This window comes from Amphiprion ocellaris, chromosome 21, assembly GCF_022539595.1.
Source record: "Amphiprion ocellaris isolate individual 3 ecotype Okinawa chromosome 21, ASM2253959v1, whole genome shotgun sequence".
Taxonomy (NCBI): domain Eukaryota; kingdom Metazoa; phylum Chordata; class Actinopteri; family Pomacentridae; genus Amphiprion; species Amphiprion ocellaris.
The window spans coordinates 7,837,049-7,980,701 of NC_072786.1; the positions used below are offsets into that span (position 1 = coordinate 7,837,049).

The 143,653-nt window shown below is 39.5% G+C and overlaps 3 protein-coding genes and 1 long non-coding RNA gene across 20 annotated transcripts; 1 reads left to right on the forward strand and 3 right to left on the reverse strand.

Annotated features, from left to right (window-relative positions):
- Window positions 1–21,406: 21,406 nt before the first annotated feature.
- Window positions 21,407–36,691, reverse strand: cntn1b (contactin 1b). The gene is made up of 24 exons (XM_023288311.3): window positions 36,534–36,691; window positions 32,108–32,211; window positions 31,975–32,010; window positions 31,760–31,886; window positions 31,477–31,658; window positions 30,408–30,503; window positions 30,025–30,237; window positions 29,840–29,939; window positions 28,793–28,977; window positions 28,552–28,676; window positions 28,332–28,449; window positions 26,916–27,066; window positions 26,578–26,705; window positions 26,040–26,212; window positions 25,789–25,912; window positions 25,525–25,692; window positions 25,175–25,324; window positions 25,013–25,083; window positions 24,680–24,932; window positions 24,444–24,565; window positions 23,014–23,203; window positions 22,804–22,925; window positions 22,555–22,711; window positions 21,407–22,471 (listed from the first exon to the last, which is right to left on the reverse strand). Exons 2-24 carry the CDS (start codon window positions 32,160–32,162, stop codon window positions 22,389–22,391), a joined length of 3,129 nt encoding a protein of 1,042 aa, XP_023144079.1. The 5' UTR covers window positions 32,163–32,211; window positions 36,534–36,691; the 3' UTR covers window positions 21,407–22,388.
- An 836-nt stretch (window positions 36,692–37,527) lies between these two features.
- Window positions 37,528–111,565, reverse strand: nrcama (neuronal cell adhesion molecule a). 16 transcript variants are annotated; one of them, XM_055006571.1, is made up of 35 exons: window positions 111,346–111,565; window positions 86,356–86,471; window positions 82,031–82,082; window positions 66,761–66,798; window positions 62,432–62,618; window positions 61,921–61,938; window positions 61,489–61,594; window positions 60,536–60,729; window positions 60,270–60,392; window positions 59,861–60,031; window positions 59,107–59,163; window positions 56,882–56,993; window positions 56,559–56,743; window positions 55,619–55,750; window positions 55,274–55,417; window positions 54,990–55,101; window positions 54,639–54,805; window positions 53,634–53,781; window positions 53,411–53,535; window positions 52,354–52,383; window positions 51,497–51,598; window positions 51,108–51,305; window positions 50,945–51,015; window positions 50,505–50,730; window positions 50,227–50,342; window positions 48,866–49,073; window positions 47,699–47,821; window positions 46,902–47,078; window positions 46,671–46,703; window positions 45,962–46,027; window positions 44,483–44,605; window positions 44,151–44,306; window positions 43,676–43,807; window positions 42,431–42,509; window positions 37,528–40,950 (listed from the first exon to the last, which is right to left on the reverse strand). In XM_055006571.1, the coding sequence occupies exons 5-35, from the start codon at window positions 62,523–62,525 to the stop codon at window positions 40,716–40,718; spliced, it is 3,963 nt and encodes a 1,320-aa protein (XP_054862546.1). In that variant the 5' UTR covers window positions 62,526–62,618; window positions 66,761–66,798; window positions 82,031–82,082; window positions 86,356–86,471; window positions 111,346–111,565; the 3' UTR covers window positions 37,528–40,715. The 16 variants fall into 16 exon arrangements, with proteins under 16 accessions (XP_054862546.1, XP_054862545.1, XP_054862544.1 ...); XM_055006570.1 differs by lacking the exon at window positions 86,356–86,471; XM_055006569.1 differs by lacking the exon at window positions 66,761–66,798.
- A 9,362-nt stretch (window positions 111,566–120,927) lies between these two features.
- pnpla8 (patatin-like phospholipase domain containing 8) lies at window positions 120,928–134,139 on the reverse strand. 2 transcript variants are annotated; one of them, XM_023288313.3, is made up of 11 exons: window positions 134,012–134,139; window positions 130,271–131,390; window positions 129,738–129,887; window positions 129,478–129,629; window positions 128,547–128,641; window positions 128,269–128,440; window positions 128,100–128,157; window positions 127,738–127,932; window positions 123,623–123,818; window positions 123,140–123,453; window positions 120,928–121,660 (listed from the first exon to the last, which is right to left on the reverse strand). In XM_023288313.3, the coding sequence occupies exons 2-10, from the start codon at window positions 131,204–131,206 to the stop codon at window positions 123,179–123,181; spliced, it is 2,229 nt and encodes a 742-aa protein (XP_023144081.2). In that variant the 5' UTR covers window positions 131,207–131,390; window positions 134,012–134,139; the 3' UTR covers window positions 120,928–121,660; window positions 123,140–123,178. The 2 variants fall into 2 exon arrangements, with proteins under 2 accessions (XP_023144081.2, XP_023144080.2); XM_023288312.2 differs by lacking the exon at window positions 120,928–121,660 and having other exon boundaries at window positions 122,135–123,453.
- LOC129347903 (uncharacterized) lies at window positions 133,705–141,735 on the forward strand. Its single transcript, XR_008600242.1, has 3 exons — window positions 133,705–135,912; window positions 136,799–136,899; window positions 138,740–141,735. It is a non-coding gene; the product is annotated as an uncharacterized LOC129347903 (long non-coding RNA).
- The last annotated feature ends 1,918 nt before the right edge of the window (window positions 141,736–143,653 follow it).

The following is a 143,653-nucleotide window of genomic DNA, read 5'->3' on the forward strand; positions in this document are numbered from 1 at the left end:
GATCATTTAGATGTTTGTTTGCAAAAGTAAGACGAGTCTTCATGTTCTTTTTTGGTCAGCAGTGGTTTTCGCCTTGGAATTCTGCCATGGATGCCATTTTTGTCCAGTCTCTTCCTTATTGTTGAGTCATGAATACTGACCTTAACTGAGGCAAGGGAGGCCTGCAGTTCTTTAGATGTTGTTCTGGGTTCCTTTGTGACATTCTGGATGAGATAGTTACATAAAAATACCTAATCTGAACTAACATGAGTATTCAACATCACTGAGTCACTAAACAAATTTTAGATAACAGGTTAGTTTTGTTTGTGACAAAAAGGTAGACAAACATCATCTAGAAAAACTCTTTGGATGCATCCAGGTTTACTCTGAAAATGAATATTGGTATAACATGTTTCTTTCTAATATTTCAGTGTCAGTCAAATAAATTCTATTTCAAATTAAGTAATTCAAATTCAGCTTTTCAATATAATCATTTAAACAGCACATTCTCTCTCTATATATATATATACACACCCATTTTTGTACATAAGATGTGTCACAGTAAAATGAATCTGAATTTTGAAATTCGAATAGGAAACTGAACTGTGTTTCACTTTTGTAATTCAAATTCAATTTTGAATGCAATTATTCTGATTGAGCATTTTAAATTCAGGTCCTAGCAGCACTCTTTTCTGCCCAGACATGGACTGTAAACCTTAAAACCTTGATTGACGTAAGGAAAAGTAAATTTTACTCTAAACAAAATGCTCTTTTTACAACTGAGCCCCAGCTACTTTTAAACAGTAACAACAAAGAATACAGAAATCTCCCAAATGAAACATCCAAAGCTGCTCCAGCTTTTGTGCTCATATGAAACCCCATAATAGGTTTTTTGGGGGGAGGGAATCATTTTCAGGGTCTTAAATCCCAACCAGCTACCATCTCCATTGCAAAAGCAATTGGTCCTGTCCATGTCCGAGTGCCAAGTATAAAATGTAGCATCTCAAAGAAACCTTGTCCAATTATCCCCTACATGGTGCCTAATATGGATTTATGTCTCTGGTCAGCAGCTTTTGTGTCCTTTCAGCGGCGTCACAGGTCATAAACTTCCAGTGTCACATGAGGTCAGACGGACACTGAAATCACCTCGAAACACACCCTGTCCACACTTTGTATCACCATCATTTATGTGCACCAGGCAAGACAAAAATTACTTGCAAATAATAGCAATAACCATCTAGAAAGAGAATTTTTTGGGGGAGTGTGGAGGGGGTGGTGTTCTATGTAACTTAATTAATTGAATAAATAATTGGAAGACTGTATAAGAAAAACCTCTGACAGCCATTATTGAAAACTCTTCAAACTGTGAAAGAAAGTCATAATTACAAAATGCATAAATCAGCTTCAAAGGCTGCATAGCAGGGAATGAGAAATGAGATATTGAATCCTCAGCCGGTATAAAACAGAAGAACGTAACAAATGTATTATTTAACGTGTTTTTCTGCTTCACTTTATAAGATTTAATATTTTTCACTTTTCAACTCAGAGCACCCATTTATTCTGCTAATTGGCCAAATAAAAGCCATAGAAGGGGTTTTAAGTGGCAACATAAATTCCAGTTACTGATTCCAATTATCTGAAATTGGATTCACCTCTATCTCACAAACCATGATAAAAGAAAACAACACGTGCACAGTGCGCGCACGCTGTACATGCAGAGAAACACCACAGGGAGGAGATAACCTTAAGAATTAAATTGATTATTACAAAAATTGAATTATACAAATCAACTTGTATGCAATTATGATGTTCTTACATCAGTTAAAGAGCACAGTTGGATTCAAAGAGTCGGGCACATTTTTCATTCACTGTCTGCGGAGAAAGCAGCTACAAATACCACTGCACAGTACTTCATTTGTAAATGTGTGACCAAAATAGTTCAATATGTTGAGAGCTACACTTTTTATGTTCTTGTAAAGAACAATAAGGTTGATACATGTCCGAGCTAATAAAGAAGTTCAATTATTAGTTCTCAAAGGCCTAACAGTGGCAGCTTGGAACGGACTGGAACCGTTAGCTTGGCTTAGCTTAGCATAGCATGTCATGGAAATTTGCTGTATCATCAAACTTCACTGGGCCATTATCAGATTTAATATTTTACACAATACGGAGAAAAACAGGAATGAACTTTCACTGGTTAGTATTCATAGATGTAAATGTAACTCTCTTATTAGTTTATTATACAAGAACCAGGGTCCTTCTTCCCAAAACTTTTTTCGGAGTGTAAAAATATCTTGAATTCTTTGCCTCAGACCTTTTGACCCATAGCACTCCTTCAACACCTGAGCTACCAGAAGATTATTCTACTAACAAAAACAAACTCCTCAGTAAGGACACATGCATGTAAAATGGACACAGACAATAAATGATAACCTAAGAGATCATGATTTATTTGACTTTCACAAGCAAAAAGCAGGGAAACCCAGATTTACTCCACCGAGAAACGCAGCAGAGTTATGTGACGATCGGTGTGCGTTTGTCGGTCCGTCTGTCTGTGCACAACATTACTCAAAAATGGACGGATTTGGATGAAATTTTCAGGGAAGGTCTGAAATGACACAAAGACCAAGTGATTAGATTGTGGTAGTGATACAGCTTATAGTCTGGATTTGTTAAATATTTCCATATCACTGCTAGATAGTGGCACGGCGTCACTGCAACTATGACAACAAGCGAACGCTACATCAGCTGCCTGCTGATTGCGATCCTACTACAAATCGACGGGTGGGGACTTATCAGGACTTTTCATACAACGACTGAGCAGGGTTGGTGGAGTGCTGCACCCTCTGAGTGCTTTTCTTGTTGATCAAATGTTCCTTTTAACAGCAGTTTTTTGAGCTAATAGTATCACACATGATCATCCATTAGAAAGCTCATTCAGAAGAGCAACAGACCTGATTGAGAGACACAAGTTGATTCTATTTGCTATACATCCCCTCTGTATAATGACCCACAATTTAAATTATGTAGCCAAGTAAAGTGCACACACATACTTCAGAAGGTACCAAAATGAATAATGAACTGTGATTTTTAATAACAGGTTTCACTAATGCATTCTGTTGAACAATTTTCAGTGTTTTTTTTTATTTTTTCTCTCAGGTTAATCTTTAAAAGCCAGGCTTTTTGCACTAAAATGCAGAAAATTTAGTGCATTTATTAAACTGCTAATTATATGAAAGTGCATTACATATTTTAACAGCACTTCGAATATTCATTCTTCTCCCAGCTGCATAATAGATGTTATTCTTGCACTGAAAAGTATGAGAGCGAACACTTACTGATGCATATTCAAACCAATGCATGCTTTAAATACAGTAAATAGAAAATGTGCAGCATTACAAGCAACAACAACACACACACACACACACACACACACTGATCAATACCACAGCTGTGTTGCAGGTCTGCAGGTCTGAAGGTAACCTTGTTTGAGGATTCAGCTAAGAAGCTACAGATGCTGATAGAGATTTGTGTTTTTGTTTCGCTCCATCCTTGTAGAGGGGACCTGTTGACCCCTCTGCTCAGCTGCTGATTATCTTTTCACTGGCAGAGAAAAATATGTTTCTCATTACAAGCATTGGAGATTGATTGCGGTCTTCTTGCTTCAGCGCAGTGTGTCTGATTGGCCTGTGGTGGAGATAATTGCAAGTCTTGTTGTCTGAGGAACTGGTTCTCGTACGCAGCCTTTTTTTTTTTTTCTCCTCGACTGGCTGCCCACATTGGAGTGCCGTGTTTTCATCAGTCTCAGGGTCTTCAGGTCGTAGTTTTATTCTTCACTACACATGCCAATGTGCTCCTCAGAACAATACTTTGTGTTTAGTCGAAGTAGTTGTTTCAGATATTATTCATGATGGAATTAAAGGTTAGACTGTGCTGCTCGAAGAAAGGTTTTGATCAGAGCACTTTTCTGCGACTAAAACTACATTCTGAAGCTTCCTGACATTTTACTTTTTTCATCCAGATGCTGCTTCTAATTAAGAACTGTTTCGAAAAGCTCCAGACGCTCCACAACAGCTTTGTACCTCTCAGCTTATGTGCCATGTCAGATTTTCAGTGACAAGTTCTGCAACACAGATTGTTCCATTAAATAAGAACAAACATCTCCGACGTGTGTGTGATAGTGTGTTGAGCAAGAGTCCGCGAAGCGAGTCGGATTGTGTTTGCAAAGCTAAAATGTGGCGACAAACAAAATTTTCTGTGTATTTTAACCTGTTTTTACTTTTCAGATTTATCGACAAAGGATGAACTAACAGCAGCTCGTCTCTCCAACCTCTTTCTCCTGCTAATAACCATAATTACTCATCATTGTTAGCTGCACCTCAGACTCGGCTGTGATTGGGGTCATTCGGGAGGTTAAAGGTCACCAAATAATCTTCACGCTTCGCAGGTATTTCTGCATTGTTTTCACACTACAAGGGTATCTTTAAAGTCAAGGAGGAACCGTGACTGCAGCATGTTTTATAATACTTCAGTGGAGATTAGAAATGATTAGAAACATGTGATTGCATGAGTACATACATACATACATCTGTCAAAAGCTTTCTCCCATTCACTTCAATGCATTTTTTTAAAAAAGAACACAAATGGGTGGAATTAATTGCAAGTGCACAGCGATATTACACTTTGTTTGGATGAATGAAAATATTTTACAGAAAGGTTACTCCAACTTAAATCATTGGGGGAATTCTGCTGGGACATCTCAGATTTTTTTTAAATGCTGTCTATGATACATTTTTTAAGTTATATTTTGAGAACCATTTGGAAACTCCAGATATCTGTTCTACTTACTTGGGTTTTTGTGGTACAATTTCTGCTCAATTGATTATGAAAATTAAAATTCTTAATTTTTGTGGTCAAATATTTTATATTTGAAGTATTCTGGTTAAAAAGTATCAGTTATTTTATTAATGTGTGCTCAATGCTTAGACTTTTCTTGACAGAATTTCTTTTTTTCCTTTATTCAACTCACCCATGATCAGTGATTATTTGATCTACTTGTCCAATATTGCAGATTCAGAATTAATCGCATAAAAAGAAATAACTGAAGAAATTTCAGATGTTTATCTTTAATAGTTCCTGAGATATTCTCATTCAAACATGGCATCCAATTTCAATTTTTGCAAAACATACTAAAAGTGGTTCAATGGGCAATTAATAAAATAATCTCAGAAAATATTTGATACAGTAGATCAACCCAAATTTTACAAATATCTTTCTAATCATATTTAATGCTCAAAAAATTAACAAAATATCAGAAATAGTGCAGAGAATGTTCTAAAAATGTCATGATTTGAGATAGAATGACCCATAAGGACCACCTAACAGCTACTGTACAGAAGCTAATGTGACGCTAGCTGTAAAACCTAATGGGGATCCAAATCAAGAATAAAGATGATTTTAAAAAATGAATCATTACAATACATTCGATCCAATTTCATACGATGCACAACTTATGCCCTGCAAAATCAATGTTCATTCCATAGCAAACAGATGGCCACAATATCTAATGTAGAGTGACTGCTAAACTTGGTGTTCTTTGGATTTCGGTAATTCTTGAAGAGTTGTTTGCATTAAGAGTACAGTAATGTATCACTGCCTGACCTTATTACCCAGAAGCCCCTGCCCTCTGACCTTTGACCTCATCCTGACGTTCCCGCACACACTGAGGTCACAATCTCCGCTCACATGTCACTACTCCAACCTTTGCACAGGATGAAGGCCATGTGCTGGTTGCAGCAGGCTGACAAGCCCAACTTGTTAACCTTTGCTTGTACATCTTGTCATGTTGTGTCTTGTTATTATTGCAACCGATTGAGAGTTTTCTTTTTTTTTTCACCCTCTCTGACTGTGTCTACTTTCTTTGTCACTGAGTGGACTCACAGTGTGATGCTCGACTGCTGACCCGAGGACTGTCCTTCTGTACACTTTACGAAATGTGAAAAATGAGTTTAGAAATCACATCGGTGTGAAATCGATGTGAGGCCTTACAGAGCAAGGGGTTAATGGTTTGTTGAGAAAGGGGATTGTACATTTCTGCTTTTTAGGATTTACTTTGTTCGTGTTGGACAGCTTGTAGTAGAGAATGACAGGAAGGGTGAGACGGGAAGATGCCGTCATGTGAACTCAATCATGGAAACTGAAGTTTGAAGCAAAACAAACAGTGTGAGATGATCCATGAATGGCCTGGAGTATCTGAAGATATTGATTCTAAAGAGAGAGACATTTGCCAGTGTTCTCTTTACAACAAATAGCACAAAATCAAGAGATCTCAGTGTTGTTTGACTAAATAAGGGGCCAATTACAAAGTGTATTTTATAATTTAGAGCTTGACAACTCAAACCCTCCAACTTAAAATATCTCGACTTCTTTTGGATGGATTGCAAAGAAATATTGTGTGTATTCATGGTCCCCAGAGGATAATAATGCAAGCAAAACATGAACATGCTGGACATATCTGCTATCAAGGTGACTGTTAGCATGTTAGCATGTCAACATGGCATTTTATCCCCATTCTGACATCATCAAAGCATAGTTGTTAAGTAAATGTTTTTGGAAGCTTGTGTTTTTCCAGACGACTCACATATGTTTTTATGACGACTAAAATTCATCACATGGATGTACAATCTTTGACATTCTGACCCAGTCGCCCACCTAAAAAAACTTCAGAAAGCCTCCATCTTTCTCCAACAGAAGCAGGAACTTTTGCCAGCATGTTGTCCATTCAACATCTGTGATGATTCATGCAGCTATCCATCATTTGCTGGAAGATGTCAGGGCAGGCGGCAGATAAGCACATTTATTCCGCACTTTACCAAATGCTTCCATTTTAGTCTTTTTCTTCTCATCATATTTCTTGTTCATGAAGATTAACCTTTGTAATGTTAATGATAATAATGATAATACACTGTATTCATAGAGCATTTTCAAAAACGAGTTAATACAATCAAATAGTTGAGGCCAATACAATTAAATCAAATTAGCTTACAAAGAAGACACTTTACTATCAGCTATCTTTTAACTTGTGTAGGTCTGTTTCCATACTTGTATTTAGAGAAACATATGTTTTGATATGATGCATTTTTTCTTTGTTCTGTGTTTGGACTGTTAGATGTATAAAAAGACTTAGACTGTATACATTCTGTACATATCATGGCTACAGCAATGAGGTAACTCCCTGTTTCCTTATCTCTAGCTAAATATGTATTTATAGTTAGTTGCCTTAGGGGGGAGACTATAGTCTAGTTTTCTATTGTCATTAAAAGAATTGTTCTTCATATGTTGTCTTATTGTTTCTGTACTGCCATTAGGATATTAATTTTGCATTTCACTTATCGCACTACATGAGCATGTGACAAATAAAAACTTTTGAAAACCAGTGGATTGTTCCCTCTGGATTGAGGGTGAGTTGCTTCCCAAACAAACGGGTTAAGTACCTCAGGATCTTGTTTACGAGTGACAGGAAAACGAGTGTCAGATGGACAGACGGACTGGTGCAGCATCAGCAGTAATGTGGGCGTTGCACCAGACCATAGTGGTGAAAAGGGAACTGAACCAGAAGGCAAAGTTCCTCGATTCACCAGCCAGTCTATGTTCCAACCCTCCCATATGGTCATGAGCTCTGGGTAGTGACGGAAAGAATGGGATCATTGGTACAGGTGGCCAAATTAAGTTTCCTCTGCAGGGTGGCTGGATTTAAAATCGAGACACAACGTGAAGAGCTCAGACATTCGGAGCGTGTAGAGTCACTCCAACTTTGCGGTGAAAGGAGCCAGCTGATGTGGTTTAGGCATCAGATTAAATTGTATCCTGAGTGACTTCCTTTGAAGGTTTTCTTGGCATGTATGGGTATGAGGAGGCCCCAGGGTAGACCCAGAACTCAATGGAGGGATTACATATCTCATCTGGCATTGGATCACCTCAGGATCCAAGCTGAATTGGAAAGTTTTGGAAGTGAGCTGTTAGCTTGCTGCCACTGCAACCTGACTACATAAGAGGAACAAAACAAATGGATGGATGCAGTGAGTCAAATAAAATGGACATTACTGGATAGATTCTGCCTTCAGCATATTTAATACTGCCCATGTTCTTATTTGTTTTTTTCTTACATTTTCACAAAAGTCATTTTATTTCCTTCACCACCAAGGACTTCCTTTTGATATAACTCCCCAGAACTGTATTTTTCCACTATTCTGAACACATAACTGGCTCTACACTTTAAAGCAAGCCTTTATACCTGTCCTATTTAACTCTTGTTAGTTTGGAATGGCATTTAATACTGCAGACCTTCTATATGAATGCTAAAACAGAGTCCTAGTGGGTAGGGAGTGGTGTAGGGGGTGGGTTTGAACTGAGCCTATCATTTATTATTTATTATAGCATAACTGTAGACTTTCAGTCTTGTCCCTATGTGCATGGGGAAAATAATGCAAAATAACAACGTGCCCTTGTGAAGCGTCCTTGAGTAAGACATTAAATCCCCTAAATTGCTCACATACTTCCTCTGCCTGGATCAGAGTGACAGATAAATTCTAGATCTGAAAAGGAAAGAATCCCCGCTGTTTGACAACTTTGAGCTTCACACAATCTTTTATCCAAACAGAACAATCCAACAGTAGAACTGTGCATCGCTACCCAAAGAAAAGGCTTATATGGGTTTATTCCTTCAAACACATGATATTAGCAGCTAATCTATTCTCACAGAGGAGCTCTGGTGACATCAGCAGGGAGAGAGCTTATGGACTCAGCTAATTTGTGTAATGTTCGGGAACAATGGGAAGAGGGTCTGCACTGTGTCATCCGTCAATGACTAATGCAAGGCTGCTGAGGCACTTCTACTGGGAATTGACAGGACATGGCACCTATTGTTTGGGAGGTGTTCTTTAATATGTACCGGTGATGTCATTCTGGGTGCACATATGTCAAACCAATCAAATGGTTTCACTCCTGCATCATTTTTCACCATCCTCCATTATAATGATGGAATGCCAGCAAAGCAGTGGCTCCAACTGGGATCTTGGGGAAACCATAACATTTGCAGTAGATATGATGACGCAATCATTTCAGATTAAAGTCAGTTTAAAATTTATAGCTGTAACCAATCAATTTTAGATGAGCAGGTGGTGAAATTACTGCCTGCAAGAGGTTTCTTGTAGTGATATATCCACAGAATCATCACCCTAGTTTGCAGTTCCCTGACCTCTATCAAGCATTTTAGCCTCTTTTAGCTCATTGTTGCGGTTTTTCTGTCTAGATTTGGACCTGGAATTGTCATCAATTTAATTGCACAATGTCACAAGACTAAAAAAAATACTTAAACAGATTCTGACCTTAAAAGTGGTTGTCACATCACTTTGCATGTACGCCGAATGTTTCTTTTAATGCATAAAGGAAAATATTGTTTTATATAGAAATGTCTCAGTTGAACCACCCAAATGTGATGACAAAAAGTAGCATTTGTGAGACATTGCAGATTCCCCTGCTGGGTTTCTCTCAGTAGGTCTTCACATACATATCTTTTTTCATCAGCTTTAGCTTGTGCAGTCTGTCCTTCACAATGACAATCATGAACAGAAAACAGATGTTTCTCCAACCGTTTTGCGGGGGTGTCATTAAATAAATGACATTATTACATGACAGGAGCATGCTCATGTTGAGTAAAACTCCTCATGTGGAGAGAAGCATAGGAACTCAACAAAAAGCAACGCAAACATCTGCTATGTTGTTCATTTTGGCACTCAGCTGTGGCTCACTGTACGTCCCTTGAGGTTTAACAACTGACAGATGGCAGCAGAAGAAAATCAGCCTATGTTTATGTGTCCATTTATGCACCTGTCTGTATATGTGCGTGCACATTTCTCTGCATATGTGCAAAGGCATTTATGTACTTTCATGTTTTACATTTGGGTGTGCATCTGACAAGTGATTCCCTGTGACACTGAAATGCCTCCTCTTTGATATGGACCTGATTCTCTCCAGGTGTCGCATCAGAGTTAAAATACCAACTGCAGGAGTGCAGTCGGAGCTGAGGTTTGGAGATAAACGCTACTGAACCGGGGAGGAAAGCAGATGTTGTGTTGGTGATTACAAACATTATCACGGATTATGAAGCTGTGAACATTTTGAAATAAAAGCTACTTTGTGTGTGTGGAGAAAAAACCCCGAGTGAAGCAACATGCAGGCCAGACAGATCCTTTAGATGAACGTCTGGGGTTGAACTCTAAATTGCACCAGCATCCTCTAAATTTGCACATAATCCCTTTTTGCTTTTCAGGAATAAAACAAACGCAGGTTAAAATATTTCACCAGGGGGGAAAGGACATTAAAAAAACTGCAAAGTTTCTCTTTCAGCAGCAACCTAGAGCAATAGCCGGGCCATTAGCATTTTTCACTAACTTTGCATAATTTAATGCCTCTCTTGCTTTGAGCGAGGACTGGTCATTAAAAATGCATCTGTCTCAATTAAAGCAATAACACATTAAGTCATTCCCGCACAAGGCACTTTCACCTTTTTGTATTTGTTTGTATTTGTGAGGATAACTACTGAAAAACATGCTCCTCTCTTGGAGGTTGTTGAGCACGTAGCTTCATTCAGGTGATGTGTTTGTTACGTGTGATCATGTTGCAGTGTGAACCAGGGTAACGTACAGAGGCACTTTGCTGATTGTAGATGTCAACGTTCAATTCACTAGTCACAGGAAATACTACACAGTCTGTGAAAACAGTTGCATAATTTATTAGAAAGACACATGTAGCTGTGCTCAGTGTTTAAAAGGCTTAAATCTGAATGTTGTTCAGGTTGAGTGTTGTTTTTTGGTGTGAAAGGAAGAAAATCTCTCCAAACAAAGGCATTCTTTATATTAAAACATCTTTATTATGTTGACTTGTCCTTGTTTGACTATTAAAAAGATGCAGACACCTAGCAGTTTATGTCTTCTTCAGGGTATAGTGCAAATGAGCTGAGGAAGGTAAGTCTTTGTATACAAAGTCTGCAGTCTGACCAACCACCAAAAGACTTCCACTGGTTCGACAATCAAGTCAAGTGATTCTGCATGTGAAAAGACATCTCAAACACGTATGATCCACTTAAAAAATACACCTGCTACAAAAAAAGATGAAATGAAAAATTCAACGTAGCCCGAAGTCACAAACACACAGAATATCAAAGCTCATTAGAGAACAGTGCACTGATTTAACACTGGTTTTTACATATATTAATTTAAAAAGTCATACAGCTCTCTCAAAAAGGTCTCAAATCTATTGCCTTCCTAAGACTTGGGTATTCTGCAGCTTTCAATTTCCAAAATCTAAAATGTCTCTCATTGAAGTAGTAGTAGTAGTAACTTCAATCTGTCACCCACATCCTTAGATCGTTTTTAATAATCTGACTGCTCTGAACATTTGAGCATGTGTGTATTATGTCTTCTATTGTCAGATATAAGAAACTTCCTACCAATATATCTCAGCCTCGGATGCGAGACCACATGTTGCAGCTGGAATTTCTCTCCTTCAATTTTGCCGCTTTTGTGGGTGGAAATGGTGTCTGTTGGTTGATTGTTTTCCCTTTTCGTCCAAACTACACATCCAGGGTGCCAGGCTGATTAATCCATTGGATTTCCATGATCTCTTCACTTTTCATTTGCCGTTTTGTCAACAAATATTCAATGTATTGTCATTAATATTAATTCAAATAATTTAGTGCAAACATTTGTGTTTGTCCAGTAGTTTGATTTATGTAGAAATACTTTCAAAGCTGCTTACATTCTTATCAGTTTTAGGTTGCTTGCCAGTATAGCCCAGATGCGTCCTCTAATTAAGAGCTTTTTCCAAAACCTCCAGACACTCACTACAGCAGCTTTGTACCTGTCAGCGGCCAAATGTGATTAATGGATAAGAAAAGATTGTGGTTTTGGTTAAATGAAACTGAACTGTGGTGCTTTCCTCACTCTCAAGCGAGCGCTGCGATTGCCTTTTGGAGGAAAATATGCTGTCAGTGAATGTATTATATATTTGCCTTTTACAGTTAACAATGTCACATTAATTGGCCTCAGCTGGAGATGAGTGTTGTGTTTAGTGACAATTAGTAAATGTTAGCACTCCAACAGGCCAAACTACAATAGTGGACATGGTAAACCCCCTAAGAATCAACACATTTATGTTGATGCTCCTTTCATTCTTCCATCATCTTTCTTCTGCTTACCAGGGGTCATGTTGAGGTAGCAACAGGCTAATCAGGCCACTCCAGATATCCTTCTCTTCCGCAAAGTTTTCCACCTCCTCCTGAGGGATCCCAAGGTGTTGCCCAGGAGATATGTAATCCCTTCAGCAAGTTCTGGATCTCCTCCCAGTAGGGTATGCCCGAAAAATCTCCAAAGGAAGTCATTTAATCCTCTCATCAGATGCCTGAATCACCTCAGCTAGCTTCTTAAAGCACAAAGGGGCAGTGACATGACTCCAAGCTTCCTGTGGATGTTCGATTTCCTCACCCTATCTCTAATGCTGGGCCCAGCCACCCTACAGAGGAAGCTGATTTTGGTCTCTTGTATCTGCAGTCTCATTCTTTGGTCTCTACTCAGAGCTCCTGACCATAGCCAGGGGTTGAAACATAGATCATAAGCTTTGCCTTCGTGCTTTCTGCAGTTTATTGCCAGCAGTGCGGCTGCCATCTGTCCATCTCACACTCCATTTAGCCATTCCCTGTGCCCAAGACTTTAAGATGCTCAAACTCCTTTCCTTAGGGCAGCAACTCACCCCCAACCCAGAGGAAACAATCCCCTGGTTTCCAACAGAGAACCATGGCATCAGACTTGGAGGTGCTGACTCGCATCTCAGCTGCTTTAATCTCGGCTGCAAACTACGTGTTAAGGTCACAATCTGAGGAAACCATCAGAACCGTATCATCTTCAAAAAAGCAGAGATGCAACTTTGAGGATCCCAAACTGGACACCCTTCTCACCGTGGCTGCTGATGTTAGCATTTAGAGTCACACCTCCAAAAGATGGACGACTCACAAGAAACAAATATTTTTTTTATGTCTGAAGACCAGCAGGCAGGCTAAGAGCTCTCTGAGGTGCTGCTATGTCTTCTTTTCCCTTAGGAAATACTGAAAGCAAATTTAACTTAAACACATATTGAAATTTTGAAATAAATGAAACAACTATCCACTTATTTATCTGTCACAGGCATCTCTGCCGTGCCCATATGCTTCACAGTGCACTTATCTGCCCAAGCAGGACATTACAACTGTTTGCTATCAGTGTCACCTACTCAGATAAAGACGGGGAACCATTGTTAAGCCTCACAATGTGGCATATTTGTTGCTTGTTTGGCCCACACAGGGAAGTCATCATTTATAAGGACTGACATATTTATTGTTGTGTTGTTTTTTCTGTGGAGATAAAATTTTATGGCTGACAGAGGATAATGCTTGTTGCTAAGATGGACAAGCTCTGCTGTGTACAAGTGCAAGAAGACACAGTCTTTCACTTACTTAACAAAGCAATACCACTAATGAGCTCGTCTAAGAGGCTGAACCTGAGCCTGTTTGTGCCCATAACACCTAACGTAATCTGCTGGCCCTCCTGATACTAGTCTGACATGATGTGAGAGTCTGTGTGTGAAAAGGTTTTTCTTCTGGCTTGCTGTCAGGGGGGGGAAAAAGGAAAAATCCCCAAAAGAGCTGCCTTTAAAACAGATGCACAAACAAAATCGGCAGACTGAGAAAAACACCACAGCGGTCCCATCTTGCTGTGCATCTGTTCCCACTTCAGATTCAGATGAAGACGATGTTTTAGGCTTTTGAAGTTGACATTCTCATCGTGGCTCCCAAACTGACTGCTTTCGGCATAACAAGGAGGGTTTGAACAGGATATTTTTGGTGGTTGTACCGACTTAGAACTGCTTCTAAACTTTAACTTGATTTCTACTTCTACGTCATCTTCTCCCTTTTGGAGAAATTACCGGCTGAAGACGCAGCGTGTGATGAATCCTGCCATTATTTTGAGAGTGTGAAGAGGGATGGAGACGATCGTTTTGCCTTGTGGGGACAGACTGACGCCACATCATTTTTGCAGAGTCTTTCAAAGCCTGTCTCTCTTCCCCCTCTCTCCCCCTCCATTTCCACTTTCTGTCTTCGTTTTTTTCTTCCTGCCAGCTTGTTTCCTGCCACTCTCTGCTTCCATCTCTCCAGCTTTTCCTTCCTGACGGTGCAGGTATCACATTCCTCTTATCAACCTGACATCCATCCTTCACTCCATGGCCTCCTGTGTGACAGCTGAGAGCGCACCACACTAATGGCTGAAGCCCTGCTTTCCTATCCACAGCAGAAACAACGGCAGCAGTAAGCAGATATGCATCAGTCTGTGCAGAAACACATTATCTGATTCATTTATTATTCAGGTTTCAATTCATATTAATCCTAATGTACAAATCTAAGTATTACTAAACCCAAAAAGGTCACTAATTGTAGGTTAATTATTTATGTATTTTAGTGTGGTAACATCCAGACTTTTGCTCATTAACAGTGAATACAAAGTACAGCTGAGCTAAAAGTATTCAGGCATTAATAAGTGAATCACCAAAATCATTAGGATCCACAATCTGGCAGCCCTTGTATAAAATATTCTGCCAATCCGCCAAAGTGCTGTTGAGATTTTTTCACTAGACAGGTAAAGATTTTGTCCTATTCGAAGAGCTAGGCAATAACTTAGGATCTTCAAATTATTAGGATCCATCTTCTGACAACTATGACTTCTATACACAAATTTCATGGCAATCCATTCTGCAGTTTCTAAGACATATTACAACAAAACAAAAAGGTCAACTCCACGGTGACAGTATAACTTAACAAATCAGCAAAGTCATCATCTCGTGGCCATTATGACTCCCTACTCTATGGGTTGTCTGATGGTAATCAAGAAGATTGTTAACCGATATATGCTGATATACACTGCAGTTGAAATGAAAATCTTGTAGTAAAAATTTAGTAGAAGACAAAATTTGTTAAAGTTTCTTCAATATATGTCTAGCATTTCTTGAATTAAAAGAAAACTCTTGATTTGATATCATGAAATTGCATATAAATAGCATGTCACTTATTACAATTCACAGGTGCACTTTTTCAACTTTGTAAGGCATTTAAATAATACAAGAGGTCATTACTATTACGGTAAGGGGCAGGGAAGGGAGGATCTCTCATCCCAACTTCATGGCATGTTAAAAACACATTTAGTGATACCAGGCTCCTTGGTGTGCAACCAATCAAATAGTGGTTCAGACCAGAGATTGGTGATAAAGAGATAGCCACATCAAAGCAAAAGTAGCGCTGTTATGGTCCAGCTTGTTTGAGGAAATGGAATTAACATAAAAACAAACAGATGGCTGGGGTTGTACCCAAATTGAAAGCATATTTATTAATAATAGGTTCTTGAGATAACAACATAAATCAACACAGGTAATGCAAAGCAAAGAATGGAGGGAAAGACATTGAATATGTACCAAAGTAGGACTTCTGACTAGAAGTTGTAAGCGCACTTGCCTGATCTGTATTACAACAGCAATCCTTAAAATAAAAATCCTTTGTTCTTTTACCTTCACTCACTAACCCCACCCTTAAACCTGGCATCAACATATGACTTCTAATTGTGCTCAACAAAATGCACCAAACCCCTTAACGTGGCCCAGTCTCCAGTGATGACAAACAATACACAGATTTGCTATGAATAAAGTTCCAAAATCACAAAGAAAGAGACACAGTGGTGTGCTGCTTTCACCAGGTTACAGCTGCCCTGAGTGACAGTTCTCCTGACTTTTCAGCAGGTGCTATACTGGCCAGCCTAGATTGATTTCAGGAGTGTAGGTCCAATCAGAGAGGGGAAGAGGCAGGACAGAGGGGGAGCAGGTAAAGTGAAAGGCTGGGAGGAGTCCGAGTGCCGGCACTAATCTGTTCCAGAAGCTTCCACATTTTGAATTTACTTACTAAAAAAGGACAAGGTTGATTGTGTATAAAAAAGGAGTGCAGAACTGCAACAAGTGCATTTTTAAAATCTATTTCTTTTGTTGCATATTGCATAAAAATAGATAAATAACACAGCTGGCAATGGAAAAAATGCTTAATTTCACATCTAATAATCATCAAGGTTGATCCAAAGTCTGCACTTGTTTTAATGGTGTCTTCACCAAAGTGTTAAACCAACTGATTCACATTGTAATTTGCTACTATGCCCTAAATAACATGGAAAAAAAGAAATGAGAATGTCCTCATTACTATAGAGAAGACAGTTTTCAGTTTTATTCCACTGCCCTTGTTTATGTTGTACTTCAGTGAAGTATTGGATCAAGATCTTGGAGCAAATTGAACCCAACAGCTCAACACACCCTTGTCCTTTCTGTTTAAAAGTGCTGCTACAGATGTCAGACAATGACGCTCTGAACGGGATGTTTTGTGCGGACTGCCCATTTCCCCAATTTCAGCAATCACGCTGAATGAACATCCCCTAAACAAAAGCTGAAAAGGTATATACAATGCGAAAGGTTCCTGGCTCTGTGGATGTACTGCTGCTAATCTTTAATTGGACTCAAAGAGGATTGGAAACAGTTTTTTCCTGGCATCAGCATCAGCAAGCATCAGGTCTGCCAGCACAAGACAGACACGAAGAGAGAGAGGGAGGATTTGGTGTTTCTGCCAAAGCCGACCAGGGGGTCCTGGTGCAGAGTGGAGCGCAAATCTGGCAGGAAACTGATGAGCTCCACAAAACCAAGTCACACAATAGGACGACCTGCATGTAGCTATTTCAGAATTTAGACAACAGTGTTGGGTAAAGGTATCTTGGGAATATTTTCACAATAGAGTTCCCCAATTTAGTCAGTGGAGAAGAAAAGCATCTTTTGTGAGAGTGTGTAACGAACAGAAAGCAATCAAGTCTCCTTCAATGCCACACAATACGGCTAAAATTGTTCCCTTCAGCCTCAAGGTGCACATTCTTTTTGTTCACTAATAGTGAGAGAGTACCTACATCAACCATCAATCTGACAAAGCACCACCACCGGAAAGAGGAATATGTGGAGGAGGTATTCTTCACAGGGTAAACAGGGTCATAAACTACCCATAGAAGAGGCAATTACTTCCTGACCTGACAACACGACCCATTTCAGCCAATCAAACAGCAGGAGGAGCCAGCAGCCATGGTCTTATAGGCTGCTAAGCAGGTTAGCTGTGCTGCTAACACAGGCCGCTGTGCAGCAGCAAATTGGTCTGGGAGATTTAGTGTGGCTCTTCCTGAACCCCAAGAGCCATCTGATGTCGCTCAGCAGGATCCTCGCTCTGCGGGGCCAGCAGCAGCGGCTCCTAGTCTGGGCTAACTAGCTAGCCAGCCAGGGGGCCGTGCCAAATGCATGTGATTTATGGGCCAATACGAAGGCTAATGCAGACTGCTTTGCATATGTCCTGGTTTGGCTCCTGCTTGGCTATACACACTTTTCTTTGAGCTACTCCATACCTTTGATGCAAACAGCAGCCCTGTGTGCTGCAGAGCTGCAGCTAAATTATATAAAATGTGCTCTCCCTTTACATTTATAGTTGGCTGTTGTGGAAAAATGCCATCTCTGGTATATGGAGAAGGATGGGAATAACTCAGAGACGGGAAATGGGGCTAAAAGGGTTGAGAGGATTTTATAAGAATGCGATGAGTGCATGTGAGAGGCAGGAAATCACACAAGCTGAACCTGCTTAAAGCACTGAGGGCTCCGGCTCTATTACTGAATCTATTCATGTGCCTCCACCATCACAGGTTCAACCTGACAGCAAGAGAGCTTCTTCTGATCAAATGGAAAGCAGCAAAGGGAATATCTAATATGTAAATAATCAGCCTCATTCCAGAGCATCATGGGAATTTATTTACTGTAGCTGACATCTAGGATTAGTTTACTGGTGTCTGTCAGGAGGAGAGAGAATTTATTCAGCAAGAACAAAAACCAAAAATGTCAGTTTGTTTGCAGGAACCTGTGGACACACTTGGGTAGTGTCATACTGTATACACAGCGAGAGTATAAGGAAATAATGCAAGGTAGGTGGCATGTTGGATACAGTGTTAAAAATAGATAGATTGAAAATACAACCATATATTTATAGTGGTGAAGGAAGGGATTTGTTGCTATGTACAAAAACACTATCATCAACATGACGGATATAAGAAGTAGAAGTACTTTACCACATTCAGAATGTACACTAAACAAAAATATAAATGTAGCATGCACATGATCTCTTCTGACTTAAAGAGAAAGTTACAAATCTACTGACTGCTATAATCCTTAGGAAGAGTTAAATTTAGACATTTGTGCACAAAAATGTTCAACTGGTGACAAATTTTCATTCACTGACTTAATCCACACTTTAGTCAGGTGTGGCTTTAAAGGACAAAAATCAGCAATTGTAACCAGTATAGACACTCATTGCACCAGTGACTATTACACACCACCTCAAAATGTAGCTTTGATCTACTACATGATGCCACAGATGACAAGAGAAAGACGGGAACGGCACGATAGATTCTGGTGTGTCAATCAGGGTCGTAGTCAGACACTTAAATGTCCACAACTCCACCATTTGTTGTCTAAGATATTGTTTCAGACAGATACGACAGTGTCTAACAACATGATCCGATCCCCCCAAAAAAGTCTACCAACTTCACTGAGTCCGTCTGGAAAAGTGAGGCAACATTCAACAAGCAGGTTCAACAATCTCATTAACTCTATTAGTCACAGATGTGCGACTCGTTACTGACCAGTGATTCCTGGTTTGTGACTCCACTCTCCATTATCACTTCTAATGCACATTTCTAGTGCATATTTGGTTGTTTCATGACCTTCATTTTGTTGTAGAGATAACATGTCGTTGCAAAAAGCACCTTATTCCCCTACGTTGTAATGAGTGGCTAGAACTGAATAAAATATTACATGCTGCATTTATGTCTTTCTTTCATCAGTGATTTATAATTACTGACAAATTAAGCAGAATTTCACTGTTGTAGCTCATCAAAGTGGATCTTAACTGTTTTATCCATGTTGAACAGTTTAATCTAAAAAACCCATCAACTTTCATCAATTCTACTCTGAAAAATCTGTTATCTGTAAAGTAACAAAAGAAAAAGACCAATATTTCCTCTGAAAGTGGTGTGAATGAAAATAGTCAGGTTAAGAACTCAGACATCAAAACTGTACATAGCACCTGAGTAAATGTATATATCATTCAATTCCTTTACATTGCTGCTTGTGACTGATTAATTTCTCGTTCCCTTTCGAGCTTTCTTGATACATATTCCATAAAAACTCAGAATTGTAAGATGTCATCTGCTGCTCCAGTGGTGTGCTATTAACCCTCGTATGAGTAATCCTAAGTGCTTCAGGAGACCACTTAGGATTAAAATGACCTCGATCATGAGTAACAGTCATTAAATCCGACGTGTAGATGAATTCCCTGAAAAGGCCATAATATTTATGTCAACAATAACACAATGATGACTTCATTTGAACTGCACCTTTTAAAAATAGTGACAAAACTCCGAAACAGACAAATAATTGAATAAATCCCACACATGCCACATAGACAAGATAGAAAGTTTACAACAGAAACCGTCAGATAAGAAAAAATCATGTGATAAAAGTGAGTTTTAATAGATTTAAAAGACGACAGTGAGCTTGCCTGCATGTTAACATCACAGCCAGAGCTGCAGTTTAGTTTGCATCTGCATCCTTCATCAGGTGAGTTGACCACATCACCTTTCTTATTTACAGTAATGATCCAGGGGATTGTGGCGCTTCCTGCACATATATTAGCACAATATGAGAGAGACCTATCAAGCAAAACCAAACAAATCCCCACAGTGATGAAGGAACATTAGCAGCATTTCATCTCTTGCATGCACTCAGTCATATTCTACTGACTCTAAGTGCAGAAATTCAGTCAGATTTCACAGAATCCTACTGACAGACAACAGAAATCACATCAGAATGTGTGTTTCATGTCAAATAAATGTTTCTGTTCATTGCCCAGAGCAGAGCCACATAGAGCATGTTAATAAAAGCAGAAGGATCCTTGTATCACAACAACAGGCTTTTCAATATCCTTCTCTGGAGGAAGACTCGCTCTCCTGCCATGGGAGACTCACCTTTGTGCTTCTGCTGTGATTGTTTGTAAATGACGGCAGCATTGATTTCAGCCTCACATGGGATTTTCTGCATCTGTGTAATTTGTTTGAAGGGAAGGAGGTAAAATGGGAGAAAAACTGGTAATGGAGGTGGAAACAGGAGAGATAAAAGCCGCCCACACAGAGACGACTGTACTGTATACAGACAGGCCTACTTTAAAGGATGCGTAAAAGCATGGAGATATACAAACAAGCCTCATTTTTCTCTGTAACAGCATCAGAGGATGTTGTGGAAATGCTCTTTACTGTGGGTTTAGGATGAGAAAAGCAATACTACAGTAGCTGGTGGGACAAAAACCCCTGATGGTACATGTGAATGATATGATGCGACGCTGAATAAGTGCCACGAAAGATCATTAAAGAATGAGAAAATGTATTTTTGATGAGCGACTTTCTGGTATAGATAAACCGAGTATGCAAATAGGTTAAAAACAAGATCATGATAATGAGGTTGGAGTGATGGAAATGCTGGTTAAAGGTGTATGGATGTACTGCCATCTGTTGACTGAAATCACACATCACATTGCAGCTTTCTGAGAGCTCACACGACACAAGAAGTTGTGATCGTTGAAATATCACAAAAATGGAAAATATAACCTCACATTCATTGTTTAGCAAATTTTACATTGAAATCTAGGAGTCAACAGCAATGCTTGGGCAAAACTGTTGGTAACGATGCATTTAAAACATTTTTTTCCTCCAAAATGTGTAATTATTAATGTTAAGCTTAAACAATGGTGCTCTATTTGTGCATTGACTCTTGTCTATATATTGTACATTTTGTTACTGTTTGCTGTATATTCTATATTTTGCTATTTCTTTAACGTGGGCCACATAGTTAAACATTGTCATATATTAGAATGCATTGCACTGGATTTAACTACAAAAAACTCATTTTCAGTCAGATTGTATTCTTTACACTTAAAACAGTCTGATCTTTGTTATTTTACAATTCACTGTACATATTGTGTGAAAAAAACTGGATTCTTCAAAGCACCATAATTGGGAATTGATGAATTCTAAATCAAAAATAGTGTAACTGTAATGATTTGTACAAACTGTAAATATTTTTCTGATGTCAGAGATGGGCTTGAACATTATATTTTTCCAGTCAAGAAATTATTAACATGAAATTAACAAGGCATTAAAGAATTTCATAAAAACATGGCTTTCTGTTGTTGTATTTAGTTTAATGGTGTTGCAGCCTGACATAAAGGAAAGTAGCATACAGATACATGTGATATACAGTAGTTTCTGTCCAACCCAGACCTCACAGTTCATTCAAATGTAACCCTTGACAGTCAAAAATCATCATTGGTCTCCAGGGAAAATAGCAAAGTGACATTACTTGCCTTTTTGAGCATATTTTTAATATTCTGTATTATGATGCAAGTGTAAAATATTCAAAATTAACAGCACCCTTGAATAAATATGAACCAAATACATTTTGTGAGAAGTAAAATAACCTTTTATAACAGTACAACTAGTGGCCCAATGATTGCAGAATAACCTTATTTAAATAAATAAAAAATGGCAGAGATTTTGCCATTATATCTTCATAAAACACATTTGCTTGTTCCAAACAAAATACATTGCTTATTATAGTCTTTACATACTATTCATTGGTTCGACCATCTGAGAGCGACAGCTAGTGTTTGCTACAAATAACACTTTAAAAAAGATGCAAATAAAAGGTGGAAGTAGTACAGGGCATATTGCATTGCAGTGACAGAACTGTTTGACAAACACAACTTAAAAAAGACTCCTACGTGTATTTACTTCCATCTGAACAGTGCGTGGAAAGAACTAAGTGCAGTATTATCATCCAACAATCATCATCTGTCTTCATGTATTTTGGGCTAAGTTGAATAAAACATCTGAATTCATCACAGATGTTTTGGATCTACTCAAATATGATATTACCGCATGTATCCTTGCTGTTCTTCTAATGCAGTAAGTGATATATAAAAAGTTTCCACTGCGTATTTGAGAATCAACAACTTCCAGTGTGATGTTACATCGGAATAAATGAGATGCATGATGTAGGATCTTAACCAGTGACTATCAGTGCAAAGACTGTTTGATGACTGGATCTGCTATTAAGTCCACGTATTTGCCTCCCAGAGTCTATTATATACACTTGTGGCAGAATTAAATCTCCAATCCCATAATGCACAGCGCTAGCAGCACCAATGACACGAGGCTTAAAGTGGGTGTGATCATCGATGCTTTACCTGAAGGGGAAAAAAACCAACATGAGTAAAGTGGATATAAAGGAGAAAATCTTAAATTAATCGATAATTTGCTTCAGCCTCACCCTGAATCCTGATCTTCCTGACTGGACCATCTCCTCCTTCATAACGGCCGCGAACCATCAGCTCATAATCTCCAACCTGAGGCATTGGGAAGTCCATGAAGTGCCAACCGGTGATGTAGACCTTCCCATAGATGTAGCCCGTCTTTCTGAACATGACCTAGGAGACAAAAACCATGGATTATTTTCAATATTCCTCTTGATTAACCCTTGAAATTTGTTCGATTCTAGCTTTACAAAGCTTGCATGTACCTTGTAGTACAGGGGGAATGAAATATTGCCAAAGATGTCGTACGAGATGTGATCCCACCACACATACAACCACTTTCCCGTCCAGCTGATGTAGCGCCACATCCTGGGAGGATCTGGTGGTGCTGTAAAGAAATCACTGAATCAGCCCATATGTTAATTTGCATAATTTTACTCATTGTGCTAGCATCAAATTGTGATTGTCTGTCTTACGTGGCCTCTTTGTGAACATCTCACAGTGTTCACCCGGAGGTCCAAGGCCTGCTCCATTGAAGGCACGGACCTCGATGAGGTAGTGTGAGTCTGGCAGCATGTTCTCCAGCCGGGTCTGGTTGACCGCGGCTGGAACGAAGATACGATTGGCTCCCGGCTCTGGATCATCATACTTTCTCCAGTATTTGACCTGGAAAGCAAGAAACAATGAAATGTCATCATCATTAGAGAAAGAGGTGAAGTCCAAAATATTTTTTTCTTTACACTGAAAGCTAACTTACACTGAGTTTAAGGTAGACATATGATGATGTGGTAGAAGGAATCACAGCAATGTTTGACTCATCAGTGCCCATTCTGCTACTGTCTTGTTGATGTAGCACTCTCTACTGGCACAGGTACTGCAGTCACAGTTTAGCTGCCTAGCATTGTTAAATTCGGTCTTGTGTCCGATGCTGGGAAGCATTTCTAGCCAAGTAACTGTATTTGTACTGTAATATTACGTATTTTGCTCCTTTTTAAAACTCTTGTAGGCTTTTGCACAGATTGTAGATTATAAACTGTGTCATATCTCCCATTATCTTGTAATGTTGACACATCTTTCAGTGGTAATACTTTTATTACTTGCACATCAGATATAGCCCAGCTAATTTGACGGACAGTCTACATGTGCCTTAAGTCGAATCATTGTATCTCGGCTTTATCTAAATTTGTAGACTCAAAAAATCTTTGTCTAGCACAGTTTTAATAGTTTCACATTTGTTTTTATTACAGGATGTCAAAGGCCAGTTGCTGCCATTAGCTTCTTTTTGAGGTGTCTTCCTGCATATTAGATGCACAGTAAAAGCTTGGATGCTAAGGATCACTATCTTGTTGAAAAGTCCACTTCTGGTTCCAGGCACTTTTCTGTAGTTTGAGTAGCCATGAGAGTATGGTACCAGTCCTGAATGCACAAATGTCTATCCTGATTGAACAAATCTATGTGTAACAGTATATGCTTATGCTTAAATCTACAGTAGGCAGAAATCTGTGAAAAAAATCTTTTTTTGACTGTTTTCCAATTTTCAATTCAAATGTGCAACAATAATCTACCTTAGTACACCACAGTGTCCTAGTCTTGCTGCTGACTTTATTGCTCTTTCCACTATCTCACCTAATCTGGGTGAAAAGACTTGTGATTGACAAAAGCCTCCTGTTCTGGACAAGATTGTCTAAAGCCTAAAACTGAGTCAAAAGGACGTGCTGAAGTCTAAGTTCTTCTCAGACTACTAGAATTACCAGACGCTAAAATGTTATTGCAGATTTTTTGCCGCCAAATGACACCAAAAAGATATCTACCCCAGCTTTAAACCTACAGAAAAGATAATGTTTATATAGCATGTGTTGGGTTTTTCGAGTACAACATGCCAGTTGTTGTGTTGGTGGTTTTGTACCTGGTATCCTTCAATGTACTGCTGCAGGCCTGTTCCAGTGTCGACCACCGGCAGCCACCACACCAGAGCTTCGGTGGAGGAAACCGGCCGAGCATAGACGTCTGTCGGAGATTCTGTCGGTACTGAAGAAGACATTAAAGAAAGACGAAAAAAATTACTCGAGTGGAGCTACCCAAGACAGGGACGCCAATAAGGTTGAAAGTAACTAAAGTCGAAAAGTTTTATCAAATCCTCACCATCTCGTGGGTAGTAGATGACCTTGGTGTAGCTGTAGGGTCCGTCTCCTTTCAAATTAAAAGACTTGATCTTCACCTGAAACTCTCGCACCTGGAAGTCCTCGTCAGTGGGAATGAAGTACGAGTCTCTGTGGACGTATCGTCTCGTCTCAGGGTCTGAGATGGTTTCGTACCACCAGTCGTAGGCGTCATGGGGCTTGAATGCCACGATGTAGCCAAACTTCTTGCCATAGAAATACCATGGCTGTACAGGCTGAGCAAGCAGAAAGAGATTCATGTAGACTGTGAAATAAATGGAACTTGGGAATGAGAAATTGAAATAAGGAAACATACTGTCCATGTGATGACGATCTCGCCATTTCTGCCTCCATAACCTGCCACATCAGTGGGAGAAACCACTGGAGCTAAAGGACGCAAAACAGTTTACCATTAGTTCTTTTAATAACATCTACTATATGACACAGTGACAAGTATTAATCTATTCCGTGTTCTTACCAGCATCCCAGGTTTTAATCTTGAGGGAAGGGATACTGGCCTCTCCAGAGCCATACTCATTGGTAGCAATGATCCTGAACTGATATTCCATCCAGGGGTATAGATCCGTGACTTCTGCCCGCTCCATAGTGCCATCAAGGAAGGTTGGAGCTGAAGGACACAAAAGGGCAACCGAGTTAAATCTTGCCAAAAATCGGAGTACAACTGATGATGACGCAAAGTTATTCAGAGCTCCCAAGGAAAATAAAAATTCAAAGAGATCACAAAACATGCTCTTTCTTCTTTCACAGAGTTGCTCTAGTTTATCTGCAGAGCGAGGTGGCCCCCCGGTGGCAGCGAGTAGGACTCACAAGTGCTGGCGTTTCTCCAGTCATCTTCATACAGGGCCCAGTAGTGCCTGGTCTGAATGGTGTAGTATAGAATGGGGCTGTTATGCTCTGATCCTTTAGACCACAGCAGCTTCACCCATGTGTCGCCAATCTCCTCTATCCGGATCACACCGGGAGGTCCTGGAACACCTGGAGGTTGAGTAGAGAGGTGTTATCAATCAAATTACAGTGGAAAAGGAAACTTGACATTTGTCGCTATCTCAGGTGAAGAATGCTGGGACTGACCTACGACTTTGAGGTCAGCGTAGGCGGTGTCGTTGTCCACCACGGTCTGAGCCGTGCAGGTGTAGCGACCTTCGTGCCATATCTGGGCGTTCTTTATTCTCAAGTCACCAGTGCCGTCTTCATTCTAAGCAAAAGGAATAAAAAAAACGTCAAATCACTGAGAATATGTAGTAATTAAAGGTTCTTCATTAGGTGACAAATTTCAAGTCTGCAGTCTTGAGTGAGCCTCTTCCATGGCATCGGCTACCCACCATAACACGCTCGTAGTGTTGCCACTCCATATCAAAGTCAATGACTCTGAAGTCTATCGCCCAGATGAATGTGATGTCCAGCATGGGGTCAAATGAAGCAGCACACCTCAAAATGGCCTCTTCACCAACCTGAACCTCAGTGTCTTCAGGTGCAACTGTGAGGCTGGTGGCCTCTAGGTGAGAAGGAAATCACTAAGTCAAAATCATTACACAAGTGCAAGATCTTGTCACTGTTGCAGTGTCAGACACAAGAAGTATGATGATATTGACAATGTGTAAAATTCATCTTTAAATTTCCTTGTTTATTGTGTTTAGTCATTTTTGGCAAATTATTACCCTCAAAATATGATTGTATTATGGTGGAGAGAAAGTCATTGTTCCCATGTTGGAATCTCTACTACCATTGGATGATTTTATGACTTTATGTTGTTTAATTAACTTACATCAGTTTCAATTAGAAAATATCACAGTTAAGGTCAATACCGGTATATGTGACACTCATTTAGATTCGTGCACACATGCATGCACACAAACTGACCTGTGATGGTGAGATAACCAGAGCTGTTGGCTTTTCCTCTGTCATTCTCCGCAAAGCAATTGTAAAAGCCTTCATCATTTTTGGTGGCATTGAGAATCTCCAGGCTCCCATCGAACATGATGGAAATGCTAAAAATGAACATAATTAAATAAGTTAGCTGCTGGACATGAGGAGGCATACTGAAGGCTTTCCAGAGCTGAACTGATTTAAAAAAATACACTGTGCTTGTGTGTGTTAAACTTTTATTGTAAATAAGGCAAAATTAAGGTGATGAGGGTAAATACAGGGGTAAAACGGGTCATTTGTTGTTGCTTCATGATTAAATGAATTGCGCTGACCGTGAATTGTTAAAGAGGAGCTCTTTGCCCTTCGTCCAGGTGAATCGAGGTCTCGGAGCCGCTCTGGGTTTACATTCAATGACCACACGTCCGTCTTTAGCTCCCAGGAGCTGCTTCTTCACAGGGTTAAACTCGAATGTTGGAGCACAGGCTGCAGAGCAGATTTAAATATAATTATGTGTTTGAGAACCGTTGTACAATACAATGCAGCAGTAAGGATCCTTTAGAGCAGGGACGTGCAGAGGGGGGGGATGGAGGGTGCTGGAGCACCTGCCCCTTGATGCCCAAAGTGCCCTTTTGTCAAAGTTGTTTTTTTTATTATTTTTAGTGTGTGAAATCTATGTGGTCCAAAATAATAAATGAAATAATAATAATTCAGATGTACCCTTGGTTGGTCACATGATCCACGTAGATGTCCCTCACTGCCCTGAGGTGCCCAGACGTGCCCTATAGCTAAGCGCTAGCGCTGCTACACACCTCAGTTATAGCCGCTAGTTAACCACACACAGCGTGCTGAGAGCAAAAAGCATGCCAGGGTTCTTTTCATTTCTATGTTTCTTTTGTCATGGGAAAAGTGCATCAGAGAGATGTATCATTTTACTTTCAAGTGAGTTGCAGTGTTTTTCCTATGTTTCTAGAGCCAGTGAGGCATAGGTTATTTATTTCATGAAAACTATGCAATGTACATGCATATTCACATAATTTTGGACTATTACAGTATAAATACAACAACATTTATTAACAGCACTATGAATAATTAAGGAAAGATTATGAATCAGACACAAACACCCCTCCTCTATTCTTTTTCTCCCATTATTAATGTTCCCCTTTCAGTTCATACAATATGAATACATGTCTGTTAATAAACACAGGATGAAACATTTCATGAGGGAGTCCTGTTCGTGTCAAAACAATTGGTTGTGTTTGGTTTTACTTGAGGTTAGAAAACAAAAATAAAGCTGTGAAATCAAAACAAAGAGGTCACAATTGTTCCATTTGTGTTCCAAATTCATTCAAACTTAAAAGCAAGGACTCCAGGAAGAGTAGCCACAGTTAAACGGTCCAGTGTCTAACGGTGATCTAAATTCAACTTCATACATTATCTTCCTCTGTCCTAAATGAATGCACAGCTTGAATTAAGGCTTTGTGGATTTAGGCTGTTCCTCCTCACCAACCCCCTCAACAGAAGCTGTTCAATGAACCCCATCAGGTCAAACATAGGCTGTCCTCTAACCAAGATATGCTACAATTCAACCAGTTATACTGTAAAATATGTTTCTGTATGTTGTTTCAAATTCGTGCTCCATGTGCCCCCTTTTAACTTTGAGCCCCCGCCCCTCCAAAGGTCTCTGCACGGCCCTGCTTCAGAGCCTAATTGTGCCATCTATGGGAGTACAGTTTTCTGAGGAGGCTCACCGATGACTCGCAGCTCAGCGTTGGCGTATTTTATGCCCCAGTAGTTCTCAGCGACACATTGGTACATCCCCGAGTCGTCAAAAGTGAGACTGGAAAACTTCAGCTCACCTTTTCCATACTGGAAAACAACACAAATGTGCACTTGAATATAATTTCAATGAAGATCTACACACAAAACTAAACTATAACTTCAACGGTTGGAAAGTTAGGTGTTCTTTACCATGTATCCGTCTTTGTACCAGCGGATGAAAGGAAAAGGTTTCCCCGATGCCACACAGCGCATGGTGTGCTCTGAGCCAATGTCGATCTGAGTGTTGTTGATGGTTTCTGCCCACTCCGGAGCAGCTGAAAGCACAAAAATCATTACTTGATATTACTATATAAAATGCAGATATACAAGTGTTTGTGTTTTTGCAGGGTAGACTCCATAATGTAATTTGCACACCATTAGCTTCACTTACACTCCACATAGAGCCAGGCCTTATGCCAGTCCTTTCCTTTAGTGTTGATGGCTTCACACTCATATCCTCCCACATCTTCATACTGAATGTTGTACAGATGCAGAACAGCTCCAGATTCACTGATTTCGTGATTTGCAGGGAGGTCTGTGGCATCCACCTTCCTCCAAACAATATGAGGGATGGGACTGAGGAGACACGAAGGTAGTTTGTTGTCAGGATAAACTTGCAAATGCACACATCAGATGACATGCTTGAACTCAACTCCAAAGAAAACTTTTTTAAAAAAAAAAATCATTCATTCAACAAAACTATCAATAAGTGTTATTTTTCTTGGCAGTTGTGTCCCCACCTAGTGGTTTTGCACCATTGTTCACCCTTTTCCTGCTGAATTCCTTCACTTGCAAGATATTTTGAGAGTTTTCTTGCATGTACGGTCCTGTTCTAAATGTAATTCACATTTTTGGACCACTCCATAACCATTCCATTCCATTTCTTCTTTTTGAGACACTCCTTCTGTATTCGGGATCATTATCTAGCTGAAAAATGTATTTCTGGTTTAACTTTTGGACAGATAGTGTCACATCTTCACAGTACTCTCTGATATACTGCAGACATCCATGTTAAATCAATGACTGCAAGCTGCCCTTCCCTGAGGCAGAAAAGCAACCCCATAACCATAGCATTTCCACCACCATGCCTCACAGATGGTATAAGCTGTCTATCCTATTTACTGTTACTGTGGCCACAAAAACTCGCCAAAGCACATTATTCCAAAAGACCCGGTCTTTTTTATATATGTGTACTGTTCTTTTTTGGACAGCAAAGGCTGATTTGTGGTGTGTTAAATATAAAAATGACAACAAAGTGTAATTTTTTCAACTGTATCACCAAGAGGACCAATTGTTTACTTGGCAGATTTCTAAAAAAATATTGCTTCTATTACTTTTTTATATGGCTACATTCACATATACCAATTTCCTGCTGTATAGGAAAGCAGAAGTGTTATGTAACCCTTAATGAACAAACACCGACTAATTTGAAACTTACTTTCCAAGAGCAAAGCACTCCAAGGTAATATTTGAGGCCAGCATGGCAGTAGTGTCTGGGAACTTCACCCTGATGTCTGCTGGGTATTTTCTCTCTTCACCTGAGGCAAAACAAAAATGCACCACATAAAAAAATAAAATAAAGTTTTAGCTTTTTTCTTGTTTAGCTGAAGCCCAGCACCTTACCATCATCAGGAGGCAAGGGGATGAGAGGGATGAACTTGGAGAAGACACTCTTCCCTAAGACCGGACTAGAAACAAAGCAGGAGTAGTTTCCCGCATCCTGAGCCTCCACCTTGGAGATGTACAGATTCCCAGTTTTCTGGGAGACAAAACGACGGCGGTCTGTGTGCAGGAATACTGGAAACTCATTGTAGATCCAGCGGTAGGTCACCTCCTCTGGAAAGGAAAAGACAGACGGATATGAACAAGTTTGAACCCCAACTTCAGGCTCTAATGTACAGGTCAGACTGATTTTAGGCAATAATGCAGCCTTGGCCCTCAAATTCATACATATTTCATAATTTTGAAGTGTTAATGTCTTGAAATACATGAAGATCTGTACTTACGTGGCCAGGCTTTCGGAGGTGCACACAACAGAACTGCCCCCTGTCCTTCTTTGACGTACACTGGGTCTCTTTCCTCATCAGGAAACTCCCCGATAACTACAAAGAAGATGGAACTATAGCTAAGGTACAAATCGGAATGATGAATGACTGTAGTACATAAAACAATGGAGCCTTCACTGCAAAACTGCTCATCACACAACATTACCGGAAGCTTAAAGAAATTAATCAGCTTTAGTCAATACGGATCTTAAAACAGAGTGGGTGTTGTACACTGATACATGCAATTCAAGGTTTCCATGTCAATATCCTCATGTTTTATGCGAGTTTGACATAAAAAAAATGCATCAGTAACTAGGGATTTAACCCTCCGAGCCCTGAACTGTTTCTAGGCATTATTGTTTTTGCTCCTATCACATTTTTTCCCCCCCAAGGTGGGTTCATTATTCTCTACAAAATAAAATCCTGCATGGAAACATATCAACCATAGCTAGAAGCAGAGAGAACTCAGAAATGCCTAATTTCTTTGATTAAAACTTGCTCTGTGTAGACACTGCCTGCAGTTCAGCCCAGTTCAACAAAAAAAATAAATAAAATTTTTGTCATGAATGTTGATCTCAGCTGAGTCAATAAGATCTTACTGGTTCCATCAAGAAATGCAGATTTTGTGTTTTTTACCAAATGTGTTTGCTGCAAAAGCTTTGATTTGTTTATTTTTTAAATATGAGACATGTAGAATAAAGTGATTTCGATGAAATATCACAATTTTAAGCTTAGATTTGGTTATCTTACCAACAGAACTGTAAGTCACACATGATTAGTTCATGGATGATCAGAAAGTTGAATATCTGACATGTCTTTCCTTTTGCAGTTTCTGGCTCTGACAAATGTGATGTTGGCGATATATTGTCAAGACAACATGCCTCTCAAACCCACTGTCAAGTTTTTGTCACTCTGGCAAAGAAACATACACACAAAGCTTTACACTGGAGGATCTAACTTGATGCATCACTTAAATGATGCTTTCCTGCGGGCTACAAATTGCCAGCAGCAGCTGGGTTCACATGCTCACATCCAAACTTGACCCTGGCCTCCTTGCTGATGACGGTGCCGTAGATATTCTTGGCCACACAGATGTACGTCCCAGCATGTTTCTTCTGTAGCGGGTTGGTAATAACCAGGTTCCCTCCCACCAGGCTGTAGTGTTCGTCTGGCTGCTCCATCAGCTTGATTTCCCAGTTATCACGGCGCCACCTAGCAGCAACACATATCCAGACTGGACATACTGTGTGGACAAAATAATCTTGTGGCTTATATTATGTAGCGCTGTTCTTCCCTTTGGAACGGTGTGTAACCTGTATGAAGCTGGTGGGTTTGCTCGTGCCCTGCAGTTCATGGAGATCCTCTCATCGGGCGAGTCTTCGGTGTAGACGACATCCACAGGCTCCTCTTCAAATATGGGGCCATAACCAGTAGCATCCTCTGAGAAATTTCACAAAACAATACAGTCATGTACTCATCTAAAATTGTTGTTTTTCTTTGGGCAGCAATTCCAAGATACTCAACTCACCTCCAAATATTCTGGGCTCACCGAACAAGACGGCCACTAGGAGAGCAGAAACGTTGTCGTGTCAGTTAATGTGTGCAATATTCTTAGCGCTTTCAGAAAGCAGGTAATGCATTTTCTTATTTCCTTGTCTTACCTGTGAGGGAGAACGAGGAGGAAAGGACCAGCAGCAGTAAAGCAGTGCAAGCCATGATGGATAGAGGGATGCAAACGAGAAGAAGTTGATGGACAGGATATGAACTGGAGAAGGTCGAGAGACACAAAAAGAAACGTGTTCAGGTTGACCAAATTTAACTGAACACAGTCTTTGTTTTATCACAATTGACAGTTTAGTTAACACACTTATACGGCCTCTAGCATGCAATCTACTGACTGCACGCCATCTGCAGTGCAGATCCGGCTAGAATCCTCCCCCTGCATATAAATGATTGAGGATGCCAGTGACTCAGCAGAACAATGCAGGCGTATGAGCTGAGTGCGTCCACAAAGACACCTGCAGAGACACACGGCAGCTCTGCAGCATCTAGACAGCTCCTGCCGTGCCGTCACACATGCTTACACATCACTTCTGAAGGAGGGAATCGCAGCACTGCTGAGCGCAACTGCAGCGTTTCGAGCTCCTCTGACAAACAGGATGTAATGGGGGAAACAGGAGGAAAGAATCAGAGAGAGAGAGGTTAGAGAGCAACATGGATGTTTAAAGCAAGATGAGTCCAGAATGGGCAGAGTTGGAGGACTGTTTCTCTGTAGAACTCGTGTTATACTACAAAATATAAATGAGGGACAAGGGGAAATCCATGCACAAATCTCCTGTGCCATTTCAGAGTCTGGTAAGCTTAGCATGTGACAGAAATGGAATTTGGGTGCAACAAATAAGGATGCTCCATCTTAAAATATTGCACTTGGAGGCTGCTTCTGTTGAAAACATTTGTGTGAGGCGAGTGACGGCTAACTAAGGGGCTGTTTGTGAGTCAAGAGTGTAAATAAAGATAGAAAACAGAGAAAAACACTGCAGGAGAAGAGAACAATGATCAAAAACCTTTAGTTATTCTAATAAACACCACATAGCACATTTTTTTTACGTTATTATTATCAAAACTATAAAAGAATACATATGGAATTATGTTGTGTGCTGTCCTCTAGCGGTGTGTGATGCTGCAATTCTACTTCTGTCTACATTCTTGCAAAAATATATAAATATATGCATGTTATGACCAGGCTGCACAGTGGATCGGTGGTTAGCACCGTCACCTTGCAGCTAGAAGATCCCCAGTTCACGTCCCAGCCTTCCTGGGATCTTTCTGTGTGGAGTTTGCATGTTGTCCCTGTGCATGTGTGGGTTTTCTCCGGCTTCCTCCCACAGCCCAAAAACATGCTGAGCTTAATTGATCATTCTAAATTGTCCATAGGTGTGAATGTGCTTGTTTATCTCTGTCTGTAGCCCAAAGCAGTTTTTCCAATTTGGAAATTTCCAAATCTTCACTGAACAAGTATTAAAATGAATGCAGTACCAGACTTTAAGATTTTTTTACTTGCTGCTGCAGCAACTTTGTATCCCTCCTGTGTTCCAAAGCCAAAATGTGGCCGGGATAAGAGGTTTTCAAGATATAGTGTATCTGGGCCTTGAATACCAAACTTAATGTTCTGTGGATTCCAATCCAATATGAACTCCATTCAGGACAATCATGAACAAAATATGTGAAAATGATCTGAATCCTTTGATTCACATTGTCTCCAACATGTCAACTTTGCATAGTTGTACTTTTCTGGGTGTCGTGTTTTCTCCAATTCAAGCTCTATTCTGGTTTATATTCCCCACTCTTCTTTAATGCACAAAGTGTTTCTCTTTTTTAGCACACCAGAGCATTGCACAATCTAGAGAAGAGCTTATTTGGTACTCAGCGGAGAGATGATTTTAAGAATTTGTGTATCTGAAGTTATGATGAAAATACTGTTGTGCTTTGAGGCACCTAGGTAAGTCGTGGTCTAGAGTCTAGAATATCTGTGTTCTGAGAGGGAAAACTCTACATAGAGATTTTGGATGTAAATGAGGTTGTAAGTTCTTTTCTTATCCAGTTTTCAAATCTCTTATCTCCTCTGTTGGGACAAAACTCTGCATTGTAAGCACATGATCTGAAAAGTTTTGGCTAGCATATGACTTGAACACCTTCTGCCATATTTTTTGTGAGATTTATTACAGGTTTTATTTATTTTTTTCTTACCTCTTCCAACTGGACTGTGAACCCTCTGTCAGCAATTATGGCCTGCAGGGGCAAGTTAGTAGCCATTCCAAATTGAGAGTCTTTCCATTTGGCCTTGTACTACAATAATTACACCAATACAGCAACGGAGTCAGCTGAAATAAGTTCTTCAACAAAAATCCCCATTCCTGCTTTTTCTTTTCCTGCTGGTAGTGCAATATAAGACACTCTAAAAAAGCAGACATCTAATTGTTGCATTCCTTAAATGGATTTGCACAGCCAGACTTTCTATAGCTAATCTTGTTATACTGGTTGGTAGATTGGTAAGACACATCTCTGTCATGTCTTGATTTGGTTTGTTGTTGCAAAATGAAACAGATCCCCAAAATTGCACAAACCAGTCCCATCCAATGTTAGCTATCAGTAAAAACAATCAACACAGCTACTGCACCCAAATACTGAAACTACAGTGGTTAGCGACTTCCACTGGAGCTTTCTTGGGGTGTGTACTCTCCATGAAGATGTGCATGTTTATATATTTACTCATTTGGCATAGAATGCATCACAAAGCACTGAAATGGCCCTAAAGCATCAGCTTAAAGCTCCAGCTACAACCGATAATCTTCCTACAGTGTCACAGGGCACCGGGCTACGATCAGGAGAGGGAATTTAAAACAGCAGTCTTCTGTTCAAAATGTTGAGAAAATGGGACGCTATATTGAAAAAAGCTAAAGAAACACACACAGAGAAGTTTAGCTTGCGTTCCAGAGTAACTTCTAATGATAAGAAAGTACATTTAAGGCAAACTGCTAGAGCAAATATCACAGCTTTCGACAGCAACAATCATCTAACAAGAAGCTAACAGCCACATAGTCTTTGCAGTCATTCTGGGTGTAAGGTGGACTGCACAAACTGTCAGACATCCCATTATTCTCAGTCAGCAGCCTCATCCATCCCAGCCAGGCAGGAATAAACAGAGAGAGAGCAAGCAGAGGCATCCACCCAGTAGAGATGCAGAGACTGCAGCACTGAATCCTCACTCCTGATGACTCAACACTAACACCACTATGCTGCACAGCAGTCGCCTGCTTATGTCTTAAAAATGCACAGCTATATATCCTCTGTGCACCTTTGACATGGAGTTAAAACACCAAAAAAGTAGACAAGACGATGTTATAGCACCACCGGCTAAATTTAAATCATGCAAATACCATTTAAAAAACCCAACTGTTTTAGTTTCATATATGGTTTTGGCCGTACAGACCGGATCTGCACCAGTCTATCCTCTGATCAATTCATCTGTTTTCATATGTTCCCCTTGGCAATAATCCCATCGCAGATCCTCTTTGGACAGAGCGGCAAAATTTAGGTCAGCACATGTATTAAGCACACTGTCTTAGCGACTAACCGAACAACTGCATGCTTTTGTGCCTGTAAGAAATCACATTTTAAAATCATGATTCTGGTTTAACCTCGGAGTTGCTTCAGCAGACATAATGCAAATGTTGAGGATTTAATTTCTTGCAGCTGTGTCCATTTTGTGAATGTTTTTGACATGTGGGCAGGCCAAGTTGTCTGTGCACCCTTATAAATTTTGCACATTTCGGTTGCAGTTTAAGAGACAAAGGAATGAAAGATGAAGGAAAATCCTGCACAGCGTGACAGAGCACATTCCTAAGTTGTTCACTTACTTAGATCGCAAATAAAAAACACACCCTGTAGGCCCCTTTTCTTCCAAATCGTGCCATTTGCAAAAAGAAACAACCTTCATCATTTTTAAGTTGGATACACAGTATTTGGATTTGTATCCTCACAGTTTTTGCAGCATTTAAGACTTGATTTGATGGTTTCTGTATTGCTTTAATGACACCACAGTACATAGAACACGTTCTTCAAACAGTACTTGAGGAATAAGGGAGTTGCCCTCTTGCCCAACACTTAATCCTTCACCAGACAGATGCCATGATGCATCCACAGCCTCCCTGCGCCCTTGACGCATTCAAAATCTGACACTTTTCACCTTGAGTCTCCTCCCTGCGCCCACAGACACTTTTCTGTAGCCTGAAAACTGCAGTGAGAAGCCAAACCAGCCCTTTAAACATCATTTTAATCTAGTGACTTTGTCGCAGCAGCCTCTGAAACTAACTGCGCAGCCCCCTTACATCACTTCACCCCAGTGATGACTGAGCGGCACCGGTGATTCGCTGCTCTGCATTGCGGTACTCCAGTGCCGGTCCATTTCAGCAGCTCAACACTGCGCTCTAACCGCACGTCCCTCACCACCGGCTTTATGCTCGCCACAAGTCCAGACACAAGAGCCACAGCTCGGCAACTCGCGCTCCCGTCTGGCGCCGTTCTTACCTTTGAGGGCAGAATGAGGAGGGGAGGAACCTCAGAACACTCTCCTCATGGCACACCTGGACCCGAACCGCGTCGTCCCACAGAGCCCACCCGCCGGAGCGTCCCGTTCACAGCAACTTTTCCATTGGACGGAGGAGGCTGAGTGGCACGTCGAGGCGGCGGCGAGGACGCGGCTCTGATTGGTCCGTCAGGGAGGGAGGGAGGGGCTTGGTGCTGATGCTGCTGCTGCTGCGCATCCCAGACAGGGACGTAACAGCGCCTTGAAAAATAGCATAAATCCTCATTTGGATTCCTTCATTGGATTGCCTTTAAACTGCACAACCCACAACAACAACAACAAAAAAATATTAGTGGATTACTTTACTCCCTATTATTTTAGTGATAAAACACAAGCAAATACAAGCATGTTCCCAGACCTTCAAAATGAATAAAATAGTGACAAGTTGAATAAATAGGAGTGCAGAATCTAGAAAAGGGCCCTCTAGTTTGTGCCACCATGTGCTGTGCATCATAAATGACCTTCACATCCATCTATTATTAATGACAGATCCCAGACACCACATCCTGAGATGAGAGAGAATAGGATTTGATGCACAAATGGACTGTTTTGGGGGGGAAAAACACAGGATAAATTGCCCATTGCAATCCTTCGATTTTCTTTTTTTTCCCCCTAATTTAAATTACTTTTATTTTAATGTTTAGCTGTAATAGCATGCCAGCTTATATTTAGCTTGTGCACACTGTTTGGAATCAAATCAAACCTGCCTTTGTCATGTTCATCTCATCATTCAGCCATCAAATTTAGATGGATTTGCTTTTGGAGAGACAGAACAATGCAGAAAAGCTGCCCAGATGCACGTTAATCTTGCCAGGATTAACTTTTGGAGGTTTATCGCTGTGGGTTATTAGCTGGAGAAAATAAAACCAATCACACACTAGGTGGAGCCACGTGCACACATTTTTGCATCACAAAGAAAGAAGAGGACAGAACCGGTTTGAAATCCTGAAACCAACATTTATTTCATTGTTTTTTAAACTTCATTTAAAATACAAAATATTTTGCAATATTATATTGTAGAGTAAACAATTTTGACAGCCTTTCATGCTTCTTGTGTAGCTTCAACATTAACCAGTCATATTATATCATATCATATACTGTATATCCTACTGTATGTTCACCAGTAACTAGAACATTGTTTCCAGGGTATTCACACTCCAATCTGCCAGTCCACTTACGTATCCATGCCAGCCATCGTTCCATATGCTCAAAATTAGTTTAATTTTGTTATTTTTTTTGAGTGCACACACTTAAAAGGACGTGTCATTTTCCTGCGACATCTAGTTTAAGACAACAGTTCTCCAGCGTGATGCATTCAGACACCAGATGTTGTAAATTAGATGCATGGAGTGTTTGAAATGACACGGCCTGTTTAATTGGGTGCGTTTTCATAAAAAATACAGAAAATGTGCATGAACTGTCAAAGACAGAAACAATACAGGTGTCACAAGAGCTCAGTCACAAGTTAAATAATCTCCTTTGATACCTGATAGGCTAAAACGTTTGACTTAGCAAATTTCACCTGACGAGTTAAAAAGAAAATAAAAGAAATTTCACACCAAAATGAAAGAGTGAAAACTGTAAATAGTCTCATCTCACGCAATGTCGCTTTTTTTCATTTGTTTTTTTTTTGCCAGCCCCCTACCCATAATGCAGCAGGGCCGACTGAGGTCAAGCTCTCATCTCCAACCTCTACGCTCAGTTCAAGCCAATTATTTACAAAATACAACAGAAATATCTACATGTGGAAAGCCGACACGTTGCAACCTAAAAACTTGATGCAAGTTATGATAAACCTAAAACATGGAAATGTTCTCTGAGAAAAAAAAAGAAGTCGTATCTCCTGCAGGAGCAGGCTGCTTGACACATATGGGATTTATTGACTGTCAATGGAAATAGAAAGCAGTAGTTTACATCACGCACGCTGTAACACAGTAGCATGCATGTGCTGCACACACACACACACACACACACACACACACACTCATGCACCCAAACATTCACACGTAAGCTTCATTCATTTACAGTAATAGAAAACTCACTGAGTGCTGCGCTCAGACGACATATATAAGGTTAAATGCATAAACCAAAGTCACCAGTGTGTTTACCATTTGCAGTGAAACAAGCAATATTTTTCATTCACAAAAACGGATACTTGTTTCCACATTCAGCATCAATTTTCTGACCCCCTTTTAATTTCCTAAGAGCTACCAGTAACAGTGAGTCTGTCCCACACGGTGTGTCTGGTTCCCATTGGCAGTTACCTGGTGAGCAGGTTGGCAGTAGTTTAGTTCCTCCTCCAGATGAAACGAGGTGAGAACGAGGAGAGAAATGAATCATGACCTCAGGTTTCCTATATATTTTTTTTGTTACTATTCCACATATTTCCTTCAGGGGAGATGCTTTTTTTGTGTGTGTTTTTTTTCACGGTTTGTGTACCACTTGAGCTAATGGTAGCTGAATAGCATGATTGTCAACAAGGCCAGAACAATCTACAGCTGGAAATGATTCCTCACAACTATGATGCCTGTGAAATCTGTCATATTCAAAATCCACTTTTAAAACAGTGCCCCTGGACTCCTCATACTGACAACTCAGTGACTACACAGCTTATAACATAGTTTATCTTCATTGTCGCCTGAATCCTGTAGCTTATTTTACATGAACGTTTAATGTAGTTTTTAATACTCACACAGCTGTAACAGCTAGGGTAAAGTTGGGTGGTATTGTCTATGTAATGCGTTCTTTTTTAACCAACTCCTGAATGAAGAGGGATGGAACTCTGTGGATCTAGGTCACTGTTCTCTACAAAGGCACTAGAAACCGTGCTGAGACCTTTTCTCGATCATCAACATCTAAAATATCCAGAAACTACAGTGTGTACTTTCAGTGTAACATATTTTTCTGCCGGTGTAAAGAGCAGAACAGGAGAGAAATGCTATTTAATGGTGTTTAGCTCCGACACAATACCGCGATCATGGAAAACAAAAGGCTCGAACAGTGGCCACGACTCGGGGTGGAAGCACTTGACAATGACACTGGATCAGTCGAGCCCAACGAGAAGCACAGGCTCGGTGGAAAGAAACAGATTGGGAAAAAAAGCGGAAACACAAGCTCGAGAAAACATGAGGCTAAAAATCAGGCCGACTGGAATTCAGTGTGGGAGTTCTGGCTGGCTGGCTGGTGTGATACGGAGTGACCGAACGCTGAGTTCAATGCATTTTCTTGCCAGGTTTTCCAATGACTACAAATAGACATACCTGACCTTGAAATATAGCTTTCTTTCTTATTCTTTTACATATGTACAAACAGTCCGTCTGTCTCAAAAGAAAAAAAAAAAACAAAAGCTAGCTTCTACTTTGAGTCACACACTTAACAGCAGTGTGTGTGAGGACACCGCTGCCTTTTTTTCCTCTATATGATCATACGCCATTTAACACTTTCTGAAAACAACAAAAAAAGGCGGCTGCTTGTAGGCGTGCACCAAATACAGCCTCAACACCTCTGCAACAACTGACACGAGTGTGGTGAGATGCTTAATAGAATCATGATTTACTCCATGCAGATGTTTGTGATCGGGGCGTGTATTCGCCTGCCTTTTGGGTCATGTCCCATCATTTGCTAAAATATATATATTTGGATATTCAGTGTGTTTGAGATCAAATGGCACTAACACACACACACACACACACACACACACACACACACATTTGGCCACACAGTCTGAGTGGTAAAACCCTTCTCTGGTACATTCCTCCTGCTCTTCTATATTGCTTGCTCTCTCCTTGTCCTCGTCACATCCTTCGTTTCACACCTTCTTTGAACGGTCATGGGGGGGTTGTGGTGTCAGTCTTGTCGAGTGTGTGTTCATTGGGAGGTCACAGTGTGACTGTGGGGAGGGGGGGCTGCCGGGGAAGTGGAGATGAGGACGTGTCAGCAGTCTTGCTGACAGGTAGCCATGGCCACCAGAGCGACAGCCACCACGGGGGTAGAAGTTAGGCGTCCACAGAACGACTGTCACCTTAGCAACTGTCACCACGGAGGCGGTCTCCATGGTCACATTTGCCAGGGTGACAAGGATGCAGGCCGTAGCAACAGTTGCAGCCAGGGCTGTAGGCCCTTCGTTAGACGAACGAGTTCATGGCGTTGACGGGCGACGGGGCCTCCGAGCTCTCGTTGCCTTCGTGCGTGTCTTTCTCTTTCTTGCCGCTGTACTGGCCGATGAAGGAGCCGTCCTCGTTGAACTGTCCGTCCCCGCCCTCCCCGTAGTCCACCAGGCTGTCGTCGCTCTCGTCGCGGCGCACCGTCCCGTTGGACGGCGTCCGGCTGCCCTTCAGAGGCTTGTGGTCCTCTGTGTCACTGTAAAAGACATTTTAAAGGAAGGTCAGGGAGGAGTGATTCATGCGATTTGCACAACTTTTCTGCCCACACTGAGGACAGGCTCATCAAGCGTTTTACACATTAGCAGTCTGGCTTTTCCACTGCACAAGTATATCCTGATAACGTCACAGCAGCATGTCCTTCTATTGTCTTTCATATGCACATTGTTCAAGCCCACTTCAAAACACATACAAGAGTGGTCACTTTTTCCATTCAACTCAAGGGTTCTCATAATGCACAGAAACAGTATACCTCATGAGGCTGTACTTGTACAGTGGAGGAGCCCAGCTACATATATAGGGCTAGCTATAGTGTTAGTGCTCTAGTGGTTTAAGCCCGGGTGCAATGCTACAGAGGATTTTGCAAATGCGTGCTGTTCAGTCCTTTACCTGCATTAGAATGCAATTTCTGAAGGGATTTCAGTCAATATGCTTCCATGCAATAATCAAAATGCAATTATATTTCTAAAGATAGTCACTGTTACCATTTATATCCTGTTTTTATGCTCCAGTTTTCTATTCGATACTACGCAAGCTCTACATTTGAGATCAGACTGCTTTAACTCACTAAAATAATCAAATTTAATGCATTTAATAAGCAAAACTAAATAAATGAAGCTAGAGTAAGGAAAAGCAATTGAAATTAAATGTAAAATTTCAGTGTTAAGGCACTAACAGTAGTTGCGGTGTTGACTATGTCACAGAAATGACGACGATGCCATAGTCGACCATTTGCGTTTGTTCTTGCCTTTACTTCCACTTGAGTTAGCAACAGCTTAAATACATTTTATTGGTTGTGTGAATTGCATGCTGGTTTAAACCGCATCTCGTCTTACCTCTCCATCGACCTAAAACCCCCGAAAACAGAAAGAAAAAAAAACATGGAAGGACACATGAAAAGCAAATTCACGAGGGTCTACTTTTTCATGTGTTTTTTTTTCCAGACACAGACAATGATTTCATTTGTGCAAGACAAAGCATGCACATGGAAACATTTAAAGCACAATGAAATCCACATTTAAATCTAAAAAATTACAGGACAGCAACTAAATGATTTTGATGTCTAAATGAGGAGTCTTGATTCGTGAATAATATTTCTAGAATATTATGTATATCTAGAAGAAAGATGAAAGCGATGAAAAAACTAAAACTTTTCATGTGTTTTTTCCCCACTTGAACAGTTAGTACACAATCATCTTGTCCAGAGATGAGCTAATTTGTTATAATGGACTTTATTTGCATTATACAAAGCTTGTAGGTGAGTTGGACATTTTAAGAATTACACAATAGTTTGGTTGTTGCCTTGCCTCTGTGTTGTGTTTGGTAATGGAGTCTGGTGGGGAGAATATCTCTGCAGCCTGGTAAAATGCTCTACATACAAACAGGCAAGTCAGGACACAATGAATGAAATAAGGAGAGAAATCTCTGTCTTGATCATATGTTCGACTGTTCTGGCTCACCTGTACTCTCCAAATGTCCCATCATCCTCCTTCATGGGCTGGATCTCTGGGTCTTGGTGAGCATCTTCTTTCTCTTTGACTGTCAATGAAACAGCATTTTCTTTGAAATTTCAACCCATCCATGTTAATACAGCCGTCCATCCATGTTAATACAGTTGTGTGCAAAAGTTTAGATACACTAAAAGATCATGTATATCACAGCAGCCTTGAGTTTCCAGTGACCCCTATGACTGAATGATTTTTAAAAAGTAGAAGTATTCCTTCCTATTTAATATTCCACTAATTTTATGTAAAGTACCAGTTCCACTACTAACAGCCCCAGAGCATAATACTGCCACCACCATGCTTGAGAGTTAGAATGGTGTTCTTGGGGTTAAAGGCTTCAACTTCTCTCCTCCAAACATATCTCTAGTCATTATGGTTAGATGGCATGATTTTTGTTTAATCTGACCACAGAACTTTTCCCCAGAAAGCCCTCGTCTTTGTCCATGTGATCAGAAGCAAACTTCTGTCAGGCTTTAAAGTACTACTTCTAGAAGACAGTCTTCCTTCTTGCATGGCACCACATCAATGGTGATGTAAAACATACTTGACTGGGGTTTGTTCCAGCAGCTTCTAATTCATTGCAGACCTGTTTTTGGTGACTCTTGACCATCCCGACCATGATAGATTGTGTTTTCTTCCTCATTGTGCCATTCACTTCAGATTTACAAACAGTTGTTGCACAGATGATTTCGGCATCGGGAGCTGCTTTTCCAAATCAATCCACCTGACTTGTTCAAGTCAGTGATTTGTATTTTCAGATCTTCACTGAGGTCTTTAGAATCTCCCATTGTAGCATTTGTCTGACGCATGTCTCAAAAGGGCCTCCTAAATTTAGGAGTCATCAGCTGTAGTCAATTGTAATCACTCAAGAGAAGTTAAGAGGTCACTAAGAAAATTAAATAAACACAACTGTTTACATCATCAAAACTTATCATTAAAGTGACTATATGTATATTTTTGATGCAGCAGATCATTTTCCCAGAAGACCTAGAATAAATGGATGAAAGAACCAAAATTTATGATTGTTTTGTGACAAAGATTCATGCGTTTCAATGATTCAATCATAGAAAATGAAGAGTTATAAGAGTCACTGGAAAACTCAAACCTGCCATGATATGCATCATCTTTCTAAGTGTATGGAAACTATGCTCACAACTGTAAGCTTGTACTCAAATTGCATCCAGACAATGTGTGCTTTACCTGGATATTTGCCTCCCTTGTTTCTCTTGATGAAGCACACTATGAGAAGCACCAGGATGAGGAGCGCGATGGCACACATGAGTCCAATAAACCAGCCCTGGGTGGCGATGTCTACCTGCCGGCTGGGTACAGCTAGACAAGGGGAAGAAATAAATAGAAACGAGTAATCATCTGTAATTCCAAATTTAAATTGAGGTTGCTAAAACGATGGAACTGTTCTCTTCATGCTGAGCAACACAGATGAACACAGGAACTGTAATGGAATTTTAAAATGGATTGTTATGCAATAATTATTTGGGCACTGGAGACACAACGCCAAAAAGAAAAGAACAAAAGAGTTAAACAATGGACCTATTAGTGGTGGTTACAAATGACATGCAGTAGACCGACTGAAGGCGACTGATGAATCCGACAAAAACACGAAGCAGGCAAAAATAAACACAAAGACCATCTATTCTGAGGCATGCCGCCTCACCTGGCACTGTAACCAACACTTCGTCAGTGCTGTGGACTGTTGGGTCAGCTGCATCTTTAGCTACCACACGCACCCTATAGGACATCCCCGGCTTTAAACCTTTTATCATATGCGAGTGTGAACCATTTACCATCTCCTTTTTCCAGTCCTCTTTACCTAGAATTGACGCAGTGGATGAACAGGAATTAGATTCATGGGCACCACTGAGAAAAGTAGCAATTTAAATGATTTGAATAAGATCTCTTAAGATAAAATTAACACAGATCAGAGCGATTCAGTGACAGACAAACAAGGCATGCACTGATGTTTTAAGAAACGAAGAGAAGCCTTACTGTTTTCTACAATATACTCCACATAAACATTTTTATGGTGTCCAAAGTATTCCCAAGTGATCACTGCACCGTCCTCTGATACAGATGTGTTAACTGTACCGAATGCAGGGCCTACAGGAGGCACTGAGCACACAGGAGAGACAAGAAAATATGTTTTCATTAATATTAAAAAGAAGGTACCATTTTCACAATGTCACCTGAATTTTTTACTTATTATATCACCTTAATCTGGAAAAATACATTTGAAAAAGGGAGCTAAAGTATCACTATCCATATCAATCACCTATAACATTTCCAGGACAATTTACCAGCATGCCAGTGCAATATATGGAGTTCAGGTCTTTTCATTACATCTGGGTTTGACATGTGAATTTAACAATCCTGACTGGAAACCAACTCATTCATTTTACCAAAAATGTTCCTGGGAGAGAATAAACTGTACATCCGCCACACCAGACTCTCCAAATACAAACAATTCAACAAAACAATACCACAATAACTTGCATAAAGTAACACTCATGTCACATATCAGCTTTGTGACTATATAAAGTATCCTTTGTTTACCTGAATTTATTTAATCTCTCTTTTAAGTAGTTAACTGAAGGAGCCTGCCCTACATTCTCTGTAAGTTCATTCTATGCAAAAGCATGAAGTGTAAATAACACTTAAATGGAAAAATAATCAAGGATTTCCTCTGAACCCCAAGCAAGTTTTTATAAATCTTCCGATGGACCAGCGTGAGTCGTTCAAAGACTGTCGAAAAGTTTCAAATCCAACGATTCTTTTTGTTTTTATAGTTCCTCTCTCTGCTAAATGGTGTAATTTTGGTGCTTTAAAAAAAAATTGCACGTCTTTAATGCCCTCCGGTGGATTTTGGGACCCAGAAGGTTCATTTATACCTATTTGTTCCAAAAGATTACAGGTGCAGCTATGCAATCATATTTTTTGAACAAGTTTAAACATCTCAATCATGTCATCTCTAAGTCCCTAGAATCTTAAAGTAGGTCACTGTAATTAGAAAAAAAAACAATATATGTTCAAGTTTTGTTACATAAGAACAAAAAATGTACACATTACTGTTGCTTGAGCAGCCAAAGTATAGTCCAAAATTACAAAGAGGGACCTCAATGCATTGTTTTTTTTTTTTTTACCAGTTAGACTTTTCTGCCACAATATCAAAAACAGGTCAGTTGAATGCTACAAAAATGTCCACCTCAGTACAGACTGCAATGAAAGAGAAATATTGTCCGAACTTTAAAAGTGTTCACAAAACAATTAAAAAATAAATCCATATGGTTAGTTTATTGCCATTACTTTATTTCATGCGTGTCAAGACAACTGCTAAAATTCTCTTTAATCATTTAGTTTCTCTGTTTTGACTTTAACAGTGAACCATTAGCTGAGGTGGACCATCTTTGCAGCACACAGTTCGTGGTAGATATTTGGGGAGGCAGTGAGGGACGTGGGGAGTGCTTGTACCCTTGTGAAACGGGGAATGCAGAGACTGAGTGATGGGGGAAGTTGGGTGAGGGGGCTCTGTGGGGCCTGAAAGAACACGGAAAAGAGTGAGACAACACACATACACACCACAGCGGACAACACACAGCACTGGCAAGCAGAGATTAAACATGTTGCAACACCTCTCAGATCCTGAGATTCAGAGTTAAACACCTGGTTCAGCGTTGGATCCAAATAAATGAAACAGAGTAGCTCTGAATCATAACACTGCAGCATGCATAGTTGGTTCCTTTGAATTTCTACTTTATAAGCACGATAAATCCATCAGTTTATAGCATCAGCAGCTAAATAAAATCTGTTAGCACTCTAATGGAACCGACACATTCATAAGCATCATGCAGGAGGGTTTCATGATTTTCATTTGTAGAAGGCAAATGCAAAAAAGAAAAAGGCTGCAAGCACAGTTAATTTTAATGCTGAAAATCCGTAGGTTTTACACTATGTTACAATACAGATCAGCCTATTCTTGAAGAATAGGACACAAGCACGGTTGCTTGCGGATGCCATGGAAGTCTGTTACACTTAAATCCTGTTTAGTCACATGAGGAGTTTGCAAACTTAGTAACATGCAGGGAAACGTGAGACTATTACAACGTCTTTGCTAAGGTTGTTTTGGTTTCTATTATCTGTAATTTGCATGCAGATACTTCCAGTGGCAAACTTGGGTTACCTTTGCCCGTCTCTACAGTGGGCTGAGTACGAGCTTCAGAGAGAAGAGAAAGAGAAAGAGAAGGTGTGAGATGTCGAGTGAGGAATGCAGTAGATTCTCCTCCTGGCTGTATTTTTTATAGACATCCTGTGATGCCCTTATTGAGGCTGCTGATATAAGACTTTGACCTTTTCTTTTTATTGTGCCTTTAATTTGCTGCCATATCTGTAAGTTTGTGTACATAGGACTCACTTGTGTCCATGGCTGTGGAGGCCTCTTGTGTGATGTCGGGGCCGGGACCCTTGATTGTTCTTGCACTTAGGTAAAACTTGTAGAGCATGCTGGCGTTCAGGTTGCCCAGGGTAATGGTGGTTTCATTTGCAAGGAAGGTCATGACCTTTACTGGTCCCAGTTCACTAGTGTAGTTGACTGGAGAGACAAAAAAACAGTCAATGATGGAAAAAGAAAAGATGGGATTAAAGCAGATGGAGCAAGAACGTGCAACAAAACTTTTGAATTGCACAAATGTGGCATATTTCTATTACACTACACACGTAGTCCAATTATGAGCTCTCGTATGATTTTATTATATGTTCAATTTGTTCATTCTACATTACTGCATTTGTGTTTCATGCTTTTGTACAAGTTGCATGAAGTTCCAAGAAAAGGAGGCCAAAGGAAAGGACCTTAGGTCCACCTAAAATGATATGTTTTCATCCCCAGAGGGCTTTTTGTCTTTAGAAAGTTCAGGCAAGTATCTCTTATGCAGTATTCAAAGCTAAGATCACTCGGTTAAACTTACAAAACTATAGATTCTGGCCAATTAAAAGGATTTCCTGAGTTTCTGTTCAGGAAATATGTTCGAAAGATAGAAGGTGAGACCTCTAACCCCAAGAAAACCGTAACTACTGTCAAGCATGGTGGTGGTAGTATTATAACACTGTTACATTTATGCTTCTCCTCTTGAGAATCTGGACAAACTCTGCTTTTCTCCATATTGTATGCAATTATTACAGCACTTTTTCATGACACCATCAGTCTACAGCTACCTGGTTGGTATTTGAGTGTGTATCCAGCGAGGCGACCATTGTTGTTCGTTGGTGGACCCCATTCCAGAGTGAGGGAGTCCATACCATGGTTGACCACATTCAGAAAAGAAGGTTGCTCTGGAACTGAAAATACAACCAGAGCCACAGTCAGAGTCTGTTGAATGAAGGCCCATTTGGTACATTCAGAGTTCAATATATCGTATCTGTGGATGTGGAGCCGTACATGGACCTGTTTGATTATTAGGGCTTCTATGAGATTTCAATGGCATACAGAAGGTTGCTGAGGGTTCCAGCTGCTAGGGTCCAGCTATATGTTTGTTAGGGAGTGGAACATGATCTATGAATGCTATGGGTAGTTCCTCTGGAGATTTTCAGAGGTTTGACTAGTTATTGGAGCAAGTGTCACAGCAGTGCCAATCATTGCTTGAGTAGCAGTCATGGTATAGTAGGTATTAATGGTGGAAAAATACTTATATAGCAATATTGTATTAAAGAGCCCATATGAAGCACATTTACAGATTTTGAATTTTGCTTTGAGGATCTACTACAATATCTTTCAGCGCTTTAATGTTCATAAAACAGCACATCTTTTTAACCTTTTATCTGAAATGCTCTGTTTGCTCCTGTCTCTTTAAGGCCTTACCACAAAAAAGCCTGCCTTGTTTGGACTTTTCAGACTTCATGATAAGGAGAAGCAACAAGGTTAGGTACAGTAATTCTATATCTCTGATTATAGAGATGTAGCACTGGCAAAAGGGACTCTACTGAGGAAATAATGGTAGACTGCGAAGAGGCTTCTTTCTTTCAAATAATCCATCAGGTAGGTGTTAGGCAAATGTGTTACATGGTGACATAAATACGTAACAAGAGGAAAATCCTGTATGTCAGACGAGGTGTCACAGACAGGTAAAGAATAGTATTTTCTGGGGTGGAAATAAATTTTTTGCATTCACTTCTGGAGTTTCAGATCTTTTACATGCACGGAAAAGCCGCTATATACCAGAATAAAGCAAAGGGGAAAATGCAGAAAGCATAAAATGGGTGTTTAACACTCTCAGTATGGTTAGCAAATATTATGATTTTCTGTTGTGTGTGCGAGACCATATTTGTCAGCCCCTTTATTTTGTAATGAAATGAAAAAAATCCAGTATCCGCAGCCATACACACCTCCCTCTGGTGTCTCAAAAGTCTTGCTAGGGCTGGGGGGCCCTTCCCCTTTGCTGTTAAGGACCTTGACGAAGAGGCTGTAGACGCTGTAAGGCTGGAGGCCTGGCAGACGTCCCTCACTACGGTTCCCACTGAAAGATAAAACCTGCTCCTCCTGCTTGGTCTCCTTTTCTGTCTCCTGTAAGCCACGCTCGCGACAGTAGTATACCTTGAGGAAACACATTAAGTGTTTATGCTTAGTCTGAAATGCGGCAGTTGAACCATTTTTCCCTCACCAACACAGATGCCTCAGCAAAGAGGCATTCTAAAAAGACAGCATGGGAAAAACGTGATAATACCACCTATAAGCCAATATGACAAGATTATTACAAGCCTGGCTTAAGGGTTGCATATCCACAGCCTCAAAATATTGACTGAAGTAAGCACTCATTGCCACCAGTTCACTAGAAGAACTCTAGACAGGCTGTCTGCCCTTCTTACTCAGTTTTTGTTTCTTTTTTTGAATTTTGATTTTTAAAATGACAACAAATGGTCACAATGAGGCTAAAACCCTATTATTTCATTTTGCATTGCTTTTATTTACTTGAAAACACTGCAGATATGGTCTGTTGTAACTTTGTATCACACGGTGCCACAGTAATAAGGGACTAATAGGGAGACTTCTGGGTAAAACAAAGGATTTCAGTTTGGTTTGTTGGGAGGGACCAAGCTGCACTGAAGGGATTATATGTACAAACATTTCTTGAAACTGAAATCAGTGCTGTCTCAGCTTATTTTCTTGCTTTTCTACAAAGTCATATTTTAAGAGAACTTCAGCTACATGTACGAAATAAATGTGCAGTGAACTCGGCAACTGATAATCTCAAGCCAGCAACAACATGGCCTTCAGGAGAAATTTTACACATTTAAGCAAAGCACTTCCTTTATATGCACTCATTTCTAATTGCAGCTGCTGAGAGGCGGGTTTTGTGTGTGTGTGTGTGTGTGTGTGTGTGTGTGTGTGTGTGTGTGTGTGTGTGTCAACTCCCCATTGGACAGTTAGGACAACCAATCATTTTGGGCTTTGTGTATAAAGAGAAGGTGTTTTTGCTCATTGTGTAAAAACCTGTTGGGGAGTTAGGTGCTGAACCAAAGGGGCTGAATGGGGTTTTTATTGCATCAATTAGTATTTAGATGGAAAAGGCTAAACCAAAGAAGCATGCAGGGTTTAAAAAAATCTTACAGAATGCTTTCAAGTTTGCTCGACATACCTGAATTTAGTGTCGTCTCTTAAGCACTAATTTGTGGGGCAAAGCAGTGCTGTTTCCCTACCAGATACAACCGAGAAAAAGCTGAATAAATGAGCAGCTATCAAATAATACCTTGTATCCCTGTAGTTTTCCTCGGACTGAGGGGAAAGCTACAGGCTCCCAGTGCACTTCTGCGAGTGTGCTGCTGTGAACCATCACACGAACACTATCAGGAGCAGACAAAGGCACTGCCAAACAGAAAGACACCAAAATGTTAACCAGAATATAAGCTCAGGTGTGTGACTTTATGCCTGAGTAACCTAAAATTTGCATTCAATTTCATCTTTCTTTATGATTTTCCACATTCATGATAGAGAAACTGAGTTAGATTCAGCATAAAATCCACTCACAGTCTTCTCCAGAGTACCCAATCACGACTTCAGGGTCAGGTCCGCTGCCGTAATCATTTAGAGCCTGGACTTTAATCTCGTAGGGCACGTAGGTCGGAGTTCCAGAGACAACAAACTGAGAAACGTTGGCCACGTTCTTTGATGACCAGTTTTCTTCTATGTCCTTCTGTCTCCACTGCACTTTGTACTCCAGACCGGGCCCATTGGACTGGAATCCTGTCAGCGGCTGCACAGACAGTCATTTGAATTATTTATTCCCCTAAAAAACAACAGTTAGATAATCCAACGTCTTCATATTAAATGAATAATGACTGTTTTTAAAGCCCTGGGTGTGTCTTATGAAAGCATGGGGCTTCCAGTATATTCTGTCCTCACACTATTATTATTATTAGATTTAAAATCAGCTGAGAGCATCCAGCAATCAATGAAATCCATCTTACTGTCCAGGAGATGACCAGGTTGCCTGGCTCCAATCCCACTCCATGAACATCTGATGGGTTTTCATCAGGAGCTGGGAAAAGCAAAGAATGACAGGGTCAGTCTGAATATCTTAACAACACAACAGTGCATTATGTATTTTCTGGAAGGTGACAAGGTTTTTACCAGCAGGGTTGGTTCTGTACTGCCGTGAGGGCTGGCTGGGCTCACTGTAGCCGACATTATTCAGAGCCCGCACTCTGAAAGAGTAGTAGACGTACGGAGAGAGGTTTAACTGAGCCGTGGTGCTGGTTCCGGCAACTTCTGTCAGGTTGATCCAAACTCCAGGTTCGTGGAGCAGATCCTCGTATTGGATCAAAAACTCTGCGGAAGGTGAAAGACACTTTTGGTCATGATAATATAACAGTTGATGCACCTCCAAAAAACTAACTGTACCTCAACCTTCTGTGCCTTCTGGTGATTCTAACTTGGCAAATTTGAAAAGTGGGGATTCAGTTTTGATTTTAGCTGTAAGATCAACAGTGGACAAATGTGGCATAGGTCGCATTTCATACTCTGTGTGGGACTGTTGTGTTCGTCTCCTGGGGTCCAGGTGAGCTGAACGGTCCTCTCTGTTTGGTCAGTCAGTTCCAGGTCAGCTGGAGAGTCAGGTTTCTCTGCGAACACATGGAGAAACTCAGGACCACAGAAAAACTTGAAGTTCCTATTAAAGTCAGCAACCCCTTCCTACTGTTTCAGCAGAAAAATTGACTCTGATATTACATCTTTAATATAAAGAAAAAGGCTGTTGCGTAAATAAAGTGTAGAGTAATTTGTTTGGATGCAAACTGAACCTTTTGAGCTTTAGTCTGGCTTTTGTTGTCAGGACCTTAAGGACTTTATATGACATTTACTTGCTTATTTTAACTTTAAACACCTTTAATATTTCATGACAAAAGCAAAAAGTGCTACATGACCTCTCTGAGTAAAGGCATCACATCTGAACGTTAATCTAAGAACACATCTTCAATCAGCAACACACCAGAGTCAGTTTGCAAAAAAGTGTTTTGTGAAGAAAATTTAAGTTGCATTGAAATGATTCCTCATTTTGTGCAAAAAACACAAACATTTGCACACCCACACAAGTGTTTCCACTGCTGGTTGATTAGACCTCTGAACGAGACGTCAGTCAGTCCGTCCACACCCACACATGTGCCCTGAGGAGCTCTAATCAGGCAGGTGAAGTGAAAACACCTGTGTGGGTGCACCATACTGCTGCTCTGTTTCAAAAAAACTGGTGTTCAACGGTAGAAGAAAACTCAACTCAAAAAATGATAGAAAATGGAACACAACAAGATGTAGAATGGAAAAATGAAGAAAATGGAAACGGCGGATGCTGCAACATGCTATACTGTTGACATGGCTTGTTTACCGTAGACAATTGCCGGAGTAGGAGTCGCCTCTGATAGCGAGTAGCAAGAATAAAGTGTAAGAAGAGGTTCGGATGTTAGTGGCAGACATTTTAGAAGCAGCAGAAAAAATCACAGTGATTATAGGGTTACATCTGAAGGCTGAGGACTGAACTAGCAAGAGAGATTGAAAGCATGTTGAGCATAAAGCTGGAATTTTCAATTTAACCTGCTACTTCACCATGGTAACTACTACTGCACAGCTAACCTGCTCTGGATGAGGTTCTGTTCAGGGTTTGGGATTTTCATCAGTTCTTTTCCAGCTAATGGATTATGTCATATATGGAAACCTTCTGAACCATACATCCATAAAGTGCATCACATTGCCCCAGGTTCTTACATGCATTCAGCTAGTGGTGCAGAAAATGCACAAACATGTTTAATACTTGGTCCTGATTCACTGGCAAGTCAGTTTTACACTTCTGGCACTGCAGCTAATAGAACACAAATTAGAAAATGGTATTTATAACAGAACATTTAATTAATGATATTAATTTTTACCTTGATTTGGCCAAAAACTAAAGTGATTTTCATGTTTTCTTAATTATGAGACAGCGTCAAAGCTATCATGCTTTAATGAATTCATCTAATGGTTTAATATGCAGCTGTCGTGTGAAATAAACAGCTGCAACAGTTGAGTACACCACCTGATAAAATAAACATCTTACATAATTAAAACTTTAGCAACAGTGGCCTGTTTTGCGGGAACGCAGACAGAACTTGATGAAGAAAATCTCGGTCAACCAAGAAAGTTGCTAACCACCCAAAATCTGATTTGGGTTTTAGATTTTGTTGATCTAGCTAACTCAAAGAAAGCCTGGCTATGTCAAACGTGCTTCATAGTACACCCCTTAGAACAGGGTTTATAATCTGAACAAAGAATAAAAGCAGGATAATGAGACAAGGGCTCGTTAATACAGTCAGATATAAAAATACGAACATAATTGCAGGAATCTCTTTGTGTGATTTCGGCACTGAAAAGGACAGTAAAACTTTAAATGCATCAAGGTGTGAACGTACCGACAACAGTCAGCATGGCGCTGGCTGAGTCCTGATCCAGGGTTGTGTTCATGATGCAGGTGTAAGTTCCCTCGTCCTCATCGGTCACGTCTTTGATGATCAGACTGTCCGTGTCCACCTCAAACCTGCAAGTATAACCGAGCGACGTGACTTTTACTGAATCACCTCAGTGTGAAGATTTAACATGTGAATCTGGTTAAAACTATCTCAGGGTCTGAGGTACCTCTCGTCGTCTGGCAGCTCTCCTTTGTCTTTGAGCCAGGTCATGGTGGGAACAAGAGAAGGGTCGTGTTTGACTTTACATTCAAACACGGCGCTCAATCCTCTCTGCACCACCTTGTACTCCGGCTGCTTCAGGATACGAGTGGGCTCTGAAAGACATAAAAGGAGTTGACAGTGATAAATAATACAAATTGATGACGTAAGAGCTGAAAAGGCCTAAAATATCATCTGAGCTATTTTTAATAGAACAAGGCCCAGGTCATACAGAATATCGAAAGTAGAATTCTATTGATTCAACTGATTGAGTCAACTTGTACAACATTTTTTTAAGTGCCCACAGTTGTTCTCAATATTGGATACTATAGATGTTTTACCACTTCCTGACCTGTGTATACACAGCCTGCAGTTCAGCCGAATAGCCCCTGAGTTTTTCAGCTTTTTGGTTCTACAGAGGACTTTTTGTGTATTTTACAGAATGTGGTTAGTAAAAATTGTCAATTTTTGCAAATTTTAAAACAAGACATGTAAAAGTAAAGTGATTTTGATGAAATATCGCATTTGTGACACCCGTCACACGATTCATTCAGCGACAGTCAGAAAGTTAAAAAAAAATCCAAGTATTAAAAAAAAACAAAGCAACTTTTATTTATTTTTATGTATTTTACAGTCTCCAGCTCTGACAAATAGTCTCACTTTATTTGCCTTTTTAAAAAATTTTTCTTTTCTGTTTTTTTATTTTATATTTTGGTTAAGATAACATGCCTTTGAAACTTGCTGGCAGGTTTTGGGGTTCAGATGGTTAAGCTATGTCCTAAACTCTGAACCTGCAGTGAATGTGTCAAATATGTAATTATGCTGGAAGATAAGCAAAACTTTTTGTCGTTTTTTTTTTTTTAGCTGAAAACAAAACAAAAAAGGTAACATTTTAGTCTTGCACAGGTTCGGTGAGATAGGCTGAAACCAACCACTTTTAACATTATCTGACTTGTGATCAGTCCATGCTGACCTTTAACCTCCAGGAAGACGTGGTTCTCCTTGATCCCCAGGTTGTTGGTGGCAATGCAGGTGTACTTTCCGCTATTCAGCGGCTGGGCCACATGGATTTCCAGTGTACCATCCTCATGGATGACGTATGGGTCACTATTCTTGATGCTGATCTGACTGTCTTTGAACCTGCATAGAAGGAAGAAATAAGACAGACTTGGTAAAGTGCATTTTAGCTTTGACAGAAAAGTGTACATGGAAATGTTTCTTAGGAATAAAAAAATTCAAAAGTGACATACTTTCTAAAAATGGTGTTGAATGATTAAAATGAATGATTTAAAAAAAATGTTTAAAGTCAAAAGCAAGACGTCACCATGTGATTGTTGGTATTGGAGAGCCAAAGGAGGCACAGTGCAGTAAAGCAGGGCTGTTGGTGATGACCTGGTACACTCTGTTGGGTGGAGTGAGAACCCTTGGAGGTTCAGCTGTTGGGCAAAAACAAACATTTAAATTACCACTTGCTTTATTTCCCCCATCACACAGTGGCCTGAATGTCCAAACTGTGCAGCTAGACTGTTCTCCACATTAATTCTAAATAAGATGATGCAGCATCAGGGTGAGGGAACCCTAATGCTGCTGAAATACGCGTTAACTCACCAAGAACACTGACAAAAGCATTAGCCATCAGGTAGCCAAACGCATTGGACGCATTACACTGGTAGACAGCGCTGGACCCTGACTGCACGCTGCTGAGGATCACAGTGTCGTCGTCCACTTTGCGACTGTGGTCTTCCGGAGCATCTAGAACAGGATAGACAGAAAATATTGTAAAAATCACTGAAAAACGTCTCCATACACCACTCTCCTGTGGCTCTACTAAACAACTACTGGAACTAGAAGCTCAGCTCAGTTGCAACACTGGAAGTTTTTATGACTTTTATATAGAAATAATCATAAATGTACTGTAGTCAGTTTTTGAAAACTTGGTCTCATTTTACTCACTCTCTATGGGAACTCCATTGACAAACCAGCTAATCTGTGGTTTGGGTTCTCCGCTAACTCGACACGTCAAGATGCCAGTTTCATTCGGAGCGAGGATCAGGTTCCGGGGAGCGCTGACCCAGAATGGAGCAGCTAGGGATGGTGAACAGGAATGAAGAAACACAGTGAGATGAAATGAGTCAGTTAAGCTGGTTTGTAAAATATTTTTTATTTTGACATTTAATCTCTTTATGTGCCCTGAATTTGGAGATGAAACAGTTGACAGAACAGAAAAATAACTGAAAATGGGTTTGACTGTCTTGTCTTGTCTGGTTTTATACGACAGCAAGAAACAACAGCATCTTTGGATTTTGAACTGTCTGGAAATTGGAATTTTTGGGTAATTTTATGAACCAAATTATTTTTTTATGAGACAGTACTTCCAAAGAACAAGTCAGTTTGCTAAATTATTTGGTTATAATCATAATCCTGATACTACTACTACTGAAAAAAATGATTAATGATGATCAGAATAAAACATCTTTTTGGCACAAATAATGGATCAAGACACAAATATGCACTAAATGAAAATATTACTTAGTTGTATTAACCTATTTCAATTAATGCACTAAAAATTTAAGTAGCACAAGGACAAATAAGAGTTTTCTAGAAATTCTATAAAGGTAATGCCAGATGTCACAAAATGCAGCTCATTTTTTTCCCCTAATTATATTATTTTAAGATTAATGAGTGTTTTCCTGCATTGGTTTCTACAGTATAAATGTTTGCTTGTTTATGATAGATTTAGAGAAAAAAAAGAAAGGAAATAAAAGAAATACTCAGGATATTTTTCCACTATGTGCCATTAGAGTGGCTTGTTCAAATATTTAAATAAATTAATAATAAAAAGCTGTTAAGTTCTACCAAATCAACCATATGATATCCCAGCTGGTCTACATACCATTCACCGTGACCTTTATGATGTGGTGCACAGTTCCCAGATTGTTTGTAGCCGTACAACGGTAAGCACCACCATCAGCTTCATTCACGTCAGAAATCTTCAGCGTCTTCTTAAAGTTGTGAAAAGACGTCCTGCTGCTTGGCAACTCACCTCCATCCTTCTGCCAGGAGATATCCGGAGTGGGCCTATCATAGAAACCGAGTTAAAAACTTAAATTTCAAGTCACTGGTTTTTGCTTATGACACTGTAACAGTTGACAAAGGAAACACAGACCTTTAAAATGAGACAAATTATGAAGCTGGTTGCGGCACGCGTCAACTTACAAGCCATCAGCGATGCATTCTAGCTCCAGAGTCTCTCCTCTCAGAACCATCTGGGTGCTGGTGGTGCCAAGAGGCAGCATAAAACCAGGGCGACGCTCCCCCTCTGGGCTGCCTGAAGACGTAAGGACATAAATCAGCATCAGACCACAACACTGGACCTGATGGATGTTGCTGCCACAAAGTTCACTAAAGAGGAAGGAAATGGAAGTGAAACTGTAGCCTCAGGGGGGTCATTAACATTCTTGTGAAGGACAACGGTAGAGTAGGGGTCAATGTACAGTTGTGAGCAAAAGTTTCAATACACTTGTAAAGACCATGCATGTGATTGTCTGGAGTTTCCAGTAACTCCTATAACTCTTAATTTTATATGGTCGAATGACTAAAACACATGCGCCTTTGTCACAAGAAAACAGTCATGCATTTTGGTTCTTTTGTAGGTTTACTATAGGTCGAGCAAAGTCTGAGGAACTCAGCACAGATCTGAAAAAGCAAATCCTTCATTTGAACAAGTCAGGAAAGTCACTTGGAGCCATTTCAAAGTGGCTACAGATCCCACAATCAGATGCAGTTGTGTCGCTGCCACTATCGGGAACAAAACACCAACTATCACCTGCTGTTGAGAGACAACTGTTCAGGATGGCTAAGAGTCAATCAAGAATCACCAAAAAGCAACTCTGCAATGAAGAGAAACTGCTGGAACAAGTACCAGTCAAGTGTGTTTTACATCGCCATTGACTGACAGGCTGCCATGCAAGAAGGAAGCAGCACCTTAAAGCTAAACTGAAGCTTGCTGCTAATCACATGGGAAAAGAAAAGGCCTTCTGTAGGAAATATCTGTGGTCAGATGAAACAAAAATAGAGCTAATTGGACACAATGTTCAGAAATATGTTTGGACAAGAGATGAAGCCTTCAACCCCAAGAAAACCATACCTACTGTCAGGCTGCCAGTGGAACTGGTGCTTTACACAAAGCAAATGGAATAATAAAGAAGAAGGATTATCTCCACATTCTTCAGAAAAATCTAAAATCAGCCAGAAGGTTGGGTGTTCCAATAAGACAATAACCCCAAACACCAACAAAAGAAGCGGTAAAGTCAGGCTAAATTTAAGGTTTGAGTCTTAAACCCCATCAAGGATTGTGGTGAAGAAACAATTCTGTCAGAAAGCCAACAAACTGATTTGAACTGCACTAAGTCTGTCAAGAGGAGTGGTCAAAGATGCAACCAGAAGCTTGTGGACGGCTACCAAAAACGCCTAGTTGAGATGAAAATGGCCAAAGGACATTTAATCAAATATTAGCAGTGCTGTATGTACATTTTTGAACCAGGAGATTTTGTCATTTGTGCAGAAGACCTGTAATGACAACAACACATCTGCTTCAAAGATTCCAATGTTGAAGATTCAGACGTATAGAAGTCATTCCAAACTCAAGACTGCCATGCTATACAGGGTCTTTAAAACTGTATGTAAACCTTTGGTCACAATGGTACACTGCTGAGTTTTTGGTTATTTTGCCATAGTGGAGAGAAGGGACAGGAAATGAGTGATGATGAGCCAGCACAATATTAAAGCAAGACGGTTTTGTTTGTTTTTCTCCTATACACAGCATGAGCATTATCTTAGAGAACGAGGGAGCAAGAAGAATCTCCCTCAGTGAGATAGCCGTCTGTTTGTTGCTATGGCAACACTGAGGCTCTTTGCAGAGAACAACCCCCCAGCTACACTCATACGTGCACATCCTTCAGAAGTTCCTCATGGAAGCGTTTAGGTTTCCTCATTACTTTGCAGAGAAAGGTCAGAAAATAACATTTCATATGGTGGAAGATGAGCCACTATATTAGGATAATGATGTTTTCATTTGAAGCCATTGTGGATAATGACATAAAGTTTGATCGTTCTAGGGGAGTTGCAGTTGCGCATGCTTTAAGGCTTCTTCTACCATGTAAGCTGTAATATATCAGCTATATTAATGGGTACAGTTGATTTTTTCATGCATAATAGTTTTTATACTGACTAAAGTCATGGGTTTGTCTGATGTTGTCTATCCTTCAACCTTCAATTTGCATATGAATGAAACAGGAGCAACCTGGGGAGAATGTGTTAATATAATTAGAGGAGAGGATTAAGTTCAAGATGTATGTTGGATATGATTATGCCGGGGAGTAAAAACGGGGTCGGATTCACACTGAAGGGGCTGAATTGGGGAATAAGCCAGCAGCACTCACCACTATAGAAATCAGTGATATTGTATAAAGCAGCCACAGTCGCATTTATGGTTTCCACTGCAATACAACAGAAAATCAGAAGCATGCAAAACTAGGAAATGAACAGCTTTTTTCTTTACAATGACCTTTTTTCCTGTACATTAACCAATGCATTAACTTGTCGGAATGCATTTTTAATACAGACTAATGGGGACAGATTGACTGCACCACTGTATACCGAGCAGTAGAGCTGCAACAATGAATCAATTAGCAGTCAACTATTAAACGAATCGCCAACTGCTTAGATGCCTGATTAATCAGTTGGAGTAATTTGCCAAGAAAAAAAATGATAGATTCTGTGATTCCAGCCACTTAAATGTGAATATTTTCAGGCTGTGGATAAAACAAGACACTTATGGATGTCGTGACATTTTAGAGACCAGACAAGTGATCAGTTCATCAGGAACAGATAACTTAAAAGTGAAAATAATTGCTTGTTGCAGCCCTGTGCAGCATTGTGACAGTGTAATATGGCCATTGTAAAATCAAATATTGCTGAAAGCCCTCTATAAAGCCAAGAAAAGGTGGTAAACGGGAAGAAAAGCAACTAAAATTCAGCTAAATCTACTGCATGAGCAGCATAAGGAAATGAAACTAAGGAGTAAAACAAGATCCACAAATGTTAACTATTGATTAAAAATACAAACACTGAAATATGAGAACTTTTTGACTCGTGGCATTAGCTGCCTTTTCCAGCTCCTGTGTCTTCACTTACTGTCCAGCACAGTGACTGAAATGGGCTGTTTCTGCTGGATGGTCTGCGTATGGGGGAAACGAGCGTAACAAATGTAGTCACTCCTGGTGTCTTCTGGGAGGACATTGGAAAAGTACAAGTCTCCATTCAGGGCCTGGGACACTCGTTTATCCAGGGGCAGCCTCTGAAAATCTGATATATGGGGACAGCGAAGAAGTAATTAATGCATATAGCTTGTTTGATTCAGTTTGACAAGAAAAAGATATTTTCTTTTCCATAGGGTCAATGAATTATGCAATCAATCCTATTTAAAGATAAATAGATATGAGAATGAAAAGGGTTCATAAATGCATAGTGACTCAGTGCAGCTGTTTGTGACTTTCTTATGTCCTTGTATGTGTGCAGTTATGTATACATGCACATGACTCACTGTTATCCATCCAGAAGATGACAGGAGGAGGTAACCCTGCAGGGGGTCGGCACTGCAGCACGAGGGAGACCCCCATCTGCACCACGATGGCCTCATTTCTCTCCTTCGACCATAAGGGGGACCCTGTGAGTCACAAACACCACAAAAACAGATACTGAGGATAACATCATTCATACTTTACTGTATTAAGTAGTATTTGGAGCCCTTGCGCTCTATTTTAATTTCTATGTGGAAATAGTGTAATTGAAAAGAGTTAAGTGTCTTACTGGACTGTCGGATGATGATGTTATTGGACACAGCGGTGCCGTGCTCGTTGTGAGCTGTGCACTGGTACGTTCCCTCATACGCTTCGGCCTTCTCCTGGCTGATGTCAATGACCAGAGTTCCCGAACCGGGCTTCATTAAGACTTTGGAGTCTTTCTCTACATCAAAGTGGCTCCCGTTTCTCGTCCATGAAAAGCTGGAATCGACAAGAGCAACAAATATTTATTTTCCAATTGAGCAATAAGAGGGAAACATAAAAAACAGTAATGGATGCGGTTTAACTCATTTCTTTAAGCATTAGGCGTCAATTTAAATTTTTTTTTTTAAATTACACTGAGGTCCTACAATGTCAAAAAAACTATTAAATATTAATATTTTTTTCACTTTCAATAACTTGTCTATTTTGATCAACATAAGTCCTGATCATAATTACCAAATATTCATTAAGTTTTAGAATTTTAACCCCTTAAATGCCAGTTTGTTTATATGATGTCATTGTTGTTTTTTATATTAAAAAATGTGCAAAAATGAAAATTTTGAAGCCAAAGATGAAGAGTGAGAGCCCCTTTGTCATGATATATGGGCAAAGGGATCAATAATAGCATTTATAATGGATTTAAGTGGTGACAATTTACCAAATTTTATGCCCAATGCACAGTCAAAACTATCAAAATCAAAAATGAAAAGGACAAAAATGTCCTCATAGGTGCATGAGGGTTAATATTCAGACTTCACTGGGAGTTTGGCAAATTCTCATTTGATTCAGATCCTGGTGGTAAATTTGCTCTTCCAGGTGTGTTTCTCAAGCTCCCGAGTCTCCAAGACAACAGTTGCTAGGGTGACTTATATTTCCGCTCTGCTCCAGGTTAAGTTGTCCCCAGAAGCAGAGCTATAATTGAACCACAGCACACTGATTGTAAATTATTCATTAAGTGTTCCGGAGTGATTCTCTCACCTGGGCTGAGGCTTCCCCTTGGCCTCACAGTGGATGACGATGTTCTCCCGCGGATCAAAGATGTAATCCTTTGGGGATTGTAGTGTTATAGTCGGGGGCTGGGGCACTGGAGAACCAGAAACGTAGTTCACACACACTGACAAACACAATACGTTGGATAACACTTCTCAAGCAGAAGATATGAAAGCGACATGCAACAAGCATTCACATTAAGCCAAGCTTCAAGTCACATGGAGCCGAAAAACTCACTGCAAACAGACACAGCGGCTTTCTCACCTCCACTTACTATTCTAACATTTACGAAACCAATCCAAACCAAGCAAGACACTCCATACAGTTACAGTGCTGAAATAACTGCATGCACATTGTTGCTTAAAACCACACAAAAGAGAATTTTCAAGAGCAAAAACTCCACACTTTAGGCCAACTTACATCCTTCCAGTACTTTAGCTTTTTGTCCAACGTGACATGTCGTACCACAGTAATGGAATATTGAGGAAAAGGTGTTAGTTTTTGCAAAGGAGGAAACAACAGGTGAAACAGTTGCACTTTCAGGTACTTTTAAGCATTTCATTGAGCCTGCTCTCTTAGCTTTGCAATGTTTTTTGGAGTGTGTTTTGTGAAGCAGGTGCAATAAATGCAAGAAAAGTAGCTGAAGACTTTAAAAGTTCACTCAGGATGTGGGATAATTAAAAAGCTCTTTCAAAATGTAATTGCATTTTATGAAAACCACATGCTGAAACATGCAGAGCTGAAATAAAAGATAGCCCCTCTCTTCCCAGTACAGTTAGTTATTGCAGTTCTTCATATTCATTGTACCCCAGAGTGTGAAAGAGCTAGATTAAATTTCCATCCACAGAGCATGAAAGATTTCCACATTTCATACAAGTGAACGATTATGTTCTATATTCATAAACGTAATATTGATGAAGACGATACTTACGATCAAGAGGCACTTCGAGCGCTACAGCCGTGTGACTCAGGAGAATCAATAGCACGGCTTCGAAGCCTGGCACCCACTTCCTGTTTCCGTCCATGTTTGGGCGTGTTGGTGTCACGATAAAAACCTTTTCCCCAGGTTCAACGGCAGAGTCAGGGTGGTCAACAGGGTGAAGATGGCGGAATCCACACTGTAAAAAGGAGGCAAAAAAGGATGAAAAAACATATTTCAACCCTGTCACAAACATACTCTGATCTCATGATCTGGTGACTGAAGAGACCACTGGAGTAGAGTGAACTTATTGCCATGTTCAAGACGCTCGATTGAGATATAGTAGCCATAAGATGGGTCACTATGGTCATAAACGGATGGACATGGTCAGCAACAATACTCAGGTAAGATGCTAAGTTTAAGCAATGCCCAATTGGTGCCAAGGGGCTGAGAATGTTCCAAAAAACCACCACCAGCCTGAATCGCTGGTACAAAGCAGAATGGATCCATGCTTTTATGTTGTCTACAACAAATCCTGTACATTTGAATGTTGCAGCAGAAATCAAGATTAATCACATCAGGCAACATATGTCCAATCTAGTTACTGTTGCCTTTCTATCGTCTTGAACCAGCCTGCCCATTCTCCTCTGACCTCTGGCATCAACAAGGCATTTTCGCCCAGACAACTGCCACTCAGTGGACATTTTCTTTTTTCTGACCATTCTCTAAACCCTTTAAATCCCAGTAGATAACCCGTTTCTGAAATAGTCAGACCAGCCTGTCTGGCACCAAGAACTTCTGATGCTCTGCTTGAACTTCAGCAGGTCTTCTTGACCATATCTACTGAGTTACTGCAATGTGATTGGCTGATTTAGATATTTGCACTAATGAGCAGTGGAACAGGTAAACCTAAAAAAAGTGGCCTGTAAATGTACACAAGATTATCCTATAAAAAGGAACTACACATATACAGGCATAAATATTTAGTCTAACTACAATGGAAATGCTACTTTGTTGCATTTTTCTGTGAAGTTAACTGACATTCTTATGGCTCAGCATCCAAAGTGGAGTATCTTAAATCAGGCACTGAAAGTGGATTGTCTGTCAGACAGCACATCATTCTGCCAACGTGACGACTTTGGCAGCAGGAGAAGTCCAAACAAACTCAATTCCTATCCTTAAACAACTCAAGCATTCTGCACCGGTCTGTCCTCTCGTCTGTTATTTACCTTCTCCAGTGATGAAGAACCCAATGAGACACAGTTGCTCAACATTTACATCAGTGTAGCACTCGCTAATACTCAGCTTCTTAGTGTATCTGCTAAAAAAATCCATCAGCCGGGGCTTCTGCTCTAGAAACTAGACACTTTTGTGGAGCTATTTGGCTCAAGCTGCCTTCACCTTGCATTGCCCTGCTGTCAAAATATCCACTCAGACCTCCCATGTGCACGGCCGAGATGCCCCCGACTGACCACGTGCCTGCCTGTAAACATATGGCATGTGAGTGCGCTCGGCCGGAACGATCACAACTCTGCTGCAGATAGAGCCGCACACACAATTGGCACATGCATGCACATTAGGAGAAGCATCCCCTGTCAGTGTGTCATATGGATCAAGTTACACATGAGTGCAGACCCACAAGCGCTAGCTGCTGTTGTGTAGCGCGCAACAAAAGGGATGCAGATTGATGCGTACAGCCGCTACAAGCACACAAAATCATGTTGGCATTAATGGGTTCTTGTAAAGCACGCCATAGGGAGCAGGGAATTATGTGTTTGTTTTTCCCTTTCACGTCCTCCGTCTCGCAGCGTGCATAAACTTAGGTTACATGTGCATTAGCAGGCTTTGATTTATTAGCAGATAAATAACATTTTACTGCATCAGTGGCATTAAGATGCTCCTATACAGACAGTTTTTGACTAATGTCTCTTTTATGCATATACATGTCAGCCTTTGTAAGCCACGCATGAAAATGATACTACACAATGTTTACCCTTAAAATGTCTGCAAGATTTCTTCTCCACTGTAATGATCATAAATTAAATGGCACATTTTGGGGGTTTTGACAGACTTAACTTCAAAGCCCAGCTGGCACTAACTTACATTTGCTTTGTAATTAATAATCCTGTGTTTTCCTTTGAGAAAAGATTCAGACACCAAGAGGGGCAAATTTATACTTTTTTGCTTTCATGCTAGCGCCCTGTAGTTTTGCAATAAATTAGTGGAATACTAATAAAGGTGTGTGTTCTGTCATAAATAAGGAGAACTGTCACTAGGAGCCAGACAGCAGCTTGCACTACATGTAATTTCAGCAGTTATTTGCATTTTCCCAAGTATTTTCATGATTGGGCAGGTGATCATCTGATGCAAAAACAGAATTTTAAGAAGAAATTCAGAGCTCTTTCTAAACACATTATAAATATCAGAAAATAATTGTCTGAAAACACTGAACTATGAGAATACAACTGAGAAATAAGGCTGTTGAACTGTTTTCCTCACTCGCGAATGCCCTGGAGCCACATTTTGCATGACTCCTTCTCCTATGACTATGAAAACTAGAGTGCATTAGCATCAGAGGTTCTCGTGCTAGACTGCAAGGCATTCTACCTACTACAGCCGACAGTCTGCTAGCATGCAAATGAATGTTCCCTGGATACCAGAATTTGCAAAACAGCTCAGTCTCCTTATAGAGATTTCCCTAAAATGATGGTATGAAGAAGAGGTAGATTGATTTTTGTGGAAAGCCACAATAAGGGAGAGCTGAAGATCACCTGAATCCATAGTGACCAATGTGTAGTTTTAATTTCATCATCAACTGGGATTTATGGATAAAGATGCAGGGAAATGGGGCTAAACTCACCATCTCCCTCCCTGGTCATCCCAACAAAATATTATGCCATCATCAACAGCACATGTCCACCAAGACTGTAGTGTGCTTGGTTCATTATAGGAGGTAACTTAGTCCACAGATGTCGACAGAGTGCGTTCACGATTTCAGTTATAATGTTTTTGGTTCAGTTAAAACTCAAGTCACAGCTACCAGGGTTCCTTTCAAATCATATTGTGTCCACCCATTAGCAAAATATTTGGGGGCCAAATATTAAGAACACTTTTAAATCTAATGCATTCTAGTGCCCTGCTACCACCACCCGCTATGACTTCACCAATACACATAAAGTAGAAGTATCACCTTTGTCACAAGTCAACAAAAACTTGAACAAGAGAAGCTTCATAAAAGTTGAGTTTCATGGTTGTATTAAGTTGCATTAGATATCAATTGTGTATCTAATAAGTGCAAATGCTTACAACATATTTAAGTTGCACATTTTAGATGTCATCATTTAAACCAACCATGGAATATATTCAGATCTTGATACGGGGCATGGATCGAGCGGACAGCTTTGTTCATCAAGAGAGCAGTGAGGCCATGTTTGTAGTTCTGTTTTGGAAATGCATGGCACAATTTGTAGAATTATTACATTTACAAGTGGATTACACCTCAAGCAATGATGCTTTCATCCTGATCAAACAAACACAAGAATACCTTGGAGAAACTGCTGCTAGATAACAAAAGTGTTTATTTTCCACAAAATATTTGCACCGAGAAGCCTGTGAGACCACATCACAGACTACAGTATAGGGACTGCTGAGGTGACATAAGGCCTTAATTCTAATTCAGACTACATGCAGGTACACACATCTTGCATCTGTAAGGGCAGGAGCAAAATTCCAGCAGGGGAAAGTCTACGGCGAACACCAGTTTGCTGGCAAGATAGTTAGAAGTAGCTCAGTTGCAGCACATTAAACAGCATTTAATGTACCTGAAAATGTCATTTGGTCCAAGTTTGTCTCTGACTCAATCTGCAGGCTGCTGTCAATCACAGACAATGTCACACACCTCCAGCTGGTGATGGCAAAACTGCATTTCTGACATTTCTGAGATCATTATTGAATATGAAACTATTAACAATATATTTAAAAGACCCACTGACATACTTTGAAACTATAAAGCAGGATGACAAAAGTGTCAAAATTTTTTTCTCAGTTCTGGACTGTATGACTTGTTAAAATAGCCTTGTTTTCGCAACTATGAGCTGGTTAAATTAAGGTATCTGTAGGGTGACAGTAACTCCAGTTAAAAGTCGAGGTGGAGCAGTGTGCTACTGTCAGGTAAGAGTCTCAGTGGTTCCCGACATCTTAATTATTCATGAACTAGCGTGCACCTCTGCATACGTGCTGTACACATGTGTGTGCACGCAGACACGGCACACATTAATGCACAGATTGACATATGAGCAGGGGGTTTCAGTCTTCAGGGGCGACTCTGAAGGTGAATCTAACCGGCTCGCTGCTGGATTCAGGCCAGTTATATCTCCACTCTGCAGGACAGAAAGCACATCTTATGACACAGGGTGAGTATGGAACTCAGAAAGTAGTGTGTCTGATTTTATCCAGCTGAGCTATGCAGAGAGTGTGAGCTAATACAACCCCAGGACACGGCTAATTAGGCTGTCACGTCCTATTGGATACTACTCTCACTATTTAATCGAGGGGATAGACAACAGTGAGAAAGAGAAGCGCACAAGTGAATGTATTCGATGCAGTCCATGCATGCTAAATCTGCTAATCTCATCGTAAAAAAAAAGGCAATATGATGATGCAAATGTAATATCCTATCTTCAGATTAATTACAGTAATGTTCCATGCAGCTACAGCAGAAGTGGCCTCCCACACACTGATACTGGCCATATGGAGCTAAGCTTGAACTCCAAAAGACACAGAGAAACCCAACTCATTTGTAAGGCTGCTTATAAGTGCCATTCTGTCTAAAAGGTAAGGAGCGACAACAACGAAGGCGTGAAAGAATGGAGATCGAACGCACAAATGGGTAGAAATAAAAATATTTAAGCCAGGGGGAGAAAAAAACCTATTCTGAGAAAAAAAATGTGGTAACAGATGTGTAAAAATCAAATGCTGCATCAGTTACCTTTGACCGAAGCAAATGCTTTAAAGCTAAGCCAAACCAATTATTTGAAAGCCATTTGAAAATTGAATAATTCATCTGTAATGATGTGTTAAATTGAACGTTCTGGCATTCATTTGTATGCTCAGTAAACGAGGTTGCTCAGTATTGTGACAAAATATTTCAGATTTAATACCACAGATCAGGAAACTGTTTGTAAAAGTGAGGCTATTTCCATTTGTGAAAAACAGTACAATGAATTCTGGAGCTGCCACTAATGATTATTTTTCTATTGGTGATTCTTTCGACTAGTTTACAGATTAGTCGGCTGATCTAAATGGCTCATTTTCCTCCAAAAAAACCCAAAACAACCAATTTAATGGCATTTTGCTAAACTCTGTCATTGTTTAATGCAGCACGGGGCAAAATTTAGACAAAGAGTTATGTATTAAAGTGAAAAACTGTAGAGATAAACTGACAAGTCCAGCATGATTAGATAAATAAAAAGACCTCAGTCATTAGTACAATTCCAAAAAATAAATAAAAATACACATTTCTGTCAAACCGCTTAACCAAGTGAAGAAATCAGGGCTAGATATTAAAGTGCAACTTGGACATGATGGATATTTTACAAGCACCAAGCAGCTGAAGCATCTCGTTTTCTCTGATTTTAATGGTAACTAAGAATTTTATGAAAATATAACCAAATTTCAGCACAGCCTTTACCCCATATGCTGAGTCTGTCAGACAATGTTGTGGTTCAAAATCTGGATTTTAATGGTACAGAACAGCAGCCTAGAGGCAACTGCTGGTTACCACGTAGCCTTAATGAGCAACTTTCAGTCACTATTCTACACATATCCATTGTCTGACAACAGAAACAGAAAAATACGTAAAAGAGAAAGAAGAGAGCAGTTTCACTGGGAATTCAGCTGTCTTAAAATACAGTATATGTGAGCACAGAGAGCAGGAGAGAAGCAAACAAGTGTTTTGTGTTCTGATGCTAATGCATTGTGGTATTCCATTAACATTTTACACAGTGTATTAAAACACGTTTTTGTTCTGTGACAGTTTGAAGTACTCCCATACTTTCAGACACCTTGATCTTTCACACTGAACCAAGTCGTCACCAACGAATGAAGCCAAAAACGACTGACATCATGACACAACAATTACACTTATACTGAAGAAATACATTTGTTTTAATGAATTTTTTAAAAAAGTAAACTGTGTTGGTTAATAATAATGATGTCGACTCTGAGGTCAATGATTATACTGACTACTTGTGACTGCCTTAAACATTGAGTCATTGCCTTTAAAATAATTCAAACAAAATGTGCTCACTTTAGCTTTGTTTGTACTTGCTAATAAAGGTTTATAAAATAACTTAAAGCAAAAGTTTTCACATTTTCTGGAAAACATCCATTTGACGTCTGGTTAAAAATTGAGACCATTATACTTGAATTTCTGCGTAGCTTAACAAAACAAGATATGATATTTTAGTCAGAGAGCTTCACAATTGCTAGCATCGGACAGGAAAGCCATTTTTTATCAGCCAATCTGCAAAAACTCTTTCCATATTTTCCAGCGATTAAGCTAAGTTACACGGGATATTCAGTAGCAAGATAACTGGTGTCAAACTTCACATCTAACTCTGATGGAAACTAAATAAGCTATTTCTTTAAAACAAAAATACTTTTATATTTTACATAGAAAGCAATCAACTCTGTCAAAATAAAAGCCCCAACATGGGAATATAACTCTCCATATGTCATGTGTTTTAGTCTTGTGTTTCCATTTTTCTGTCTAACCAGAGTCACATCTCCAGAGAGGATTCTGCCTGAGGGTTAAAGAAGAAAAATAACATAGCAGGCAACAATAATGACTCCCTGAACACAAACGGAACAAACACACACACATAAAATTAGCTACCATGTCCAAATGTCAGCATATCCATATTCCAACAGCTCGAATGTCACTGAGTGTTAACTGGCTCATCGCGTCACTCTCATGTTGGTGATGCATCAGCGCCTGTGATTTCCATGATCGTGCACCGTAAAACCGAACCTTTAACCTTTAAGCGACACTCTTTCATACCTGTTTGTTGCTCGGTCGAATATGTTAATGTGTTTACGAAGCCTGTTGAGTGAATTTTTCAACGGGAAACGCTTCGCCATGAGGCTGTACTGTGCAGTGTGGTGGAAGACATTTCTCTGGCAGCAGTATTACCCAGAGAAAGGCATAAAAATGGAAAAAAGTTGTAATTCCACACATACTGCAGATTTGCATTCATCCTTGGGCTAAAATGGGCAAAAATAATTTCTCGTTGCTCATTTTCTCACAGGCTACAAGCAAAAACAAAGATGATAATGCTAATAAAGAGGACTGAGCAGAGGATGAGAAGCATGGCTTTGGCTGGTGGGCAGGTCACCGCTCATCCTTCTCTTTCCTCTTCTTAGTGACTCAGGAGTCAAAGGTCAGAGCTCAGCCCTTCAATCCTGATCAGATCAGCCTATCTTGTCCTCCTTCTTTTATTCACTTTCTGTCCTTTTGATGAGCACAGTGCAGCTGTGATGAGAAAACTGCAAAAGCCGCAACTTTATGGCTTTTTAAATCCTTAAACTAATGCTGTAATTCAATTTTATTCAATTCAAGCAGATTGAAACTTTTATGGATTGTTTATGCAGCCCATTTATCAGTGTATACTGCATAGTTCAGCTGACATAAATCCAGTCTTAATAACTACATCTTGGACATTTTGCAGCTCCCATGTCAGCGTTTTTACTCATTCATTCCTTCCTCCGTGTGTGACAGTCACATATCTGATGTTATCTTATGTGGAAAAAGCTCCAAAGCATGTTTTATATCTATTACACAGCAAATATGGAACTGAAGATCAATTTTAATAGATAGTATCGCAAAATCCAAACCGCGAGATTGATCACAGGGCTGAACGATTTACTGAAAATATCTATAATGCACTACAATCTGGCTAATTTGTCGCTGTTACAGTATATTTAGAACATTTACGTTCATCTGTCTGCAACAAAAAATCTTCTATTGTGTGTACTAAAAGGACATTTTGATAGATCCACTTGATGACGTCTGCTTGCGGTCACCCTTTCAAGCCTATTAGTGAAAGTTTGCAAGAATGTACAAGGAGCCTTTATTATTGGATGAGTCAGTATTTTACAACCCCATTCAGAAGTATTAACATTGTTGCACACTGCCATATACAACGGCAAATAAAATGTAATTCACGGTGGAGGTTACACATCAAGTACGCTGCTGAATTAATCCAGCAGTGCACCCATTAACATGTACGCCACACACTGACCTTCAGCAACCTGCAGCTCTTTGTATTTGGAAGTAAACACGTGAATTATGCCTTTTGAGTCCCTTCGACCGAGACCTTGAACTCCTCTTTGCGCTCTGTGAAATTACCCCTGATAAAAAGCAATCGCTACGAGCTGAGCCGACATCTCTCAACAAAAGAATGACATGAAGCCGGTTGACACGAACCCAACAGTCTTTGCTGCCTCTCAGTTTGCAAACCCTGCAGCATCGTGCTAAGTTGGTCACTACACAGCCTTCAGTCACACTGAGGGACGGCAGCCTGACGAGACGGATGAGGGAGGGAGGCAACGGGAAGCACGAAGAGAATTAAGAGGGAGGGATGGAGAACGCAATCATCCAGCAGACATATCAAATCGCAGTGACACAGATATTTCTGAGACAATAAACCGGAGCCAGACTGCTTTCAGCTAGACCGGACCGGCGCACATGTTCTCTTATCTGTACACCATTTCTACAGAACCGACACCACAGTGACAGTTTGCGGAGTAAAAATCGCAGTCTGTCATCAGATTTAAATTGGTGTCAGATATATTTACGTTGGGGGATAAAATTTCACTCCATTGTGTAGACGGTCAGTGTGGTTGCTGTGTTTTGATGCATGTATCGACTATTTCTGACAATGTGAGCATCTCCAGGTCTCTACAGCGGGAGTGTGAGCCATGAGAGATCCTAAAAACACATGGATTGCAGCCTAAACGTGAACCCAATGTCATAGTTTCTGGATGGTTTCTGTTGCTCCAGTCACAATTTGGGCTCATTTTTCACTGCAAGTTCTGTGCCTATATGGAAACAGAACCATGACTAGAAGCGGAAAGGAGTCAAAAATATAAATCATAAATAAACAAAAGCTGAATTTCTTCAACATGTACATTTTCCATAAAAAAAAAAAACAAAAAACTGGTGACTCCACATACTTCACTGCATTTTACTACTTACTGTACGTTTTACTTTGTCCACTTGACACTACAGGTCCTTCAAATCATGGGCAAACAGACTGAAAAACAACTTCTACCCCAAAGCAACAAGAGAACTGAACTCTGCCCAACACTCTGTCTGGTTTTGAGTACCCTCTAATTATCTACGCATTTTGTATTTATTTATTGTGGAATAAAAGAATGATCAACTTTGTTGCAAATTGCAATAACAAGAAAGATGTTCGATTGTATTCTATACTATTCTGTTTTTGTACCTGTCTCCCATGTTTACACAGCCTGCAGTTCAGACCAGTTCTACTGAAAAGTCCCTGAATTTTTGTCACCTGATTGTTAGTTAGAGCTGAGCCACTAATAGCTTCTTAGTTCCACCAAAGAGTGCAGAATGTTTCTGTTTTTACAGACTGTAGTTACCGAAAATGGTTTGTTTTGTGCAAATTTTTAAATGGGGCATGTAGAAGAAAACAATTTTGATTAAATATCACAATTTCAGACTTAGATATGGTTCATTTTCCCAATAAAACTGGGTGTTGGACATGATTGTCTACAGATTCTTTGTTTGTACAGTTTCTGCCTCTGATAAATGGTAATTTTAAAAATTTTTTTAAAAATAAAGCTTTTAAACATGTTGGTGGGTTCTTAGGTTCAGAACTGCTGACATGGAGACAAAGCAGATTTTGCATTTTCTTATTCCGAAGTGTGTTTCCTTTTCTTTTAAAAATCCCTGAAACGGTGATTAAAACTAATTTCACATAAAACTAGTAGCTGAACAAACTCCAAGTACTGGGCTTCTAAAATGAGTGCGGGAAGGAAAAAGGAGGACGACCTCCTGGAAGCACCAACAAAAAGCAGTTCAGACCACACACAGATCATTTCTTACACCATCTAACAACCACCTTTGTGTAACCACCGCCTGAGGGTAGAACTTTATCTCGTTGGCTCGCAGTACTTTCACAACTGGTCCTGCAATCATGAGAAAAGCAGGTGCTACTGTAGTGGCATTCTATGAGGGAATAATCCCTTTTCTGATTTTTTTTTAAGCGTAAGAAGCATAATCCCTTGATGCAGCTGTACTCCAGAAACTGGACAGAACATCTTTTGTAAACTTGGCAGCAGCATAAATAATCCTTGAACCAAACATTTAAGCTTAAATGAAAAACTGGAGTTGTGTTTCTAGCCAGCATGATGAGTTAAGTCTTACATTCATGCTTTTTGTGGCTCAGTTTGTGGTCTCCTGAAGGAAATATCTCACTTGTTAGCTACTAAATGCTTTCTACTTGATGTTCTATGAGATATCAAGCTAACTTGACAGTAAAAAAATGACAAATGAAAGCAGTGCCGAAGGATACCAGACAAACGTATTAGACCTGCAGCCAGAAAGAATGGTCTGACCCTAAGTGAGAACCTCCTCTTTGTCTTTGTCTCTGTATCTGTCAATTTGATAACTTTACTGGCTGACTGCTCTGCCCCTCGTTCCCCTTATGTCTCTTTCTCTTTTCCTTCTTGGCAAACTCGCACCTGCCAGCCGACCTACCATGAACAAAGCCCACTGTAAGATGAGAAAATGCCCATTCCTTGGGGCAAAGACTTCGACTTGAGTTTGTGATGCTGTACGGTAAACCACAGGTAGCACTGCCTCGCTAATCCACCTTAATAAACGGGCTGCTATTCATATCTTTTTACGGAGTTAAGTATTATTTACTTAAGCACATTTATACTTCACACAATAGGCGGATAAGGTTGCGCTTTTCTCCGCTTCAGAGGTAAGAAGAGATGGAAATAAAGCGTTCACTGTGGAGCTAAAGTGAAGCTATGCGGGGTGTTTAACGATGTGTATTTCCTGTCAGACAAATAGTCGACACTGGGAAATGCACAGGTGAGGTGTTGACAAGGACAATGACTTGGGTGAGGTAATGTCATGCTTGTGTTATGGATATGGGTTTGTCGTTTCCAGGAAAACGTTTGACAGTCTCCCATGGATCAGGTACATTTGATTCCTTTTTAATCAGGACACACTGTATGCTAAATATTAGGGATAGACTGATTATTGACCTGACCGACTATCATGGACAATCTCAGAAGAGTCTCTAAAGTAGAAACTGCAAAAAGTGAACAAGAAACACAAGCCGTTGCCACAAACCAGGAAATTAGCTTCTCTCACAGTGGCTAAGGCAATGCTAATGGCTAAAAGCTACCTGAGAAGGCAGCCACAGATTAACTTAGAACAGAGTCTGGAAAATAACCAGTAATACTTTAAGATATGGATGTTAGTGGGTAATGAAAGTGAAATATTAAGAGAACCGTAGACGTAACTGCAGGAGACAAACTGATAAATCTCAGTCAATCCAACATAAACAAAGGAGAGGGTCCTAATTTAATCACTCATATCTATTTTACATATTCAGTTGAGATGAATGACAGGTTCTCTGCTATCACATGCTGTTAAAACATTACATCTAATTTATATCGGTTCCAAATATTGGCTTTTCCTGAGTATCCCTTATCGGCATCGGTACCAGCCCTAGAAAAACTCATATTGGTCGATCCGAATTTTGAAATACACACTCAAGTTGCAGACTTGTGATGTGGTATTCTTGTGTTTTAACCAGTAAGAAATAGGCTGTAAACATGTTTTCTTCATTAAAAAACTGAAACCAGGGCCTCCTGATTTAACTGCGTACTCCATCAGCAGCTGTCTGCTACACTGGAAGTTTGATCTAAGAGGAGCTTTCACTACACTAACACCACTTCTTTACAATGAAAAGACAGAACCGGCAGCCCCTTTGTCTCCAACAGCCTCCAAACCGGATCGCACACAGCCGTCTAATCAAAACAAACTATCTCAGCCTCTTTTGCATGTCCACACACACACACTGGGCCTTCCCTTTTTAGGGTCAGTTATTCTAGCAGCATCCACACAATCCCCCAGCGCCTGCTTTTCTCTCAGGCTTTGTGAAGTGCTGATAGTCAGCATTCGCCTGTCCCCCGTCCACACCTCTAACACTCACCCACGGGAGCTATTGTCCTTCCTTGTTGTTTACCGCTGGGATACTGCTGAAACGGCACCGGGTGTTCTAGGGCACAAGGTGACACCACCAGCAGTACAAAGATGTGGCCACAGCGCCACTGGCTACAGTTGTAATGACAGAAACTAATATTCACGTGTGCTCCGTGACCTGGTTTTCAAAGTCATGCAATATTGATCTGAAAATGCATTTCTAACCAGCTTGGTTCAAGAAACAAGATTCATTACAGACAAGGGATGGAGTCATCTGCATATTTATAAAAAATACAGATATTGGCAAGTGCATGCCGAATTTAAATATAACATGAAAACTGGGAGTGTGTGTGTGAGTTTTGGAATTATGGTCACATATGCAATTGTATTTTCACGCCAGTTTTACCATTTTTAATCTTTTAGCCAAAGCCAAGAAGTACAGTAAAGGAAAGACAAAGCTTGGAACTCCAGTTTTTTGTGTGTGCTTGGTTAATTTCTTAGCTAAATTTTACAAGTGCACTGCAGGATTCCAACTGATTTTGCTGGAAAAATATATAATGTGGAAGAGTAAATGTGTTCTCGGAGTTTCTAAAGCGCTACAAAAGTATACGGATTGATACAAACAGGAAACAGTAAGACATAAGATGTACGGACATGTAGTGACTAATAAGCTAAATTTTATCCTACTTGTTTTCAGACTATAACTTAAGTTGTTGATTTGTTTTTGTTTTTTAGTTTCATGTATTTTATTTAATTTTTTTGCCTTTATGACACTGTCGCATGTCTGAAATAAATAAATAAATAAATAAATAAATAAATCTATACCAGAGGTTTCCAAAAGCTAATAAATATCATTTGGTGGCATTACTGACCACCGTATGCATTAAATTTAATGGCTTAAAAACGATCATATGTATACAGCACACAAGCTGTTCTGACAACTGGTCTTAGCTGTGTTTGTCCTAGCTAAAAATGAACCCAATTTGTGGTATTAATATATATAAATGACAATTTTATGTGTTCACCTTAGCTATCTGACTGATCAACCTTGAATCAATGTTCCATCTGAATGAGTTTGTGCCTGCTAAATAGAACCATCATCCCAACCTTCATTTAAAATGGGTCAACCCGGCCCATTTTAAATGAAGCATTGTGGTGCCTAGATGTCTATTCCTACAAATTACGTTCTCCAGACATAAGGGCTTGTTTGGTACAGATCACAGCAAAAATCACATCATCATTTTTTTTTCTATGTAAAATGCAAAAAATTACTATTCCACTAAAAGCAAGACTCATATTGCAACTGCAATATAATGACTGATAAATAATATAATAAAAATCACAGAGTGATTTTGTTTGCATATCATTCAGCCTTAATTAAAACTGTATTGTAGTGATACTGTTTAAGCTTCATTTAACCAGGACATTTAGAGCTGCAGAGGACAAGCCTATTCATGAACAGTCACTTCATACATGCTTCCTTTAGAAGCTAAAGGTCTCCTGACCTCTCACCCACTTTAAAGAGAGTTCTCATGATTCTCCATAAATCCCTGATATGAATAGCTGGCCCATGACAAAAAAAAAAAGGAGTATCTTATTGTCATTTCCTGTTCCCCTTTTTTCCTATTCAGGGAACGTGAGCAGCCCTGTCGTGTGAAGTGACTGCGAACAGCTTAGCTTCAGGCAAGTTCATGTAAAAGAGTGATCCTGCTTTAGAAGGTGAGAAAATAGGAAAGGTTAGGACACCTTAGACTGCCTGACAAAAGAACTGTTAACACAAGCTGCAGTATTGATTTTGTGACAAAAATCAAACTTTGACAAAACGCCAAAAAAATTCAGGGCACTGCAAAATGTGTTTTTGAAATAAAAAGGGAATCTGAGTATTTAAAATAGAAAGAATGAACATCCAATATGAAAACAAGCCACTGTGAATTGTGGTTTCGTTGCAGAATTAACCTGAAACTGATAAATGCTTCAAAGTGAAGGACTCATTCATGTGTGACTCCATTACAGATAGCTGCCATTAAAATCCACTTCAGCTGACATCCAATTATAATGCTGGGATATTTGGACAATTACACACATTTTGCCAGGCGTATGGACCAGTTTGCTGGCTGCCAGAGGCTAGGTTGGGCGTTAGGGGTGTGTGTGTGTGTGTGTGTGTGTGTGTGTGTGTGTGTGTGTGTGTGTGTGTGTGTGTGTGTGTGCAGACGTAGGTGTGTGTTTGTGAGTGCATGTCTCGCCTGTCTAAGGCTATATCATCAAAAGCCGTGGGTTCAGTCAGAGCGGAGGGCCACGCTGGCTCAATCCATAAGAGTCTTTTTTTAGTTTTTCGGTCTGTGACAAGTAGAGTGAAATATTCTTACTATTTCTGAAAAAACATACCTTGACGTGTAACACCAGACTGTGATTTTAGCCTGGATCAATCAAGTGCCATGCCATTCAGCGTAGGCGATCATTTCTCTCCAGCTCCTCCGATCTTTTGCCCTCTGAATTGTGACTGTTGCCCGTTTCACGTGTAGCCATGATGTAAGTCCATCTATCATTTTCATTCTCTGTCTGCCTCGTCCTCTCTTCCCGTTCATTTTTCCATTTGTGACAATATATTCCAGGGTCTCCTTCCTTAAGATGTGTCCAAAAAATGTTGCTTGCCGTTTTCTAATTTTGTTCAGTAGTGTATAATTTGTGTTTAGTGTTTTAAAAACATCTTCATTAGTTATTCTGTCCGTGTAGGATATACGCAGCATGCGTCTGTAAAACCACATCTCTGCTGCAGTGATTTTGTTCGACATTTTATTATTTAAGTTCCAAGATTCACATCCGTACATCAGAACTGGTAGGATGTAACAGCTGAGAGTCCTCATACGGATGCTAAATGCTATTTTCTTATTTGTCAGTATATTTTTCATTTTTGTAAATGCTGTTTTTGTCAGTGCTACTCTACATTTGATGTCTGTTTCAAAATGTAATTAAGAATTTTAGAGCACTCTGACTCACCGGATGGAGGTGTAAACCTGCTATTGGCAGCACATTTTACGAATGGCCTCAAAGCCAGCATCACAGGTGAATTCACCTGAGTTTCTCCTCCTCTTCTTCAACTACGACATGTTATCATTTTTTTTAAAAATTCTTCACTACGGGACACAACAACAACATAGCAAAACGTTTAGACCGTGCAATAAGGAGGTAAATTATCCATTTTCATGGCCCCTCCCTGCAGGCCAATCTTGCACCAAAACAATTCCCCTGACACTGTTTTAAGTGGACATCATGGCTAGCATCGCACAAGACAATTGTGACTGGTTTAAAGAAAAGCAAACAGATCAGAGTGTTTTCCTTTTTCTCCTTTCTCCTTTTAGGTGCAGTCAGACTATGCTACACAGCACTGTGTTCGCTCTAGAGAATGATCTGGCAAAACTAGTTCTATGGGAGCGTAATTTTTAGTAGACAGATCTGATCCCAGACAGTCAGTAAATTTGTCTCCAAAATGATATCATCGTTCACGATGCAGCTCAGATTACTGCAATGTCATCCAGTCTACATAATGGCACAAACGTTACTGCACCATCACTCAGGTAAATGAATGTGTAAAATGTGTACTTGCAGCATGTTTTAACTGTCAGAATCTAGAAAAAAAAATCAAATAATCCAATTTTAATTACACCAAATTCTATATAAAGACTTGGTTTAGATACAGACAGCTTGTAGCTCACTGGTTCATATCCACTGTACTATTAGAAGCCAGTTTAGAAAGACTGTTGCAGTGCAAGGAGCTCCCAGGTGGGACGTGTGAACTCTAGAAAAAATGTGTTTGAAATGAAGCAGGCAAAGAGCACGTTCACTGGATAAAAGAACCAAAAATCAATAGTTGGTCTCGTTCTAATACAGTGTGACAGTGTGACAGTGGACACATAAATCCAGCTGGGCTTGTAAATGAGCAAAGTCTCATTGGTATTCCTGGGTGCTACTGCTAGGTAAAAAGTATTGATGAGCAGATAGATGCACGTGGCCTTGGTGCGTGACTCCAGGCTTTACTATGACATGACGTACTGTGTGCATTTGTATGTTTGTCCTTCAAGGAAAGACTGTTAAACCGTTTACAGCTAAGTTTTCTGCATATCTGGACGGTAAGACGGGCGGTCACATCGTCAGACTGATTGATGGGCCAAGGTTGGGGGTTGTCAGGGGTGAATATCGGAATTAAAACAATGAAAAAAGAGGGGAAAGATTGAGACAGAGCACACTGAAATGTTGACAGGACTGAAAAGAGCATGATGGGACGGGGGCAGGAGGTGAGAGGGGGAGGGGACTGATTGACGGTGTTATAGCGGCGCAACAAGCTGGCATCGCCCTTCTTTTTTTTCTTTTTTTTGCCCTCCTCCACCCATCTGTTCATCAGGATTACTCATCGAGAGGGGAGGAGAGAGAACAGATCACCACAACCTGCCAATTCAAACCACCTTTGCTGTGACATCTTTTCAGTAAAATAAACTGCTGCTGATAATGACTCGGTGTTAAAAAAAAAAAAAAAAAAAAGGCTCAGTGCAATATAGTGGAGTGCTCTCAGGGGACTATTCAGGTAACAATGACAGTAATGAAAGGTGGACACATTGTAGTGAAGTGTTATGTAATACTCGTCAGCTCTACTTACTGAGACTACTGCTCCCTGCTGAAAAATATGCTTTATAGGGAGTGCACGAGGTGGATGCATCATGCTATACAGTGGCTTGTTATGTGCATTGATTAATATGGAATGGAATTACGGCCATGGAAAACCCCTCCCTTGTGTGCAATTCTCAGACGTAATCTAATATGTTAGTGCTTCAAACTGCAAAATTCCCTCCATTTCTTGTGTGTTAAACAGCATCAATGTATGTGTGTTTGGCAGCAGGTGAGCAGCAGGTGATGCCAGGACATGTGGCTCCTGTTTTTCTAGTCATATTCAAGCACATGCTGGGAAATCCTAGTGTCCTCTCACCCTGTCAGACAGTATTCATATTGGTGTTGTTTTTTTAAATTAATGTTGGATTTTTGCAGGTTTACATTCATGGGTTTTTCAGGGCTGAAGCCGATTCTTGGTGCTCAAGAAATGCCGACATTTGGAATCGATATGCATTAAATGTAATGATTTAACAGCATGTGGTATAAGGTTCCTGTCATTCATAACTAGGCTTCTTCATTAATAAAGGTGACTATAAATGAATATGTAAAATAGAAATAGGAGTGATTAAATTAGGACGCTCTCCTCTGTCTATGTGGGGTTTATCACTTTGTCTCCTGCAGCTATGTCTTCTCTACTTTCTTAATATTTCACAGTTCTATCACTTTTATTGTGCACAGAGGTCCATATCTTAAAGCATGATTAATTATAGTTTTCCAGACTCTATTTCAGGTTAATCTGTGGCTACCTTCTAACTTAGCTGCTTGTCGTTAGCATAGCCTTAGCCACTATGAGAGTAGCTAATTTCTCGGTTTGTGACAGCGGCTTGTGTTTCTTGTTCAGGTTTTGCAGTTTCTGATTGAGAGACATTTCTGAGTCCTGACACCTTAAGCAGGGCGTTAAATTTATTTTAAAAAATACCGATACCGATAATTGGAAAAATGTCAAGCATCGGCCACAAAAATTCGCCAGGCTGATAATCATTCTATCCCGATTACATTTGATTGTACTCTAAAAAACACTCTGCATCTCATTGGCTTTCAAATCACGAGCCTTCACTGACTTGACTTTCCTTATGCGTCATTTTTCAGCATCAAATATACTTTTTTTGTAATGCACAAAACAACCTCAGTTGATCCTAAATCACAGCCACACAGAGGTTACACCAAGCAGAAAGCTACAGTCCTTGGTTTGCTAACTTACTACCCATTGACTGCACACTGCAGATACAAACAAAGGCGCAGCCAAGACTGCAAAGGGTATAAATTAGTCATTGACTCTGACTCACGCTTCAACACTCAGCACTTTTCATCCATGCTAACTGACCTTTCTCATTTGAAGTACAGCCAGCATCTGCAACACTTTGAAAAGTCACCAAAAAGGTCCTTCGAGGATATTTCCAAACACAGAAATATACTTCAATTTGTCAGAAACTGATATAATGTATTACTCACGTTTAGTATAAAATCTAGGGTTTTGTGTGCAGAGCAAAAAACCCCTCGGGGTGATGCTTAATGCAACACAACAGCAGCAGAGGAAAAAATACATACATAAAATGCACAAGGGCAGACATGACATCAGCAGAAATTGTGTTCAAAGTCCAGAAGCTGTCCTGAATTTGAGGTTGGAGAGTTGGAAGGTGCATCTGTCTGACACACTGAGTAACATCAGTGTGTACATAGTACGCAAGAGCACAGAATAAACAGCTGCAGTTGCATTCTGAGTAGATGCAAAGTATAAGCAGTTTTTGTTGTCACTGAATCTTGCTGACCTATTTCTGTGATACTGTACGTAACATCATTACAGTGATGGTTATATGCAGAGCCAATTACAATGACCACAACAGCTTAACCCTCTCACCCCCAAGCAGTTTCTGGACATTTATTGGCTCATTTTTACTCACTGGTGGCCCATTTTTCACTGCAATGTAAAGTCCTAAAGACCTTTATGGAAACAGCACAACCATGACTAGAAGCAGAGTGAATTCAAAACTGTGTTAGGCAGAAAAACAACAAACAAAATCATGAAAAACGACTAAACAGAAGTTGCACTTCTTTTGATGGATTCTACAAAAAAATGAAAAAAAAATGTGGAGTCAACATGCACATTTTTCCACTAGATGTTGCTGATAAAAAATGGTGATCTTACCAATTACATTTTTAACTTGTTTTCTCTCTGCTCTGTGAAAGTACAGACTGCAGTCCAGCCAAAACAAATCAGAAATTTTGTCATATCAATGTAGGTCCCAGTTGAGTAACAAATGACTTTATGACTTGTGCCAAGGATCATAGAATTATTTGATTCTTACAGAATGTGATTGGAGCAAATACATTATTTGTGGCATTTTTAAATGATAGAATAAAACTATTTTGATTAAATATCACAAAATTACAGATGAGTAGTTCAAGGACTAGTAGTTTGTGTTGTATCTACTCTCAGATGTACGTCGCTTTGGTTAAAAGCTAAATGAAATTGTAAATTGTAAGGACTGCCGGAAAGCTGAAAATCCAATGATTATTTCTGTTTTTGCAGTTTGTAGCCATGATAAATGGTAAATGGCATTTTTAAATATATTTTTTAGGACCTGCCTTTCAAAGAGACTGATGTCTTTTGGGGTTTCAAAGTGTTAATAGCAACATTAAGTCTATCAAAAAAACAAGCAAACGAGTGGAAGTAGATTCAAAAGCAATCTTTGACTCACCAGTGTGGATTTAAACCTCGGATCCTGTCTGTCCTCAGAAGGTGGTTTTAACCTGGAACAAGGAGGAAGAAAATAGCCCACATTAGAAAATATGGTCCCATCTGTTCTAAAACTGTGGATATTCACTATTACTATTAAGGATTAGGGATCAAAGTGTCCACTAGAAATGAAAATTATAATATAAAAACTATACTATTACTACTGTAAATCCTGCCTGTATCACTACTTGCATTTATGCAAATCTGCACCCACATATTGCCTAATAAAATAAGATGGACAAGCAGTTAAGTTGCACTTTGACTGTTTGAAATGTTTCACCTTTGCCACATCAGTCATTTTTAGCAAGAGCAAGTCTGCTAATGGAGTACTGGAGTCCTTGGTTGACCAAAATAATATTTAGAAAATGAGCTCATCTAATGAAAGCAGATGAACGCACTCAAGAACCTCTAATTGACAAAGGACTCATTTCGTCCTCAAAGCAGACAGACATCAATTCATTCATCATATAAATCCAGCGTCACGCAGCGTCTCTCTCCAGGGAACCCACTAAATGAGTGCGTCTTGCCGAACACGAGGCCCCCGATCGATAACCAAAATCTCTCCTGTCATTTTTATTACTTTTACCTCCAGCAGGGGACACGCACAATTGAAAGGTTACCCACCAACACACACAAAAAGTGAACCCCCCCTCCACCTCCAGCAAGCAAGCTCCCCTTCATGACCGCGAATGCATTATCATAATCTCTAGAGAGGGCCTCCATTCATCTCACATTAGCAAAACAAATGTGACGGACAAAGAACGGAGGCGCCTGTTCAGATGTGGAGCCATTAAAACTGTAGTTAGCTCGGAGGAGAAAGATGGCGGATTATGTGAGGAGCCATTAATAAAGTGAGGTTGAGCTGTTTGAACTTATCGGGTGATATAAAAACAGATGAGGAAGGCCTGAGTGACTGCTGTTACAGGAACTCCAATGACCCAACCCCAAGCTGTGATGCAGACACACAAAGAAGGGACGATTACTTTTCAATGTGCAATATCAGCACCTTTAGAATTAAATTAACCCAGCATTTAATTCTAATTGAACTTAAAGCGTATCAACTGAGTGGTCTGAAATGCTAAAAATCCAGTGAATTCAAGGTGGACTGATCCGATTTGAACTGAGCTGCATCGATCTCATCTCAGCTGAACTGAAACAAATTGAACCGAGACAAGAAGGAAGGAGATGCAGATGAGGGGAAAGGGGGAAAAAAACAAAACAAAAAAAAAACAAGAGTGTGGGATGATAATGAATGGAGACAGGAAGGCACTTTGACATCAGGAAACTGTGGCAGGAGAAGCAGAGCGAGGATGATGGAGGAAGGAGTGTCTGAGAGAGAAGAGGGGGAACAAACATGAAAAAATGAAGCGTGAGTGGGGATCAGAAACATGCATTATTAACAGGCAAATCTAAAAGCGCTTCATCACCAGAGTGCAGGGGAAGAGGGGGGAGGCTGGAGGAGAGAGCTGCAGAGAGAGAAGACGACGGCTGGGAGGTGGCAGAAGAGCAAACCTCGCAGAGCTGACCCCATGAGCCAGCACGTTGCCATGGAGACGACCAAAAGAGACATACAGGCGAGGACACCATGCAGCAGTGGAGGATGCAACTTCTTCTTTTAAAAAATAGTTCAGCATTTTGGGAAATACATTTATGCATGGATGCTTCTTCTGTCACTGTGCTGCAACATGTTAGCTCATCTTAGCATGAAGCATCATTTTTTTAAACTCCGAACCCCAAAACCTGCCAGTGGGTTTAAAGGCCGTGTTATCTTAAAAAAAAAAAAAAAAACAAGCAAAAATTACACCATTCATCACACCCAGAAACTGCTGAGTTATTAGATTATCTACATTTAAATACGTCTTTTTCCATTGGAAAGCGTAACATCGCCATGTTTGATCAAAATCACTTTATTCTGCGTGTATAATTAAAAATTCTCTAAAATACATAATGTTTGCCTTAGCCACACTCTGTAAAAAACTAAAATTCTATACTTTTTGGTGCAACTGGGAAGGCATGAGTGACACAACTGCAACCAACAGCCATGTGGCTAAAATTCAAGAATTTTTTGGCTGAACTAGGCTGAACTGCAGGCGGTGCTTATGCAAATCGGATAGGAGACCAGTATGGAAACAAATTAAAAATCTAAATAATAAAATATCTACAATATGAAGAGCCACAATGTTTTTTCTAATATTAGTAACACAAGTGGGACCTTGGAAAAATGCTGATTCAATTGTTTTTTTGTTAATTTTTGTAAAATTAATTATCAAAGAAATTCAACTTTGACTGTTTCTTTGTTTTCATTATTATTACTGGCATAACTGGGTCAAACTGCACAATAGACATTTCTAAGTTCTTTCAATTTCTAGTCCTGGTTGTGTTGTTTCCATAGAGTTACAGGTGTTTATATTTGTGTGAGAAATGAGCCCAGAGAAGCAACAAAAAACCCAGAAATTTCAGGGTTAATCTGCACAAATTTGTTTAAAAATGCGAGTTTGACAAGACTACAAGAAGTTGCTTTTCCTGTTACAGAAACAGTCCCATAGGATAGATGATAAACTAAAACATTACGATACAACATGTTAATTAGTGAGCTGTAGAAGCACAGGTAGGCGGTTCCTTCAGACTGAGCCAAATTAAGCCGTTTTCCCTCCGTTTGCAGCCTTTATGCCAAGCTAAGCAGCTGCCGGCTGTAGCTTCATATTTAGCAGATATGACAGTGGTGACAGTCTTATCTAACTATTGGCAAGAATGTGAAATTATGTCTTTTCCAAAAATGTGAATGTCTATTTCCATTAGAAAATCTATTAAATTAACTATAAGTTATTCTGACGTTCACTTTATTAGCACTGATCTCATTTGGAAGCCAGTATTGTTCTGTCTAATATGACACATGGTTGAAATTCAGAATATTTTGACAAAGGAGGTTGAGATATTAAACAGAAGACACAATATCTACTGATCAAAGGTGTGTGAATAGCATTAATGCACATGATTCATAAAACATTACATAAAAATGTGTGGACGACTGTTTAACTTAGTGTAATTCAATGCTGCAAAAGCTGAAAAATGCACCAGCTAACCAAGTGTGAAGCTAGCAGCTGAGCTAATGATTATTGAACTACAGTCACAGAGGGAAATATACTGATTCCTGCCCCACATTGACTCTATTTTGAACAAACTTTATTGGAAGGAAAGGAGTTAAACAAGCGCTGTATTTTACATAGTCTTGAGTAAATGTTCTGAATCTGGTTGAACTCTCAGAAGAAGCAAAAATAGTCTCAGTAAGGAGATAAAATATCCCTATGACGACAGCATCTATGTGAAGTGTAAGTTCTGGAGAAAACCTTTGTATGTTTTTACTGTTTGATCACTATGTCTGATTAGAAAAGCTCTACATCCAAAGGCGTTGTGCAATATCACTGTGATTTACTACATATCTCCCGTTTCAATTAGCTTCCTGAGTTTATGGATCCACTGGGAGCCGGTAAGCTGCAGAACTCTGAATGTTTTGGCCGTGTGTCTGGTACAAAGGGGGGAATTTTTGTGACTGTGACAGAATAAGTGACCCCAGGCGTGAATAGAAATGTGTAATCCCTCAGGCTGAGGGGCCTCGGCGATCAGCGACAGTAGCAGCTGCCCGAAAAACACATTTAACCCATGCTTAAACTGCACAGGCTGCCAACCGAGTTCTACCTTCACCTGATTCCTACAAACAAGCGCAAGAATATGCACATGAAGTGGGTCCCATGTCATTTCCCCCATTCAATGTGAGCAGATACTACTTTGAATGTTGCCTTAGTGTCCACAGTATAATTCCAAGTTGATTTATATTGATATAAAGAAGACAAATACACTCAAACCTCAGTATTACTAGCAGTAGAAAATACAGTTAGGGCATTTAGCCTCCTAATTCATCATTTCCAAAGTCTTAATATTAAAACTAAAAATAGCATCTACTGACAGCTTAAACAGTTTTAGAGAAATAAGCAACAAAATCACAATTGTATAGCTTCACAAATGCTTGTAAAGTATCCTAAACTGTAACTTCAACATCTGTATAATGATAAAAACTTTATCTGCAATGGCATCATGCTTGTGAGTTTTGTATTGTCCTAGTGAACATTTCCTCAATATGCTGATAAAGTACATAATTCATATGAATAATTTTCAATACAAATGACCTCTGTAGGGATGACATGTCGATAGTTTTAAGTAGGGACAGACCAATTATCAACCTGGCTGATTACTGAGGATGACATTCAGCATTTTTACGATTATCGGTACCTGGAATTTTATTGGTCGATCATCAGTAAATTAAATGCTCTACTTCACGTCTGATGCAGCCTCTTCTCTCTGTCTGTCGCCACTCTGTGGTCTCGGAAATGTTTTTCAAGCAGAAACTGCAAAAATTCAACAAGAAACACAAACCAGGGAATTAGCTACTCACATAGTGGCTAAGGCTATGCTAACGGCTAGTGGCTAAGTTAGAAGGCAGCCACAGATTAACCTGAAACAGAGTCTGGAAAACAGCAATTAATAATGCTTGTAGATCTGGACCTTAGTGGTCAATAAAAGTGATAAAACATTGAAATATTAAGAAAGCCGAGAAGAACAGGAGATGTAACTGCAGGAGACAAAGTGATCAATCTGAGTCAATCCGACAAAAACAGAAAAAAGTGCCCTAATTTATCTTTACTATTTCTATTTTACATATTCAGTTGTGGCCACTCTTATCACTGAAGAGGCCTAGTTATGAATGATGGGTTCTCTGATATGACACGCTGTTAAAACATTACATTTAACGTATATTGGGCCCAAATATCCCGGAGGTCATCAGCCTTTCTTATTCACCAATCATCGGCATGGGAACGAGAAAAACACCTCCCTATTGAGCAACACTTAGTTTGAAGCCACTTGCTAACTTAGTTTGGGCATAAATGGATAATTAATAATGGTTAATGTTATTTGATGAGGTAAAACTACTGGCTAAAGAGGCATTTTGACATTTAATACAACTTACAGTATCCTGTGTTTTACTCTATAGATATCGTACATACAAAATCTAATTCGTTGGTATAATCAGATACTCAGTAAGGTCTGGAGCTTTAATTAGAAAACTAATTTCAAACAGAGGCTTGGGGATTCAACATCTGGTAGGCTATTTGGTGTTCTATCCATGCAGAAAGGTCATTCTGTTGGTGGAAAATGATGCATTTCCTCACAAATTATAGGAGAACTGGGGTCGATACTGACACGAAATACCACGTTTGATGGGCTGACAGCTGAAAGCAGCCTGACCCACTGCAACATGTATGAACAGAGACCCTGAGGGGGGAAATGCTTTAAAATCAGAGGCGAGATGAAACGCCGGTCAACGTGTTCTTTGATATTTTCTAAAAATAGCAATCTCAGTAATGCCATCTCCTGCCGATTCCGGTTGAGATCTTTCTTTTGAGGATCTTCTGTCGCAGGATTTACCGACCGCACGGCTGCGAGGTGCTCCAACCTTCATGCTGTGACTTTGATCCACCATTGAAAAAAAAAAAAGTGATCCCATTTCCTTTAATCCCATTCGGTTTCTGCTGCACCGCCAGACACATGTAGCGACTGAATATCTGCACTTTGCTGTCACACAAAGCTTTTGTGTTCCTCATCACAGCTTTAAGCCTGAGAAGGAAAATTTGTCCTAAATTAATGAGAAATCCGACTCCACTAGTGTTGCTAATATTAGGAGGCCTCAATCCTCTGTTCTGCTGCCTTTCCACTCTGTTTGGTAGAAGATATGCAGTCAATATTGGACGTCTCCCAGGCTTCCTATAGGTCCATACCGCTCGCTGTTTGCGCTCTCTTGTCAACAAGCCTTTTGTTCCTCACGTTCTCATTTCCAGCCTTCTGTTTCTCATCGCCTTCCACTCATTTCCACTCTCATCTGTCTCCATCTTTGCTTTCCCTTACGTCCCTTTTGTGTCATTGCCTCAGATGAGTTGGTTTCCAAGGGTGCCGCTTTGCGTGAGCATTTTTTTTCTTTCGTTGCGTTTCTGACATGTCATGTCACTGACGGCCAAGTCCTGCTCTGCTCTGCTGAGCTCTCTTGTGCCATTCTGCTTAACTGTCACCATGGTGATAGTAGTTGCAGAAATGTACTGTACAGCCTAGTTTCTTGAGTAAGGGTGCTGCAATCAGGATCTTAGGGGCTGTTGGTCAATCGGAGGAAGCAGGATCAACCAATAACCATCACACATGCTCTATTTGAAGCCTATCGATGGTGTATAATTATTTATTTATTAAACTGTTCTTAACATTGTATATTTAGCATTAAAAATCAATGATGAGCGAGTATCATAAATAGAGAACTGCCAACACGTGCAAGATTTCCATTCTGTCTTAACTTAGAGCTGAACAAATACAGCTTGCGAATGGGAAAAATAAGCAAAATTTCATAAAATGGTAACTGGAATAAAATCTAAATGACACAAGAAATCAAGTCAACACCAATCAATTCCAATAGACACACCAAAGCACAGGGCTTTTATCAGTTTACTCTAATTTTAGACTAAATAAAAGATGCAACAACAGACGGTGACAGGCAGAATGTAGTTTCGCGTCATCCAGTGTTCAGTCAACAGACCACAGACGGTGATCAGCTGAGTGAGTAACAATTGAGTTGCTAAAAAGTGCTGCTCTTTTTCTTTCATTTTCAACTCAATTAGCTTATTTGGCATAAACGTCATGTGGACAGTAGTGCCACTGCATCAAGAAAAATATGAAAATGATATTACGCATTCACAAACGGAAAAAACACAATAATTACAAAGAAAAATCTGTGCATTCCATTATCTAATACATCTTTCTTTCTCTCTTCCTTAGCTGCAGTAGCTTTGAAAAACATCACATTCCTTTGTGTGACTAATCTTCAAGTATCTCAGATTCGTGGCGTTGAAATAATTTGGTTGCTTTCCTCCATTAGATATTACCTTGGAACACATTTTAGAACGACTATTTTACCTGCACGCAGAGAAAATGCGTTGCGAGTTTCCTATTCAGAGAACAGGGATCAAACTATTTCAAGGTAATAAGAATCAGCGGGCGATGAATTGGAGCAGCGATATTCTACAGCAATGTGCGAAAGCCTCAGGTATTGTTGTTGAAGATGGTGTCATACTGTGTAACATATTTAAGATATTTTAGAACCTGATTTTTCATACAGAAGGACACCAGAGCGGTATCTATTGTAAGTGCATTTTTATATGTCAATCTGAACTGGTTTCTGGAGTAACTGGTTAAAAGTTCCCTTATACTTTAATTATTAAAAACTGTGATGTAAGATAATGTAATGTAATGTAGAAGATATATATATATATATATATATATATATATATATATATATATATATATATATATATATATATATATATATATATGTCCAATATTTTACTTAATTGTACTTGCATCTTAAAAAAAAAGAAGTGCAGGATGACTACAGCAGCTGCTGTATCTCTTGTAGAGCAGCATATAGAAATCCATCCAAATATGGTGCTTTATTGCAGAGGTCTGTGTTCTGTAATGGAAGTCAAACGTCGGAAAAGGTCCTCAGAATGCACGTTTGTGTTAAATGAGGGTTTATAGCCTTGGGAGTCGCTCCCCCTCCCTGCACAGCCTGCAGAAATCCAGAAATTAACATAGAAATCAAACTCTATGGCAGGCCTCTTTCTCACTGTGACTGATTTAATGGAGTCATACGGTGAAGTATTTCATCTGCATTCATGGTGATCGAGCAGTCCGTCTTTTTCTACAGTCGGCCTGTTTCTTGTTTTTGCTCGGGACCTCCCACTCTTCTCTCCATCCCTGCCATGTTTCTGCTCTCTCTCTGTTTCACTTTGATGCTCTCCTTCTGCTGGAGCTTTGAAATGAGGCTGATGATTGGATCCGATCCCCAGAGATCTCATACCTGGACGTTTTTACAATACGCTCCACTCTGCTGCAGAAAGCTCAGCAGAGGATCAGCACAAGAAAATATGCTCCTTCCTACTGTTTCTTAATCTTGATTTATCTTCCTCTATATGTGTGTTTGACATTCCTGATGACTCTGTTGTGTGCACTGTGTGGCATTGAGTGGGAACTGCCAGGATTGTCCCTTTAACCTCTGGAAGGGAACTTTGAGGAGGCAGTAAATCTCTCTGATTAAACCCAGCTCTCTTTTTGTGTGGGACTGGACTGTGTGTGCTGTCTGTCATCTGAAGGATGCTCCCAGACTGTTAAAATTAAAAACCTTTGGAAGAGTCATGGAAACCAACCCCCTCCCTCTGTAACGCACACAAACGTTAAAAGGGAATGTATGGGTTTGAACAGCTCAGACTTCAAACGCAGCTGGAAAGGCCAACCTGACACTGGCTTGTGGCATTTTTCAAAGTAGTCATACCTTCAAAAAGACTTTTGCAGTTTTCTAATTTTCATCCTAAACTGTTAACTGTTTTAGGGCTTGGTGAAAACGTGAAAACTACTTAGTATACCAGTGCAAAAGACAGTGGTAGTTTATAGCAAAAGGAACGTTTTAAAGTGCAGCATGACTTTACTTTTCCTTTTATGTCTTGATCTGTATTTTCAACACCAGAAAGTGTCTCAGTCAGTCAAGAACTTTCACGGTGGAGTCTTTAGTACAGAATATCATGGATTAATCTAATGAAATCCAAGCAGTTTGTACTCGTTTCTTGCTCCTGTCCCAGATAAAGTGATTTTTAAAAGTGCAATATAAAGTCCAGCACCTCAGTGGAAACAACTCAACCATGACTAGAAGTAGAGGCAATTAAAATATTTCTTTATGACACAATTAAAAAGCCATAAATCATAAAAAAGAAAACAGGTTAACTTGAATTTAATTGATTATATATTGTCCAATAATTTTTAAAAAATGAATATATAGAACTTTTCCCCAAGCATCCAAGGTGTTACCAATACTGGAAAAAATGTATTATATATATTTTACTATTTACATTTGTAATATGTTTCCATATATGTCTCCTATCTGCTCTCTGTAAACACTACCTGCAGTTCAGCCTAGTCCAGCTGTAAAGTGTCAGAATTTTGGTCAAATCAAAGTTTGTTGCTTGGAGTCACTAATGGCTTCATAGTTGCAGTAAAGAGCACAGAATTTTTTGATTTTTATAGAATTGGGTTAGAGCAAATGCCTGATTTTTGACCATTTTTAAAATCAAATATGTCGAATAAAGTGATTTTGATGAAAAAAATCACAATTCGGTTAAATTTTTCAATAGAACAGCACATTATAAATAGGAAGTTCGAGAAATCTGAAATGTAAAAATTCAATTAATCTGTCTGGCTCTGATAAATGGTGTCATTTTTAACATTTTTTTTTTTAAAAAGACAACAGCACGACAACCTACTTTCAAACCCACCAGTGGGATTTAGGGTTCAGAAGGTTAAACACAACCATCAAAAAAAAAAAAAAAAAAAAAAAAAAAAAAAAAAATTAGCAGCTTACAGAAAGCTTTATTTGTGCATTTGTTTGTCAATGTCTAATTGGTTTCCACTGTTTTAAGAAAAAACAAACAATAATTTATAGCCTCTGTGACCAAGGGCGCAATATATCTTTATGACACAATGACATGGTGCACTAAACCCAACCTGGCAACCCATCTTAATAAGGTCATTTATCATTTGCTGTGACTATAGGAACATGTAGACAGATGCACATGGGAACAGGATGCACACACACAAGTAATAAGTAACCAGGGCTGCAGCAAAATCTCATCATGCACAGATGGTAAGTGTCTGATACTGAAGGAAACAGCCTTCGGGCCCCGACTGACAGACAGTTGTCTCACGCCCAGGTGTTGCCGTCTGCGTAGCTGACATCCCATTCACTTTGGATACACTTTTTTCAACCTTCAAACTGAGAGACAGTTGCAAATTCCTGCAATTATGTCTCCCCGTTAGTATGAGCCTCATTTGTGAAAAGAAACATTTGGCATATTTTGCTTTTTGTGTTGCACTGGCCAATGGGTGTGTGGACATGAGATGTGAGAAAGTCATTCATTGGAGTCAGAAAACAGGGCTTCAAGGAACATCTCACACTGTTTACTTCTGTCATTGTTGGAGAGGATTGGCAAAGAAATGACGACAAGCAGCTAACACTTGCTACTCGAATGGAGACTACGGCTGTTTAAGTGCAACTTCAAAGCAAGAACTAAAGACAGTAACTTTTTTTTTCAAAGAATTTGAGCTATTTAGTTTCCCTTCTTGCAGACTGGTTGACAGAAAATGTCACAAATACACACTGTACAACATATCTGAGTTATTTATTTTTGTTTTTCCTTTTATTTGTATCTTAATAATGGACATTTATGTGAATTTGGACATATTTAATAAAAGAAAATTTCAGAAAAATGTAAAATACAAAAGCAATTGACTATAGATATTTTTATACTTACATTTTAATTTGTTCCATATTTAAGTTCTATCTGCTTCGTGCAACTCAATCTAGTTCAGCTGGAAAGTCCCTGAATTTTTGTCATGAGACTTTTAGTTGCATCTGAGTCACTAACGGCTTCCTGTTTTTGTCAGAGAGCACTACATTTTTAGTTTTCACAGAATCTGATTAGGGCAAACGGGCTATTTTTGGCAAAATTTTAAACAAGATTGATTAAATCACAATTTTAGGCATAGACGATGGAAGAGCAAGTGGCAAATGAGTAGTTTAAAGACCATTGGAAAGTTGAAAATGCAGTTTCTTTCTGTTCTTACAATTTCTTGTCATGACAAATAGTCTAATTTAGATATTTTTTAAAAAATAACATTAAATAGGGACATTTATATTGTCCCATAGTATAATAACAAGTACATATTTGGCAAATTTAGATTTTCCCACAATATACACTGTCATATTCCCTATTACAAAGTGAGCTTTTTCATGTCTAAGCAGCTCAAATACTTGTGAAAAGTAAGGAAAACATCACCATCTTTGGCTAAAAATAGTCAACAGTGACTTTAAGCACAATGCGAGAAATTTTTTGGTATTAATTGACAACTCTGAACTTTCTAAGTATTGTAGAGGTTTACTGACATGTGGGACACACAGTATAAACCCACTCCAATGGTAAAATTCACTATTTTGGACATCCAGTCGACCACTCCGACCTCCTTTCTATGACTTGTGGTGGTGTGCAAAAAAAGCTGCTGAACCGGTTTAAATGGAAACCAAGCCGTGATGTATATTCTCCAAAATGTATGTGACAAAGAAAATTGCTATTATATTAATGTACTTTTATAGGTTTGGAATATAAACTCCAACTGCATCACTGTTAAAAATGCAGAATCGTAGATCTGACAGCATGAAGAGTTTGGGCACTATCAAGTGACAGCAACAACAGTGAATTGCAGCTATGTAGGGCGGATTACACTCAGTTTTATACACGTGTGTGTCTGTGAATGTGCACGCCTAATGCAAAGTGACTAATTACACTTCACTCAGCAGTTGGCCTTCATTAAACATGAAAGCTCTGAAACATCTACTTCACCAAACTGGCTGAACTCGACATTAACAGTCCACTTCTGAAACAGGCAAACAAAGCAGAGCGCTGTCCAAACAGTCGCATTATGCACTAACCGGGGTCTTTGTGTTAGCTTGAATTAACATGTTTGTGTGCTTTGCCTTTGCATTGATAAGTGCTGTATTTCTTTGTGAGGCCTGAGGTCAAATAAATCTCATGTGCCCTTCCTTGGCTTTTGTCTCTGAGGTTCTCGGCTTCGTTAATACTTACGGGATAACAAAAGCAGCATTAATGACGGCACGGAAGCCAAATGTTCCTGAGGCCTCTGTGAATTATGGAACTGCCATGACTCATGACCTCACCTGAGCAACAAATTACAAGAGTCTGGTATGACTTATTTGGATGCTGTCATGGTTCAGTAACAGCGTGATGCTGTTGCTTCCTTGCTGTGGTTATGCAGAGGCACTGTAGCATGGACTGGACACTCATAAATCCCTATGCTGCATACACGTAGCTTCACATATGCATACACTTGTAGCTCCTGCATTTGCTTTCCATCTTTGCCTTGATTTTCATTAAACAAATTGCCATTGAAACAACATGGGCCTGCAGGCAAATCCAGCAGACAAAACAAACCCGACAATCAGCCTGAAACGCTCAAAGGGACCACAGCAACTAATATCGCACGCCGGCTCATTTTAAAATCATTTGGATAAAAATGGCACCATGTTGTTAAGCTAATTTGATCCATTCATGCCACTGCGGATAATAGATTCTCTTTGTGTGTCCCAGTAACCTCATTATTTGACACCAATCTCGGCACTAAAGAGGACCGAATATATCCTTTGACACCTTTTCAAGGCTTTTGGAAGGAAGAAAAAGAAATCAATAATTCAAGTGCTTTTTCTTTCACACCTACCAATCTCTTCACATTCCTCAAATTGCTATAATCAACTCCACTTCATCTCTGGTGAGACGACTTCATAATATCAACTTCAGCCTGGCTTGTTCTATATTTTGAAATGTCAGGCCACTTAAATTAGTTAAATCACCTTTGCTGAAGTTCTATTCAGAGTGGAAACTATCTCATCTAAAACATGTCAGACCAAAAGCAACTTTAAATCAATTAAACCTCTAATAGTGTTTACTTTACTACTATAGAGAATTTACCTGTAGCAGCTAAAGATCCAGATATTTTACAGTTGGTGAGGTAAAAACTGGATGAATATTCACCAGATGAGCACAAATCCATCTCCACCTTCACCTCATTGCACTGCAACGTTCTGCTAGGAAACCATAGATCCCAGCATTCATGCGGACGTAATTTCACAGATGAACCATAATCTCAGCAGCCTTTGCAAGCAGGACAATGTGTACTCCCACACAGCCTAGAAACAGCTTGAGGAACATGATCAAGAGTCCAAGACATAGACCCAGCCTATAAACTCCACAGATCCCAGTTTGACTTGAGCATCCACGAAGGCCCCAAAACCCACCAAGCCTAAGGGACTCACCATCTTGGTGCCAGACACTATAATAGAACCCCAGAGTCCCCAGAAACCTATACAATATTAGTCAGGTGGTTTAAATGTTATGACTGATCAGTATAAGGTAATATGGTCAATGTTGACGAAGAAAAATAGTTGTTACAGGTTTAACTGCACATTGGCTTTCATGTTGATTTACTCAGCCATTTCTAATATTTAATCACCCTGCCTTACACAAATAGTTATTGCTTTGACTCTAATGGTGCATCTGCTGCCACTAAGCTAACAGCATACCAACCATAATATGGAAGATCTGAGGAACGCTCTTGTGCTGACACAGAATATTCAGCAGATACAGTGCAATTTATTATTTTCTCTTTCGCTGGACCAACACCTGCAAACAAAACAAGTGTGACGTAGCAAAACTCTGACCCACTTAGGTGATCAAAATAAAATAAAAACACAAGGAGATCTATCCAAGAGCTGATGAAAAAACTCAACTTCAAGTTAAGTTTTCCTGCTACACTTCCTGAAGAACATCTCACCGACTAAATGGCTACAACTCTTGTCTCGCATCTTGTCCTTTAAAAATATGCCAAAAATCTGAGCCGAAATCAATAAAACTGGGAGGAGAATTTCACAGAGCCTAGCTTTACATGAACACTATATCTAGACTCTGTAATGGACCTTCCAAAGCAGCAGACACTAGTAGCTTTCCATCACACGTACACACAATCGTTCGCTATTCAGTGCTCGGCTGCCTGTCTGGCCAGTGGTGCTGAGCTCATGGCAGGCCAGACAGCATGGACCCAGCTGTAAAAGAGAGGCTGTAGCTATCTCTATACAAAAGCCCCAGTCAGCACTTTGCTACTCTAAAAACAGATGCTGTCTGAACTAATGAGTGTAGCTCTGAGCGAAGCAGAACAGGGTTTACATTGGGACAGTCCACAACTCCATGTGTGTCCTATTTTTGATTTACTAGTCTATTAAAGGTGATGCTCCTTTAAGGAATATTTACATCACGACAACTATGGAACTATTATTTCAGTGTTCAGATTCAGCAGTAGTAAGTGACATATTGTGCAGGAATGCAGATCCGCCACAGTGAAACATGGCTCTTGTCAGACTTGAATCCTCCTCATTTTGGCCGGAGGAGGCTCCGTCAGACAAAATGACTGCAGGGATTTTGGCAAAGATAAACAGAGTTAACCCACTCAGCTCTATCATCCAGCCGGTGTTAATGAGCTTGTGAGGGATCACACAGCTGTCTAAAACATGGGGGCTCTGCTTTCAGCCACCCTGATGCCCTGCGGGTCCCCAACCCTAATCCCTGGATCAATAATCTCGATGTCAATACAACCTCTTGTCCTGACACTTATGGATTTGGATACCTGATCCACATTATCGGTCAGTGTGTTAGTGGAAGTGTTCCGGTGTGGGTGAGAAAAGCCTAATCACAGTCAGCTGAAAGTAAAAGGAAGCTGACAGCGAGGGGAAAAGTATGTTCTTGGACAAAAGAAGGAACAAGCAAATCTACAACCTGATTCAGAACAAGGACAGTTTATCCTCAGCCAAACCAAATCTGACCCTAAAACAAAACATAGAGGAGTGCAAGTGACAAGAAATAGGGAAGGTGCTCCATAATTCATTAGTCTGTACAGTATTTTGTGGCCTGGCTTTGATTCACCAAAAGAGTAGCGGTGCTTCTAAACAAGACGATAAGAGACATATTTTAGCACATATATGTGAGAGGACATCAATTATTCAAACAGGAATCATCTCTCGTGGCCAGAGGGATCCCACAAATCCTGTGTTGCAAACTAGCCAAGAACATTATATTATCTTCCTCTTGAACCAACTAACAATAAAGACCTTGAGCTGGTCAGTTTGATGACTGTGAGCTTCTTCCAGCAAAAAGAACTAAAGATGAAGGCCAATCTGCAGCCTTCTGCCGCTACATTCCACTGACTAGAGTTGGGACAAACCATACCTTACGATGTAATTTAACAAATTAAGGCAACTCATCATGTATCTGTTGAGCCATTTCAAGTGGAAATTCAAAGTCTGAAGTCATTGTTGCGTGGCATTGCATCCAGTTGCAAGCATTGCAATGTTATGTCATCATGTGGGAAAAAGCTCAAAGATCATCGGACCACAAACAGTATACCCAACAGGAGAAAAAAGCATTATCAAAGAGAAATGATGGCCAAAATCTGATACATACATCACTGGCTTTATAACTGAAAAGATTTTTTTTTCATTGTAAAATGATTTTCTCAATGATTCCAACTATGATCTGTAAAAAAAAATAGACAAACGCTGACATTATTTAATCTAACAGCACAAAATCTGAACTAATTTATTTAAAATTGTAGGAGGGCAAAGCAAGACAAATATGCACATCGTAGAAGGTGAAATTGTGCCATGTTTGCCAAATAGTTTCATAAGCAATAACCAGATTATTGAAAATATTACAGATAAAATTGCTAAACATATTAACTGTTAGGGATGCACTATGATATTGGCATCGGTGGTATATCCAATAAAGGCTTTAAAATATAATGTCAGCATGAGCCCAAAATAGCATCTGGCTAAAAGTTTACAATTCAATTCATCATAAATACACGAGGCATGTTTTGTGTGTAAGTTTAAGTACTATTTTGCTCAGTGGCAGTGCCAGCAATAATGCAGTTGTTGTGCTACACCATCATGATGAAGAAGGAGTTAACCTGAAAGGGAAAGCTCTCAGTTTATCAGCTGGTCTACGTTCCAACCCTCACCTGTGGTCATGAGCTCCAGGCAGTGACCAAAAGAATGAGATCCTGGATGCAAGCAACCAAAATCAGCTTTCTCCACAGGGTGGCTTGGCTTAGCCTTAGCGTTAGCGTAAAGAGTAGTAGAGTCGCTGGCCTTTCATGTTGAAAAGAGCCAGCTGAGGTGGTTCAGGCATCTGATTCGGCTGTCTACTGGGCACCTATCTTTGATGGTTTTCTGGGTACATCCAACTAGACCCTTGAACAGACCCAGGACTTGTTGAAGGGATAACATATCTCATCTGGCCTGGGAATCCAACCCTGGAAGCAGGTAGAAAATGGATGCTTGGATGCCCAGTAAAAGCATACATTTGAAAAGCATTGCATTTGATGTCTGCATCTGCGAGTCGCCCATCACAATGTCCATCCATCCACTGTCTACACAATTGTTAACCCTTTGATGCACAACAAGGGTCAAGAGATACCCGTTTTCCATTGAATATGGGTCACTTTTGACCCATGTTGTGCATCAAAGGGTTAATCCTCATTAGGGTCGCGGGGATGGTAGAGCCTAACCCAGCTGACTTAGCGTGAAGGCAGGGGACACATTGGACAGGTCACCAGTGTATCACAGGGCTACACAAAAGGACAAACAAGCACACTCACATTCGCATCTATTCATATCTATAGACAATTTAGAATTATCAATTAACCTCAGCTTGTTTTTGGACTTTGGGAGGAAGCCAAAACACCAAGTGAAAATCCACTCATTCACAGGGAGAACATGCAAACTCCACACAGAAGGATCCCAGGCTCAGGTTGAGGCATGAATCCTCCAGCTGTGAGGCGGTAGCGCTAACCACCAAGCCACTGTGCAGCCCTCATCACAATGAGAATAGGCATAATAATGCATTGATTCCATTACAGGAGAAACCCAACAACCTTTGCAATTAGGTGCGCAGTATATGTGCAGATAATGGTATTCGTTCAAAATGAGTCGGAAAGTATTGGCATATTGAATCGAAGCAAAACTCCAATATTATGCTTCCCTAGTAACTCTTTCATCTCTATTTTACAAGATTGGAAAGACAAACTCAAAACTGACCCCCAAGTTGAATCAGCAGCTCTTACAGTCTCGACACAATACCACAAATTATAAGAACATTGTTATTTCCTGCACTAATGTTGGTTGGGGTTTGTCTGCACTCCATAGTTTCAAAAATTTGCAGTTTCACTCCAACGTGCCTTTTAATGTTTTTCCATTATATTACTTCATGCGTATGGGGGTAAAGAAAATATTGCCGTTATCAAGAGGGTGCAAGTTGATGCTACCTTGTATTCCTTTTGCTCTAATATAAGGTACACACACATCAGTCACGACTTCCCTAAAAAAATAAAACAGTCTTGGAAGACAGGATAAAAATCGATATGTGCAAATGGAGATTACAGATAAGGAGGTGGGTAGCCGCAAAATGCAATAACATTACATCAAGGCTGTGCATTATTTACCACCAATAAAATGTAGTTAAACTAATTATAGGCTATATCAGTCAAGTGCTTATGTGTCTACTGAGAGAGGGATGGACAGATTTCTGAAAGTTTCAAACACTTTAAGATAGTCACACACAATGCTGAAGTACAGTGGCATTAACTGTGACAGTGAAAGTGATCCAACAGTTGCAGGACACTCCCTTGTCACCTAATAGCTGGTTATGTGAGTGTGTGCACAGAGGAAACTACCATGGGAAAAGTAGGTGATACCCATTTTAGAAAAGGAGCTGCTCTTCCACTTATTAATGGGCCTTTTGTAGAGAGAATATCTCCCAGGTAATATATCACATAGCTGCAATGGATGGCTGGCTCGAATGAATATGTAACAAAGCAAAGGGGTTTCCTATGCTGCCGCAGTCATCAAAACCAAGGCTCTATGAGACTGTTTGCTCATCTTTCTTTTTTGTCTTGGGTTATTGTGTGGACAAAAAAGAAAGAACGCATACTTCACATGATATACAATACATAGACATGGACGGTCTCTAGCTGTGAATATCAAGTAGGTCTAAGAAACAGACCAAGCCAAGAGCTGTGTTCCCAACATTTCCATTAAAAAAACTAGCAGAAAAAACCCCAAAAAATATTTGGTGTCTGTAGCCAGTGGGTAGAAACCAAGTGCTGGCTTGTATTTAGCTGGGTAAAGGTTAAATGGGCTTTGTGAGTCATGGTTCAGAGCAGAGAGTGGAGGAGAGACCGAGTGGGTTGAGGGTCAATACCAGCAGTGTGCATACGGTGGGAAAATGCTGGGAAGACACGGGGGAAAAGAAAAGCTGGGCAAACAGGCGCAGTGCAGATCCATGTGCATCCCTTCAAGGCAGGAAGTAATTACAATTTAAAAAAATGTGGATGCGTTCAAATGTCATATTTTGTAACGTCATTTTGATGGCACAACAAGCTTGTGTCCATGACATTTCCACAGGAAAATGTGCAATCATATTGATGTCAGCTGGAAAAAACACTTACATAACTTGCTTTCAAGTAAAATGATTTCACTTGCTTTGATTTTTAGCTCAATATATCAACTGCTGCTATCAAATAAAGGTCAAAATGACAAAAAGAATAAAAAGATGTCACACTCTGGGCAGTTTTACTGGCCATGTACTTCAGTGATATGGAAGAGATGCTAATCATTGAAACATATGGCTGTCATAACAAAACTAGAGCTGCTGGTTCACAATTAAGTCCTTAACGTGGTCAATTATCTGTGCCCTGGTACAAAAGCAAACAGTTCTAAGGAAAATGTACAGCAGAATATCTTGAGGGACAAGACCTCCAAATCTAAAGGCCAGGGTTTGCTGCTGGAAACTGGGAGATTCGTCTCTCGGTGTTTGGGGATGAGTTGCTGCCCCAAGCAAAGACATTTATGTATCTTGGGATCTCTTTCACGAGTGATACAAAAATGGAGACTGAAATGAACAGAAAGACTGCGGCAGCATCAGCAATAATACGTGCATTGCATGGAACTGTCTTGAAGATGGAGCTACGCCGGAAGGCAAAGCTTTCAATTTACCCTTCAATCACCAGTGGTCATGAGCTCTGTACCCATGATCTCATTCCTTTGATCGCTACCCAATCAGTCGAAATGAGATTCCTCGGTTGGGTGACTGGGCTCAGCCTTTGAGATAGGGCGAAGAGCTTGGACATCCGGAGGGAGCTCAGAGTAGAGTTGCAGCTCCTTCGTGTCAAAAGCAGGCAGCTAGGGTATTTCAGGCTTCTAATTAGGATGGGTCCTAGATGCCTGGGAGGAGACCTCGGGGTAGACTCAGAACCTACTGGAGGAATTACATATCTCATCTAGTCTGGGATGCCTTCAGATCAACCCAGGGGGAGCTGGAAAATGTTGATGGGTAGAGAGATGTCTGGATTGCCCTGCTTAGCCTGCTGCCACCAGATAAGAAAATGGATGGGTGGACGATCTGGAGATTTGGATGTACCATAGTGTTCCTGCTTCCAAATGACAAATGGTTTATCTGGGACTGGCAATGTTTTACTGATTGGTATTGACAAGAACCCCAGCCCGTTTCATTATTTACATCTCCTGTCAGACTTGTAAATTTAAAAAAAAATTGTAAATTCTGCAGCAATATCAATCAATACTTGATTACTTGATAATAATAATAATTGAGCAAACACTTGAGCCACAGACACAGCTGTTACAAATTCAACCAGGTTATAGGCTAAATGTATTTCTTTTCGACTAGATTTAAGGATAGAATCAGATTTATAGCCATTAAGCCTCACAGAAGGCTTTGTCATGGTGACCCTTTACTTGCTAATCTCCCACAACACTCTACTCACCAACCCGGAAGTGCCTGCCTCACTAAGCATCAGTGTGTAAGCAGCATGTCGCTGTTGTAGCTGCTAGTTTAAACTACTACAAGTACAGTATTATTGACAGGAACAGCAAATCAATCTGAGCGGTTGTTACATGATTAATGATGGGGAAAAGAGAAAAAAAAAAAAAACAAAGTTCTGATACCAAAATCAGTTTTTAGTTTTTGGATTTTTTTTCTCTAATCTGATGGTGAGTTATCAGATTATTTGAATATTTACTGAAATTAAATCATGTGAGAAGTTGAGAGGGATAAATCCCTACTTGGTGGAGCCATAAACAACTCAGACATCTGAATTTTGAGCCATCTACACATTGCCACTGGTTTATTCTTTGACAATGTGCTGCATTTTAAAAAAAAAGTAGTTATCTTATCCATTCGCTCAAATCTTCATCTTAAAAGTAACTGTCAGATGAAGGTAGTTGAGCAGATAGTCTAATGTTTACATCTGTAATGCAGTGGAGTAGAAGTATGAAGCAGCATAAAATGGAAATACTCAAGTAAAGTTCAAGTACTTCAAAACAGTTCTAAAGCACGGTATTTAAATAAATGTGCTTAGTCACTTTATCTAACCGATTACAGCAAAACTTCTTGAAAATTAAATTGATTTTTGAAGGATGAGTAGAAGTTTCGCTAATTGTATGGATGAGAACATGTTGGAAGGTGCCCTTCATTCTCGTTGATGTTCCTTCAAGTGAACATACACATATAGATACGTAAATCAGAAACTGCCTATAGAACTACATCTCTGTTGCCTTTGTGCAGGTAATCTGCCTGATTTCAATCTCGCTGTAAGTATCATCACTGTATATCTTCACAATCTGAGCAGGGACATCAAGGTTATCTGTTTCCCACAGAACACAGATCAAGAAAGCAAAGAGCGCAGAACAGATAGAAGCTAATTCAGTAGAAAATGATACCTGATCACAATCTGTTCTTTCTTTTGATTAGTGCCAGCCACACAGAATCACAAAAAAACCCCAAGAAACAAACTGAAGTACAATTCACTTTGGCAAAATCAAGCAAAACATCAACAATATTTCCCGGCAAGCCTACAGAGGAGTGCCCAGAAGACAACAGAGACATCTTCGGTTAAAGTGGGGCTGTCTCATACTATATCTCACGTCAAACTGCAATAAGCTAAAGTGCTAAGACAGCAGCCGGGGATGGATTGTGTCAGGGGGCAAAAAAAACCAAGGTGAGTAACACAGGCGAGCTCTGATAGGACAATGCAGAGTATCTGGCAACCCCCAAAAAACAACCAGCGCAGCAGTTTCAAGGGTGAAAGAGACGGAGTGGCAGAGTGCGGCATAATCACTGATGTGAAATGCCATTGACTCATACGGGCGGACATCCAGATGCATCAAATGATGCTGAGTAAGAATAAAAAGGAAATGACTTATTCTTACAGTAAGTCATAGTCCCACAGAGGCTGCTCTACATCAGGCCAGCTGATATCAAAACAAATGCTGAAAGTACATTTAAATGGGTTAATGCATTGTTTACAGCTGCAAACACACTTTGTATTACGGTCATTTTTTTAAAATAAATTATTCAATATATTTTAAGCACCAGCTAATCCACTGGTGAAATGCGAAGCATATGCATTGTTGCAATAGCTTGAGCATGTTAGCAAGTCACTCATTCAGCACAAATGAAATAAAAAGCTGGAATAAACAAGTATTAAAGGCTTTAAAATGACAGATGCATCTCGTTGTGTCCTCTTGCAAGGCCCATCAACATGAGGCTCTGTCTGTCTTTAATTGGTTTATCAGTTAGCAGATGCAACTTAAGCTGATGGATGGCTTTTCAGCGCTGAGAACTTGCTCTGTTCTTCGTCCTCTTCATCTGCTTTCTGCACAAGTTTATCTTTTGCTACAAAGACATTCTTTCAGTGCAAGCAGAGGACTCTCGGTGAAGGAATGGCCTTCTTTCTGGGGTCAGACGAGGAGGATCAAGGACTTATTCAGACCCGATCAAACTGGAGGTGCTTGATTACCAGACAGGGCGACTTTCTTTGGAGAAAAATCCACCATAAGATGTAGGAAAATCCACTACTTTCACTGTACTGGTGTAGAAGGGTCTTATATAGGTGTGGTTCGGATGCCGTCTGCTTTGGTCTAGTGAAACAGCTTTAACAGCAATACATAATTACACACTCTACAAATCATGCATGAAGGCCTTCAGATAAATTCCCCATCAAACTAATCTCCTCTCATGGCCAGAGGTTAAAAAAAAAATCTGCTAAATAAAGCGATGATGCAGTTCAACACAGCAGCGTATAAGCAAAGAAAAAAAATAATCAGTCAAAGCTTACAGATTCAATTAAACCCTGTCAAAACATCTTTTAATAATCACTGCTGAGGCTGGTTGGTTCACACCCGTCATGTGACGCTGGTGCCTTGAACCAATCGGATGTTTGGCGTGATAAGGGGACTTCTTTAATGGCTTCTTTGACCTAAATCCTCACTAATCATTTTAGAGCTGTGACAAAGATTCTGCTGGATGGGGGGGTAATATTATTTTTAAGCCTATTGTACAGTGAATTAAGCTCACACTGCTGGGATTTAAACATTGCTCCTTTGTTTCCAGCTAAAAAAAGAAGAGGATATACAGTCGATCTCCATATGCCCTAGAGGATTTAAATTATTTTGATTTTTTTTCTACTCTCTTGACACTTTTTGTCAAATCCGTACAATACTGATGCCACTTTTCCTTCTTAAACAAAACCTATAATAAAAAATCCAACCACATAAGGGTAATATTTGATGAAAACATGACTGAATTTGGTGGTTTTAATATAGAAATGTGCCGTTTCGCATAGAAAATCCCACCTCTACTGAAAACAATGCTTGCCCGCATATGTCTCGGTATGTGAAAGTGAAATCAGCCGTTCAGACAGATACACTGATATGTTTTTACACTCAGCAAGTGACAGCTACTACCAGTCTGGCAGCTCCTCTGCTCTCACCCACTCGCCCATCTGCTGCCCACCTGATCCACACAAACAACTCATCTGCAGCCTACAGGCAGAGCCGAGCCTACCGATGGCCTTCTGTGCAAAAGAGGTGAATTGAAAGTGTAATTATTGACCTTTTATGCTGACTTTGTGTCCATTGTGTGCATATGCAAGCATCAGTGTGCATTCTGTGTGTGTGCGTTCAGTAGTTCAGCAGCAGTGTCTCCTTTTGTTAATCTCCAGTGAGCTTCAGATGAGTCCTGGCACAGCTGGTGATCACAGCAGCACATTCTTCTTCTTCTACTCTTCATTCTCCTTCACTCTCTCTTCACCACAGCTTTTGCTTCCTCATTCATTTTCATTTCTCTTGTCTTCACTCTGTTCTCTAATATTGCGCCTTGCTATTTTTCCTCTTTTCTCGAGTGAAATAATGACAAAGGAGACATTTTAGCAATTATTGAATTGTTTAAGTTATTAAACTAATACCAAAGCCAAGTATTTGTAGGTTCAGACTTTTGAAATGAAAAATGTTGAGTTTAATCTTATTTTAAATTGAATATTTTTAGCTTTACAACCACTGAAATTTGCAATTTGATTTGCTGTTTTGGGAGGTTGTAACACTTTTTTGATATCTTCAAAAAATATTTTTAAGATTAATAAATTTGCTCATTTATTTTGATTAATTATGTAGATAACTGTTTAAAGAGCATTTTTTCCTCAAAAATTAACACAATTATTCCTTTTTTAAAATTGAACAGATGCATGTAGCAACCTGCTCCTGAAAGAAATGTCAGTAGAAATCAAATTTCAGCACTAAAAGCAATAATACCTTGATACTGATGTTGATTTTTCAAAGCTAAATGGCTTAAAACATTGTTAAAAATGTTCTGAATACATAGATTAATGTCTATAAAATCTATATAATCTTACACTGAGACAGTAAATACTGTATGTTGCATAGGGCTGTAAATATAATTACTTTTATAGTCAACTAATGGTAAAATTATCTCACCAGTTATCATTTTGTGTGGAAGAAAAGTACAATCACAATCTCTAGGTCCAAGTCTACATATTTAAATCATTTGTTTCATCACACTGGAGAATAGTTTTGCCTTAAAAGTGACTTCATTCATCAATTATTTTAAAAAGTCGCAGATTATAAGTTTAAGCTGAAGAAGTTGAGTTGGAACAATTACTTTCATTGTCGATTATTTTCTCCATTAATCAATTAGTTGTTTGGTGTATAAAATGTCAGAAAACGACGATCACTGTTTCCAAAAGCCCAAAATGACCTTAAATGTCTTATTCGGTCTTCTATCCAATGATATTGAGTTTACTGTCAAAAAGGAGGACAGAAAATTGAAAATATTCCCACTAAAGGAGGCAGAATTAGAGAATTTTTTTCCTCTTAAAAATCACTTAAACTGATTAATTGTTTATTAAAATAGTGAATTAATTTACTAGATGAAAACTAATCAATTGATTGCTGCAGCTCTTATAATGAATTTGATGTGTAACAAAACACACTGGCAAAAGGAACTTTCAGTGTGTTTATCTGCTCGTAGTAAACTGAGTTGGTTTCTTCCTGAAATGAAATCTACCCGACACAAACCCAGCTGATTTATTGTTCCCCTTCTAGCCCCTTGCTGTGCCAAACTAGGTCTCCCCCATCTTCCAGCAATAACATCCTTTTCTAAAAAAAGGAAAAAACACAATTAAAAACCATCTGTCTCGTATGGAAGGCCGAGAGAACAACAGCATCTGCTCCACCAGCACAAGTCTGAACGTCAGACTCTGGCTCTGGCTTGAACTCGTCCCCATTTTCCAATCCATCAATCTCCAGCCACTCATGCTAATTTAACGGAAACAGCCAACCCAAACATGAAAGCCAAAGGGGGTACAGGGAAGGATGTGGGGCGCTGTTTACGCTCCTCCCACGGTAAACCCACCATCATCGCTGCAGGGTGCCATTAACCCAAAGCCTGTGTGGCGCTAATTGTCTTTATTTGGCTTCAGCTTCCACAGAGGTCTCAGTGATATCTGGGAGGAACTCGTACATCTGGACTGAGACAAAACCCCAGAATGCTGCTGTTATGACTTCATTAACATGTGCACCTGCATACTTCATAGATGACTGCTGATGGAGAGACGACCCCTGGGGATGAATTAAATGACAGAAGCAATGTTTTCTTGTTGTGGCGGCGCCTGAAGCAGCTCACGGTTTTAGAATCCTAAATGCAATTTCAGTGTAGTATGTAGCGTTTCAAAGACTCTAACTGATTTAGCATCTTCTCAGTATATCAAGTGCAGATTTATGTGCATCTTTAGCTCTAAAATATTTCATTTCATTATGCCTGACATAAATCAGAGACATTTTCATAATTGTTTATTTGTTTAAGTTATTTAATTAAGGGGAAAAGTTGATTAAAAGTTCTGAAATGTCCAAATTTCTTCACTTTTCTGTTCTCTTTTTCATCTATTTTTCACATTTTATTATGGTTTCAATTTGAAATTTGAAAACTTCATTAAGAAGTTGTACCATTTATCACTATTTTCTAACATTTTACCAAAAAAGTTATTAGTTAAAAAAAGACCAAATTTCAAATTTAATTATTAAATTTTCTCCTAATTTAATAGCTGTATGTAGCAACCTGCTCTTGAAAGAAATGGCAGTAAAAAAAATTAAGTTAGCCATAAAAATAATATTGGCTTAATATTGCTTTTTAAAGATTAATGACTTTAAACACTGTTAAAAATTATTCATTTTAGTGTTTAGTGTAATAATTTCTTTGTGTTTCTGCATTTAATTTTACTTTACAATAAACACTTGGATTTCTAACTATCTGAAGACTTGAAATTTGAAGACTTCATCAGGAAATTGTAACATTTTGTCACAATTTTCTGACTATTAAGAAAATGAAAAAGGCATCATATTAATAAAAAATAAATTGGCTATTTTTTTGATCATATACACTATTGTTTATTGTTACTTTCATTCATTTCTTTCATTCAAAATTATCCTCTTTATTTAATAGATGCATGTAGCAACCTGCTCCGGGAAGAAATTGCAGTAAAAATCAAATATCAGCAGTAAAACCATTATTAGCTTGATAGTGATATTGCTTTTTAAATTTGATTGGCTTAAAAGAAAAATAAAATGAAAGAAAACATTCTAAAGACACTGATTCTTAATAAATAAATGTCTGTTCCTGTGACTATATGTATTCATTTTCTTTGTGTAATTGTTGCTGATTCATGTTTCTGGCTGAAAAAAATCGACTAAATCCGGCTTTTGATGCTTCATTGTAGTTATTTACCTCTTAAAAATGCTCCAATCCACAAAAACAAAGTTTCACAGAATGAAATCTGTCACTTGTCACAGTGAAAAAGAAAGGATCTGACCTCAACCCTGATCCCCGAAGCAGCCTGAAAGCAATATTCAGCGTCTCCCTTGTCTCCAGATTGTGCCATCACTTAGGTGACATGGGGCAGAATGAGAATGCACCAAGAACCCACCATAAGCTCCATCACCCGACTCCTGGCCTAATGGGCCGTGGATAAATGGGGGGAGCGACGTTGACGCTGCATCGGCCGTGAGTAATGGCTCTGCTCTGACAGTCTGGGGAGTTGTCACAGGAGACTGAAGTCATGTCGTCTCATGTCTCGTGGGGGGGAAGGAGGCTCGCCAACAGCCGTCACGATGCCCTCACTGCCAACACACGACACCTGTCACGCCTTGAGATTACAAAATAAGTGATTTATTTTCAAACTGAGATGCAGCAATTGAGAAAATGACTCCTAGTCTTGTCAAATTTAAGCAAATGATGTCTTTTCCTGAGTAAATTGAACACTTTAATACACCAGATGTTAGAAAGATTATTTTAAAGTGCTATAATATGTTTGAGTATGGTTGAATATACCTTTTTACAGCAGCAGAACTTCTAACTTGTCATGGCAGAAAGAGCAAAGGAATTACTCATATAATAATGGTGCCTCTGTTCTATTCAAGTGCCTTGATGGAATTCAGCCATTATTTCATTTTACACCTGAGCTTTTCCTACTGCGACTTGTCAAAATGTTTCACAAGAAAAGGTCTTTTCTATTAGGGAGTTCCACTGATGCAAAGCACGACTGTGAAATGAATGCTGAGTAAATATTGCAATTAAAAACAAGAGAGAACGGATATTTGGAAGTTACAACTCTGTAAAATCTGTTGTTTTCTTTGGACGTCTGTAGATAAACTCAACTACTGGTTAAAATGTTTAAAGAAATAAAACCACAGGAGACAACTAGAGTCAAACATGCCTTCGTTCTGTTTCTGTGTAATAATATTAAGGCAGAAATGCTGACTAGAACTTTCACAATCTAGGTTAGCAGGCTGATACTAGCATCGTGGTGCAGCCTCAATGCAACACAACTGCAGGTCTCCCATTCAATGCAACACTTCTGAATAAGAAGCCTGCAGAGTTTTTATGTAGAATTGAAGTGAATCAGCTCCGGAGTTGCAGCAAAACTGGCTTAGGGTCAGAGTGAACACACTGCATGGAGTCATATTGTACCGCAGAGTGTTACAACAACAGCAGATGCTGACTGCAAATATTAACACTGCATGAAACAACTCACCCCTTTCAAATTCCACAGCGACACATAGTGCCATTCTTCTTAGCGTCACAATGATTCCTGCTGCTCTGGTCGCACAAGATCGTAGCGTTCAAGCAAACACATCATGCTTGATGCAATACCACAGTTTGAAAGTCAGCGATCACAACAGATAAAAAACAGAGTCCTTTAAATGAGAACGAGAACACAATGTTGCAACAATAAACACCGAATCCCATCTATAATTGAGCATATATAAAATATGTATCCTGTCATACCTCACTCTCAGCTGCAAACACCAACAGAGTTCGGTCTACAATCCACTCTACAGTGCAACTAAAACATCGGTTATCTCGTATTATCGGCCGATATTGATGGATTGGTATTGGCGTATATGTTGCTCAAAATGAACACATAATTTTAAAGGATATAATGCAGAAAAAGACACTTGGGGTAACTTGAAATGAAATGATTCCATCACATAGTTTGTCCAGAGCAGCTCTAGTGTTCAAAACACTTTCTGCAGCACATGTAGCAGAGCTGACAGTGGTGCAGAGTCATGTGGTGTCTTCATGGTAAGCTGTGAAGTCGTTTGTCAAATAAATTGCTGAAAAGCTAATAAAAGTCAACCCTATCATTTCCACTTTTGCTATAGCCAACATGTACATACACTACCATTCAAATGCTTGGACGCATCTTCTCATTCAGGTTTTTTTTATTTTTATTTTATTTTATACATTGTATATTAATACTGAAGACATCTAAACTATAACAGAATGCACATGGAATTATGTTGTAAACAAAAAAAGTGTTAATCTTCAGTATTAATCTACAATGTAGAAAATAATACGAAGAAATGAAAAGCACTGAAGGAGAAGGTGTGTCCAAACTTTTGACTGGTAGTGTATATATACAGTATTGACTAATGCATGAATACTAGAACTTCTTACTGCCTAAAATCAATATCGACCCCAAAAAATCCAATAATGGTCTGACTCTGGTCCACATTCCACCATTGCTTCATGTGCAATTGTCTTTTACCTCCTCTAGCAGATTCATATCTGCAAACACAGAGAGCTTACTCATAACTATACTTTGACTCGAATTGAGTGGATTATCTTTTTCATCTTTACTGCTTATTTGCCTCATCATTTTTAAACATTATAGGGCAAAAAGCATGAAATCTTTCTGCACTTTTGCTTCAAGCTGACCGAAATGAACAATCAGTGCATCAATTTTGATGATTATTTAGTTTATTATTTAATAATTATTTCAACTCTGAAAATGCGAATAATTAGGCTGATAGTTCCTTTACAATGTTTTTTTTTTTTTTTTACCCTTGACAAATGATGTTCACTTCAGCTGCTCATTAAATCTTACAATACTGTCTTGTCATGTTTTGTCCTTCTCTGTCTTTGCTTTTCAACTCGTGCTAAAGGACATCTCTTCCTCAACTGTTCAGAATTAGACAAAAAAAAAAAAAGCATCAACAATTCCCTCATTTTAAGGAAGAAGCGACGATCAGGATAGGTCACAGGGCCTTTATTTGAAAACAGGGCCTTCCTCGCTTTGCTTTCTCCCGCCTTCAAGTGAAAACACTTGAAATGAGAGCCGGAGGAGCTGAGCTACAGCTGGCAGCATCTCTAGCAGACATCAAATAATCGGCTCAGCGCTGCGGGCCTCTGCTGAAAACCTTCCTGCCTGCACCGGCCGGCAGCAAACCCTGCTGCAGCAGCTCAACAGACGCATCCAACACAACAGCTCCATCCTCACACCGCTTTCCGCCTCCTATCTGCCTGCTTTGATGCTCCCTCCTCAATATGCAGCGCACAGACTGCAACGGTCTGCCTTTGATGCTCTGCACAATCCTCACAAAAAAAAGAAAAAAAACACGACAATCTGAATCAGGCGCCTCCATATTGCGATATTTGCACCTGGTCCTGCAACATGAACCAGCATCAGTGGGAGAATGAGCTGAATAACTGACAGACACTGCAGCGTTATTCTCAAAGCGACATGTGTGGAAGATCCGTGTTTAAAAATAAGAATTAATAATACAAAAAATAAAAGCACGATCAGACTCACCGATTGCTGCAAACCGGCTTCCTCCTCCTCCGTCAATGTGGATGCTGCTGGTAGATGATGATGATGAGGAGTGTGTGTGTGAGTGTGACTGAGTGTGTGTGTGTGTGTGTGTGTGTTAGAGGGACCGTGTCCGGCTGGTGTGTCTGTCCCCCCTTCAGCCGCTGCAACAGCAAGCTGCGGTCCGCTCGGATCCTCCGCTTCTCCTCACCAGCTCCCCTCCGCTGTCAAAACCAGCAGCCGCACAGATCCTATATGCTTCAGACAGGATGACGCACTCCTCCCCGGAAAGCCTGGCCCACTTTCACACAGCTGTGAGTGTCTCCATGGCTGATTAGTCACTTTAACCCTCCTGTCGTCTTCATTTACGGGCACCAAAAAATACTGTTTCCTTGTCTGAAAAAAATCCAAAAATTCGGCCAAAAATTTCCCCAATTTTCGGAAAATTTGCAAAACTTTCAGGAAGAAAATTTCAATAATTCCTTAAAAGTTTCCCTTAAGAGTTTTATTTTATAAACCCCCCCCAAATTTGGCAAGAAAATTCTTGTAAATGTTTTCAAAAACTGAGTAAAAATCTTACAAAAAAATCCTAAAAATATCTAAAGTTATTCCACATATATCAGTTAAACTTCTAATATTTTCTTTAAGAACATTCACAAAAAAAAATCAACCAAAATCCAGCAAAATTCGCTGGATTTTGGTTGATTTTTTTGTGAATGTTTTCAAAAAACATTTTTAACATTTTTTTCCACCAAAAAAATGTTCAAAGATTTCCCAAAAATGTTGAAAATGTGGACATCAGAAGTTTCACTGTGAAAATATTTTTTTTCTCCACATTTTCAAACTTTAAAACAGGTCAATTTTGACCCGCAGAACAACACGACTATATTCAACTACTATATTCAGGCTAGATGCATTTAATAACTAAAATGTAAAGTGGAGGGACACAATCATTAAACTGCCAGGATGTTCAGTGGACCACACGTTCATAAAAACACATAAAATAAATAAATCAGCACATGCAACATTACGCTTTTCACTAGTTTGTGCAATATTTGCTAAATATCATGTGTATTCTTGCAGTTTTTATGTCTAATATGTCCCATTGCATGTGATATTATTTTATCACCTCAAAATCATTGCCAGTATTACTTATTGTTTTTTCCATTCAACTTAATATTCTAGCTTACCAGTGATGTATCACACTTACATCTTATTGCTTTTTTTCTCACAGTATAGTTTTTTTGAGCAATATCTGGCAAAAGAATTTCCTTTGCGATTGATGAAGTTTTATTTTATCTCATATTATCATTGTTTTCTTTCCACAACGAGCCTTTCACACTGATAATTTAGTCAGAATTTTATCACAGTGGATAAATAGTTACAGTATCTTCTAGAAAAAGTCTTCTGATAATTCAGTGCTTAAAAGTACAATGTATTGAAATTTAAAAATGGCCGAAACATTTACTACTTTGTGCATAAGATGTATATATAAAGTTAGAAAATCCAAACTAACATCACTCAGCAACGCCTAAAAGAAGAGCGCACTGCCATTCCGGTGCTTAGTGAACATGGATATAGTCAGACTGCCACTGATTTGAAAGCAGCAGCAGAACTGTTCATTACAACCTTTACGTTAACATAACACGGCTCCTCCAGGAGCTACAAAGGGAAATACATCAGAGTGACACCACTTCGTTTTCCGCCTATCTTTGAGTCGCTCCCAGTCCGGTGAAAACAGTCGCAACTGCAGCGACCCCATTTAACGAGCGGCAGCAGAGAAACCTGCACACAGACACGAGCAATAAACAGAAACCCTGCAGAGCATCACCTATTTATCTAATACTGGGTGGTAGTAATAATGTACAGAAACCTGTAACCTACACTGTCAAAAATTATTCAAATCTGACAACAATGGTGCCAGAAAAAATCTGTTATAATTTTAAAAAAGTGTAAGAACAGTTATTGTATGTACCGCAAACGCAGTATGTCACTGTTAACAGTTGGAACTCTACCCAACTAAGGAAATTATTGTACTTCTTGAAAAATAAATGTAAAAAAACAAAAAATATCACTCATACAGTGCACACTTTTAAATGACTGACATGTAATAGACAGAAAAATACCTTAAATATAGAAGAATTTATATTAGAGAAAAGGAAAAATATATATATAATTTAACAGATGAAACACCTTTAGCAAAGAAAAGGTAGAAAAGTTACCACAATACATACAAAAACTAGAGAAAAACTGTAATTGTAAATTGTAAAACAGAACGCAATTGTTCAAGGTTTTGGCTTTTTAACGGTTAAGAAGTAAATTTAAAAAACTAAAAATCTGTGATTTTATGACCTGTAGTTCAACAAAACTGAAAAATCATCTCTAAAATAACAGGAAATGTTCAAAAAAGTACAGTGTATACGTCCGTGTAAATCATCAGCAAGTTTTGTATTGATGTTAAAATGTTTTTTTCTGAATTCAGAAATTTTCCTTATTGATTTTTTTTCTAGATCATTTTATATTTGTTTCTATTTTAAAATTCATTTAGCAGTTTAATCACTGGCACTTACAGTAGTTTGAGAAACGCTCCCACAGACAATATCTAGCACAGTTATGGCTCCAATAATCTATTCTTCCAAAATCACAACACAAAACAGCATCCAGAGAACTAGTAAGAGAAAGGTGTCAAACTCATTTTAGTTCAGGGGCCATTCAGCCCAATTTGATCTCAAGTGGGCCGGAGCAGTAAAATCACAACATAATAACCTGTAAATAACCACAATTCCAAATTTTTCTTTTGTTTTAGTGCAAATAGTACATTCTGAAAATGTTCACATTTAAAGAACTATCTTTTAACAAAACATTATGAACAACCTGAAATTTCTCAAGAAAAGTAAGCTAAATTTCAGCAACATTACGCCTCAGTTTATTATTTACACATTACAACTTACAGATCACAGTGTTTCTACAAAGGAACAAAACATTTAGTCACCGGTATCAGATGCAAAATGACCAAAACGAGACACAGAACAACAAAAAAATTAGACAAACAACACGAAACAAAACAGACAAAAAAATTAAACAAATGAGACAAACAAGACCAAAAATCACAAAAGCGAGAAACAAAACAATAAAAAAGTAGACTAACAACACAAGCCAGACAAAACCCCCCCCCCAAAAAAACGATACAAAACATCGAACAAAGCAAAACACAAAATGACAAAAATAAGACAAAAAACACAAGCAAGACATAAAGGAAACACAAAACGACAAAAACGAGAAACAAAACGACAAAAACATGACACAAATAACAAAAGTCAAGTTATTTTAAATGTATAGTTTTACAATCTTACAATTTGCAGTTAATGTCTTCTCTGTAATTTTCACAATTTGCAAAGTCACCCGGCGGGCCGGATTTGACCATCTGTGGGGCCGGTTTTGGCCTGCGGGCCGCATGTTTGACACCCCTGTAGTAAGGAGTCAGTGGGTCTTCTAGACAACATATATTCCAAAAAAAAAAGTGAAATTGTGAGTAAAAAGTGTCGTTTCTAGAGGATTTCCATGACAGGTGTTTCTGTGCCACCATCACCAGACAGGTGGTGGATGCCGAGCTGCTGTCAAACACTCCGCCACACTTCACCTTATTACCAACCCACATCACATTATGAACCGCAGGACCTCGTTCTCACATGACAGCGACACCCTTCACCCATCCGGCGTCGCTCAATTACAAACGGACGTCCGAGCATGTCTTCCACACATCATCAGCAGTCGCCATCAGCATCCGTAAAGTTCTGCCTGTTTCTCTCTCACACTCATCATTTCACACTCATTTTATGTCAGTAAAAGTGCAAAAAATCAAACCAGCGAGCTCAGTTTTTACAACTGTGTCTTGCTCATGCGTAGCTCCCCATGAGGCATGTTCACATGAGCAGCATCGCGTGAAAAAAAGAGGTAAACATGTACAGTTCCTCCACATGATAAGTGCATTTAGTAACAGTCATCCGGGCCGAGGGGCATAAATAGTGAGTAATGCTCCTTTAACGGTGATAAGGCCACAGGGAAGGTGTTTCAGCCATAAAGCTCCTCGCAAAACATGACTAAACTTGAGATAAAAAATGTGTTGGTGCGTCAGTACATGCACCACACGGCTCACTGATTTCAATGCATTCTTTCTCTTTATAGGTGTGACTAAGATGATCTTTCCAGAGTGTTGATCTAGAAGATTACAGACGTTGGGTGCAGACAGCGTATTCTGACATTTCACGTTTCAGGGTAAATAGGATGTGTTTGTGTGTGCAGGTGTGTCCGAAAGCTAACCGACTGGCGGAGGTCTGTGGAGAGCCACACCACTGTGCAAACTGTTTCTGCTCAATGAAGAGACGTGATGGTGGACAGATTTTTTTCTTTTTTTTTTTTTTTTTTTTTACAATGCAACATAACAGAAATACCAAAGTCAAGTGTGAAATGCCAATATATTTTCATTTTCGCTGCTGAAGAAGTGTCAGATATCTTACAAACTCTATAAGCACACCATATTGCCTGATTAGATTTGTGCTCAAGTCATTTTTCAGTATCATTTTACACTTTAAAACTCTACTCCAGAGCTTCACTGTGTGCTTTAAAACCAGTTTGTACAGTTCAGGTTATATTACAGAAAGACAAAGTCTCTTTGATACTCACCAGAGACGTGCTTCCACACTGTTATTGTTTACACAGCAGCTCTCCTAACTTGGTCAGAGAGCTACAGTGATGTAAAGCAGCTGGGCTCCTTCCTCCCACTGATGGGCTTCTTCACACCACTTATGCTGACGTGACCCAGGTAAGAAGAAGAAGAAGGGGAATCATCAGGAGGAAGATGCAGCGGGAAAGTGATTTTGTCCTCTGCTGAGCCATGAAGCCATTTCTTCTTCCTTATTTGTGGGCTTCACGTGGACGTCTAACCCCAGGGGGACTCATTTGTTGGCTCGCTTGCAGATCTAGAGCTGCTGTAAACTCATAGATTGTGATCACATGTTTAGGGCTGGTTATGTAATAGTGAATATACAGGCAGGTGACATATTAAAGGAAAAACCTGAATCTGTTCCGTAAAGGGGATCCGGTGGCTTTTGTATGCTGTAAGGGGAATTTAGCTGGATTGATTTGCATCTACTTAAAGGGAAACGTTACAGCAAATCAATACATTAGAGGTGACTAAATGGTTTAAGGCGTATGAAAATGATTTGAATTAAAGTCTATGGCCTTCACAGACACCAGATCTCAACTTGACTGAACTCCTATGAGAAATGTTGAGACTTCAAGATTCAAATTTTCTGTATTTGTCATTTGTCTGTGCACCTATGTACACAAAAAAAGAGAAAAAACTCAGAAATATCATTCCCCTAGCCCATGGGTGGGCAAACTTTTTGGCTCAGGGGCCACATTGAGTTTTGAAATTCGACAGACGGGACAGACCAGCATCAGATGGATGGAGATTGTGCAAACTAATATGAATTACATGTTAAAGACATTACTGACAAAGTAAAGAATACTCACATTCAGTTTTCATGGGAACAGTGTTGTTGGTCACCCTTTTTTGCCAGTGCATCAAAGTCTGGTGTCAATTTGGTTGTGGCAATTCTCAGGATAGATCTGAGGTTTTCATCAGTTAACTGGGATCTGTGGTGTGCTTTGTTGATGTTCATCACGCTAAACAGCTGCTCACATAGGTAGATCTTAACCAGCAGACATGAGAGTGGTAAAGCAAGTCCTGGTGATCAGCATCAGTTCTTCAAGAAACTTAATGAACTAACGATGCTTAAGCCCTCTCGCTCCTATAAAGTTGAGTTTTACGACTAGCTTCACGACATGATCAAGATGCAAAACAGACTTACAGAACGCTTCCTGATGGATTATGCAGTGGAGGAAAATCACATCCAGCTCAGGGTTTTCCTCCTTCACTTTATCCTGGATTCTTTTCAGCAGCCCGATGTTTTTTCCTGTCAAGTTTGGCGATCCATCCTTGATGACATTGGCGAGTTTACACCAAGGCAACTTCAGCCTCTCGATGACCCCAGACACCCTGTCATACAAGTCCTCTGCTCCTGTTTCCCCCTTCATGGATTCCATGGTCAAAAATTACCCCGTTGTCTCAAAACTGTCATTAATCCCTCGAATAAAAATTAAAAGCTGAGCAGTGTCTTTTATGTCATTACTTTCGTCCAGTGCTAATGAATATAACTTGAAAGACTCCGTTTTTTCGTTCAGTGAGCTGGCTAAGTCTTCACAGATTAGTTCAGCACAGCGAGTAACTGTCCTGCGTGATAAACTAATTTTTTCAAATTTGTTTTTGCTCTCTGGACACAGCAGACCTGCTGTCTCTACCATGCGTTCTTTCAAAAGCTCCCCTTCGGAGAAAGGCTAGCTAGCCTTTGCTATTTTGAATGCTAGCAAATAACTTGCCTTCGTGCTTGACTCTTGAATCGTAGTTTGTGGAAGAAAGTATTTTGCTGAGTGTGTAAACTGGCTGCTAACCTCTGAGCCGTAGCTGTCCGTTCTGTGCTAACTGGTTGCTAGCATAGTTAGCATGCTTCGTGGAAAAGTGTCGGCTGATATTGTATTCTTTAAAAACCGCAACGGTGTCATTGCAAATAAGACATACAGCCTTTGAACGGACTTTAGCGAAAAAATATTTAGTAGTCCACTCCTTCTGAAACACTCACTGTCGACTTTTCTTTCCTTTGATCCACTCCTTGTTACAGCAGCTCAATGCAGTTGCAAAGTAGAAGAAGAGAGAATAAACCAACAAAGGTCACTTGTGTCTGGAGGGCGCCATCTAGTGGGGTCAACAGAAACGCCGGGTTCTGCAGGAGAAGGCCAAATGAATGCGGTCTTTACAGTAATTTCGTCAATTCTAATATTGACCAAATTATTTCGCGGGCCGGATTGAAAAGCCCAAAGGGCTGTATGTGGCCCGGGGGCTGTAGTTTGCCCATGCCTGCCCTAGCCTAAATAAGTACCACATAAAAGGCAACAATCAAGACTAGGTTAAAAAAAAGTAATAAAAATTCTAATAAATAGAAGCCGCTAGAAAAAAATAACATAAAAACATTCAAAAACAATAGTAGAGCAGGAGCTTGAGCACAATGCTATAAATTTCAGATTCTGGACTGATGTTTGATAGCACTCTCCTCCACTTTCATCAGAACACCACATGGAAGAATAGCGTTCTATCCTTCCTGTAAATTTTTGAGGACTTGGAGATTCAACACCAAACCAAATGAAGGCCCAAGATCTTACTATGACACTTAATATTGGTTTGTCCTTTAATTTGTCACCCGTCTCTGTGTGTAGCTACATTTGTGAACAAAAGCTTAGGTAAACTCGTACAGACCATCTTGAGTTTCCAGTGACTTTAGATGGAATCACCAAAACACAACTGGGCATTTTGGTTCTTTCATAGATTTATTGTGGCTCTTCTTGAAAAATGACAAAATTTTGGATGCAGTTGGGTGTTCCAACAAGACAATGACCCCAACTCACATCAAAAGTGGCAAAGACATGCTTAAATCAAACTAGAATTAAGGTTTCTGAACAGGTCTCCCCAAAGCTCTCACTTAAACCCCATCAAGAACCCAGTGAAATGCGCCAATTCCGTCAAGAGGAGTGAAAGATCCAACCAAAAGTTTGTGGATGGCCACCAAAAGCATGCAGTTGAGGTAAAAATGGCCAAAGGACCAAAATTTAGAATTTCTGTATGTGTATTTTTTGACCAATTCTGTCAAGAGGAGTCAAAGATCCAACCAAAAGTTTGTGGATGGTCAACAAAAGTGTCCAGTTGAGGTAAAAATGGCCAAAGAACAAACAGTTAGAATTGGTGTATGTATATTACAGACCCAGCAGATTTTGAACCAAAATGAATGACAGCTTTTGTGACAAAGATACGCATTTCAATCATTTCATCACAGAAAATTCTGAGTTATGTGAAGCTATAGTCATTGGAAACTCAAGACATGGTCTTTACAAGTGTAGGTAAACTTTAGTTCACAATTGTACAACTTACTGAGTGAGACTGGAATACTGCTGTGCATTTAAAAACAAAGCAAAGCCACGATAAAACAAGGTGAGACAACTTGCAATAACATCGTCTCACATGCCGCGCTGCTGTTTGCATAAGAGGATGGCACATCCTGGCAGACGTTAGGCTGATAAACATACGAGCCAACTAAACAAGAAGGGAAAAAAAGACCGTGGCTCTGGCTTGTGAGCAGCGTTAAATGTGATCACTTTTCTGTGCATTGCAACGTCAACGGACAAAAATCTTTTTAAAGCGGCCAAATAAAAACAGGTTGATTGTGTAACACATTTCTGCCAGATCAGGGACAATTTTAGGCAAACGTGGGCGCACATACATTGAGAAGATTGTAAATGAGAAGGGAGCTATAACAGTTGCTAGGGAACACCATAAGACCACACAATCCAATTCTGCTTGAGGAAGAGGAGGAGGAGAGATGGACAGCTCCTGCCACGACAAGCACCTAATAGTGCAGTGGTATGAACTAGATATATATGTATTCCTGGTCATGTAAACACTGGCTGGCAGACCTCTCTCTACCTTGGCATTTTGGCCTTTCATGCTCAGGAAAATTGCCAACAGGATGAACATCGCCAGAGAGTGTTAATCTCATGTTCACCTCATTTGTCTGTCTCGACTGCGCTTGTCAAAGACACCGAGTCTCCACACAGCCCGACAGAAGGCATAAATAATATTCTGCGCGGTGTTTGGTGGAAGAAAATTAGGCCTCTGGATTCCAAGCTTTTAGATCTTCAGATATGTGGTACAGCTAAGATCTAACCTGTAAATTGAGCTTTGCAAAAGTCAAGTCAGGCAATAAAACACAAATTCAAAAGGGCCTTTTTTTTAAGCAATTTTTTAAAAAGTAATTTTAAAACCAGGCTATTATGATGAAAAAGTAGCTTGACCTGATCAACACTCTTTGCCAGGGAGCTTGAGGAACAGATTGCAATAGTTTCTGCATAAAATTAGGGAGTTTTGTTGGTGCTCAAGCAAATTTAACAAAGCTGAGTCATTCATTTGCACATTCTGAGAAAATAACGGTTACATCTAAGCCATTTTAAGGCAGGAAGGGATTATTTTCATGGAGAAACTTCCAGATATGTAACTTGAATACACAGAGATGAGAGGGAGCTACAAGAGTCAGTTCACTGGAAAGACAAAGACATCTCATTTACTCTGAAGTGGTTTCCACTTCTAGAAAAATATCAACTTCAATCCACTGTTATGCTCAATTTTTGGCAGAAATGTATGTAAATGTGTACGCTTTGTAATTTGGGTAAATTGAACCTTTAAGGAATAGAACGTTTCAACAAGTTGAAATTGTGTTTTTTTTGTGCGTTTTCTATGTGATACCTACTCAGTTTTTTTTTAAATACATCAAAATTGTACTATGTTTGAAAAGGAGAAACTGTAAAAATAAGAATAAAAACTGCGGGACTTCAAATTTTCTAACAGTCCTTTTACTCAACTTATCTGTGATGCACTCTTCTGTCAAAAATATAACTAAAATGTAATCTTAGAATATTAAATATCATGAAAAACACTTTATTACACCTATATTCCATGCCTCACTTAAAAATTCTACAAAAATGAAATGTTTGCACTAACCAGATTGTATTAAAGGTTAAAAATTCTGCGAAACTGAAAAGCTATGACTAACAGCTGTTGAAAAAATTCAAGGAGTTTTTGGCTGAACTGGGATGAGCTGCCGCTTGTGTAAAGAGGAGCTAGACAAGTATGGAAATAAATCATATATTAGAGATAAATTACTACTTATATTTTTAGAGTCACCATTTGTTCCCATTATTCTAACACCTATAAAACAGAAGAAAAATTGTACTTCAGATTTTTCTCCTTCTTGATGATTTATGGCATTTTCACTTCACTTACAGCACAAAAGACATTTCTGACTTCTTTCTATTTTTAGCCATGGTTGTACTGTTTCCCCACAGGTGCAGGACTTATTACTATATTTTAATGAAGAATTCCGAAATCCCACATGTCTAACCTGCAATATATATTTTAATCCAACCCAACAGCCTCAACTATGGTCTTTAGTAACAGTGCACTTGCCTGAATCAGAAACTCATTTTCAGGCTGACTGCCAAGCTTTCAATGTCAACACTCCTGTAGGATCTGTCATCCCAGTATCAGTGTTTACCCAATGAAAAGAGCCTTCAACAGCAAGGCCAAGCGTAGGCGACGCGATCATAAATCAGGCCTTGACGTCTGGATGAAGCCGCGGTGAAGCTCAAGCTGGGACTGAAAAAAAAAAAAACGTCCCATCAACCTGTAAGTCATACAATTCTGACAATTTGAAAGCAGGAGTGAGACATCAGTCAAGCGAAATATTTGATGTTATTCTTTGACATGTGCCGCTGCCGTGGAGGGTCGTAGGTACAGCTCTTTGTTTCATATTGTTCACACTGATTGGGGAAACAACAGTGTGACTGAAAGGAATGATGCCCTGGAATTTCAGTAGGATCAAAACAACGAAGCAGAAAATCAGTGTGCGAATTGGATAAAAGGTAATTCATCATAGGAGGACACTTGGCATTCTTTAGTGACATCTCTATTGTGTGCCGCTTTGTGATTTGCGTTTGTGCTTCTGTTAATTAGATAAAAATAAATGCAAATAAACATGACTAAAAACAATGTGACATACATTTCTGTTATATATTCTCACAAATCTCATAAAACTTCAAGCTTTAAAAAGGAAAAAAGGTAAAAAAAAAATGTTTTTAACAACCAAGTTTTATTATTTTCTGACATTTTAGATGATTTTTTTTCATTTCACTAGCAATGAAGAAGGGAGGAATCAAGGCAATTGGGATCTCATTATGTAAAAAGTGTGTTGAATTTAGAAAGTGTACAACAACAACTGGCAGAATCAAGGAATTCAGGCTTGACTGAGTTTAAAAGTTTTAAATTAACTAATGGGCCACAAGTCATTACTCTAAGCAGAACAGACATGCTCTGTACTCTGAGGATTACAGTAATCACATTCTAATACTTTATTTAAGTATCAGAATAGACTTCAAAGAGGCTGTTTGTGAATCTTCAGTATTTTCTTGAGTAATACTCTTAAATTCTAGCAAGAGCAGTCAAAATAATTAAAATTACTTTAAATATTATTTACATTTTTTTCCCCACCAGAGAGGCTAAGAATTCTATTTTACAAAGTGCATGAGGTCTTTTTCTTCTGTACCGTGTTACAAATATGCAGTAACATTTTTCCTATCACTGTGCAATCATGTATTAATTACATCTTAATGTATTCAAGTTACTGAAAACAGTTGTTTTTGTAAATATAAGAACCACAGTTGAACTATCATGTTGGCATCATTTCTCATTCTTTATACAGCCTCACATTCCTGTCTTTGTGCCTTCCAACTCCAATCAACCAACACTTTGTCACTTTAAAATGTATGCTTTTTCATTCTCTCATCAGCCAGGTGAAGGATTTTATCATAGTGTAGAAATCTGTTAAATTCCTTTTCCATTATAGATACATTCTATCCAACAAAAACTGCACCGTATGTGTTATTTTACACCAATATTTATAATATATGTTCAATAATCATTTTTTTGTGTTAGGTAGATGATGATCAAACCATGTAAACAGCATTACACTTCTCTCCGTGTGAGATGCTTCAAAATGTGCCCAGTTTGGAGCTTTTTTTTTGTTTTTACCTCCATTATTTAGTCTTTTGAGTCTTTTTACACTGTGTGTCTTCTTACCTTAAAAACTCTTTTGTTTCTCTTGTGTGTTTCTTACAACTACAGCTTGGAGACAAAGGGGAGCCCCTCGTACATGTCACGCTTGAGTTTGGCCCACTCGTTCAGTCTCTGGATGGTGCTCTTCTCCTGACCCAGCACGTTGGCCGCCTTCTTCAGCTTGGCGTCGTTGCGCTCCAGATAGCGCTCGCCCTCGCCCTTCATGAAGTTCAACCTCTCTCCGCGGTGCTCGTTCAGCGGGATGTCCTCGCTCATGTAGGGGTTGAAGCGGAAGTAGGTGTCCGGGGGCAGGAGGGCGTCCAGCATGGTGTGCACCTCTGAAACAAACACGGAGTTGTTGTTGTTGTAAGAAGTCTGGCAGTTTCACACTTTGCCTTTTCATCTCCTGAACAGCAAGTTTTGCCTGTGACTGCACCAATCTAACCTATATTTTATAAATAACTGTGCGTGTGGGATGCTTACAAACTACATCTTGTGCGATCTTACCCTCGGTATCTGTGGCGCTGCTGATGACGTGGGTGAGTTTGGTTTTTAAGCTGGTGTAGGCTGTGCTGTTTTTGCCCGCTGTCTCGTAGCGTCCGGTGCCCAGAGACAAAACACACTGCAGAGGTGTGTTTGGCCACAGACACTTGCACTCGTGAATGGCTAAAGCTGTGGGGTTGTTGATGAGAAGTCCTCCATCCTATACAAGGAATAACATGCTTAAGGTAAATATATTCACAACAAAATGAAATTAATGTACAACCTTGCATCCGTGGACGGAATCTGTAGTTGTAATATATTTGTTGTGACAGTCTGTTGGGGACAAATGAGGATAAGGGGACGAGTTGTCCCAGAGCCACAGAGCTTTGGGCCAGAGATGTGCTACGTTGGCAAATAGCCCTGTTTATTCACAAGTAAACAAGTAGGGAAAAGGCTGTGTTTTCAGCAGCTCCCTGAAACTAAAAGGAGTCAGAAATAACTTATATAATCAGTCTGACAGCAGCATTACACTAAATTCAGCTTGATTCCTCAACAATTTAGTATTCTAATGTTGACTTAATTCAGTGGCTTATCACTAATTATTTGTTTTGCTTTTACTTAACGTATGTGTTGTCCTTTTTCACTAAATAATGTTATCAGATTGATGAAAGAGTTCCCAACAATGAGAGAAAGAGGACAATCAGTCTCAATGGATGCCTGGATCGATTCAGGACTCTTTCTCAGTCATCACCAAAGCCCAGTGCTGGACCTTTTCCAAGGACTGAAATGCTTCTGGCTGGGATTAATAGACATGGAGAGTGCGGTAAAACATCTTGCCCAGCAGAGGAAGGTGAAAGGTTATTTCTCTACTACGGCAGAAGTGTCAGAGCTCAGGGATCCCATAAAAACATGAGAAATGAATTCAATACAACGGTTTTGATAAAATAAATATTTATACTTCGACTAAACTAAAAATGCTTAGTATTATGTTGCACATGTGACGGGCCAGTCAGTTCCTTTAGCTGCCTGAAGATCATTACAAAACAACACAACATGCGACATACCACTCTTAACCTGGTTATAAAGTCGTTCAGCCAAAGACGTAAGCAATTAATGCAGCGGAACAGAATTAGCATTCTCGAGACATCAGATCACACTGATTTTCTGCTGTGAAGCTCAACCTCTCACCCCATGGCCTCGTCTAGCTGAATGACACTCAGTGTGCCTTAAATCACAGAGCGTAAGAAAAATGCAGTTATACTAAAGCACCTAGTTGCAGGAAAATCAATGGATATAACACTGGATTTTTACAATAAATACCTACGATTCAAGGAGAAATCTCTAAAATTTGCCTCTTTACTGAGTCTGTGAATGCAGCTCTCTCTGCAGTGTTTATGTGTGGGTATATATGCTTTTTCTGATCCCCTGCAATGGCACAATTCTCCTGAGAAATACCACTGCTAGTGCTGAAAGCTAGAGTAGGAGTGAGACCAGTGGGTGGCAACGGTAGCTCAAACTGTTGATAAAACACTATACAGCTGCAAGAGGAATGTGGAGAACAACACACATACACACAACTTATTCAGTCTTCAATTTTTCCATCCCTGCTGTCACCTCAGTCCATGGGAAACTTTCTGCAGAGGTGTGAGTACAAATATAAATGTAAATACAAAACACACCAAAGCATATCATACAAGCAAATGGACATAAGATATAAGACACACGGACAGTATACACAACTTTTCTGGATTTGGAGCTGCACTTACATTAGCTTCTGTTATAAATTAGTGTCAGAAAAAAAGCTTTTCAGACACAGAACTGTTAGGCTATTTGTTTTGATGCTAACTTCTTAAAAGGATTAGGTCAGTCAGTAAATATGCAGAGTGGAAATGGAGATTAAGATCAGTTATTGACTAAAACATAGCACAAGGCTGCCTACCAGGGCTGTTGCATTAGAAAATGGCAGGGGAGAGGAGGGACAAGGCTAATTTTGCTTAAGTAGGTTATCAAAATTAAGCTAAGCCTTGAGCATAATTGCTACCCATAAAGACCATCTAAAGATATCTGGCCTAATAATCAAACTTCATAAGATAACACATTTATACAGCTCTGTTTGGACAGCTCCCAAAAGGCACACACAAGTGATTTAAAAGACCATAGCAACACAAAGCATATTACATTAATGCTCTTTAGATTGTTTTAAATCCATAATTACAAAACACTGAAAAGGTTTTTTTTTATAATATCCACTGCCCTCCTACTTACATCAAACAGCCACAATATTAAAATCACCTGCTTAATATTATGTAGATCATCTTCATGCCACCAAAGCAGCTTCATCTGAACCTCTGGGGGTGTTTTGTGATGTCTAAAAATGTGGTATTGGTCCCTTTGGGTTGCAGGATGGGTCTCTGTGGATCAGTTTTGCAAGGACACTTTCCACAGATGCTCAATCATATTGGAATAGGGGAAGTTTGGAGACCAAGACAACACCTTAAGCCATTCATGAGCAGTTTTTTATGGTATGTCGGGGCACATTGTCCTGATGGGGGAGGCTGTTACCTATCAGGGACTGTCGTTGCCATGGGAGGGTGGGTGTGTTTGGTCTGGAACAATGTTTAAGTGGGTGGTACATGCCAAAGTAGCATAAACACAAATGCCAGAACACAAACTTGCTCAGCATAACATGAATTTTTACAAGATGATCAACGGTTGCTCTCTTGACCCGTATATGGTTTTAAGGTAGCGGCTCATCTCAATAAATAATTCTTGAACCTAATCATTTTTCCTCTCCTCCTATTCCTGTGACACAACAGAGAAAAGCGCTAGCATGCACTACCTCATACACCACATCATTAATCAGTCTGGCAATGAATGATGCGAAACTCATTATGCAGAGAACTGAGACTGCATTTGCTCACAGTGCTGTGCAGGCAAGTATCAGACTAAAAGATCCAACAGGAACAGAGATTCAAACATTTACTGAGCGGCATTGTCTTCTTCACAGACATTCCAATGAGATCTTAGGGTGTTATCACTGCATTCAGAATATTAACAACTGGATTCAACACTGAAAAAGTACTGACATTATGCCTCAGTTTTTGTTATATTGTCGTCTGACCTCAGTATAATGACATTTAAGGTACTGCTACTACTATTAAATTTTAATTGAGACACTTTCATGTAATTTTAGTAATTTTGGACCAACCGCAAACATCCGGTGATGCTCTGATGGACAGGCCTCCCGTTGGATATTCCCCTTTCATGGGAAATCAGAAACTCTTTCCATTTCCCTCCAGGAAGGGATGCCAAGTCAGAAGAGGACAGAGGCTTTGATGTTTAGGGGCACAGACTCACTCTCTGTACCTCCATCTCACTCTATTCATTTTCTCTCTATCCCTCACTCACTTGACAGCCAGAAGAGATGATGAGCCAATTGGGGGACTGTTTCAAGGTTGTGAGTTTGGAGGAGTGAAACAAATCTACACACACACACACACACACACACACACACACACACACACACACACACACACACACACACACACACACACACACACACACACACACACACACACACACACACACTGCAGCTCTGTCCTTGGCACTGGTCTCGTCTAGGAAATGTGGCATATAAGCAGCAGGGTATTGCTTGCTACGATTCCATGAAAATTACCCGCTCACACGTAGCTAAACCCTCTCCGACATGTGACCTCTTGGACCACTAAACCAATCTGCATCGCTGTTAATGCTGTTACACTAATGAGAACACACGTTTGAAGGAAATGATCTGATGTTAGATAAAATGGCACGAAGCAACAATCTAGCATAATTCATCAGTGTGAAAAATGTGTCTATGAAAATCATTTTTTTTACGGGTAACACTGGCTTACCAGGGAAAACTTTTTTTTTAAAACAAGAAACCAAATTCTAATGTGTAAGACACTGATGAAAATTCATCATTTCCTTGTCTTATATCTTCTTTGGTATTCATGAAACTTGCTTACAGTGTGTTTATAGTATTAGTATTCACTGTGAATTACGAGTTCTTTTTTCTTTTTCTTTCTTAACACAAAAAAAAACCCTAAACTGAGCTGACCCTCTCCCATTGACGATATTGTCTCAGTCCCGTGTTGTACCTGATGGAGGTCTTTTCCCAGAACAAATTCCTGGAAGTAGCCCGGGGCGGCAGACGAGGCCCTGATAGCCTGCCACATCTTGTGTTTGCAGTCTCCAAGGTAGTGGGATCTCACTCCTGGCATGAGTCTGTAGTTCCTGAACACATAGGCCTTCAGTGGCAAACCTCTGTTCACAATGGTGCTCACTGCTGACACCTAGTGGACAAACACAAAACATGTGACAAGTTGTATTTTAGAGCAATTCATGAAACTGATGGTCTTTCTCAGTGTTTTGCTATGGAAACAGCAAAGGACAAGCATAAAAGAAACAAGAAGTGCATCTGAAGTTTGTGATTGTGTATAAAACAGGACACATGACTTACTTTAGGGCAGTATGGGTCCCTGGCACTCTCAATCATGCGTCCCTCACCCATCCGTTCTCTAAACAAAGCAAAAAAAACAGATTAAAAATAAATTAGACTGCATGAGTATCTTTGAAATCAAGGATGGAAGAGAGGTGGCTGTTAAAAAGAAGTGGTAAAAGAGTCTAACTTGAGGATGTTTTCCCAGATTTCGCTGTCATAGAAAGCATGGCTCCAGCCCATCTTCACAGTTCCAACGATGACGTTCTGTTTGAACACATCCGAGCCGAGCTTCCTGTACATCTCCTCGCACTCCTCCAGTGGGATCTGAAAAATCCCCAGCATGAACGCCAGGATGGCCCCTAAGGCAAAAAATGAAATCCAAGTGAGCAAAGGACAGGTGCCATTAAATCTATGGGATCAAAGAGGAACAAGCATTACTAACAGTTAAATGTGACAACAGTTTACCTGTGCTGACTCCACAGATGTAGTCGAACAGCTGGTGGACTCGTTTTCCAGTTAAGTCCTGCAGTTTATGGAGAGTCTGCAGGGCCAGGAGTCCCCTGTTGCAAAGGCAAAAAAATTACACAACTACACTGACAAAAAATGCAGCTTGTTAAACCACTAAATATGTAGAGATGCCTTTATCTATTTGCTCTGCAGTAGAAGTTAGTTTGTATTTTTCTGTGGTGCAATTAAACCACTTTAAAGGAATAGTTCATGCCTTTTGAAGGGAGGTTGAATAATGAACTTATCTACAGTTAGTTATTATCTACAGTACATGGTGGTTGGAGTTGCTGCTTTACTGCTGTGTGACTTTGGAGTTTTAACATGTTAATCCAGTCTGAACTAATGTGTTTAAACACCAGTCACACAATTGCATAAACAAACTAATCAGTCAAGGCAGCAGCAGACAAACAACTCCTGTGTTCTGTGAGGGAAAATTACTGTTTTTGTCAAGGGAGTCTGGTGGCTTTGAAGAGAGCAATGGAACAGCTTCTTTGTTTGACTACAACATAAATATGAGAAAAATTTCCAAATATAGCATGAACTTAAACTGATACAGATATTTTTAGTTGGCAAAAATATGCTTTGCTGCTGTTTCAGTCCACTGCAGCTTCTGTGGCAGATCAATCTCTCAACTTTTCCAAATTGAGAGCATGTCAACTGCTATCTACTGTAAATACTCCACTGGCTGTGGTTGAGTATCGTATACAGTCCAGCTTCAACGAAACCAAACCTCCCCTTTAACGATTAGTTATTAGCAGCTGCTATGTCTTTAGGTAAAACAGAAATCACTGTCCAAATTCTGCTTGTCAAATAAATAAAAAACAAGTGTAAAACAAGCAGTGGAGTTGTGTTTTGATATAGATATGCCACAGACAATCAAAAACCGCACCTTGTTCCTCCTCCATCTATGGCCAGGACTCTTATTCCTCTGCCTTTGACTGGTTCGTTGTAGCCGACCACAGCCAACGCTTCTCTCACTGCAGCCTGAAGAGGAAGGTCTCTGGCCTGGCGCAATCGAAGCAGGCAGGGCAGCACACTCTCCTAAAGGTCACAATAAAGCAATAAAGGTGGTGATTAGTAAAAGCCCCACATGCAAGAACATTTGAGGGCATATTCTGATATATTCAGAAAAAAAAGAATCCCACTAACCTTGATGGCCACACCTCGTGTCTCTGGGAACTCGAGGAGGTGAAAGCTGAGCTCCTCAACTCGAGTTGTGAGGAGTTTGACATCAGTGACCCTCTGCAGGCCTTTCACCAGGGCTCTGGTCCTGTTGTCTACGCTCACCCTGGCTATTATCTGCATGACAAATACACAGCATGTGCAAAAAAAATTACAAGATAATGTAAATGTGAACAATTAGATAACATGTTGCCTATGGTAAGGCCAGTTCTTTAATATTATGATACATTTAATAACAGTCCAAGTGTAAGTTTCTCCAAAAAATCATGCTTTGTGTCTTCCTTCTTTAGCCTATGTCTCAGTTACACAAAGAATTTTCAAGTTTTTTTGGAAAGCACAAACTATTTAGAATACTTAGACAATACAGAATCTGATCTCTTGATTTTTCATCCTCTTTTCTGTTCTACAATCATATTCTGTCTCTACACATATTATTCACATCACATTTGACTAAGCTCCTGAGCATTCAATAGTCATTACAGCCTTCTATAACATCCTACCTTTTCCCTCTGAAGTAACAGCTGTTGCTTTGCTTTTTCTGCATTCTCCTCTTCACTTTCTGTCTTCTCCCCCACCTTGTCCACAGAAGCTTCATCCACAGCCACCGCAGTAGTTTTGTCTTTTTCAGCTGCATTTCTTTTGGAATCACCTCTAAATTTGGGGACCAGAGGCGCGATGTAGCTGCCAACAAACGCCTGAACGCTGGGTCGAGGGTAGGACAGATAGTGGGTGAAGCCTTTTTTGGGGGAGGTAGTCGGTCCAGCGGTGGATTGAGCTGCACTTTCAGCAGCAGGGGTTTCAGAGGAGGGGACCTCTGCAGGCGGACTGAGCTTTTCTGACGTAGAGGTAGTAGGTGCTTCAATACTTTTTGCCTCAGACACTGGAGACAAAACAGGAATGTGGTCCCCTGTTCTCTGAGCAGTAAGATGAGGAACATGTTCAGAAGCAGGATGATGATCTTCTGAGCGATGCTTGCTCTTTCCATCTTCTCCTTGTGCGCTGGTGCCGAAGTAACTATTGATGTGGTTGGCCAGATTTTTGTAGGTCTCATCCATGTTGGTGGACAGAGCTGTTGGGTGGAACAGCTGCATGGTTTGTTTTGCCACAGCAGAGGAAGAGCTTGACGCAGCAGAACCGGATGCGGACTTCTTTGTAGCAATAAAAGGCTGCTCTGTAGCTTGTTGCCATTGCTTTTCTGACTCGTCCTTTGCTGTGCTTTTCTCACCCTCTTCTTCTTCTTCTTTCATCGTGGTTTCAGGCGGTGAGGCAGCAGCTGTGTTGTTAGAGGTCACGGTCTCGGCTTTGACCAGAACTTTTTCTGCATGGGTGCTGTCAACTGCAGCATTGCCAGGCTTGAGACGGGAGAATTTGGAGATGAGGTCAGTGCTGCCAACTGCCTTGGTAACACTGTCGAGCGTGGATCGAAGCCGCGACATCAGCTGCTGGTTCACTGTAAACAGCAGTGGAAAACTGACTGTATTAAGCACAGGGCTGAGGCTTTAGTGTTTGTGTAAAATAATGCAGCATTCTGGCAGGTTTTCTGCCATGAGCTATAGTGGTTTTAGCTCCATTTTGGAGGGAAATTCGGTGTGGAAATGTTGCACCCTGTTCCACTCTTTCCTGAAAACACAAACAAAAAAAGCAATTAAGTCCAAAGGCAATCAGCATAAACAATATAAAACAAGTCAATAGGGCTGCACAATATATAGTTTTAGCATCAACATTGCAATGTGCATGTAAGTACAAAAGTTTAAAATCACACAGCTTTCAGTTTCCAAAACTAATCCGCAAGACAAATCTGTTTGAAGAACATCATTTACTCAAGTTTAAGGATTTTTGGATAAATTGGGGTGATTTTTTTTTTAACTGTATTTAGAAGACAGAGTTTGTTGACATGCAGCGTCCGCATGAGAACAGTAAAATGAAGGAGGAACAGGGGAGAACACTGATTTGGTTATAAAAATAAAACACATATCAGCTGCATAGGAGTATATCGGCTACAGAAAGGATGAGGTTAACCAAAAACAGGCACTACATCAGCATCATCTCACAACTGTTGTCACAACATGAGGCAACACAACTTCTGTGGTGTTTGATGATTTAAATCAGCGCCACAAAGGTCTGTATGATGAGTGCAAAACCCAATTCAAATGCTAACCAAAGCCAAAAAAAATATTCTGATATCTTTGCCAGGGTTAAACCATATGAGAGAGGTTCCAAATAGGCTTTTCAATATAATTTTTGATTTTCCATTCAGATGCACTCCCCTACGTAATCTCCCTAATCATTCTTGAACAAATAATCTTCCAAGTCAATGAGCTTCATTGTTATTAATATAATTTTAACAATACTGACAAAGCATCAAGTATGGTGCAATTCCAACATGTCCTCCAACTTGTGACATGCATTGATATATTCTAAAGATAAATAAGCTGTGTGTCCCGCTCCTAATAAAATCTACTGCATTTTTGTTGCCATGTAGTTCTGTCAAGTTTGGTATTAGTGAGTCAGACTTTTTAAATTATTCCTACCTTATATATTTCTATTTGCCAAATTTTAGGAGGAAGCCCATCTTGGTCTTTGCCGCAACAGTCTTGTAGCTCTCCATTTTTTTCTATAGGCAGCAATGACTTGTGTTGTCTGAGTCAGTATTTAGTGAGGATCTGTCTCTGCTTTGCATCTCTGACAGTAAAGGGATATTGTACCAATTTCTGCTCATGGTTTAGGGCCAGTTAGCTATTACGTTAGTTTTGAGAATTTCATTAACTCTGCTGGTCTTAGGTTCATCAGTTTTGAGTCTTATCTGATCAGTAAGTCACAAAATAGAGTTATTCAAGTCAAATTAATTATATTTACAAAGCAGCTACTCAACCAAAGTGCTGTCCAATTATAAATAGCAACCCAAAAGGCATAAACACAATGATTAAATTGACAAATCTGAACAAAAACACAATAAAATAAAGAAAACAATAAAAGATGAAGTCGGGGCAAAGCTCTATTTGGATGGAATGCTAAAGAGTGATTTAAAATTTCTAAAGTCTCATCAGTTCTTACATGAAGAGGCAAACTTTTACTGATCAGGTGGAACAGTATAGTTTTTCTGCAACATATACTGCAGACAAACAAAAAATTGCAGTGTTAGTTTTGTTTATAATACTGTGCAGCCCTTAAAGACACATTTAATGTCATGTTTTATGTGTAATTAGTTAACACTGCAGGTATAAGTTGGACCAACAGAGGGCTCCGTCTGACATCCTCCCCCATGGTAACCATAGAAACTGCCCCAACAAACAAAACAGGTGCTGACAACAGCTTTAACCAAATAACGAGCTACATCCTGCAGTTCCTGAATCCTAAACAGCGTTAGGAGAGAAAGATGGATCGATATTCACATGATCCGAACCGCACAGCAGAGTCTGCTCAGCTTGTAAAAACTGTTCTGGAGATGCACCGCCACAGAAACGAGCAGCCTCCCGGAGCCGAGGTGAAAAACATCCACTGGGCTTCTTGCAAAGACTTCACAGTGGAAGTGGGGAAAGAGCAGATCGAGTCATATATTAAAACGTGGGAGATTCAGTCTTGCTGGCTGCACAGTCTGGACTTTCTCTACTGCACCGAAGAGGAGCACCACAGCTTCCACCGCTACCGGGCCCGGTTCAGCACCCCGACACCCCGGAGGCCGATCCAGGGAACCGCTAGCGTCTACTTCTTGGTGGTAGTTTCCAAAGTGAAACCCCAAACTCTGCCGGTGGAGGTTCACTTCATTGTGGAGTCCAACAGACTGGTACATACCGCTGGGAGGAGCAGGTTCACGGAGAGGTGGCTGGTGGATGTTATCGAGAGCAAGACTTTGCTCCGGAGAACCTTTGAACTAACTGGTATTAGACAGCACCGCTCAGAAACTACTGAGCTAGCTAAGAGTTAGCATTGTTATTTAAATTAGCAATACAATAAACACCTGTCAGTCTTTGGGCGCTGCTTTGTGCTGTTTATCAGATGATGTTAGCCGTTACTTGCGTTTAAAACTAACGTATTTAAATTAACAAAGCTGCTTTTGTTAGCTGACATGCTTATTTAAAGGTCCAAACATCGTACGGGGTGATGTTATTAAGCTAGCTCCCTAAAAGGACGTTTATATATTGACGAAAGCTCGCGGCTAGCTTTGCTACTGAATGGAGCATGCTGTCTGTTTATCGACTCTAAAATGTGGTCACAACGCGAGTAAGCTGTTTTATTCTTACCTTAAGAAACGCAGACCGACTTGCTGAAGTGTTTCATTCAGTCTGAGGCAGCTACAGTAACTACATGTACCGCTGCTGTGAAAAAAAAAAAAAAAAAAAAAAAACAGGAAAAGGGGAGGAAATTACGCATTTGGCCTAGTTTTTTATGCACTGCAGTGTTTCATCCGGGACACTAGATGGCAGCAAAAACATCACGTGGTAGGATGAACTCCATCTTTACTGGGGGCAAATGTGTAGTTTTGATTTAAATTGAGTATTTATGACATATATTCAACAAAAACATGAACACAGCAACAAAGTGGTCTAATTTATGACTTACAGAAAAGGTTAGAAGGTTTTTAAAAAGCGTTAAATTTAGCCATATTATACAACAAACATTTTTGAGCTGATCATAGGAGCTTCAGTAGAAATCAGCTGGACTTCTCTTGTAGGTTGTTGAAGATGTTTCACCTCTCATCCAAGGGGCTTCTTCAGTTCTAACTCACTGATAGGGAGTTGCAGAATGGTCCGTGTATATTTTGGGAATTGGATTTTCCGTTCTGAAATGGGTATTGAAAAACAAAAAACGAGTGGTTATTTGATTTTCGTTTTAAAATACAAAAATTAAAATTGAAATACAAGGCGTTTTTCCTTTTCATGATCAAAAAGGGATATACGAAATTTTAAAAATGCTTTGATTTTCATTTTATATTTAGAATAACAAAAAAAATAAAATCAGTAAGAGACAGAAACGAAAAAAGGACCGTTTTTCATTTTCTGAGACCGGAAGGTGGTCATCAGCAAGTGTGGAGCCAAACGACAACGATTCTCAGAGGGTGGAGCCAGAGAGCAGTCATTGGTCAGACCATAGATAATATAGAAGACAGCGTGCTAGCGTATCTAGTCTATGTGTATCTATGGTCAGCACGTCTGGTAGCTAGTGACGGCGAGATGAAGCTTCATGAAGCATTGAGGCTTTCCATCCAATTGGTTCACTCATGGTTCGAAGCTTCATGGTGCTTCATTTGCTCTACTGCGCCATCAACTGGACAAATAAAAGTAAAACAGGCAGAGTGCCTATAATGACACACTAGCTTTGCCATGTGAAGCTTTGAATTGTGCTTAAATGATAATGCCAATAAACAAGTAATATACTTAATATAGTGTCTGCTTTTCCTGATAGCAGGGACAGAGGGGGAAATGGAAACAAATTGGGGAGAGATTTGAGATTTGTAGCTTGACTACTTGATTGATGTCAGGTTCTGGCTTTCTGTAAAGTGCTTAGATATTTTTAATTGTAATAAGAATAAAATTAATGAAAATTAAAATAAAAATATCAAATTTTCCACAGTGCTGGGATTCAGGTGGGTTCTTTTTTGGACAATATTTCTCTAGCTCCTTGGAACACAAGAGACACTTCTTTTAAAATCCCAGAAAAAGAAGAAATTAGAACAAGCGGTGTGTGGTGTTGTCACAGTTATTCTATTCATATTACACCACACTTACACCTTACTTTATTAGGAGAAATCAGGTCAAAGTGTTCCCAGACAGGGGAGAATCTTCTCTTTCTGGCTGGTTCTATAAAAAAAGAAACTCAAACCGATTGAATGCAAAGATACAGCAGGTAAAAATCCAACAAATGTGAACGGGGAATCCATTGTGTTTCGCTGCACCTTATATTATGAATCGCACGTCAAACCTGCGAACCACTTCCTGAACCAGTCACGCGGTATGACCGGCATGCGAGGCTTCGAACGTCATCATTTTTGGCTCCTCCCCTAAACGAAGCAAGCCTCCATACGCGCTTCGTGGACACGCCCCCCCGTTACTCGGCACACGCTTCGAAGCCTCGGCACACCTCGTAACGGCACTACTGATAGCATCTCTGGCTGCTGTTGACCTTGTTTTTGGAGTAAAACACGGTAAGAAGATAAATACTTCTAACCAGCAGCGTTGTTTTGTTGTACGTTAAGTCAGCGACTTGTGAAGAGTTGTGTTTTGTCGTGTTTGAGCAGTTGGTCTGGACGCGTTAGCTAGCTAAGCGGCTAAGTTAGCTAGCGGGCTAATCAACACAGGTGGCTAACTTACCGCTGAACACCTGTTAGTTGCTGCCACAGCTGTCTGTCATTATTAGAATTAACTTCTCAACCTGTATTTCTCTGCTGTGTATTTTAGCTTTTAAAACAGTTATTTTACTAAAAGGTTAACTGAAACCCGTTCAGCTGCACTGAAGTTTAACATTCAGCTGGTTTGAATTAAACCGTCCTTAACTTAACATCGCACATTACCTCTCTGAATCTCCAAAATTTCATTAAAAATCCATTAAAAATTCCACTGCTCAAGTTCAATCCAGTATATAAAGTGACATTAATAGTGAATAAACTAACAACCAGCCATTGTATTTATTTATTATTGTAGTAAAACATGAGATGAAACGTCCTACTTTTGAATCTAGAACTGCACAAGCCGTTCATTTTCAGTCACCTGACGAGTTAAACTCCCCTTTTTATGTGAGGTTGAAGCCGAAAGTCTGAGTTAACAAAGAAAGTTGTTTGTAATTTGCAATACCTGTTATCTCTGACTGAGGCTTTAGTTTTTGTTGAGCTGATTTACACGTAGAAACTTTGTTCAGGAAGATTTCTCAGTAGCCCAGAGGACAGGCTGCTTTTTACACAACCTTGTAAGAGAATGTCTGTCAATGCTTTCAGCAGAATTTAGAAACACTACACTAAACAGGTATTTTGAGGCTGTGAGGTTGAACGTTTGAGAGTCTCTCAGTGTTTTTGTTTGTGGTCTTTCTGTTTCTAGGTGGAAGCTGAATTAGTGAGGATGACTCCTGCTCCTGTCATCTCTAAGCTCCTCACACATCTTTACCTGCATATGAGGAAAATCACTCCTGTAGAATGCAGGTATGTTTGTCATTATTATAAATAGCTGTTGACTGGTGACCTGTCAGAAACCCATTATACAGAGTCAGCCAAAATAATGTTTACACACATCAGGAAAAGAAAAACTTGCATAAATATTTCAATACCAAATTTATTCAGACTTCATGAGATTAATAAAAATTATCTTTGGCCTCTACAATTACAAGAGGTGCTTAAAGTGGTGGCCACTGGCTTCCAGACATTTCTGTTGTGTTGTAGACGTCACTTGTTGATGCTCCATTCATGAGGGTAGCGCCATCTGTTGGGAAAACATCGTACAACGAGGCACAGAGTTATCGTGATTTGATCAAACTTAGAAAGAGGTATCTATATGTGTAGAAGTACTTATACAAATGAAATATCTATAAAAGTTTTTCTTTTCCTGATGTGTGTGTACATTATTTTTGGCTGACTCTGTGAACTTATTGAGAACAAAACTGTCATTTAATTGTTGCTCTGAAAGCTTCTTTAGTGAAAACCGGCTGGTCTGCTTTGAAACAAACTGCTGTTGAGGTCTATGTTTTTAGGTTTAACCCCACAGTTTCTGAATGAACTGAGTTTTTTTTTCCTGATCAATGTGGACGTTATAATTGATGGTAACATTTACTGATCATATAATCAGCATGACAATATAACAGTATAACATTCTGACCACCTGACTAATACTGTGTTGGTCCCTTTATGCTGCTAAAACTCCTCTGACCCAGTGGTTCATCAGAACCTCTGGGGATGTCCTGTGGATTCTGTGGATCCTGTGGGTTGCAGGGTGGGTCCTACCGAGACCAGGCTGATCCTGGACCATCCCACAGATGCTCCATCAGATCTGGATGTGGGGAGTGTGGAACCCAGGTGAACAGCTCAGCTCTGTCGTGTTCCTCGGACCACTCCTGAGCAGTTTAGTTTGTCCTGCTGAGGGTGACAGCTGGCATCAAGGACTGCTGTTGTCATGGGGACTAGGGGGTTGTTTGTCCTGCAGTGTTTAGGTGGTGGTACATGTCAAACATCCACATGAATGTCAAGGTTTCCCAGCAGTACGTTGCATTAGAACAAGATGATGGATGTTGTTCTCTTCAGCTGTCAGTGGTCAGAATGTTGTGGCTGATCGGTGGGTCTGTCTGCCTTTACTCTGACATCCAGAGTTATACAAAAGTGTAGTATGTGTGCAGTGCAGAAGAGATTTACTTTATGTGTGCATTTTTTTTTTTTTTTAAGGGAGAACATTTTTTTTATCCACCTGAAGAAGACCCAATCTTTCCCTTCAAAGGATAGTTAATAATTACTACAGCTTCCATAGTGGTCCCATCAGAGAAAATCATATCCATGTACAGATTTTTATTAATTCCAGGGCTGGTTCAGTAAAGATTATAATAATAACTACATCAGATAATTCTTTGTCGCAGTTGGAATTTTGCAGCCTGAGAGATGGTTGAGAAGGTTTGCAGTTCTTGTTTTAGTAGTATGTTATAATAGAAAATCTTTATTGTCATTGTACATGAAATTCTCTGCAAACCAGCAAAGTGTATCAGTCTGAGGTATCTAAAAATAAATAAGTAAAGAAAAATGCTTCTAAAGCCAATAATAAACAGAATATTTTGAGGGAATATTCTAAAAAGGAAAGAAAAGCTCCATTCTCACTCCTCTCAGGATAAACTGTCATTAAAATTGACAAAAATTTTGCTTCAACACGAGATAAAAACATTTACTTTCATTACTGATGTTGTCAAGTTTTAATAAAGTTCATGCTACTTTTATAAAATGATCAAAGTGAATAAATTGTATTTCTGTGATGTGTTTGATTTCTGTCTTTTCTCCTGTCATCCAGATGTTCAGAGGGAGATGATGCCACATCTGGTCCAGCTGATGGAAGGTCTTGAAGTTCTCTGACTGGCCTCGACTGAAGATGGTCGTCTCTCTGGATTTAAGGTTCAGATGCTCAGTAACAAACTCCACCAATGTGCCAACAGAGAAGCTTTAGGTTTATTAAATGTTGCTATGAAGGTAACGCTGTTTTTCTTTGTGAATGCAATGTACTGAAACTTGAATTAGAACTTAGAAGTAAATCCTTCCATCTGAAAGGATTTAGTTGCATTAATAACCTCATAACATTCTAATTTTTATTTCAGTCTTGGTTGGAAATAGAATCTCTGTATTGATTCAGGTAAAAACTGAACTTCACAGCATGTTGGAGCAAAACAACCAGATGAAAACTGTGATGGTGTTGGATTGTCAGACCATAATGTTGCAGCTCAAAGCAGCTTTTCTATCTCAGTTCATTCTGACATTCAGCTATGAATCAACGCAGCAGATGGTGATCCATGCTGTGGAAGTCTCACATCTCCTGATTTAATGGAGCTGCTTTGCACTTTTTACACTGTTTATTCACCAACACTTTATTTAATAAAAGTCCCATCTAGTTTTCATGAGGAATGTGATGTTTTAATTTCTCTGTGAATAACTGCAGTCTAATGCAACAGCTGGAGTTGTAACATCTGTCCTGATATTAATCATGAAGTATTGATCAGAATACTTATGGTCAGCAGACATCCCTGAAGTTTTACATTAAAATCTTTACTTGATGGCTTTGGTAAGAAGCAGAAACTTTAGCGTTGCCATGGATACATGAGTGTTAAATTCTGTCCATGTTTCCATTTTGGGAAATTCAGTCTAGCAGATGAGTTTGTTTTTACTTCCAGCTACCATTCAGTCTGAGATATTAAGAGTAAATAAATGTGCATAATGTGGAAATGAACATATTTTAGTTTTATTTATTCCTACAGCTGCTGCAGGTAAAGTTATAGGATGTGGAGGAATTTAGTCTCACAATCACAGACAACAAATATTATCTGAAAGTCAGGTTATTGTTTATCAGCACAATACAAAAAGATTAATGTTAGAAATATTCCAGTTAAGACTCTAGAATATTATGATTTATATAAATTTACCTCAATAATATGAATGTTCAGGTTAAGATTGTGCAGTGATATTTATTATGTCAGTTTAGCTGATTAATGTTTATGACTCTTCACTACAATATTATTTAAATTTACATCATTATTATAATATTTAGGGTCAGACTCTACAGTATTGAGATTAAGAAATCAAATATTCTATAAAATGTAAATACACTGAACTCATTTGGATATATTTAAGTGAGACTCTACAATATTATTTGACACAAATCTATATAAATCAAAATTTTAATCATTTTTACTCCAAACATTTACTGGACTGATTTAAACATTAAAATCACTCCTTTCTAATCCTCTGCTGTATGTTCAAACCTGAGGCCTTAAATAGAGAAACACACAAGTATCTGTTTGAAGGAACTTCTGCAGAATCCTGGTTCCAGAACATGATGATAGAATTATTGCCAAACTTTAACAAAAGCTGCCTGAGAGTCGACAGGTTTTTATGTCAGATTTCTTCAGTAATTTAATGAGCGTTATCAGCAAAAATCAAGTGTTCAGTTGATGAACTTCATTTCCTAAAACATCCAGAATTGGAGCTCATATCTTTGGCAGCTGTAAAGTTTCTGCTCCTTCAAAGTTCACAACACAATGAATGAATTCCTAAAACACTCTAGATGCTGGAGAGCGTTTGATGCTGAAGCAGTGATCAGTTTTTCTGTTTCTTCTCTGGAGATGCACAATGAGGGACGTCTGCAGCGACTGAGAAAGAGTCTCACCACATCCTGACATGAGGAAAAAGACTTTATTGAAGACTACAATGAGAAAAACTAACCCTCTGGAAACCAGCGTTTGGACTGTTTTTGTGTTGCTCCTCACCTACTTCAGACAGCCGGGACAAAACAACGTTTTGTAGACCAAAGGCTATACTAGGACATTTTTTGGACGACAGGCTATACTATGACATTTTTAGAGCGACATGCTATACTATGATGTTTTTTTGGACGACATGCTATACTATGACGTTTTTTAAGCGACATGCTATACTATGATGTTTTTTGGACGACATGCTATACTATGACATTTTTAGAGCTACATGCTATTGTAACAGATTGTCATACATGACATTGTATTTCACTAAAATCCTCCATTAGTTGTGGTTTATGTATTCTCGTGCCTGTCTCTTTAAGAGCCTGTGTGCGTGTCCCCGCGGCAATGTGCACCGAGCATGTACTCTGGCCAGAGCTGTAAATCTGCATGGCCAGAGGTGAGTCACAGTTTGAGCACGCTCCCCTGACAGAAGTTTTTATAAGTTATTATTTGTGTCTTAAGTGTAGTGTTAAGCGTTGTGCGTGATTTTGTCTAGTGTGAAGATAATTTTAAGTCATTTTCGTGAAGTTCTGTTGCCGAAATATGTGTTTTTATTGCAAGGGTGGGTGTAAAGCTAACTGCTAGGCTAGCGCTAGCAGTTAGCCTCTCTTGCCAGTCTGAATGTGTGCATGAGTTTTTTTTGTCAGAGAGAGAGAGGAGAATTGCCGCTGAAAGCACACCAGCTCATGTGTGATTGATTTCGTTGAAACAGGTACGAGAATAGCTATGTTACTTGTTTTGTTCTGTAATTAGTTTTCTGGATGCTTTAAAAATATTACATTTATTTGAAGGTATTTTCCTAAGGATTATATTTGCATTAACATTTATTTGTTTTGATTTATTCTGATCGATATGTTTTATAATTGCTTCTTTTGTAAGACATTGGTTATTTTTTTTATATTTTTGTACATGTATATTTTATATGAGAGCTGTAATCTGCATGGCCAGAGAGAGAGAGAGAGGAGAATTGCCGCTGAAAGCACACCAGCTCATGTGTGATTGATTTCGTTGAAACAGACATTAAAAGTGATCCAGACTCAGACCCGGCCCTGAACTTCATTTTCTGTGACACAACGCAGAGGAGGAAAACCAGATCGGTCACACTATACTATGATGTTTTTTGGATGACATGCTATACTATGACATTTTTTAGAATGACATGCTATACTATGACGTTTTTAGAATGACGTGCTATACTATGATGGTTTTTGGACGACATGCTATACTATGACGTTTTTTGGACAACATGCTATACTATGATGTTTTTTGGACGACATGCGATACTATGACGTTTTTTTAGACGACATGCTATACTATGATGTCTTTTGGACAACATGCTATACTATGATGGTTTTTGGACGACATGCTATACCGTGACGTTTTCTGGGCGACATGCTATTCTCATATGACACGTTTTTCCAAAATGTTGAAAACTGACATTTTTCGACAGTATACTATGGCGTTTTTTTACGCCAAAATTCATGGTGATTTTTTTTTCAAAGAAAACCTTTCTGGAGTGTTTTTCACGGCCTATTTCACATTATTTCATCATATGGCACGTTTTTACAACATGTTCAAAAATTGCATTTTTTTTTGACATAGTATACTATGGCGTTTTTTTTGTGCCAAAATTCATGATGATTTTTTTTTCAAAGAAAACCTTTCTGGAACGTTTTTCACGGCCTCTTTTACATTATTTCATCATATGGCACGTTTTTACATGTTGAAAAATGACATTTTTCGATATGCTATACTATGGCGGTTTTTTGTGCCAAAATTCATGATGAATTTTTTTTCAAAGAAAACGTTTCTGGAGTGTTTTTCACGCCCTACTTTAAATTTTTTCATCATATGGCAAGTTTCTACAACATGTTGAAAAATCGCATTTTTTTTTCGACATAGTATACTATGGCGTTTTTTTGCGCCAAAATTCATGATGATTTTTTTTCAAAGAAAACCTTTCTGGAGTGTTTTTCACGGCCTCCTTTACATTATTTCATCATATGGCACGTTTTTACAACATGTTTGAAAAATCGCATTTTTTTTTCGACATAGTATAGTAAGGCGTTTTTTTTGCGCCAAAATTCATGATGATTTTTTTTTCAAAGAAAACCTTTCTGGAGTGTTTTTCACGGCCTCCTTTACATTATTTCATCATATGGCACTGTTTTTACAACATGTTTGAAAAATCGCATTTTTTTTCGACATAGTATAGTAAGGCGTTTTTTTTGCGCCAAAATTCATGATGATTTTTTTTTTTCAAAGAAAACCTTTCTGGAGTGTTTTTCACGGCCTCCTTTACATTATTTCATCATATGGCACGTTTTTACAACATGTTTGAAAAATGGCATTTTTTTTTCGACATAGTATACTATGGCGTTTTTTTGCGCCAAAATTCATGATGATTTTTTTTCAAAGAAAACCTTTCTGGAGTGTTTTTCACGGCCTCCTTTACATTATTTCATCATATGACACGTTTTTACAACATGTTGAAAAATCGGCATTTTTTTTCGACATAGTATAGTAAGGCGTTTTTTTTGCGCCAAAATTCATGATGATTTTTTTTCAAAGAAAACCTTTCTGGAGTGTTTTTCCACGGCCTCCTTTACATTATTTCATCATATGGCACATTTTTACAACATGTTGAAAAATGGCATTTTTTTTCGACATAGTATAGTAAGGCGTTTTTTTTGCGCCAAAATTCATGATGATTTTTTTTTCAAAGAAAACCTTTCTGGAGTGTTTTTTCACGGCCTCCTTTACATTATTTCATCATATGGCACGTTTTTACAACATGTTGGAAAAATGGCATTTTTTTTCGACATAGTATACTATGGTGTTTTTTTGCGCCAAAATTCATGATGATTTTTTTTTTCAAAGAAAACCTTTCTGGAGGGTTTTTTCACTCCCTCTTTTACATTATTTCATCACATGGCACGTTTTTACAACATGCTGAAAAA

What these genes read in the sequence shown, in the direction of transcription:
- cntn1b (XM_023288311.3), bottom strand. Translation starts at nt 32,162, where the DNA reads ATGGCTTGCACTGCTTTACTGCTGCTGGTCCTTTCCTCCTCGTTCTCC. An exon ending in CCCCTTGCCTCCTGATGATG is followed by an intron (nt 29,940 to 30,024) that starts GTAAGGTGCTGG and finishes GTTTTGCCTCAG; the next exon opens with GTGAAGAGAGAAAATACCCA. An exon ending in CTGGAGAAACGCCAGCACTT is followed by an intron (nt 25,325 to 25,524) that starts GTGAGTCCTACT and finishes TGTGTCCTTCAG; the next exon opens with CTCCAACCTTCCTTGATGGC.
- nrcama (XM_055006568.1), bottom strand. Translation starts at nt 62,525, where the DNA reads ATGGACGGAAACAGGAAGTGGGTGCCAGGCTTCGAAGCCGTGCTATTG. An exon ending in TTCAGTCACTGTGCTGGACA is followed by an intron (nt 59,164 to 59,860) that starts GTAAGTGAAGAC and finishes GTTGTATTGCAG; the next exon opens with TGGAAACCATAAATGCGACT. An exon ending in CAAGGGAGGCAAATATCCAG is followed by an intron (nt 42,510 to 43,675) that starts GTAAAGCACACA and finishes TTTCATTGACAG; the next exon opens with TCAAAGAGAAAGAAGATGCT.
- pnpla8 (XM_023288313.3), bottom strand. Translation starts at nt 131,206, where the DNA reads ATGTCGCGGCTTCGATCCACGCTCGACAGTGTTACCAAGGCAGTTGGC. An exon ending in ATCTGGGAAAACATCCTCAA is followed by an intron (nt 128,158 to 128,268) that starts GTTAGACTCTTT and finishes TGCTTTGTTTAG; the next exon opens with AGAACGGATGGGTGAGGGAC. An exon ending in GGGACCCATACTGCCCTAAA is followed by an intron (nt 127,933 to 128,099) that starts GTAAGTCATGTG and finishes TTTGTCCACTAG; the next exon opens with GTGTCAGCAGTGAGCACCAT.